Source organism: Vulpes vulpes, chromosome 6 (assembly GCF_048418805.1).
Source record: "Vulpes vulpes isolate BD-2025 chromosome 6, VulVul3, whole genome shotgun sequence".
Lineage (NCBI taxonomy): Eukaryota > Metazoa > Chordata > Mammalia > Carnivora > Canidae > Vulpes > Vulpes vulpes.
The window spans coordinates 40919091-41063269 of NC_132785.1; the positions used below are offsets into that span (position 1 = coordinate 40919091).

At 34.8% G+C, this 144179-nt stretch overlaps 1 long non-coding RNA gene and 1 pseudogene across 1 annotated transcript; both read right to left on the bottom strand.

Annotated features, from left to right (window-relative positions):
• Window positions 1–22041: 22041 nt before the first annotated feature.
• On the bottom strand, window positions 22042–102718 carry LOC112923773 (uncharacterized). The gene is made up of 5 exons (XR_003235758.2): window positions 102278–102718; window positions 35712–35932; window positions 28147–28332; window positions 26605–27186; window positions 22042–25647 (listed from the first exon to the last, which is right to left on the bottom strand). It is a non-coding gene; the product is annotated as an uncharacterized lncRNA (long non-coding RNA).
• Window positions 102719–136890: 34172 nt separating this feature from the next.
• Window positions 136891–141129, bottom strand: LOC112923756 (heterogeneous nuclear ribonucleoproteins C1/C2 pseudogene; annotated as a pseudogene).
• Between the last annotated feature and the right edge of the window lie 3050 nt (window positions 141130–144179).

Consider the following 144179-nt stretch of genomic DNA (forward strand, 5'->3'; position numbering starts at 1 on the left):
GTAAGGCTTTCTCTAAGTGTAACTTGCCTGACCACTCTATTTGAGATGACAAACTTTTCCCTTCTGTGATTTATTCTTTTCATGGAAATCAGCATTATATAATATACTATATATTTCACATATTTTGTGTATTACTTCTTTGGGTTGTGTTAGTGCCTGGCAACATTTATGTCTTTCCTGGAACTTTAGAGTGTTGACTTATTTAAAAATAGAGTCATTACAGATATAACTAGTTAAGTCAAGATCAAGTTGTGTTGGTGTTCAATGGATCTTTAATTCAATATCCTCATAAGAATAGGAGAAAAGACACAGGTAAAATGCCATGTGAAGGTAGAATCAGAGTTTGCAATCATACTGCAATAAGCTAATGAGGCATGCTGCGGATTGTCAGCAAACACTGGAGGCTGGGAGAAAGGCATGGAACAGTATTCTTTGAGACCCCAAGAACTGTGAAAGAATATATTTTTGTTTTTTGAGCTACTCAAATTGGGGTACTTTGTTCCAGCAGGCCTAAGAAACTAATAATAAGGTATAAAATCCTTGAGGGTGAAGATCTATATCTTTCCTCTCATTGCTGAAACACAACCTTCTAGTTAACAACTGTATTATTATTATTACATGGCCTTCACTCCTTGAAATGGTGTACTATAAGTTTATTGATATAGTCTTTTAAAATTTGCACAACACCTATGAGTTATTTTCAGATGAGGAAAATATATTTTTTGTTAAGTCACATAGTTTAATGTTGATCTATAATTCAAATTAGAGTTTATATATTTTTAATGTCTCTGTTTTTAAATAGCACTGCAATTTTAACATTTCCTTTCTCTTTCTTCATCTCCATTCTTCTCATCCCCTCCCTCTCTCCCTTCCTCCCTCTTTTCCTCCTTTCTTTCTTATCCCTCTCTTTACTCCTCACTCTCTATTTGTCTCAATCTTATCTTTTTAACAAATCTAAAAAAGAGGGAATTTACATTTAATTTATTAATGAACTATAATCTCTAGCACTGTAGATAAGCTGCAGGACCAATACTGAAATTTTCCTCAATGTTTTCATATTTAGTCAAAATGCATGTTAAGCCTCCTCTTTACTTTTGTCAAATGGCTTATACCAATAACTTTCTACATAATGAAATATCCAGAGTTTTAAATTAAATAATTCAGTTCATCACCATCTCAATTATGTTTTCAAGTACTATATTACCCATTCTTACAAATTTGTTATTTGAATAAATGTCAGTGTTTATGTAATAATTATGTGACTAGGCCATAGGTTTTATTTTGAATTCATATATATATTTCCTAGGAAAAAGTACACATTTTAAGAAGCCTAATATTTAATTTTTTCACTTAACACTGTGCCTTCTAAAGAAAATGTAAATGTATTGTAAGATGAATGGATATTTCTTCAGAAGTTTTAATCAATGATAAAATCATCATCTGGTTTAAGTAGATTACACTTCATTTTATTTAACAACATTCAGCATAATTTTCCAAATTTCTATTGTGCCATGGTCTACACATATTCAAATGTAAACAACCAAATTTATCTTCAAACACACTTAAAATTATGGTAGAAGCAAATGACCAAATATTTAAATAGGCCAAGAGTACGCATTTAGCAGACTTCTACTTTATCTGGCTAAGCTCGCTCCACCCATTATTAAAAGCAAGGCTTAGTCATTATGTATGTTTAATTTATTTTTTGGTATTATTTTAGTTGCAGTGAAGCTGCTCTGTGAAGATAAACTTTGGACATCCTGGCTTATAATGTGCTCTACCTGATTTTTGTATTACCTTTTATGCCTACAGAGATTTGCATTCATTATTATTGTAGAAGGCCTACAGATTACCTTTGAATATCTAACATTGACATGTGCTTTTGATATATTATGGGTATGAGATTTAATAGTCTTGGGAAGCTTAAATTGTATTAAACTTTTATTAACTAAGGATTTTCTCTATATAATTGAATAACTCAAAGCTCTGACAGCTAACATGACTTAACAAAGATTAAATCTTCACATTAAGTTAAAAATAACTTTCATATTTTGGGTTAAGAAAGTAAATAAGTGGAAATAAACTTTCAGTAAACATCATTCATGTTGTTGCTTAGAGTTATATTTACTTAAATCACTTGTGGCCTAAATGATTCTTCAGAAATATTAGTTTAAAGTATTTGTCTTCTTTGAAAATAGTTTTGGATTATAAACTCTGATGCACCATTGACAATAAAAATTCATTTTTATTTTATATCAAAGCATTTTTTAAATTTTTTTTGTTCATGAGCAAATGATACTTGTATATTTCAATGCAAATCATACTACCATATTTTCAAGATACTTAGTTTCTTGGTATTAGCTTTTACATAAAATAAATCAATCATATAACTTTATTATGCTCATCAACATTACTTCCCTCAATCATTTTATGTTACTTAAATTCTTAAATCATATGTGGGTGAGACCAGGAAATCCTTGGCAAAAGCTTAATGTGCTTCATTGCCTGATTAATTTCTGAAATTTGATATTAAGATGTAATTTGACTACAAGATAGGACTTCTTTATTAATTACTAATTGCCTTTTATGAATGAGGTGATATAATTTGATACATAGTTTGAATCAGGAATTCTGTATATCATGCATATTATACATATATAAAATAATGAAATAACATTAAAACTTCTTCTGTAGTGCTTTTAAATGGTTTTAATTTTCTTTACCTAAAATAAAATCTCCCATTTTTTTCCTCTTCCTCACTCTCCCCTTAATCTTCATACTTGTCTTTTTTTATTATCTTTTATTTTTAATCTTTTAGAATTTAACACTTAGCCAGTATTAGCATATGCACTGGCGTCAGACAGTCCTGAATTCCAGTCTTTTCTTCACTAATATTTATCTGTGTAAACTTGGAAAACTGACTTTTTCCTAACGAATTTAAAGTTTTATAAAATAGTAATTACAGGTTCCAACTCAAGGTTGCAGGGAGGAATGTTATAAATATATAGAGCGAGTATATATTATACCCATAATGTTAATGTGTTAATGCACATTTAATACATTATATATTAAAATTAATGTATCATAACATTAAGGATCCACTGTGTGCTAACTAGGTTCTCAATACAACTTATCTGATACTGATGATAGTGCCAATGAAATTAATCATTTTATATTATCTTCTATGAGCCAATAACATGATATATACTATCCAGCTCAATGTTAATGTTACCCTTTAGAGGTATTTGTAATATGTTATGATAACCACTTCATGGATGGAACTCAGAGAGATAAAGTGACTACCTCATGTTATACGGGTATTATATAACAAAGCTGATTTTAAAATCTATACTTTCATTAAAAATATCATGCTGTTTCCACATGGTAAAGGATTTTTAATTACATTAAAGTAAATAATAGCAGTTGGAGGATGAGGAAAAATTATATATATATATATATATATATATATATATAATCTTCATGTGATATATGCCAAGACATTATTGGCCATGACCATGTTTTGAGCTGAGTGTTCTAGAGAATACAAAGACAGTCAAGTGGTTTGCTTCTTTACTGAAGTGGATTAGCAGAGTAGGAGAGTAACTGGAAAGAGATTCAGTTCCAGTGATGGTGTTGGCACCAGAGACAGCCCCACAGAAATGAGATCCATACTTAGGGCATAGTGTTTAAAAACAGGATAGTGACAATTAAAGCAGGAAAGGGATTGGGGTTGGAAAAATTAGAAGGATCAAACCAAAGATAGTGTGTTCCCTGACAGATAAGTCACCTAGTGATGGGACTCCTAGGGCCATTTTACAATCAGATATCCAAAAAGACAACTATGCATTTGGAGTTTTAGAAAGTCCTTTAGATGTTGGCAGGGATTATACAACATGGTGGAGGACACTCTTGGTCTTTTTGAGGGAGAATAGCTTGAACTTGGGAAGTACTAGAAATAAATAACTGGAACACTTCACCCACATGAGGAAAAAAGCATGAACATGAGCAAATGAGAACTAAATACACTGACAGAATTAGAGCATATGATGGACATCATGCGATTTGAGTAGATAGGGAGCTAGCCAAAGTTCTTTGATTTACCCTTCCCTGAGACTGAAGTATTGTGACGAAATCTGAGCCTTCCTACAGAGCTACTTTTCTTTGTGCTCATACCATATTAACTTAAATAGAGGACACATTATTCATTCATTATTTTCTCATTCATTTATTCATTCATTTGTTTTTAAATATACATTGAACAATTTATTCCAATCAGGCACTGGTTTCCACACCATAAATGAACTAAATGCAATACTTGCTCTTAAGAAGCTTATTATTTAATGAGGTATTCAGGGTAGTGAATACATATTACAATACAGTATGATGTATTTAAGTACAATTTTTCAAGAAAACACAGAGGAAAAGTTACTTAATCCAGCCTTCAGGGGTAGCCTGTGTGGCTCAGCGGTTTAGTGCCACCTTCAGCCCAGGGCGTGATCCTGGAGACACGGGATCAAGACTTGCATCAGGCTCCCTGCATGGAGTCTGCTTCTCCCTCTGCCTGTGTCTCTGCCTCTCTCTCTCTCTCTCTCATAAATAAATAAAATCTAAAAAAAAAAAAAAAATCCAGCCTTCAGGATGGCAATATGATTTGGAGAAGAGAGGCCTAACTTGTCTTGAGTGCAAATTACCAGTTTTCTACTTGAAAGGACTAGAGAATGCAACCTTTGAAAACACCTAAAAATCAAAGAATGTACTTATTTCAGAAGTCTCAGATGTGCGGTAAGACTAGATAATGGTCTGCTAGTGATCATAATATGGAGATTGGTAAAATAGGAGACTGAAAAATGATCAAGAAACAAAAAATGCCATATTTAGCATACTAGCTAGTTTTCAATCTATCTGAACAGAAGGGGAAGTAGGTAAGATAGAGGTTTTAGAAAAGTTGCTGGGACTGACGTGTGAAAGATAAACTGAAGAGAAATAGGACTGAGTAGCAGAGCCAAGAATATATAGTGCCTGTCTAAAATGGCATTTAGAGAAGATGCCAGTAAATGAGAGAGAGATAGAAAGATAGATAGATGACTGCTAGATGCATGATTGATAAACAGATGCTGTCTGTACAGAGGCCTTGTTCCTTTGTGATGAGAAAAACAAGGCCCTCTTTCTTTCTATAACCAAGATGTAAATACTTGAGCCTCAGACAACCTGTGTGTCAAAAATAATTTCACCAGCACTTTTTGCTCAGAAATTTGTGAGAGTTTTCAAAGGCTTAGCCTCATATTTGTTCAGCAAAAGACCTTTCAGATTATAACCAGGCTTTCTCATCTTCCACCAAGTTGATGTTTTTGTTGTTAGCCAGAACCTAATCCCCGCAACCTCCTCTCTGTAACTATGACTCCTGTTTGTCTGAAACCAAAGAGGACACTGCCCTCTTCTGTACTTCTCAGTACAACCAGAAGTCTCTCCTAATTCTCCAAAACACAAACTGATAACTGCGTATAAATTTTAATGAGTATTTTCTTACAGTCCAACAATAATGAGGCATATTACAGTAAGGACCAGTAGTCCAAGGTCAGCATGCATAAGAATCACCTGGAGAGTTCATTAAAATAAACATGCCCAGGGGATCCCTAGGTGGCTCAGTGGTTTAGTGCCTGCCTTTGGCCCAGGGTGCGATTCTGGAGTCCGGGATTGAGTCTGGCGTCCGGCTCCTGGCATGCAGCCTGCTTGTCCCTCTGCCTGTGTCTCTGCCTCTCTCTCTCTCTCTCTCTCTCTCTCTCTCAATGTCTATCATAAATAATTTTCTTAAAAAAATCTTAAACTTCTTTAAAAAATGTTTATAATAAAACAAAAAACAAACAAACAAACAAACAAACATGCCAGGACCCCAGTCCCAGCAATTTTGATTCAGTGGAGATGGAGTGGACTCCAATATACTATATTTCTAATAAGCCTCCAGGTAATGATGATAATTCTAGTCCACAGACCTTCCTATGTCTAGCAAAGATCTATAGAACTGCCGAAACTAAGCCATAACCACATGTTTCTTAAAAGATCTTGTTTTCTCATTTTTATCTGCCTTTAAATTATACAGGAGTTACATATCCCACCTCTAAATGTAACTGACTCTATTTGTGAGAATCCCAGGCCAAAAAAGAGTAATCCCTGGGCTGAGTTTTCCTCTGATTTCATGCAAAGAATGTATCCTCAATTCCTCACATACTGCCCAATTATTATTATTTTATAAAAATAAAATATAATAGAATATTTAATTTCCTTTAGGAGAACTTTAAAAGATGTGGTCTACTCTCAGTACAATTTTTTTCCATTTATTCAAGTATTTGTTAATACTTGTATATGACTTACTGTGTACTTCTAAACACTATATAAAGATGGATTCATTTAACCTTTATAGATTCATTAGAATTTATACAATGCTATCAACCTTCTGTAGAAATACAGAAACTGAAATAGAATTTAAGTAAATTTCTCATCCTTATACAGCTAATGACCAAGAATGTGATCTCCATATAGACTCTGTCCTTCTAGCTACTATTTTATGTCCTCTTTCCATTTGGCTCTACAGTCACTCAAAATCTATATTATTTTGCCTTTTCATGGCTACCATATTTGTACTAGAAGGTAACTTTTAAGTTTGTGCAGAAGGCAGGATGGCAATGGAGCAGGGAACAGAGGACCAAAATGTAGAACAAGAGGTAAGGCCACAAGTGCAAGTTGCCTTTCTACTGTATTTCTAGCATTATGAATATTGAGCTTTTCTTTAAAGGGATCATTCTGACATTGGGGATAGAAAGGAAGGTTGATTTCAGCAGGGAATAAAGTAAAAACCACCTCTGGAAAAAAGTAAGGAATATCTTGGGGGCTGGGTTGCAATCATAAATAAAAGGAAATAGCACAGAATAAGCAGAAAGGAATTTTTAAATATTTTATTTATTTATTCATGAGAGACACACAGAGAGAGAGAGAGGCAGAGACATAGGCAGAGGGAGAAGCAGGCTCCATCCAGGAAGCCTGACCTGGAACTCTGGAACTCCATCCCGGGTCTCCAGGATCATGCCCTTGGCTGAAGGCGGTGCTAAACCACTGAGCCACCCCAGCTGCCCAGCAGAAAGGAATTTTGATAAAGATTACATGAATCTATACATTGCTTTAGGTAGTATGGACTTTTAACAATATTTTTCCAATCCATAGGATTTGATTCCATTTATTTGTGTCTTCTTCAATTTCTTCCCTTAATGTCTTCTAGTTTTCAATCATAGAGGTCTCTCACCTCCTTGGCTAAATTTATTCCTAGATATTTTGGGTTTTTTGATGCAATTTCAAAAGGGACTATTTCCTTAATTTCTCTTTCTGATAGTTCATTATTAGTTTATAAAAGCATGACAGATTTCTGTGTAGATTTTATATCTTGTAACTTTGCTGGACTTATTGATTAGTTCTAAAAGCTTTTTGATGGAAATCTTTAGGAGTTTCCATATATAATACCATATCATATGCAAATAGTGACAATTTTACTTCTTTCCAATTTGGATGCAATTTATTTCTTTTTCTTGACTAATTTCTTGGACTTCCAATACAATGTTAAATAAAAGTGGCCAGAGTGGACATCCTTGTCTTTTTCCTCACCTTAGAGGAAAAGGTTTGGGCTTTTCACCTTGGATGTGATGCTAGCTTGAGATTGTCATATATAATTTTATTAGGCTGGGGTATAATTTTTTTTTATTTTCTTTAGATTTGTACCTTCTAACAAGTGTCTTTAGGGACATATACTTCAGGTTTTTTCTTATTTTGTATATTTTACTATAACAGCCTTTCTCTTTATTAATGTTTATGTGAAACATATTTTTTCCAATTTTTACTTATAGTCTGTGTGCATCCTTTTGCCAGAAATATACCGACAGTTGGAAATATGTTTCCAATCTAAAAACACCTTTTCATAGAGAACTTATGGTATTTTTTTTTTAAGTACTGGCATACAAGCATCTATCACTATCTGAATGCATTAACTACTTGGCTTAGGTAAGTGGTGAGAGCTGAGATGGTGAAGATGAAGATGGCAAGAGATATCTTAAAAGTTCATCGGACTTTTTTTTTAATTTTGAGATTTCATAGCCATACTTTGAATACCAAGAGTTTAGATGATGAAAAATCCATTTATTTGGTTTCAACTTGTTTTTACTAAGTGAGTTCTTCTTGGTTTAACAGTTGGATATTTCTGTCTCCTTTGCACTTTTTTGGGGGGACTAAATATTTTTTATTGTTGTAGAGCTCATAATGGTATCAGTGATAATTTTTTTTGTTAATAACCTTTATCAGGTTGAGGGATTTTCCTTCTATCTTTAGGTTTCTGAGGGGCTGTTTTGTTTTATTTTATTTTTTTCTAATTATGAATGGGATTTGAACTTTATTAAATGTTTTTCTGTTCCCTTGAGAAATTGATATCATATATATTTTTTCTTTCCTATTTAATGAGTGATAAATTACATTGAATGATTTTCAAATGTTAAAAGCAAACTTTGGGGATCCCTGGGTGGCGCAGCGGTTTGGCGCCGGCCTTTGGCCCAGGGCGCGATCCTGGAGACCCCAGATCAAATCCCACATCAGGCTCCTGGTGCATGGAGCCTGCCTTCTCCCTCTGCCTGTGTCTCTGCCCCTCTCTCTCTCTCTGTGACTATCATAAATAAATAAAAATTTAAAAAAATATATATATTTAAAAAAAAAAAAACTTTGCATCTCAGAGATAAGCCCTACTTGGAAAGTAACATTGTATTTTCTATATACAGCTGGAATTAATGTGTTATATTGCCACTTTTGTGTGGTTTTATGTTAGGGTTACGTTGACTTAATAAAATAAGTCTAGCATTGCTCTTTTTCCCCTCTATTTTTCTAAAAAAGTTTCTATTTTCTTTCTTCATTGTTTTATAAAATTCACTAGTGAAGTAATATGAGTCTGAAGTTTCCCTTGAAAAGATTTTTTTTTTAAATTAATTTTTATTGGTGTTCAATTTACCAACATACAGAAAAACACCCAGTGCTCATCCCGTCAAGTGTCCACCTCAGTGTCACCCATTCCCCTCCAACACCCGCCCTCCTCCCCTTCCACCACCCCTAGTTCGTTTCCCCGAGTTAGGAGTCTTTATGTTCTGTCTTCCTTCCTGATATTTCCCAACATTTCTTTTCCCTTCCTTTACGATCACGAAAAGATGTTTTTAATAGTTAATTCAGTTTCTTCAATCAATATAGTGGTATTCAGATTTTCTAATTCATCATGGTATTAGCTTCATTGTCTTTTCTTCGGTCCTTGGTCAGTCTTGCTGAAAGTTTGTCAGTTTAATTGTATTTTTCAAAAACTAACTTTTCATTGCTTGTGTATGTGTATAAATATTTTAAATTCCTTTTATTTGTTTGCTTTCCAGTTTATTAATTTCTGCTCCTATAATTATTGCCTGATTTCTGCTGAGTTTGGTCTAATATGCCCATCTTTCTCTACTTTCTTAAGGAACTCTTAGTCATTATTTTAAAACTTTATTCTTTTGTAATATAAGCATTAAAGGCTATAATTTATTTTAAGCATTTAGCTGCATCCTACAAATTTTTATAGGTTTTACTTTTATTTTCTGTTTAAGATATTTTCTTTTTTTTTCCCATTCTGTTTCTTTATTTTTTTAATTAATTTTTATTAGTGTTCAATTTACCAACATACAGAAAAGCACCCAGTGCTCATCCCGTCAAGTGTCCGCCTCAGTGCCCGTCACCCATTCCCCTCCAACACCCGCCCTCCTCCCGTTCCACCACCCCTAGTTCGTTTCCCAGAGGTAGGAGTCTTTATGTTCTGTCTCCCTTCCTGATATTTCCCAACATTTCTTTTCCCTTCCTTTATATTCCCTTTTATTTTCTAATTTTGTTTGCAGTTTCCTCTTTATTTCATATTTAAAATTTTGTTGTTTAATTTCCAATTATTTGAAGACTTTATAGATATCATTTGATCTTAGATTTCTAATGTAATTCCAATTTGGTCAGGGTATATACTCTTTGTATTTTCAAACTTATGAGATGCATTGGGCTTCTTTGTTTTATGACCCCATCATATGGTCTATTTGGTACATTTGAAACTTAGCACAATGCACTTGAAAATTGTGTGCATTTTGCTCTTGTTGAGTGTGATGTTCTATAAATGTCAAACGGGCCCAGTTGGATGAAAGTTCTATTTATGTCTTCAATATCTTACTAATTTTCTGTCTACTTGTTCTACTGCCTGCTGGGAGGAGAGTAATGATATCTCCAACCAGAAATTGTGTCCCTCATTTCTATTTTGCTTCATATATTTTGAAGGTACATCCACAATCATGTCCATATATTTGTTTAATTACTGCAATTTTTTTTCTTACAGTTTGATAAATGCTCTGGTGCAATAGACTACTGACCTCTCAAAGATGCTCATGCCCTCACCCCTAAAACCTATGAATGTTTTAATTTACACAGCAAAAGGAATTTTGCAGATAGGACTAAGGTTAAGGATCTAGATATGAAGAAATTAGCTGGATGACCCAGGTGGGCCCAGTTTAATTGCCTGAGTCCTCACTATTGGGTAACTTCCCAGATGGTCAGAGAGCTGCAAAAATGGAAGAGGGGTAAGAGTAATGTGGCCTGAAAATGACTCAACTTGCTTTTGGGCCTTGAGGATGCAGCAGGAGAGCATAAGCCAAGGAACGTGATGGCTTCTAGAAACTAGGAGTGATCCTCAGATGTCAGCAAGAACATGGAAACTTTTATTATACAACCACAAGTAACTAAATTCTGGTAACAACCTGAATGAGCAAGAAATGTTTTCTTCTTTAGAACTCCAGAAAAAAATGCAGTCTTATTGATACCTTGACTTTTGTCCAGTGATCCCTGTACCAGCCTTCTGGGTCACAGATATGTAAGATAATAAATGTGTGTTGTTTTGTAGTTTGTAATTTGTTATGGGGGCAATAGAAAACAAATACATCTTGAATTTAAAATGTACATTTTTATCTTGTTACAGTCTACCTTAAAATGATATTATAGCACTTTTTATATAACAAGACCCTTCATTTGTGCTCTTTCCATGCTTTGTCCTATTTTTGTCATATATTCTACTTCAACGTGTTTTAAACCTATGACACATTTTAATATTTCATTTTTTTCAATCCATTTTTCTCATACCTCCTTTCCATATTCCCCATGTCTTATTCAAGTTCACCATTCTTTTATATTTCAGGAGTTATTTAATATGTTCTTAAGCCCTTGCAGTGAGTTTATCATTTTAAATATTTTTCCTTTTATTCTAGAACTCCTACTTGGTTCTTTTAAAATATAATTTCCACTTTTCTTTGATATCTTCCTTCTTTTTTTGCCTTTATATTAGTGAACACATTTAATAGAGGTAGAATAGTGAAAGTCCTGGTCATTTCATTCCATTGCCTTTGTTCTTAGTTCTTCCTTCCTTCCTTCTTAGTTCTTCCTATCAACTCATTTTCTTCTTTGTATATTGTCATAAGTTTTGCATCTTTGCATAGTCAATAATTTATTATTGAATGCTGTACATTATGAACATTATGCTGTTGAATGTTTGACTTTATTGTCTTCCTTAATAGAGTGGTTTGTTCCAGCAGATAGTTAAAGCCCTATGGTCCATATTTTGTAGTACACTTTAAAACTTTGTTCATGCATGATTTGAGCATCCTTTAAGCCTAGATTGGTACTGCCCCTAAGCATAGCCTTTCTTTAAATTTTACTGAATGCCCATATTTTTCAACAATGTTTCTCATAGATGGCTTTTTGGATGCATTGGCCCTATGCCAGCTCCTGTAGCTTTAGTTTTAGTTTTGTTTTGTTTTGTTTTGGGGTTTTTTTTTGTTTTGTGTTTTTTTAGTTCCCCATGCTCTGGTGTTTGTTCTCTCCCCAGTAGTTGTTTTTGTCTGGTCTCATGGAGTTTCTCATGGAGAAAGTTCAGTTTAATATTTAGCTAAAGACTCGAAGGAACCCACATGCAGATTTCTGGAGCTCCCTTTGTACCTAGTCCTGTCTTCTCTGATACCTAGTCTGCCACACATGTTCTTGTCACTTCAGTACCTCAAACATCAATCTTTGTTTCCTTTCCTCAATGAAACTGTGTCTTGATGCTTCCTCTCTCTGTACTGCTGCCAGAAAAGTGCTTCCATAAGAAAACTGTGGCAGTGATGGATCTTGCATTACCTGTTTCCATTTGCTCTTGGGGATCATAGTTTTCTGCTGCTTGTTCTTCAGATTTGGAAATAATTATTCCATTTGATTTTCCAGGTTTTACATTATGTATAGCCAGTTATCCTTCCATGATTAAAAATGAAAATCACCGCATGCACACTATAGAAAATTAAGTTTATTTTTATTATACAGCCAACATTTACTTAGATTTACCCACATTGTTAAATGTTTCACATTTTTTTTTGTCATTTCCTGCATGTCTGGCATTACATTTTGGATGCTTTTTTTCTTCTGATTGAAGAATAACTTTTAGTGTTTCCTTTACTATGGTTCTATCGGTGACAGAATCACTCAGTGTTCGTTATCCTCCAGATGTATTTAATTCATCTTCATTTTTTAGTGATGCTTTTCATATAAGAGGAATAATGAGGCTATGAATTAAATGACTGGTTATTTCTCAAGTTGCTAGATTAAACAGAAATTTAGTTATATTGATAAGATAGCCTTCCAGGGATGACATAAAAGTTTTAGGGCAATCTATGATTGAGTAGTGTCTAATTATGTCTTCATCAAAGATTTTGAAGCCTTATGTTTTTGTTTTCTCTCTGGTCTTGCATCATGCAAATAAGTGTGCTAATTTACTTTTAAATTTTATTTTCCAACATTTTTCTCATAAAATGTTCAAGTATATAGAATTTAAAATTTGAGTACAATAAATAATGATATATGCCCTAAATAGTTTCAGCAGATTTTAACAATTTTTGCTTTGTCTAAATTATATAGGTAATAAATCAACTATATACAATTATATATTTAAGCTTTTCTTAAATTTTATTGTCACTGCAGTATCCTGTGAAAGTAAGATATAGACATTATGATAGTTCATTGTCAAATACCTCCACAATGGTTATGCTAAGAGCAAAATCTTTTGTACAACCACATTAATATTTTTTAAGATTTTATTTATTTATTCATGTGAGACACACACACACACACACACACACACAGAGAGAGAGAGAGAGAGAGAGAGAGAGAGGCAGAGACACAGGCAGAGGGAGAAGCAGGCTCCATGCAGGAAGGCTGATGTAGGACTCGATCCCGGGACTGCAGGATCACATCTGGGCCAAAGGCAGGAGCTAAACTGCTGAGCCACCCAGGGATCCCCACATTACTATTTTCATTCATAAGAACAATCTGTCTATATATGTTCATCTTATTTCATATAATAAATATCTGATACTAGTCCACTTAGAAAATGTCCCAATTGTTATAGGAATAACTTTGATATTATGAATCATTTTAGGTTGATGCTTTTCAATTATTTTACTTCTTGTGCATTTTGTGCATCTGGAAGAGTTCTCCCATCTATCTTTTTTTAATGGTGATACTTTGAGCAATCCAGGTCAACTGTCTTCTGCATTTTGTATGTGTCTGATTATTTTATTTTTGAGACATGTGACTTCTACATGTAACTTCTATATTTTCTCTAATTAGATGTTAGGTATTAGAGGCTTGATTATTAGATCCAAGTTAAACATTTTGGAATAAGAATTATTTCACAAATGACATTCATACTTCATATTGCATGATCTGCCTACTGTTAAGTAGTATGTTAATTAATATTTCCACTAATCTTGGATGCTCTTCCTACCAATAATATATATTGCTTCTCTTGGATCTGTACAGATGTTGTGAGTATTTTGAATAGTAGTATACTGCATAACGATTTGGTGTAAGTTTCCCTTCCCAGGCCTTAAGTGACTAGAAGTTTCAAAGTTTTCTGTCAGTGACAGCTGACATATAAGAAATGTGTCCATCTTGAGACCACCAGACACTGAGAAGCTTAAAAACCATAAGGAGAAGCCTAGAATTAAAAGATGGTATATGAAGAGAGAAAGTAGGGTGGTGGAGGGGAGAGGATGAAAGAGAAAGAGAGAGAAAGAAAGTCAAAGGAGCACCAAGATACCACACATGTGATTGAAGAGGCAATCTTAGAAGAGAATCATTATCATGGATTGGATAGTATGCCCCCCAAATTCATGTCCATCTGGATTCCAGAATGTGACCTTACTTGGAAATAGAGTCTTTGAAGATGTAATTATCTAAGGATGGCAAGATTAAATCCTGGGTGAGGGTGGGACTTAAATCCAGTGATTGTCATCATAAGAAGAGAGAGGATACAGAGAAGAATGCCATGGTGAAGACAGAGGCATAGAGACAGAGGCAAATTGCAATGGTATGGCTATAAGCCATAGCATGTCAAGGATTTCCAAGAGTCACTCACAAATAGGAAGAGAAAATAAGGGATACTTCCCTAAAGTCTTCAAAAGAAGCAGAGCACAGATGAATACCTTGATTTTGAACATCTATCCTCCAGAACTATGAGAAAGATAAGTTTCTGATTTTTAAAGCCACCAAGTTGGTGGCAATTTATTATGGCAGCTCTAGGAAATTAGTATAATCTTCTAGCTCAACAAGGCACATGATACTGATGACATGTGGATCACAGATGAACCACTGAGCTGAGCCTTGTTAATTTCTGACCTCCAAATTGTGGGGAAAAATATAATAATTGTTTTAAGCCCTAAGTTTTGAGATAGTTTGTTTTGCAGTAATAGATTGGCTACAGCAGAATTTTGTACCTAGAAGTAAACTATTTCCATACCAATAACAAAATATATGGAACTAACTTTAGGATGAGACAGCAGGCAGAAGTAGGAAGGGCTTTGAGGAGATGGTTTGTGAGGGCTTGAAGGACAGTGAGCCAAGTATTACTGGAGATTGGAGAAAGAGGATGCTTGTAGTAGCAGAACATTTTATTTGAACAATAGAAAGGGTACCTAATTGGCTTGAGGAAATATTAAATGTGGGCAGGTTGTTGAAAGGACCTAGCATTCTTTTCAATGCCTGTGATAAAATAGGAGAAGTGAAGATGAACTTTGGAAAGACATATTTAGTTTCTAAGCAAAATTTATTGGCAATACAGAGTCTAAACCAAAGTGGCCAGAAAGCAAGATGTTCTCAAAGAAAGTAATGACATCAGGCAAATATCAAGTTCAGAGCATTAAGATCTCATTTAAAGGTAAATAAATCAATATTGGAATGCAAATGTGTGCTCAGACTACAGAAGATTTTAAGGGGGATCCCAGAGACCCATTTAGCTACATGAAACTTTCTCAGTATTATGAGACTGAAAACTTAATAGCCTAATTCCGTTAAAATAAACCTTCTAGGAATCTTAAAGGGGTCATATCATCATAGATTTTTTTAGGGGACCAAAGGTAGAGAAGGGCTTTGTTTGAATTGATTTGTATGTTTGACCTTTTTTCTAATAGAGTTTATTATAGTTTGATATATTGAGAGCTACTAATATTTTTAAACCCAGTACATAATAAGATGGACTGAAAACGCCAAAAGTTGTTTGAAATCAAAAGAGCCTTAGTACCCACAATCTATTGTTGAAGATAAGATGCAGACTAAAATATTACGTATCTACAAAAAAAAAAAAAAAGGAATTGTTTTTATTAAGGGAAGACTTCGAGAATGAGAGAAAGAACACAGAAAACGGAGCCCAAAACCGAGCCCAAAGCTCTGGCACATCATTTCCAGGAGCAGAACTGGGTTCACATGAAAGAGCTTACAGGGTATTCTGGGCTGGAGCTGAGAACTGCTATGAGTCAGTGACTACTGAGGGTTGTGCTTTAGTCTTTTTGAGTGGGATTATCATTACCCTTAATTTCAAGTTGATATTTCCCTTCAAAATTAATATCTTAGGAACTTCTCTGGGCTTTAAAACTTTTATGTTTGCAGTTCGTTTCTATTATTTAAAAAATATAGTTTCAAAAAAGGCTTCTCTCTTAATTTTAATTCTTGTATTTGTTTCTATTATAATAAGTATCAACATTTTCAAAACCTGTAATAGTAGTGTTTCTAGATTCTAGAAATAAAGCTCTTTGGTGAAATTCTGTATCTCTCTGCAGTTGCTTTGGTGTGTAGAAAATATCCTCGGTAAAAACAAAATACTGTATTCAAAAGTTATTTGAAAAGATATTTTCTATTTTATTTAGTTAGGTATATTTACTTCTGTGTACATTTTTAGGATTTGCTTTTGTTCTTGATTAATGGTGAATAAGTTATTTGCATGGCTTCAAATTAAAGTCTTAAAGTCAAAAATTTTGAAGTCTTACTCCCATTAGTATTTTCTCCACTCAGTTTCCATTCAACACCATTAGGGAATCATTGGATTAGTATCTGACTTGCTTTTTTATATTTTATTACCTAATATGAAAAAAATAATTATTTAAAATATTTAAAATATTATTTTTAATTATTTATTTTAAAATTAATCTTGTAGGGGCACCTGGATGGTTCAGTTAGTAGACCATGTGGCTCTTGATCTCCGGTTCATAAATTCAAGCCCCATGTTGGTATAGAGCTTACTTAAAAAGCAATCATTTTAAAAAATAAAATTAGGGCACCACTTCAGTGGTTGAATTTCTGCCTTTGGCTCAGGTTGTGATCCCAGGGTCCTGGGATCAAGTCCCATGTCAGACTCCCTGCAGGGAACCTGCTTCTTTCTCTGCCTGTGTCTCTGCCTCTCTCTGTGTGTATCTTATGAATAAATAAATAAAATATTTTTTAAAAATTAAAATTAAAATTGATATTGTAATATTAATATAACACATTAATATTATATTTTAATATAATTTTAATATAATATATTATAATATATATTATATATTATATTATATAATATAATTATATATTATATTATAATATAATAATTAATATATATTAAATAAATACATATAATATTTGTGTATACATAAATGTGTGTATGTGCATGTATAGATGCACATTTATGTTGCAAAATTAGAACATCCATATCTACATAACTGTATACTTAGATATACACCTTTTTCTTTTCTAAAGGGGATTAATAGGTGATAAATTAAGTAAATATTTTGCCATGGCTTGTCATGAACTAACACTATAAAATCCCATTTTTGTGATATATTTTGTGATGATTACAGTCACTACTACTTTCATATCTCAGCACAGAGCCCAACATGGGGCTAAAACTCATGACCTTGAGATTATGACCTGAGCAGAAATCAAGAGTTGGAGTCTCAACTGGTTGAACCCCCAGGTGCCCCTGAAGTTCTCCTTTTTTTTTTTTTTCTAAAGAGAGGTAGAGAGAGGGAGGGGGGTGGTGGGGGGGGGAGGGAGAGAATCTTAAGCAGGCTCCACACCCAGAACAGAGCCCTACTTGGGGTTTGATTTTAGAACCCTGAGATCATGATCTGGGCCAAAATCAAGAGTCAAACACCCGACTGAGCCACCTAGGTGCCCCAGAAGTTTTCACTTTTAAAGACATGCTTCCAGGAAAACATATTGTTTAAAAACCATGTCTTTAAGGATTCCATCAGAAAATAAAATACTTTTAATATTTAAGAACAATATTTTGATCAGTTGGTTGATGATAATTTCCTTAAATACATGCACACACATATATATATGCAATTATTTAATATATATATGGCAATTCTCAAACATTTGATATAATATATGTATTAGGGCCTTAAATTAGTTTTAAACATGGTAAGTTTCAATATGTGAGTCATTTTATCTATATTTACTATATTAAAATTGAAACTTAAATTTTTAAATATTTTGTTCGCGTAAGAGTAACAAAAATAAACACACTAGATGTCGATATAAAAATATATTTTTAAGAAAAGTAATTAAATTTTCCAAGACCAAAAAAAAAAGGAATTAAGGAGAAGAGTGACATTGCTATACATTTTTGCTGATCTTTTTAATGTCTGACAAATAGAAGATGGCTAGATAAAAGGGAGGAGTATTCTCAGGTAATTTTTAATATTTTTGGTACTGCACCAAATGGTGACAGGTGATAGTGTCTTAAAGTTTAGCTGTAATGTGGAAGCTGAGAATGCAAAAATGAACTTTTTCTACTCTTACACATTAACATCCACTGAACTAATTTGAGCTTTGAATGGAACTTTTCCCCATACATACTCGTATATGTTCATGCACTGGTCATTTGGAATATATTCATTCACTGACTTATAGAGATGCTCTGAAATTTGACACATATAATTATTTAATACAAAAATATTACCAATTTCATTTGAAGTTTCTTAAGTATTAAAAAACTGTCAAAGTGGGGATCTCTGGGTGGCTCAGTGGTTTAGTGCCTGCCTCTGGCCCAGGGCTTGATCCTGGAGTCCTAGGATGGAGGCCGCATCAGGCTCCCTGCATGGAGCCTGCTTCTCCCTCTGCCTGTGTCTCTGCCTCTCTCTGTGTGTGTGTGTGTGTGTGTGTGTGTGTGTGTGTGTGTGTTTCTCATGAATAAATAAATAAAATATTTTTTAAATAGTCAAAGATATAGTGGTAGATACAAGCATTATAGAATTTTATTATTCCTCTAAGATTGAATTTTACAATTGACAGCAAATACTGTCAGTTTTTTTGAAGTGGATAGCTGGATAGCTTACTTTGTTCATTTTTAAGACACTGCCCAACACACAAATCTGATATCTATATTTGTCACTCATTCTTTCAAATAAAACTGGTATTTTGTAAAAAAAAAAAAAAAAAAGAAAAAGAAAAAGAAAAAAATAATAGCAGCTACTTGAGCTTATAACCTAATCACAAAAATGTTTTTCCTGAAAACAATCATTGTAACTCTCTAAGTACTTACCTTTTGCCACACAAAATAATTTTATAGCATACTTCAGAATCACGATGTGAGAAAATAAATAATTTCACTGCTTCATCAGGGAAATATGGTGAAACTGACTCCTCATCCACCAGTGAGTTCATGGTAGTGCAGAATAGAAACTACTAATCCAGTTTGGAAAAATTCCCTTTATTAATGTCAAGATGCAAGCAGTTTTACCCACAATTTTATGAAGATTTTACAAGAGTCAACATAGTGAAAAAGGCAAATATTGTGTTACTGTTAGCATGAAAATGATCTTGACCTTTTAAAATCTGAGTGTCTCAGGGAGCTCAAACGTTGCTTAAACCATATTATGAGATCCCATGATTCACTGGTTATTTCTGTTTGTGTGTGTGTGTGTGCATGTGTGTATTTGGAATCCATTTTTCATACATAGTACACTTTCTAATTTCAAAAAGATTACCTTATTTGATTTATATGTAGCTTAAAGTCTCACAAAGGTTGTAATTTCTAATGTAATTACTGTCATCTATGCTGACAATGATTTGCATATCAGTTCACTTGTCCTTCCCAAAATATTTCTAATCTGTGAAAACTCAACTATCTATGACCAATTTGAAAGTGTTACTAATCAGTATTCCACTAGCACAAGTTGCTGTTTTTTAAAATAATTTAGAATTCACAGAAGCAAGTTGAATTTCAGATTTTCAAGGTTTCTGCCTGAAAAAAAAAAATTAAATTATTGACTGTCTTTACTGTATTAAGTTCTTAACTCTCTCTTCAGTCAAAGTTATTGGCTTATATTTCATTCTGTAATGTTATTACTGTATTTACTCACACGAAGTAAATCGGTGGAGAATATTTTTATACTATTTTAAACAAAATGCTTAGGAGAATCAAATCCTTGGGTATATATTTCTCTAACATTATTCTGTGAAGATGTGTCATTGATTTTTTTTTTGTTTTGCTTCTTATTAGTACTATGGTTTTAAAAAGGATGTGGTTCAATTGAATAAATACATGAGAAGAAACTTTAGGAGAGGTAGGTTTATTTTATTGCCCTATTCATCTTGATCACAGGTTGTTTCTGCATGGACTATTTATCTCCCTACCTTCCCTTAAGTAAACAAAAATTTTGAATGCTAATGGGAAGTATGGAGGAATTTTTATTACGATTTTCTTTCACATTACTTAATTTTTTGTTAATGAGTCACTCAGTTATTTTTAAAAACTCTTCATAAAAATATATATTCTAAAAAAATTATATTCTAGGACTTTAGAACCTAAAGATGGGTCTCCAGAAAATATTTAGAATAAACTTTCTGCTCTTTTACTTTACTAGTCATTGGTTCTAAAAAATATGATTTATAATTTTAAGATTTGATATAACCTAAAAGAAAATGCTCCATAAGACTTTGTTCATAAAGCTTTAAAAACCTTTATTTACATCCTAATGTACAGCAAAGGTATTCAGAATAAACTTAATTTTAAGATTAAATGTCCATTCATACTCAGTTTATATCTAATACTGATAATAATGATTTATTATGTTTATTTTAGATATTAACCCCTTATCTGATACATAAATTGAAAATATTTTCTCCCATTCTGTAGGTTGTCTCCTCATTCTTTACTTGCTTCTTTTCCTATGCAGAAGCATTTTAGTTTGATGTAGTCTCTTTTGTTTATTCTTGCTCCTGTTGCTGTGATATTGGCATTGTACCCAGAAAATCATTGCCAATACTGAATGTCGGGGAGCTTTCTCCTGTTTTCTTCCAAGAATTTTAATGTTTCAGTTCTTATATGTAAGTATGTAACACATTCCATGTTTACCTTTGTGAGTAGCATAAGATAGAGGTCTAATTTCATCCTTCTGTATGTGGTTATCCTGTTTTCCCAGTACCATTTATTGAAGAGACTCTACTTTTACCATTGAGTAGTCTTGGCTCCATTATAAAATATTAGTTGACAGACTCTGTAGAAGTTTAATTCTGGGCTCTCTATTCCATTCCTTTGAATGGAAAAAAAATGTAAAAATGTAAAAAAAAAAAAAAAAGCCATGGGAATTTCAATAAGAATTGCATTGAATCTGTAGATCACGTAGGGTCTTATAGGCATTCTCATAATAGTAATTCTTCTAAACTGTCAACATGGGTTATCTTTCCATTTATTTGTGTCTTAATTTCTTTTATCAACGTTTTGTTGTATTCAGTATAGATACTTCACCTACTTGGTTAAATTTATTCCTAAGTACTTTTTTTTCATGCAATTGTAAAGGGATTATCTCTTTTTGGATAGTTTGTTATTAGTGTATAGAAATACAACTGATTTTTGCATGGTGATTTTTATATCCTGAAACTTGACTTAATTCATTTATTATTTCTAATATTTTATTGGTGGAATTTTTAGGAACTTCTTAATATAAGATCATGCATCTACAAAGACAATTTTACTTATTCCTTTCTGATTTTGGTGCCTTTTATTCCTTTTTCTTGCCTAATCACTCTGGCTAGGACTTCCAGTATTAAGTTGTATAAAATTAGTGATGGTGAGCACTCTTTTCTCATTCCTGATTTTAGAGGAAATACTTTCAGTTTTTTAGCATCAAGTAGGATGTAAATCTGGGTTTACCATACATGGCCTATGTTATGTTGAAGTATGTTTCTTCAATAGCCAGTTTATTTATAGCTTTTTTCTAGAACATATGTTGAATCTATATCTGCATCTATTGAGAGAATTATATGATTCTTGTCCTTCATTTCAACATTTTGCAAACCTACATTAGTAACTTGATATATTCAAGTTCATTGTTGAAACATTTTAGATTAAGCAGTCTATAATAATACTAGTTGATAATTCTGGGCAACAGTGAAACATCTTATAATAGATTTCTTTTTATTAATGAAGTAATCCTGAAAAATCTTCAACAGGGATTCTGTATATCTTCTGTTAATGGATATTCACTTATAATAAGAAAAATTTTAGTATTTTATAAAGTTTCTAAGAAAAGAGTTGTCAGAAATTAACAAAGTATCCCTATAACAGCACGCTGAAGAATTTTATTGTGAACTGAATAAGAAAAAAGTCAATAAATGAAATTCAAATGTTATACAAACTTTAAAATGATATAATTTAATTATTAATTAATGTGATACAGAGTAACATATTACACATAGGACAAATATTTTAAGCACAGCAAAAGATACTGACTAAAATAAAGAATAAATGATTAGCACAGGATATAGATAATTTTATATGGAATCAAAAATTGTCAGTAAAATAAATTACAATTGCAAAGATTTTCATAGTTTGAAAGAAAAGCAATTACCATCCTCAGATGTATCAACCAGAGTTGGCAAAGTGCTTTAACATATTTCTCTCATTTATGCAATCATTATTTTTAGGTAGAATTCATCATGTTCAACATTAGTATTTGAAGCTCTGGTATGATTTAACATGTAAATATAAATTTAATAAATATAACTGTAATTTTATTATTCTGAATTATTCTAGTGGTATTAATATCAGGAATGCTCATTTTTCCACTTAGGCAACAAGTATATAAAAATATAATTATTAAAGTCTCCAGCTTTTAAATGATAAAAGAGGTTAAAACATCTTTGAAAAAGACAGATTCTACTGACACAATGTAAAATGAATTGAAAATGTGAACATGAGATGAAATATGAAATGTTAATTCTGTTTCACTGATACAGTTAAATATAAAACATACAGGAGATTTTTTTGAAGGAGAATTGCATAAATGTGAAAATGTATTCCATCTTGTTTCTCATGACAAAGCTCATGACTGCTATGTTGAGAAATTTATTTTTGAAAATAATTTTCATCAAAGGTGTGCCCACAGATAAGAGATCTTTACTAGACTTGAAGATAAGGACATAAATGGGGAAGGAAAAAAAGACATCCAAGAAAGGTATATGAAAATCGAAAAACTTTCTAAAAGCTAGGTTTCAGAATCTAGTGGAGGCAAGTTTTATGGGTCTCAGGGGACATTTCTTGAGCCAAAAATGTAGTGGCCTTTCCAAACTGAGAGAAAAGGGAGTTAATAAAACTTAAACTCTTCTTTCATAGATCTTGAGACATTCAATGTGTGTGTGTGTGTGTGTGTGTGTGTGTGTGTGTGTGGTTTAAGACTTCTTAGAGGATATGCACAAGAAATCAAGCAAAATGGGAGAAAAACAGAGACCAAGGGAGAACAAAGTTAGTGTTTAAATAAACTTACAGTGTTGCCTTTTTCTGCTGTTAGCATAGTACTATTTGCATAGTTTGAAGTAACGAATACTTTAGGAAGTTTATTCCTTAACAAGAACAACAAAAAAGACCAATGAAGAATGATCAATTGGGTCACTGCTGTAAATTTGAATTAAGGACAAGCTATAGATAGTGCTCATCACAGTTCTCCATATGAGCACTAAGGATATAGAAAGAGTGAATTCTGAGCAAATTAAAGGGACTCTGGGGAAATGATAAAGGAGAGATGGACATAGGTCATATTCTCTTAAAACTTTTTCATTAAAGCAAGGGACTTTTGTAAGAAAAATCTATATTTGAGAGACGCTAAAAAATACTTGTCCTTGAACTTAATATTTCAACAATGAAATAGGAAGAAGAAAAAGTTTTAACTTGGTAACTGAAAAAAAAATCCATAAAATTCTGCTTCAGAGATACAGCATTAAAAAACAATTTTAAATTTAAGAATCAGTAGAGACAATTCTCACATGATTTAAACAGCTCAGGCAGATGCATCAATAAACTCACATTTGTCTATAGAACAATTCTCTTTTAATTGAATTAAATAAATTGGAGATAATTTAACAAGTTTTTTGCAAAATTTTAATGATCTGAAGGCCAACAAAAAATTCATTTATCTGAATATTTCTAGTGATTTAAATATATTCCACCAATAAAAATTATTACTTTATTATTACATATACATTATTATTATTTACTATCTTCTAGGCTCTATAAATATAAATAACAGAAACACACTTCTCTTGAAGCCCTACAATCAGAAGCATCATAACACAGTGGATTGCAATGATCTTTGAAACCAAAGAACTTGAATTCAAATATGACTTCTAAAGTTAAATAGATATGAAAGTATTGCTTTACTTAAATTACTAAGACTTAGTTTGCCTTTTGGTAAATTGGGGACAGTAATATGTATCTCTTAAAGTGATATAAGATTACATAGAAAACTCTCTTGTGCCTAGTAACTATAATAATACTATCTCATCAAACTGCAACTGGCTTTTACTAGATTGTAAACATCTTGAAATAGGAACCATTTGGTCTTTTATTATTCCAGTGTCTAAAACGTTGTTAGAGTGTGGAAATTGTTTGAACTTAATTATGCTCTGTAAGCATTTGTTGAATTCAATTATTCACTGTATCTTGACTTTGCATATACTAAGAATACTGAAAACTAAGTAAACAATTCCAAAACAAACTCCAAATGCCATGAAATCTTGGCAATACAGCAAACACTAAAAACAACTTACATAAATGTACACTGGTTATTCTAGTCTCCTTCTCATGTTTAACTACAAAGCCACAAATTGGGCTTGGGGTAACAGTATTACCTAGGAATTCTATCAGCTTCTTAGTCCTTGACTTCCTAAAGGCCAAGCCCATTACCCCATTAATAGAGTATACAGTTACATAATTACTTGCCACTTAGAGGAGCATGGGTTGGAGATGATTGGCTATCACTGTTAGATATGTATTATTTGCCAGTCTGGAAGCAGATTGATTATGGATAACTAATAAATTATGTCTCTGGTCTTGATATGTAGTCTCTAGTTTCCAAGATTCTTAATAAAGTAGTTCTCATATCTTATCTGTATATTAGACTTGTCTGGGAAACTTTAGAAAGGAACTTCACTTCCTTTCCAATCAGTTAAATAATAAAAATCTCTAGAGTATTAGAACTCTAATATCAAAAGTTTCACAAATTTGTAACATAGCTCAACTCATACAATTATTTAAGATGCCTCTGGTGGATAGAAATGCGTCGTGGAATTTCTAGTAAAACTTTATAGGAGAGATATATGTAGATCCCAATGACTCTGGAACAATGCTATGTGATCTGCAGCAGAGAACCACGCTCCATCAAAAAACAAGTTTCATAGTGCCATAAGATACCAAGTGGCTCTGTCCAGTCATTAATGAGATAAAAGGCTACCTAACCATGAGTCATGAAGTCCGGTCAGGTCAATTTGGTGTCATCCTGAGCTATTCCAGAAGGTATGAATAAATTGTGTGAAGAAATGGCTTAGCCTCCCACATTACCTATGTTACCCTGGCACTGTTTTCTCAACCCAAGTCTATGGCCACACAGGTGATTTTCTATAACAACAAAGAGGAGGAAAGAAATTGAGCATGGCTTAGGGGCAGATTGGTATAATTCATTAGCATTGGCTGAAACTACACAGTTGCCACAATATAGCTTCACCATATTCTGAGGTGGACCTAAAAAGATGTGGTGAGGGGGAGTCTCCTCAGTGGTTAGAGCTGCAAGTAGTATAAGTGCCATTCAATTTGTGTAAGTGCAGTGTGGTCTGACCTGGGGATATATATTGACTCCTGTGCAGGAGAAAATGGGTTGGTTGTAGTTCAGGAGTCTAAAAGGAACAAGACTGGAAAATTCAATGTCAGGGGCATCTGGGGAAGTTTCATGTGGAGAGAACCTGTGAGAATGAGAAAAAAGCATATGAGTTTTTGTACTTCACATTAATACTTTCTAGAAAATATCTACTGCAGAGTGTAATCTTGTCAACACAGTGGACATATTAACACTCTCTAGCAAACCATCTGTCCTCCTTCCAAAGAAAGTGGTTGTGTTAACAGAAATGAGGCTCTGTGTAAACCCCAAATCATTAGTTTCTTCCCACCAAACCTAAAATTACTGCTCAAAGATCTCTACTTGTCAGCAGCAGAAACCAACAGGGAGACCTCAATATGTCACCATTCCTCATGTAAAGTTGCCAGGAACCTGTAACAGGTTTATAACACCCAGTTTCTCCCATGTTAGTGGGGGCAGTAATTTTCCTTAACAAAATAATATATGCTGTGGACATGGGTTTGGCTTCCTTGTGACTAGGCCTCCACTATACTACTTGTAGAATGCCTCTTGAATCAACTCAGTATCCCATACAAGTTGGCATCAAGCAAATGGGCCCATTTTAGAGCGCAGGAGGAGTGATGGCAATGAGTGTATGATTACTAAATTCTCACTAATAGACTCCAACACCCCAATACTGAGCAATGATCAATATATGGTTTGCATTTGGGAGTATTCAGAGTCTGGGAACCAACTCTCATCATTCCTAGTGCACTGCTTGTGTACTTTGTGCTTCTCATCTCTATAATCTTAGGTCCTCTGGTGAAAAGAACCTGGTTCCTCTTTGGTAAACCATCCTTCTAGGGGAAAGCATGAAAATTTCACTGAACTAGAAGAGACAGATACACAACCTGGCCATTTTGAATTCTTTCAGCCCGTGGACTAGCATGCAAAGAAAGGTATTATGGTCCATGCTGGAGAAATAACTTTAAGTACTGTCAGAGGTTAAGTTTACTGATAAATAGTGGGAGCAGGGAGAAATATTTCCAGAGTGAAAATAATGTTCTGACGTATGTTGTGGTACCTTTTATGTCTTGCCATAAGGATGAGGAGGCAATGGCAGCACATGCCTCAACAAGTGTCAAGCAGGTAGAGATCTGCATCATCCCAACTAAGAGACCGGCAAAGGTGAGGTGATGAGTAACATTTAGTCCCTAGCAATGATTGTAGATTAGCTTGCTCATCCTTTTCAATCTTTCAAGAGAATACAACTGGCCTTGATGTTGAAGGATGGTACTTGTATCAACCCTCTTAGGAAAGAAACGAGGGCTCTTTGTTCTCATACAACATTCATATATCCTAAAACGATGTGAGTGGATCCAAACCCAAGAAGCTGTGATTCACTCAGGAGCTGCATCATCTCGGGTCTTGAACGCTTTCTGCCCTGCATCGCCCAAACAGCTTGACCCAGGGCTCACACAGCTTCAGTGTCTTCACAGCTATGTTGCTGCTGCTGCCTCCACTCCAGTCACTAACCAAGGATCTCAGCATTCCGCCCTCTGATGTAGGAAGACCTCTCTGCCTTTTCACTTACTGGGCAAGTATCCTGGAAGAGCAGGCAGCCTGAGGCGAGGAAGAGTTAATTCTCCACAGATTGAGCTTTAACCTGCAGGAAACAAAGGTTTCTAGGGATCTGTGGGTTAAATTCTCCCCTCGGCTTTCATTCAGACAGGCAGTTCTAAGCTCACTTTGCCTCTGTGGAAAGGTAGTCTGAGGCCAAGCAATGGGTCATTTTTACAAAAAGTAAACAAAAGACAAATGCTCTTTCTTCCTCATGTGCTCTTTGCTTCCCTTTTGCTCTTTATACTCTGGCTGCCAAGGGATTGTGTGCCTCCTCGAAGTTTTCACGTGCAAGTTTCCCTCAGGTTGTGTTTCCTAAAAAACCTGACCTAAAACATCAATCATGCATTATCTGCAAAAATAGACATTTAAGGACAATTTGTACTTCAAATAATAATGTAGATCAGAAAAGTAGCTAAAATGTATCTTATCATTACTTATTATATTTAATTGGTGGTTTAAAGCAGCTAGTAAATCTGTATTTAATCCAAAAAACCTAGGAAGTAAGTCTTTTATGATTAGAATATTTTGTTTTCCCTCCTCTTTTAGAATCAATATTCATTTCAGGATATCACTGTCTGTCTGTATCTCTTTCTTTCTCTCTCTTTCAAAATAAGACTATATCTCTCTTTCATGTGTTGATCACTAGGATAAAAAAATAAGTGCTCCCAAATACTGAATGATTGTGATAAAATTACCTCTCGTCTGAAGCCTTATCATGCCCAGCCCCATCACTATTGAGACTATTGATACTGATTTCTTGATGTCAATGACCACAATAAAACCACTATCCTCATTGCTGAAATTCTAATTATCATGTGGTCATGCACATCTCCTTCTCTTAATCTATTTTCCACCCCTTAATTGACTTTGAAAACTTTTCACTCGTTTCTAGGACATAGAGTTGGTTATTAGTGAATTCCCTTATAACCTGAACATTTCCTTTACTTTCTTGTTTTAGCTGAAATGTAGCCTTTCCCAGGACACTGATTCCCCATCGTCTTACCACTGTTGGATGTTGTTATATACACCTTCATATAGTTGTGTTGCCGGTGAACCTGGGGGGCCCCAGGCTCTGAGGCCTCAATTCAGCCTGTTCCAAAGATGTTGCAGAAGGTTCTCTGTCTCCTTAAGAGAAAGAACTCAAGGACAGACACACAACACAGGGCACAAGCAACTCAAGCAGGGAAGTCTATTAAACAGAGCATACACGCATAAGATGTGAAAGCAGGTTAGCCAGGAGGGAGAGAAAAAGAGAGAGAAAGTAAGCAAAAGAGCTGTATGCCCTGGGGTTTGGGTTTCTATTTTTAACAGATAGTTGTTAACTAGGAGTGGGGTATTCATTACTTGGGGTGGGGGTTTTTTGGAGGCAGAGTTCCAGGTCTTTTCTTTCTTACTTGGATGGGGATTTCCTATCATGGCATCTGCCATTTTGCACCTATCTGGTTTGATCCTGCTTCTTGTGGAGTGTGGCCAGGATAGGACTCTGCATTTCCCAGTAGCTGGCCATGACTGCCTCTTTGCTGACCTCCAGGTATCCTGTTAGAACCCAACAAACCTCCTACTTTAACACATGGAGTGGGGTGGGTGTCTTCTTTAATCTTCACTGTTGTTTCCAGACTATTCTTTCTCTTATTTAAGAATTTCAGGTTTGAATTTTATGGCAATAAAATAATCTAAGTGAAGTCATCTCATCTCCAGAACCACTCCTTCGCTTTCCCTCAAGCCTGTAGCTTCTGACTTGCTCAATTGCTAAGCCTATCAACATTTGTGATTTCAGTTTTTACCTAGATTCCTGCAATAAACAGGCATCTCAGTTCATGAACACCTAGATAATAATAGTCTCACCCCCTCTTGTATTTCATCCATTTACTTCTTTGGTCATAACCCAAGACTCGTCATTATTTACACATGAAATTTCATGATTTTGATTTCCAAGATCCTTTCTAAGGCAGTATTATAGACTAGCCAGAAGTAAATAAAAATAAAGATATAAGGATTAAAGGGGGAAAAAAAGCAACAAAATTAGCAGTGATCTGAGATGATGTAATTTTGTTCACCGAAAATTCAAAATAAAATCTACAAACAAAAATCTACAAACAAATTGCTAGAATTAATAAGAAATTTAGTTGGTTGGATACATGTTCTTAAAAATAATTTATTCTCTTGGCACTGGCAAGAATAATTAGAAAATACAGTAAAAATAATAAATATTTACAATAACATAAATATACATATTTAGAAAGTAATTTTTGACAATTTATAAGAAGGAAATTTATGGAAAATTTTAGTTTTTTTGAAAGACATTAAATAAGGGTTCCTGGGGGGCTCAGTCCATTAAGCATCCAAATCTTGTTTTCAGCTCAGCTCATGATCTCAGAGTTATGAGAGGGGGCCCTACTCAGGCTTAACACAGGGTGTGGAGCCAGCATAAGATTCTCTCCCTCTCTCTCTCTCCCTCTCTCTCTCTCCCTCTGTGCACCACCTTCCATGCCACTTGTTCACATGTGCTCTCTTTCACTCTCTCTAAAAAAAAAAAAAAAAAGAAAGAAAATGAGAAAGAAAGAAAGAAGAAAGAAAGAAAGAAAGAAAGAGAAAGAAAGAAGAAAGAAAGAAAGAAAGAAAGAAAGAAAGAAAGAAAGAAAGAAGAAAGAAAGAAGAAAGAAAGAAAAAAGACATTAACGAAAATTTATACATGGAAAGATTTTGTCTCCACAAACTGGGAGGCAGTTTATAAAAATGTTTATTTCACCCATATTTGCCTAAGTAGCTTGCTTTAGGTTGTAGCTCTCATGAAAGTTATCCATGTCGTTTTTGCTTAAATTTGATCACAAATTTAGCCAGAAGGCCAGAATTTCATTCAGTAATTAAAAAAAAAAAAAAAAAAAAAAGGTTTGAGGAATACAACTAGTAGACTATCAGAAAACCTTGAGTTGGACACCAGGATTGTAATGATGAGAATTTTATCACTGGTAAAAAAAATACAACTCCTTGGGAAGAATAGTAGATCTAATACAGTACTATTAGTTACAACTGATTTTTTTAAATTACTTGCACAAACTTAAGTCTCAGGTTATCCAATAAGTATATGTTTTATTACATTTTGAGTAATTAATTTAGTAACTAGAGATAGTCATCCAATTCATAAACATGAAAAAACCTGAATTGCAATAACATGATTTCTTTAGGAAAAATAGTAACTGCATGCAAATTGTCCTTTCGATGTAAAGGGATTCAGACTGCATAGTTACAAAGCATAAATAATTAGTTTAATAATGGTGTTTTGTCTCCCTTTATACTTTTTTTTTATAATCAGCTCAAGTTGGTAAGGAATTATATGCATCTTTTGTCATGTTTTATTTACATTACTGTGGAATATACATGCAGGGAAAATAAAACATTAAGTGATACTGGTTTCAATTTAACATAGTTTAACTGCTTGTCCATGGATGATACATTATTTAAATAGATAGCATAAATGAATATTTCCATTCCTAAAAATGAGGACAAGCTTCATATATGATGTATATTTTTTAATATTGCAAATGACCAAGTCATTCTTTGGCCAATTTCTATTCTCCATCAGTACTATGATGTAGCATCCTAATAAATCATTACTGGGACATTGCTCTGAAGATATATTAATGCATCATCAGAACTACTGCGATAAAAGCTGCCCTTTTGATGGTACATTGGTCTGACTCATACACACACATTTAAAGCATACCTTCTAGAATATTAGACCGACTCTCTAAAGAACCTAAACCAGCAACGTGAATAGATGATAAGGAATACTGCATGTTCAACTGTTGTACAATTATTCATGCAAATAATAGCTGAGCAAAGAGATAACTATATAAGGGTCATTGAAGAAAAGTTCTCTGTAGTGTGTTTTCTAAATGAGTCATATTTAAAATTTTTCATTTTAAAGATTACTAAGAAAAAAGGAAAAGAAAAATATTCATTGAGAAAATTCCCTGATGCCCCAAAGTTTCTAGTGCCTAGAAAGTCTCCTATATGTAAGACAAAGATTGACTGACAGATTGATAGATTTTGTTTCTTCTACAATACCTAAACCAGTTAGTAAATCCTTTGTGACAGAGTCATGATCAAATCTGGTCAATCTAAATCTAAAGCTAATACTTGAAATTATTATTCCCTAAAACGTGTCAGCAGTATCATGGAAAGGAACTTTGTTACCATTATTTTTGTTTTGTTCTTCCCAATGGAATACTTTATTGGTGCAATCTCTGAAGGACATTATTAAAAAAAAAACTATCTCAACTTATCAGAACCCTTTGGCATCAACTACATGCTTGATGAACTTCTTAGAGTATAATAAATACCTTTGATTGTTAACTTCTTGAGTGGTAAGAAGTAGGGAAAGATTCTTAAGTGATCCTTTCTGCTTAGACATCCCATCTCTCTAGAGATACTTCCAGCAAGATTAAAGGATAATAAATTTAGGAAATTTGTCAGTTTGATGGGAGGTTGATGCCAGTCTACATCATAGTAGTTTCATTCCCTCCATTTTTCTGATAAGTGCTTACTTTCTGATTGACTGAATTATTGTCTAAATCAACCCTTCCTTTATCTAAAATGTTTTTGAAATATTTTCTATATGCCAGTAACTATGCTAGAAGCTGATAATAACAGAGTGGAATGGATTTGGTTCTCTGCTTAAGCATCTCACAGTCTATAGAAGAGAACAGATAAATAATTCCAACAAAGTCAGACATTATAGAATAAATACATAAGCATTAATTAACACAAAAATTTTTGGTTTCCCAAATTTAAACTCAGATTTTTTAGTAAATAAAATTATAATTTTTCCCTTATTTCAATGTCAGATATTTTATTTATTTATTTATGATAGTCACAGAGAGATAGAGAGAGAGGCAGAGACACAGGCAGAGGGAGAAGCAGGCTCCATGCACCGAGAGCCCGACGTGGGATTCGATCCCGGGTCGCCAGGATCGCGCCCTAGGCCAAAGGCAGGCGCCAAACCGCTGCGCCACCCAGGGATCCCTCAATGTCGGATATTAATTGTACTATTTTAAACTAGGTATTTTTTCCACTATAAGAAAAATGTTAACTTTTACATTTTTGATAATTTGGTTCTAAATTTCTACAAAGATATTGAGACAGTATTATGTTTTCCACTATTACCATAAGATATAGAATATTCAAAGTATCAAATCAGTAGGAGTATAGAAATTGTCTCCATAGGATAAAGAAAGGGACAAAGCCTAGATTCCTATTTCAGCTTATTTGCTCTTGTGTTTAAGATGTTCCCTATTCTGTGTCAAAATAACAAGGCCAAATGTTTATACTGTTTTTGTTGTATTATTTGCCCTTACCTTTAGAGTGATTTTCCTATTCCACTCATGTCCTTTGTAGTCCTTTTCACACACAGCCACCAGAAATATTAAAATGTTAAGTGAAATTGTGTGAGTCTTTGGTTCACAATCTTCTACTGGTTCTGATATCACTTAGGTTAAAACCAGTACTCCATGGTGGCCTCAAGGCCCCATGTGACCACCTACACCTCCAACTTCATCTATTCCCTTGCCTTCAACATGCCAGAAATACTCCCCACTTCTTCCTTCATCATTCAATGTGAATATTTTTCTCAGTGCTTATACCCTTTTCATTCCTTTGAGCAGGAAGATGATAGGAAAGAAACTTGGAGTTTTCCATAATCAATAGTAATCACAATTCAGATGACGCTACTGATTATATGTTATGAAACAAAAAACACTTTTCTAATTCAGCAATTAAAACCAAAAACAAATTTTGATAAATTATGCCAGGGAGAAAACAGAATTATTTTTCTATCTTTCAAGAAAATTCCATAAAATTTGTAATTGGAATAAAATGTATGCAAGAAGTTTACGGTCCAATATACAAGAAACATACAGTAAAAAAATGCATAGAAAAATTATTACAGAGATGCATCAGGCAGTTAATTATAAATATTATAAATGTAAATTATACTTACATGTGAATCCATTTATAAAATTTGAATTCATAAATATAACATTTTTTTTGTATTTTGACATATGTGTTATTTCCAGGTTATTTAAATTTTTATAACTGGCTGTGATTCAGGTGCCTCAGTGGCTCAGTCAGATAAACCCCAAGGGGACCCTGCTTCTCAGTCTCCCTCTGCTTGTTGCTCCCTCTGCTTGTGCTCTCTCTTTTTCTTTCTATCAAATTAATACATAAAATCTTTTAAAAATAAAAATAAAATAAATTTATAATTGGTTGTGATATTTTTATAAGATTTTATTCATTCATTCATGAGAGACAGAGAGAGAGAGAGAGGCAGAGGGAGAACCAGGACCCCGGGATCATGACCTGAGCCAAAGGCAGACGCTTAAGCACTGAGCCACCGTGGTGCCCCTTGGTTGTAATTTATTTTCTCTATCTAAATAGATGTTTACTTTCATGACTAATTGTCTTTTTTTCTTGAAAACAACTTCTGTAATGCATAAACTTCAAATTCCCCTCATTTTCTTTTTCTGTTACTTTTATATACTAAAGTAATAAATCCAATCTGTGGCATATTATTGGACTTGAAGCTGAAAAATACTTCCATAAACTGTGTAAAACTTACTCACAAGTAAAAGACAAGAAAGAGACCCCAGCTACTCTAGCCATATTTGTTTTTGAGAAAAAATGAATATGAATTAACACACCATATATTTCTTCCCTTAAGCCTTAGCATTCATATTATGCTATATTTGACATAAAAATGCATGTACAACTAAGACTTTAGAGACAACATATGTACTCCTTATCTTCTTTGTAATACTGACTTTACTAATAATTATCAACGATGTCTTTATATTTTGCCAATTACTTTTACAGGGTACAGAGTGCTAGCCAAAGAGATGATTTTTTTTTCTTTTTTCTTTTTTTTTTTTTTTTTAGTACAATGATGGTTATACTATTTTCCTGTAGGTTAAGAGACACTTGCATGGTCACATTAATCAAGCCCAAGTCCCTAGAATACTTCAGAAAAGTTTCCATGCTAAGCCTCCCAAAGAGAGCTAGCTAGAAGAAACAGATTCATTCAGTGACAATATATTAAATGTTTGCTTTTAATTAAATTTTGTGTCATTTAGCGTTTGTGGAATGAAAAATGCCATGGCAAGTATAAATCAATAAAAACAAATAATTTTTTGTTCTCTTACAGGGTGCTCACTGCTAAATTAAATAAATATGAACTAGAAATAAAAGCCTAAAAATACATTATACCATTTAGAGTAAAATCAATTCATCTGGCCAATCAGGAAAAAAAGGATTTTTTAATATTATTTATTACAATTGTCTAACAAAATTTTGGTTTTAGAATTTGACTCAGTATTTACAAGAAATAAAAATGTTGCCATGATATCATATTATATTGGTGTTTTAATATTCTCTCAACTCTCATTTGAAAAAAAATAGTTCAACCAAAACAAAAAGTGTCAAGTTTAAAACTCATGTTGAGAATTTTATACTAATGTCTGTTTTTTATTGGTTTACATTGGTTTTCTTTCTTCTTCTCATACTATAGTTATTGGCAATGTGGAACTTTACTCAAACCCTGTGATTAGGAAAGCAGCAATGGTTAAAGTACCCCCCTCTCACCACCTTTTTGTGTTCTGGAAAATGGCTCACTAAAAAGAATCATCGGTCCATAAGACTTGGGTAAAACTTTACCTATGACAAGACCAGACATGGTCTATCCAAATTCTCAGTTGTCACCTTATAAACTATTATCTGAACTGTTTTGTCCCCAGTTATCAGTCAGAACCCAAACCAAAGTTTAGTTAAAGATTTTTTCCTTCCCTGGGATGCTGAAATTTGGTCTACCATCAGACTGAGCCAGCACAGAGCATTTCCTTAAGTGCCACTCCTGGAGCAAGTACCTCAACATAAAACATTTTCTCATCTAATCTCCAGTTATACCACTCTTTCACTTTACCCATTCACCCATAGCTCTTTCTAGCCTTGTTTACTCTATATTAAAAAACCCTCTTGTCAACTCTTGTGAAAGTAACAGATCATATATTCAGTGTTCTTATTGCAATAATCTTTTCTTTTCAAAAAAACTTTTTTAAAGATTTATTTATTTTAGAGAGAAGGGGAAGCATTAGTGGGGGGCTGGCGTAGACAGAGAGAAAGAATTTCAAGCAGAGTCCCTGCTGAGCTCAGAGCCTGGGGTAGGGCTCCATTCTACAACACTAGGATCATGATCTGAGCCAAAATCATCAGTAGGTCCCTCAACCAACTGAACCACCCAGGTGCCCCTGCAATAGTTTTTTCAAATGAAGTCTTTCCTCATCCAAAGTTAATTTATCTTTATATAACATATTTACATTGGAAAGGTAATGTGAAGGTATATGTGAATATACCTTCATATACTGTGAAGGTAAATGGTGTCAACCTTAAAAGTAAAACAGCCAGTTATTTTTCCAACAAAATGACTTATTTAGGAATAGTTGGGAAATTGCAATTTGAGACATGCAAACTATGGCAAAGCCATAGACAAATCTGGAGATCAAAGGAGAGAAATAGTACCTTATTGAGAAAGAAGGAAGTTGCAAAGAGCCACTTTGAATGAAAATCCATTGGCAGAAAGGAAGAGTTCAGGGTGATGAGAGTTTCTTATAGGCTGAGTTGTGGTATTTCCTTATAGGCAGTGCTTGTTGCTAGGCAAGGAGAAATTCTTCCTTCCTTCCACTAGGGTAGTAGAGCAGACTTCTTCCTGCTGGGAATGTTAAGGTCTCTTCCTGTTGGGTCTGCAATTGAGGAGGAGTGGTAGTGCATAAAAACCTTTCCGTTGGCCTCCCAACTCCATTTTAAATGAGGTTTCTGTTATTCAGTTTTATGATGGAGAATGAAATTCCCCTGTACTATCTTTGCATTTATTATGTAAGTTTCTTGGAAATAAAAAGTTAAAGAAAGCAGTGTATACATACTAGACCTCTGGAAATTGTTTTTTGAAACTGGTAAGTTGATAATTGGTGAGGAAAAATGGTGGGAAACTCAGAGAGTTTGAAACATGACTTTTGATATTGACTTTGTATCTACATGAAGACATTGGTTAGGGGGGTGGTCATAAGCAGGCTCTTGCTTCCACAAAAACAGAGAATGAATAGGTAATATGATGACACTAAATTCATATCTTTCAATAGTTACTCTAAATATGAATGGGCTAAGTGATCCCATCAAAAGACACAGGGTTTCAGACTGGAAAAAAAGCAAGACCCATCTATAGGCTGTCTACAGGAGACTCGTTTTAGACCTAAGGATACCTCCAGCCTGAAAATGAAGGAGTGGAGAACCATTTACCATTCAAATGGTCCTCAAAAGAAAGCTAGGGTAGCGATCCTCATATTAGATAAATAAAAGTTTATGCCAAAGACTGTAGTAAGAGATGAAGAAGAATACTATATCATACTTAAAGAGTCTATCCAACAAGAAAACTTAACAATAATGAATATTTATGCACCTAATGTGGGAGCCACCAAGTATATCAATCAATAACCAAAGTAAAGGGATACTTAGTTAATAAGACACTAATAGGATGAGACTTTAGCACAGCACTTTCAGCAAATGACAAATATTCTAAGCAGAACATCACTTAAGAAACAAGAGCCTTGAATGATACACTGGACCAAATAGATTTCACAGATACATACAGAACTTTCCATCCAAATGCAACTGAATACACATTCCTCTCAAGTGCACATGGAACTTTCTCCAGAATAGACCACATACTGGGTCACAAATCAGGTCTCAACCAATACCAAAAGATTGGGATTGTCCCCTGTATATTTTTGGAGCACAATGCTTTGAAACTAGAACTCAATACCAAAAAGAAATTTGGAAGAAACTCAAACACGTGGAGGTTAAAGAACATCTTGCTAAAAGATGAATGGGTCAACCAGGAAATTAGAGAAGAATTAAAAAGATTCATGGAAACTAATGAAAATGAAGACACAATCATTCAAAATCTTTGGGATATGGCAAAAGCAGTCCTAAAAGGGAAATACATTGTAATACCAACCTCCCTCAAAAAATTGGAAAAAACTCAAATTCACAAGCTAACCTCGCACCTAAAGGATTTGGAGAAGGAACAGCAAGTAAAGCCTACACCAAGCAGATGAAAAGAGATAATAAAGATTCGAGCAGAACTTGATGAAATAGAGACCAGAAGAACTTTATAACAGATCAACAAAACCAGGAGCTGGTTCTTTGAAAGAATTAATAAGATAGATAAACCCCTAGCAAGCCTTATTAAAAACAAAACAGAAAATACTCAAATTAATAAAATCATGAATGAAAGAGGAAAGATCACAACCAATACCGAGGACGTAAAACAATTTTAAAAACGAATTATGAGCAGCTATATGCCAGCAAATTGGGCAACCAGGAAGAAATGGATGCATATCTGGAAAACTAATTACCAAAACTGGAATAGGAGGAAATAGAAACCCTGAACAGACCAAGAACCAGCGGAAAATTGAAGCAGTCATCAAAAACTTCCCAAGAAGCAAAAGTCCAGGGCCAGATGTATCCCAGGGGTATTCTATCAAATGTTTAAAGAAGAAATAATACCTATTCTACTAAAGCTGTTCTGAAAGATAGAAAGGGATAGAATACTTCCAAATTCGTTTTATGAGGCCAGCATCACCTTAATTCCAAAACCAGACAAAGACCTCACCAAAAAGGAGAATTATAGACCAATATACTTGATGTACATGGATGAAAAAATTCTCAACAAAATACTAGCCAATAGAATCCAACAGTACATTAAGATTATTCACCATGACCAAGTGGGATTTATCCCCAGCATGCAAAGGTGGTTCAACACTTGTAAAACAATCAACATGATAGATCACATCAAGAGAAAAAACTAGAACCAGATAATCCTCTCAATAGATATAGATGAATCAGTTCACAAAATATGGCATCCATTCCTGATTAAGACTTTTCAAAGTGTAGAGATAGAGGGAACATTCCACAATATCTTAAAAGCCATTTATGAAAAGCCCACAGTGAATATCATTCTCAATGGGTAAAAACGGAGAGCCTTTCCCCTAAGATCAGGAGCACAACAAGGATGTCCACTCTCACCACTGTTATTCAACTTAGTACTAGAAGTCCTAGCCTCAGCAATCAGACAACAAAAAGAAATAAAAGGCATTCAAATTGGCAAAGAAGAAGTCAAACTCTCCCTCTTCGCAGATGACATGATGCAGTACATAGAAAATCCAAAAGACTCCACCCCAAGATTGCTAGAACTCATATAGCAATTCGACAGTTTGGCAGGATACAAAATCAATGCCCAGAAATCAGTAACACTTCTATACACTAACAATGAGGCTGAAGAAAGAGAAACTAAGGAATCAATCCCATTTATTAGATACCTAGGAATAAACCTAACCAAAGACGTGATGGATCTATACTCTAAAAACTATAGAACACTTCTGAAAGAAATTGAGGAAGACCCAGAGATGGAAAAAACATTTCATGCTCATGGAATTGAATAAATATTGTGAAAATGTCTATGCTACCCAGGGCAATTTACAATTGAATGCAATCCCTATCAAAATACCATGGACTTTCTTCAGAGAGTTGGAACAAATCATCTTAAGATTTGTACGGAATCAGAAAAGACCTCGAATAGCCAGAGGAATATCGAAAAAGGAAGCCAATGCCAGGGGCATCACAATGCCGTATTTCAAGCTGTATTACAAAGCTTTGATCATCAAGACAGTATGGTACTAGCACAAAAACAGACACATGGATCAGTGGAACAGAATAGAGAACGCAGAAATGGGCCCTCAACTCTATGGTCAACTAATATTCGACAAAGCAGGAAAGATTATCCACTGGAAAAAAGACAGTCTCCTCAATAAATGGTGCTGGGGAAATTGGACAGCCACGTGCAGAATAATGAAACTAGACCATTTTCTTACACCATACACAAAGATAAAGTCAAAATGGATGAAAGATCTAAATGTGAGACAAGAATCCATCAAAATTATGGAGGGCAACACAGGCAACACCCTTTTTGAACTTGGCCACAGCAACTTCTTGCAAGATACATCTATGAAGGCAAGGGAAATAAAAGCAAAAATGAACTATTGGGACTTCATCAAGATAAAAAGTTTCTGCACAGCAAAAGAAACAGTCAACAAAACTACAAGACAACCTATGGAATGGAAGAAGATATTTGCAAATGACCTATCAGATAAAGGAGTAGTATCCAAGATCAATAAAGAATTTATTAAACTCAACAGCAAAGGAGCAAACAATCCAATCATTAAATGGGCAAAAGACATGAACAGAAATTTCATAGAAGACATAGACATGGCCAACAAGCACATGTGAAAATGCTCCACATCACTGGCCATCAGGGAAATACAAATCAAAACTACCATGAGATACCACCTCACACCAGTGAGAATGGGGAAAATTTACAAGACAGGAAACAACAAATGTTGGAGAGAATGTGGAGAAAGGGGAACCCTCTTGCACTGTTGGTGGGAATGTGAACTGGTAAAGCCACTCTGAAAAAGTGTGGCAGTTCTTCAAGAAGTTAAAAATAGAGCTACCCTATGACCCAGCAATTGCACAAATGAGTATTTACCCCAAAGATATAGATGTAGTGAAACACTGGGACACCTGCACCCCAATGTTTATAGCAGCAATGTTCACAATAGCCAAACTGTGGAAGGAGCTACAATGTCCTTCAACAGATGAATGGATAAAGAAGATGTAGCATATATACAATGGAATATTACTCAGCCATCAGAAGAGATGAATACTCACTATTTGCTTTGATGTGGATAGAACTAGAGGGTATTATGCTGAGTGAAATAAGTCAATTGGAGAAGGACAATCATCATATGGTTTCATTCATACATGGAACATAAGAAATAGTGAAGGGATTATAGGGGGAAAGGAGGGGAACTGAATGGGAAAAATTAGAGAGGGAGACAAACCATGAGAGACTCCTAACTCTGGAAAACAAACAAAGGGTTGTGGAAGGGGAGGTGGGTGGGCAGATGGGGTAACTGAGTACCGGGCACTCAGGAGGGGCACTTGATGGGATGAGCACTTGGTGGTATACTATATGTTGGCAAGTTGAATATAAATAAAAACAAATGTAAAAAAAAGGGGGAGGGGATCTTATTTTGAAAAAAAAAAAAGAATGAAAAAAAAAAAACAATCTTCACCAAAGACAAATATTTTGAGATGGAATATTCTGCTACCTTTCAGCAGTTTCTTACAAAATTAAACATACTTTTTACCATATGGTCCAGCAATCATGCTCTTTGGTATTTACCCCAAAGAGCTGAAAATTATGTCAACACAGAAACCTGCACACATGGAAGTTTATAGGAACTTTGGTTATAACTGGCAAAACTTGGAAGTAGCCAAGATGTCCTTCAGTAGATGAATGGATAAACAGTGGAACATTCTGTCAATGGAATATTATGCAGCACTAAAAAGAAATAAGCTAAAAAAAGCTGTGAACACACATGGAGGAACCTTAAATGCATATAAGGGATGAAAGAGGTTAATCTGAAAAGGTGACATAGTGTATGAGTCCAACTGGAGTAGCTCCACCCTTATCTGTGCTTTTGTTCCTCCAAGGTTTCATTCTAGAAGTAGAATCTTTCTGACATATAGTCAAAAAGTTAAGAGCAGCCAAATGCTGACTAATGATACCTATGCCACTCACTTCACCGCATCTCATCATGTAGGCATTTTAGTCTCTCACACATCATCATAAGATAATGAGTACAGTAAAATAAGATATTAGAGAGAGAGGGGGAGAGACCAAATTCACATAACTTTTCCTACAGTATATTGTCATAATTGTTTTCTTTTATTAACAAGTTTTCTTAATCTCTTGATAGGCTTAATTTATAAATCAAACTGTATCATCGATATGTATGTACAGGAAAAACACAGTATATACATAGGGTTCTGTACTATCTATGGTTTCAGGTATCCCCTGGGGGTATTGGAACATACCCTCAAGATAAGAGGAGACTACTGTATATGACATTCTGGAAAAGGCAAAACTATGGAGACAGTAAAAGATCAGTGGCTGCCAGGGGTTCATGGGGGGCACGGATGAATAGTCAGACCACAGAGGACTTTTAGAGCAGTGAAGGTATTGTGTATGATTCTATAATGATGGATATTTGTCATTTTACCTTTGTCTAAATCCATAGGATGTACAACACCAAGAGTGAACCCGTAGGTAAACTATGGACTTTAGGTAATAATGATGTGTCAATGTGGATTCATCAATTCTAACAAATGTACCATTCTAGTGTAGGACGTTGACTATAGGATAGGCTGTGCATGTGTGAAAGCAGGCTGTATATGGGAAATCTCTGTATTTTCCTCCCAATTTTGCTGTGACTTTAAAACTACTTTAAAGTTAGTCTTTAAATATGAAAAAAATATCAATTATATTTAAAGCAATAGAAATAGCAAAAAGTTCCAACCACCACTATGGTTATGGAATTTGCATTCAGCATATTTCAGAGCTATAGTTCATTTGAAATTCAGATATTTTTGGTTGTTGTTCAGAACACATGTGGTAGATGCTTGGTAAATCCTCTTTAATACAGACCAGCTAAAAAAAAGGAAAGGAATTGTTCAAATGTGAAAAGCCTTAAAATGTCACATACATGAAATTTATGAAATTTACATGAAATTATGAAAGGTGATTTATAGTTTATTATTGTTACATCCCTAGTCACTTTATTTTCTTAATAGAAAGATTATCATAGCAGAAGATCTATAGGCTTGTGACTGCCCAACAAGGAGGCAAGTTGACGATAAAAATAAGAAGTAGAAAGCAAACAGAATGCTTGAGGAGAGGTCCAAATAATACCCGAAGTAAGAGATTTCAGAAAATGTTATTTAATATAGGCAAGCCGTGGTTGAGAGCCTCTAGAGGTATGCTTTTATGTCACGCCTGAGGTACTTCCCGAAGGAATTCCCTAAGAAATGTAACAGTATTTTAAAGCCTAAAGTGTTAGTCATTTAACTCAAATGCCCCTAAACCCCTGTGGGAGAGGGAAAATTTTAGAGAGCCACATGCGCATGGTGAAAGGCAATTCAGGAATTAAAATTTTAAAAGTTATTCAAAACAATCTAGCTCAGATCATTGCTCAATATATGTTCCTAATTAAATAGTAACAATTGAATTCCAAAACATCTCTGTGGGATATCAAAATGTATAGGAAAAGGCAAGAGGTGGTCTGCCCAGTGAAAGATAGTAGAATATACCACCCCAAAATAACATCCCTGTATGCCTGTAAGAGTTCAGGATGTGCTAAAATGTACCACTTAGTCAATGTGGATTATTTTGAGCTCTAGGCAATTGAAAAACAGCAAATGTAGGAAGAGGCTTTCTCTGAGCTCCCTTTGTCCACCTAAAGACAGATCCTCCAAAAGGAGCTCAATTGTCATAAATCCCCTCTCCAGGAGTTTCATCAACCAAAGATTTGACTTTTATCACAGGAGAGGAGACTAGACATCTGCACCACACCCTAACAGACTGTCCCAATCTACCCTACCTCCCATTGGTTCTTCTAAGGTCATGCTCATCTTCCCTGAAAATCACTCCCACCTAAGAGCCCTACATCCCCCTCCCTCTCCCTGTTAAAATGGTATTTAAGCCTGAATTCTGAGCCACCTAAGGGAGCTACTCATTTTCCCCTGCATATCTCCCATGTATATGTGAGACCACATGCTAACAAACTTCTGTTTTTTTGTTTCTGGTTTTTGTTTTGTTTTCTCTTGTTAAGCTGTCTTTAATTACGGTGATCTCAGCTAAGAAAAGAAAAGTAGAGGGAAAATTATTTCTCTTTCCCTACACCATCAGTCATATTTAAAATTAAAGTTCTAACATTTTATTCACTATTTAAAACTAAGTGTATGAGGCAGGGGAGAATATGAGAGAGATAGAAACACATATACCAGAGGGTAATTTTTTTCACCATACCAACACAATATTAAGTACCATTGAAAAGAAGAATTCGAGTGAGACGTTTTCGTGTTTCTAAGAGTTGCAAGCTGAATAAAGTAATGTGAAACTATTAAATGAGATGACCTGACCTGCTAAAAGCAATTTAAATCTCACTAAAGGAAACATTCAGCACTTTTCACATGTCGATGGAAAGCGTTGTCTTCCAAAGGGTCAGTTATGTTAGAAAGACTAAAACATATGGGGGAATATCAGAAAATTGCCCTTTGGATACTTAATGGAGAACATTATAAATGACCTTGTGCCTAGCGAATTGAGTGAAAAGATTCAATCAGCTTGCACTGGTGAGCATAATACAATTTTTTAAAACTTTAATACCTAGTTATTTTCAGCCAGGAGGCAATTATTTTTTCCCTGGGAGAGTAGGCATTTTGTGGATCCTGTTTTAATTTATGACTCCAGAATATATCAGTTTTTTTAATTCCATATTTGAGCAAAACCTGTCTTGAATAAATACATTTATATATTTACCCCAAATATATTATAGCTTATACTAAGAAATATATATGATCCAAAATTGTTTTGCTTTCTGTCAAGTAATATATTTGTAGTCCATATTTCAAATTATCAGAAAGGAGTAGTATCCATTAAAAATTTATTCTAAGGGAAAGGGAAAATAATGAGTTGTAGTTGTAAAATACATAATAATATAGCTACTCAGGAAAAGAATCAGAAGGAAAAATGGGAGTAGCAGAAATAGAAACATTTCATGACAAATATCTATTTCATAATGTGTCTGCAAAGCTAATTGTGAAAGCATTCTTCATCTAAATGAAAACAGCAAATAGAAACATCTTAAATATCAAATATTAGGTTTCTCTATTTTACATATTTCATATTTTATGTACAGCAAGGGAAGAAATTTGAAATATATTTATCACCCTGAGACATGTCTATCTTTAGAATTCAAACAGGCATTCTAGGTTATGTTTCAAAAAGTGTTTACTGCTTAGAACTGATAATGTGATATCTTAAAACAAATGTAACCATAACCTCTGTGGTTTCTGTGCATATCCAGAAGATCTGGGACATAGTAGGCATTCAATATTAATTGGCTGAATGTATACAGTATAAGAATCAATGTTCAAATATATCAAGATTGTCCTATGATATTATTGATTCTGTTCTTACTCTGAGAGTTCATCTGAGACGATATATCATCATGTAAAAATAGAAAAAATGAATTAAGACCATTTCACTCCTGATAATTATTAACTGTGTGACATTGGACAAGTCACATAGCCAGAGTCTCAGTTTTTTCATTTCAAAAATATAGTTCGTATTTATTTTTAAAAATTCTACTCCTACAGACATATGTGTAAAGTACCTTATTAACCCTAAAACTCTAAAACCTGTGGAAAATATTCACTTTGAAGATCTTTGAAATTAAATCTTAAAGTAGAAAAAAATTTTAAATCTTCTTGTTTATTGCACAGAGTAATTATATGTGTGTGTGCTATATAAAATTTGTTTTTACCAACTGTATTGCTTGGCATAATTCTGGATATAGTCATTTATAAAAATATGCTTGCCTGGCATTTCTTTGAATGTTTGCCTGAGCCCAAAAAGGCTGTTTTAGAACTAATTGATTTTTTATATTTTCCCACATTTCTCATCATCATTACTCTGATGTCTTTGAGAAAAGTATCCACAGTTTGAAGAAATAATGCCATATGCATTCTGATATTACTACTCTGCCAACCTGTTATTTAGTACATTTTGTAAACAACCTAACATTTCATATCCTGAAGTAACCTGTTTAACTTCACATCCATAAATTTACCTATATGAGTTTTTACTTTCATGAGTACATAGAGAAATGCATATATTCTTTTTAAAAAGTTCTGCCTTTAAAATAAGGTGACTATATTCTTCTCACAACACTGATTTTCATAATAACTGCTATCCTGTCTGATTCTCAAAGGTTCTCACACATAATAAATTTATTTGTTTCACAATTTAAGCATGCTTGTATAGGAAGCATGGAAGAAAGATAAATGCCTATATTGTAAGAACAATTTTAGCCATATCCATATCTCAGTGAAATCTTACACTCATCAATCTGAACAAAAACATCTTTACCTTCTATTAATGGTGAAGCTCTTGGAGGTTTGGAAGGGGTTTCATTATTGCAGTACTGGCTAAAATTGTGCATTTGACTAATAATTATTCATATAATCCTATTTGTTAAGTATCTTCGGGAAGGAGGGGGTGGGTCAAGAAGGTGGAAGAGTAGGGTCCCCAGGTCACCTGTCCCCAACAAATTACCTAGATAACCTTCAAATCATCCTGAAAATCTACGAATTCGCCCTGAGATGTAAAGAGAGACCAGCTGGAATGCCACAGTGAGAAGAGTTAGCGCTTCTATCAAGGTAGGAAGACGGGGAAAAAGAAAGAAATAAACAAAAGGCCTCCAAGGGGGAGGGGCCCCGGAGAGGCCAGGCTGAGGCCGGGGGTAGTGTCCCCAGGACAGGAGAGCCCCGTCCGGAGAAGCAGGAGCTGCACCAACCTTCCCGGGCGCAAAGGGGCTCAGGGAGTTAGAGCAGGACCCAGGAGGGCGGGGATGCCCTCGGGCTCCCTGGGACACTAACAGCCACCTGCACCCCGGGGAGCACCCCACACCCCGGGCCGAGCTCCCTAAGGGCTGCAGTGTGCACGGCGGGACCCGGAGCAGCTCGGAGGGGCTCGGGCGGCGGCTCCGCGGAGGGGGCTGCGGGGCGGGAGGGCGAATCCAACAGCGCAGGCCCCGGAGCACAGGGCGCCTGGACACAGCCCAGGATCCGGCCTCCCCCCGGGACAGGCAGAGGCCGGGAGGGCCCAGGACAGCAAGGACGTTCCTGCCCCGAGCTGAGCAGATCAGCGGCCCTTCCCCGGAGCCTCCAGGCCCTGCAGACAGAGAGCCCCGGAGTTACTGCGGGAGCTGACTCCAGGGCTGCAGAGCTGGCCCCGCCACTGCGGTTTTTCCTACTGGGGCCTCACGGGGTGAACAACCCCCACTGAGCCCTGCACCAGGCAGGGGCAGAGCAGCTCCCCTAAGTGCTAACACCTGAAAATCAGCACAACAGGCCCCTCCCCCATCAGATCAGCTAGAACGACAGGGGAAAAACAAATTATTGACCAAGCAACACTGGAAAGGTCCAGGGGAAGTTGAGAGAATTACAGTATACAGAATCAGAGGATACTCGCCTTGTTTTTTTTCTTTTTTGTTGTTGTTTTGTTTGTTTTGTTTGTTTTGTGACTTCTGTTTGCCCCCCCCCCCCCGTTTTTCTTTTTTCTCTTCTCTTTTTTCCCATTTTTTTCTTCATTTTTTCTTTCTTCCTTTTTTTCCTTTTCTTTCCTTCTTTCTCTTCTCTCTTTTTCTCCTTTTCCCAATACAATTTGTTTTTGGCCACTCTGCACTGAGCAAAACGACTAGAAGGAAAACCTCACTTCAAAAGAAACAATCAGAAACAGTCCTCAATCCCACAAAATTACAAAATCTGGATTACAATTCAATGTCAGAAAGCCAATTCAGAAACACTATTATAAATCTACTGGTGGCTCTAGAGAAAAGCATAAAGGACTCAGACTTCATAACTGCAGAATTTAGACTAATCAGGCAGAAATTAAAAATCAATTGAATGAGATGCAATCCAAACTAGAAGTCCTAACGACGAGGGTTAATGAGGTGGAAGAACTAGTGAGTGACATAGAAGACAAGTTGTTGGCAAAGAGGGAAACTGAGGAAAAAAGAGACAAACAATTAAAAGACCATGAGGATAGATTAAGGGAAATAAATGACAGCCTGAGGAAGAAAAACCTACGTTTAATTGGGGTTCCCGAGGGCGCTGAAAGGGACAGAGGTCCAGAATATGTATTTGAACAGATCATAGCTGAAAACTGTCCTAATCTAGGAAGGGAAACAGGCATTCAGATCCAGGAAATAGAGAGATCCCCCCCTAAAATCAATAAAAACCGTTCAACACCTCCACATTTAACAGTTAAGCTTGCAAATCCAAAGATAAAGAGAAGACCCTTAAAGCAGCAAGAGACAAGAAATCCCTGACTTTTATGAGGAGGAGTATTAGGGTAACAGCAGACCTCTCCACAGAGACCTGGCAGGCCAGAAAGGCTGGCAGGATATATTCAGAGTCCTAAATGAGAAAAACATGCAGCCAAGAATACTTTATCCAGCAAGGCCCTCATTCAAAATGGAAGGAGAGATAAAGAGCTTCCAAGACAGGCAGGAACTGAAAGAATATGTGACCTCCAAACCAGCTCTGCAAGAAATTTTAAGGGGGACTCTTAAAACTCCCCTTTAAGAAGAAGTGCAAAGGAACAAACCACAAAAACAGGGACTGAATAGGTATCATGATAACACTAAACTCATGTCTTTCAATAGTAACTCTGAACGTGAACAGGCTTAATGACCCCATCAAAAGGTGCAGGGTGTCAGACTGGATAAAAAAGCCAGACCCATCTATTTGCTGTCTACAAGGGACTCATTTTCGACAGAAGGACACGTACAGCCTGAAAATAAAAGGTTGGAGAACCATTTACCATTCAAATGGTCCTCAAAAGAAAGCAGGGGTAGCTATCCTTATATCAGATAAACTAAAATTTACCCCGAAGACTGTAGTGAGAGATGAAGAGGGACACTATATCATACTTAAAGGATCTATCCAACAAGAGGACTTAACAATTCTCAATATATATGCCCCAATGTGGGAGCTGCCAAATGTATCAATCAATTAATAACCGAAATTAAACATACTTAGATAATAATACACCTATACTTGGTGACTTCAATCTAGAGCTTTCTATACTCGATAGGTCTTCTAAGCACAAAATCTCCAAGGAAATAAGAGCTTTAAATGATACACTGGACCAGATGGATTTCACAGATATCTACAGAACTTTATGTCCAAACGCAACTGAACACACATTCTTCTCAAATTCACAAAGAAGTTTCTCCAGAATAGATGACATACCGGGTCACAAATCAGGTCTGAACCGATACCAAAAGATTGGGATCGTCCCCTGCGTATTCTCAGGCCATAATGCCTTGAAATTAGAACTAAATCACAAGAAGTTCGGAAGGACTTCAAACACATGGAGGTTAAGGACCATCCTGCTAAAAGATGAAAGGGTCAAGCAGGAAATTAAAGAAGAATAAAAGAGATTCATGGAAACTAATGAGAATGTAGATACAACTGTTCAAAATCTTTGGGATACAGCAAAAGCAATTGTGAGGGGAAAATACATCACAATACAAGCATCCATCCAAAAACTGGAAAGAACTCAAATACAGAAGTTAACCTTACACCTAAAAGAGCTAGAGAGAAAACAGCAAATAGATCCTACACCCAGCAGAAGAAGAGAGTTACTAAAGATTTGAGCAGAACTCAACGAAATCGAGACCAGAAGAACTGTGGAACAGTCAACAAAACCAGGAGTTGGTTCTTTGAAAAAATTTATAAGATAGATAAAACATTAGCCAGCCTTATTAAAAAGAAGAGAGAGAAGACTCAAATTAATAAAATCATGAATGAGAAATGAGAGATCACTACCAACACAAAAAATACAAACTATTTTAAAAACATATTATGAACAGCTATATGCCAATAAATTAGGCAATCTAGAAGAAATGGATGCATTTCTGGAAAACCACAAACTACCAAAACTGGAACTGGAAGAAATAAAAAACCTGAACAGGCCAAAACCAGAGAGGAAACTGAAGCAGTCATCAAAAACCTCCAAAGACACAAAAGTCCAGGGCCAGATGGCTTCCCTGGGGAATTGTATCAAACGTTTAAAGAAGAAACCAAACCTATTCTATTAAAGCTGTTTGGAAAGATAGAAAGAGATGGAGTACCTCTAAACTTGTTCAGTGAGGGCAGTGTCACCTTAATTCCACAACCGGACAAAGACCCCACCAAAACGGAGAATTACAGACCAATATCCTTGATGAACATGGATGCAAAAATTCTCAACAAGATACTAGCCAATAGGATCCAACAATACATTAAGAAGATTATTCACCATGACCAAGTAGGATTTATCCCCGGGACACAAGACTGGTTCAACACTCATAAAACAATCAATGTGATTCATCATATCAGCAAGAGTTAAACCAAGAACCATAGGATCCTCTTATTAGATGCAGAGAAAGCATTTGACAAAATACAGCATCCATTCCTGATCAAAACTCTTCAGAGTGTAGGGATAGAGGGAACATTCCTCAACATCTTAAAAAGCCATCTACGAAAATCCCACAGCAAATATCATTCTCAACAGGGAAGCACTGGGAGCCTTTCCCCGAAGATCAGGAACAAGACAGGGATGTCCACTCTCACCACTGCTATTCAACATAGTACTGGAAGTCCTCGCCTCGGCAATCAGGCAATAGAAAGACATAAAAGGCATTCAAACTGGCAAAGAAGTAGTCAAACTCTCCCTCTTCGCCGATGACATGATACTCTACATAGAAAACCCAAAAGACTCCACCCCAAGATTGCTAGAACTCATACAGCAATTTGGCAGTGTGGCAGGATACAAAATCAATGCCCAGATGTCAGTGGTATTTCTATACACTAACAATGAGACTGAAGAAAGAGAAATTAAGGAGTCAATCCCATTTACAATTGCACCCAAAAGCATAAGATACCTAGGAATAAACCTAACCAAAGAGGTGAAAGATATATACCCTAAAATCTCCAGAACACTTCTGAAAGAAATTGAGGAAGACACAAAGAGATGGAAAAATATTCCATGCTCATGGATTGGCAGAATTAATATTGTGAAAATGTCAATGTTATCCAGGGCAATTTACATGTTTAATGCAATCCCTACAAAATACCATGGACTTTCTTCAGAGAGTTAGAACAAATTATTTTAAGATTTGTGTGGAAACAGAAAAGACCCTGAATAGCCATGGGAATATTAAAAAAGAAAACCATATCGGGGGCATCACAATGCCAGATTCCAGGTTGTACTACAAAGCTGTGGTCATCAAGACAGTGTGGTACTGGCACAGAAACAGACACAGAGATCAATGTTACAGAATAGAGAATCTAGAAGTGGACCCTCAACTTTATGGTCACCTAATATTTGACAAAGGAGAAAGATTATCCACTGGAAGAAAGACAGTCTCTTCAATAAATGGTGCTGAGAAAATTGGACATCCACATGCAGAAGAATGAAACTAGACCACTCTCTTGCACCATACACAAAGATAAACTCAAAATGGATGAAAGATCTAAATGTGAGACAAGATTCCATCAAAATCCTAGAGGAGAACACAGGCAACACCCTTTTTGAACTCAGCCACAGGAACTTCTTGCAAGATACATCCACGAAGGCAAAAGAAACAAAAGCAAAAATGAACTATTGGGACTTCATCAAGATAAGAAGCTTTTGCACAGCAAAGGATACAGTCAACAAAACTAAAAGACAACCTAAAGAATGTGGGAAGATATTTGCAAATGACATATCAGATAAAGGGCTAGTTTCCAAGATCTATAAAGAACTTATTAAACTCAACAGCAAAGAAACAAACAATCCAATCATGAAATGGGCAAAAGATATGAACAGAAATCTCACAGAGGAAGACATAGACATGGCCAACAAGCAGATGAGAAAATGCTCTGCATCACTTGCCATCAGGGAAATACAAGTCAAAACCACCATGAGATACCACCTCACACCAGTGAGAATGGGGAAAATTAACAAGGCAGGAAACCACAAATGTTGGAGAGGATGCGGAGAAAAGGAACCCTCTTGCACTATTGGTGGGAATGTGAACTGGTGCAGCCACTCTGGAAAACTGTGTGGAGGTTCCTCAATGAGTTAAAAATAGATCTGCCCTATGCCCAGCGATTGCACTGCTGGGGATTTACCCCAAAGATACAGATGCAATGAAATGCCGGGACACCTGCACCCCGATGTTTCTAGCAGCAATGTCCACAATAGCCAAACTGTGGAAGGAGCCTCGGTGTCCATCGAAAGATGAATGGATAAAGAAGCTGTGATTTATGTATACAATGGAATATTACTCAGCCATTAGAAACTACAAATACCCACCATTTGCTTCGACGTGGATGGAACTGGAGAGTATTATGCTGAGTGAAATAAGTCAATTGGAAAAGGACAAACATATGGTCTCATTCATTTGGGGAATATAAATAATAGTGAAAGGGATTCGAAGGGAAGAGAGAAGAAATGGGTGGGAAATATCAGAAAGGGAGACAGAACATGAAAACTCCTAACTCTGGGAAACGAACTAGGGGTGGTGGAAGGGGAGGAGGGCGGGGGGTGGGAGTGAATGGGTGATGGGTACTGAGGGGGGCACTTGATGGGATAAGCACTGGGTGTTATTCTGTATTTTGGGAAATTGAACACCAATCGAGCAATAAATGCAAGAAACCTGATCAATGCCTCAAATGGTAACCCATAGTTTCCTGCAAAAGACAAACATTGAGTAAATAATTAAACAACTAGCTGTAATTATAATAAATTCTATATAAGATGCTTAGAAAATGTGTATCAGGAAGACAAAGCCTAGTCTTAGTAGCGGTGAAGTTTTTCCTAGAAAAGTGGCATGTAAATTAAGATTTGGATTGATTATTATTTTGTGATATAGATTATCACAGACATTTCTTTTAAAGTGATATGTCGTTTTCTTCCCCAGTTTTAATTGGAATTATTTTATCCAAATGTACTTAAAATAAAAAATTGAAAAATTCTATTATTTTTGCAAATCTTGAAGGCTATTACAATGCTTTGTAAAAATATTAAAGTCTCCATCCTCAGGAGCAAACCAAAGAAATAAAACAAAACAAAACAACAACAACAACAACAACAAAACCTCCACCAGACTTCGTGTTTCATTACAGTGGTAGACTTTGGAAATACATTATTCCTGGTTGTGAATCTAGACCACTAACCAACACAATAATTCCATGTTAATAATCAGCAGAAAAGCCCTTATATATTTACTAATTGATCCATTTAAGTGCACCATTAATTTTATATAACATTTACGATTTTTTCTCTTTATCCTCAAAATTATTTCTAGTTCCTAAAAACTGCACATTGTACCTGTTTATGCACAGTTTATCAATTTTCCTTGCAGAAAACATATTTTCTGCCATTTTAAGTGGATCATTTAGTTGTGCTGTCTTTGGATTTGCTTTTGAATGCTTTATGATGTATTTGAAAGTTCATATAGTTTAGGACTATAAGTAGCATTTATGTACTTAAAATGAAAATTAAAAATAAATAAATAAATAAAATATTAATTCTCTATTTTATTTATCCAACTAATTGGTTATTCTGTATGTTCGTAAATTGAACACCAATAAAAAATAAATTTATTTAAAAAATAATAATAATAAAATAAAAATAAAATAAAACGTCAAATATAATAATAATAATATAACAATTATTTCATTACATGGATTTATTATATTCATAAACATTTGAACTCATTAAGTATGAATAAAATTGAGTTGAGGGCAGCCCTGGTGGCCCAGCGGTTTAGCACCGCCTTTGGACTGGAGTGTGATCCTGTAGCCCCAGGATCGAGTCCCGCAACGGGCTCCCTGCATGGAGCCTGCTTCTCCCTCTGCCTGTGTCTCTGCCTCTCTCTCTCTGTGTCTGTCATGAATAAATAAATAAAATCTTAAAAAAATAAAATAAAATTGAGTTAACATTTGGATAATTTGCAAATCAAATTGTTTTTAAAGAATATCAGTGTAAAAAGTACTGATGAGAAGCATAACTTTAGAAAATAATTATTTGTTATTATTTTAGAATAATCCAACTAAAGTATAAAAATATCATTTTAAAATTATGAAAATCTTATATAATGCATTGCTTTAGCTAATGAACACAAATGATTGAAATGGTTTTTCAATAAGTATAGCAGATAGGTGAAAAGACAATAATAGCTTGGAGCACATTTGCTCTGGATGGAGAAAAAAAAATTGATTCATGTTCTGGGCACTTATTCTAATTACTCATTTTCTCCTCATCCTATATGATGTTGATTAAATTATACCTAGTAACAAATAGTCTCTTTAAGCATTCATTCATTTAATGGGATGAAATGGCCTTAATAAGGGACATAGGTCATTTGTCATCTTCTCCAAACTCCCATCTGTGTGAGGGGCTGTCTCATAGGATCTGCATTCTTGGGAGTTCTTGTGTGGATGAGACAGTGCAGGCTGGGAAAGGGTACTCATGGACTAATCTTAGGTGGCTGATAGGGCACTATTAGAGAACAATTGATGAACATGGCCAGGTTCTGTTGCAACCCTGAAACAGATGAAGTCTCTGATCAAAGAGTCCATCTGTTTGGGGGCTCTGCTTTCAGATCAAGGGACTGGGAGCACTGCTTTAAGAGTGAAAACTATCTGCATGGATTTGAGATGATTTTCAGTGAGTGAACAGGGGTAGACTTAGAGCTTAATGAAAAATATCCTTAAGATAATACATAGGATGAAAGAAAAACAAAGAACTATCAGATATAACAAGGGAGATTCTAAAAATCAATGGCAAATTTATGACCCATTTTGTTCTCTGAATCAAGTCCAAGAGATTTTTAATTCAAATTAATTTTCAGGGACGCCTGGGTGGCTCAGTGGTTGAGCGTCTGCCTTTGGCTCAGGGCATGATCCCGGGATCCGGGATCGAGTCCCACATCGGGCTGCCTGCATGTAGCCTGCTTCTCCCTCTGCCTGTGTCTCTGCCTCTCTTTCTGTCTCTCAAGAATAAATAAACAAAATCTTAAAAGAAGAAAAAAATTGATTTTCATTGAGTGTATACTACACACAATTATAGTAGGCATACTTCTTTAAAACAAATAAACAAAAAAGCGTGAACACTTAAGGAGTTTATGATATGCTAGAGAAAGCAGACTTGTTATGCTTTGAATAAATATTGTTATGCCAGAATAAATAAGAGCTATAAATATTTGTGCAGACACCATAAGCACCATGTTTATAGGAAGTATGTCTGTTTGGTCATCAGTGTATTTCCAAGACCTAGCACATTATTTGAACACTGGATTTGCAATAATATTCATTGAGTTAAAATGAAGATATTTAGGCCACATTATACCAGACTTTAAATACCATGCAGAGGAGTAATAGTAGGGCTTGGGATGAATACAAGAGGTAGTGTTTGTTCATCTTTTGAATATACAGTCAACTTAGTGGTGACTTCTAAACTTAGTGGTGACTTCTATCTTGGCTGATACTGCCAAGCCCCAGTTAATGTTGGCAGTGTAAGACATTGCATCCCATAGTGACACATATCTTCTTCCTATGATGTGGTGTCACTACAGTAATCCTTGGAGTTATTCATAGACTAGAACTGACCTTTTTTGTTTGTGGTTTCACAGTACCACTGCCTTACCATGTTTGGCTAGACAGTTTAATGTATCTCATAAGAATTGAATATATCTGTCGTTTGGAGAAAAGCAAAATGATAGATTCAGAGCCATGCAGAGCAATATAAACTGAAATCAGATATTCCTTTCCATCCTCTTTGATCTTAGGCCTCTCTTTTTATTTTATTTTATGTTTTATTTTATTTTATCTTATTTTATTTTTTCACTTACTCATTTGTTTATTTATTTATTTTACTTTCCTAGGACAAAAATTCTTTATCTTGTTGCCATGTGTAGGCTATTGATGGTCCATGAAGACTTTGAAAGATACAGAGATGAATACAAATATTTTATGGGGAAGAGTATGTAAGGATTTTATAAGTTTCTCAGGATTTCTGTGATTAAAAATTTAAAAGTAGAAGAAAGGAGGAAGTAAAGAAAGGAAGGAAGGTTGGTGTGGTCAAAAAAAGAAAACAGAATATTAGAAGGCCAATACAGTATAAACATTTAAAAATTTGAGGTGAACAGTTATAGCAAACATCTCGAAGTTTTACATAAATCTAAAGTAAGAAGACAATTTGTGAAATTCAAAGAAATTTCAGCCAAAAGAGATCTGGTATATTCACATTTTTCTGTGGTTTAATTCACTTTACTTAAATTCACAGTAACTTTCACTGTTGAGGATGTGTGCCAAAAAACAGTCTACTTTTTTTGGCTGTATCCATATGAACAGACTGCTTCTTTGATATAACAGAACAAATCAAAAGAAAAAAAAAAGTACTACTTGATCAATGTACACTTGGGAAAAGTTCACAGTGCAAAAATATAACTTTAAACTAGGTATTCAAACTTGTACAAATGAAACCTCAATAGCATTCACTCCATTGAAGATAAAAATCAATAAAATATGTTTAATCTGGAAGAACTGTGCCTCTTTGATTGTGTTACTTCAAAAGGTGTTAAAATTATGCAGAAGCAATAGTTTCATACATTTTTAAACTATTTTCAGAAGTTATCATGCTCTGGGATTATCTGTTTTTCTTCAGATTTTTTGAATCATTATCCAAAATGTTTAGTAGTCTCCATCTTTCATCCTTCTGCCATGACAGTTACTTTATCACATAGTTAGACACCTGCTCCAGGCATGACTTTCCTCATGAGTAAGCTGCCACCTAAGAATTATTTGAAAGGTAGATCATCTTCGTTTAAAAACAAAAACGTCTTTATTCCTTGTGACAAATGCTTGCATTCCATTAAATCATTTACTCAAATTAAACATTGCTAAAAATGAATACTGATGCGCACATTTATAAGTCATTTATCCACTAGCATCAAAGAGTATTTTTTTCCTGAAAATATATCTTTTATAAGAACTGAAAAGCCCTGCATATGCGGACAATGGAGTTGGAAGTTATTTCAAGGTCAAGTGTGTCTTTGAAAGCTATAGTGTATCAATCATCCACCAAAAAGAAAGAAGAAAGAAGAAAGAAAGAAAGAAAGAAAGAAAGAGAGAGAGAGAGAGAGAGAGAGAAAGAAAGAAAGAAAGAAAGAAAGAAAGAAAGAAAGAAAGAATAAAGAAAGAAAGGAAAAGGAAAAAAAAGGAAAAGAAAAGGAAAAGGAAGAAAAAATCCACAGGAAATTAACTGCATTGTACACAAAATAACTAAAAATAAAAATGGAATAAGAGGGACGCCTGGGTGGCTCAGCGGTTAGGTGTCTACCTTCGGCCCAGGTCGTGATCCCGGGGTTCGGGATCCAGTCCCACATTGGGCTCCTGCAGGGAGCCTGCTTCTCCCTCTGCCTGTGTCTCTGCCTTTCTCTCTCTCTCTCGCTCTCTCTCTCTCTCATAAATTAAATCTTTTAAAAAATGGAATAAAAAGAAATGTTATGATAATCTTTTGCCATTTTATTATATTTTTTCTAGATCCCCCCAGACTCTAAGAATTCATTTCTTCAGAGCAATAAGCAAAGCCAACACTATGGAAATAGGCAGAAAGTCAAACATACAACAGACTTTGGATGCACCCAATTTGTTAGCATTAATCCTGTTTTCTATAATATGTTAATTTTTTATAACATGTTAATTTAATTTATACACACTAAATATTTTTCAGAACCTACAGAGTTTACAATTCACATTAGCTTCACATTCTTCAGGATGGTACCACAACATCAGTGTCATATGCAGTTCTTTTTCTTCAGTGTTACCTTTATTGGGTATCATATCAGGCAGGAAGGTTTTCATCACAAGTCACAGAAGAACCAAGTAACAGGGGACACCTGGATGGCTCAGTGGTTGAGCGTCTGCCTTTGGCTCAAGGTGTGACCCTGGAGTCCTGGGATCGAGTCCCGCATTGGGCTCCTTGCAGGGAGCCTGCTTCTCTCTCTGCCTATGTCTCTGCCCCTCTTTCTCTTGAGTCTCTCATGAATAAATAAAATCTTTAAAAAAAAAAAAAAAGAACCGAGTAACAGAAACATATGCTTTTCTCATATAGGAAAAGAAAAAAAAATATTTTTCCTCCACTCTTTTGAATTGTTAGTTGAGACTCCTATAATAAAGACAGAATAACAAAAGAAAAACCAAATAGAATTGTGTTAAAATGTATACATGCATGATACCCAGGAAAAAACTAAGTTAACTCTCTGAGGTGACTTAAAGTAGGTTAAAATCACAGAGGGAAAGGAGGGTGTCGGATGTAGGTCTCTTGGAGGAGAGTAAATGATTTTTTAAGAAAGATGAATGGGCCCCTAGAAAAAACAGATGGAAGGTATGATAGTTTGTGACAAAGTCTGTCTAGGTGAGGTGTCCATTTGTAGTCTCCAAGAAGCAGACCAGATAAAAGTCAATCTTCCCTGGTTGATGAAACTCTTAGGAAGGGGATTTATGACAACTGAGTTCCTTTTGGAGGATCTGTTTTTAGGCAGATAAGGCGAGTTCAGAGAAAGCCACTTGCTGCATTTTTTTAAGTGCCTACAGCTCAAAATAATCAATACACCAAAGCAATGCATTCTGGAGAAGCATATTTTGCTACCCTTCACTCACATGAAATTTTCAGACAGGTGTTTCTAAGTTTGGATGCAGCAGCCTTATGAAGTAGTTAAGGTACCAGATACCTTCTATGTATTTATTCTGAAATCCTTAGAGACTTGGCATTTTGTCCTATTATTTCGTGATCACATGAATATTGTAATTATGTCCTGTTAACACAAGCTTAATTCATGTTCAAAGAGGAAAAAAGTGAACAGCAAAAATTAGTTATCCTCATGGTATGTCTGCTGTCAGAAAGCAATAGCTTCCCTACAAGCCACTCTCCATAACCCGCAGATTTCTCCTTATGCTGGATTTGCCAAAACTTGGTCATGTGGCCACCCCTGGATACAAGGGGAACTGAATACATGAATAGCTGGCAGGGGAGAGTGGGCTTACCATAATGCTTAAAACTAATCAGGATATAACCCTGTAGTGAGGGACTTAATGGCCCTAAATAAAATTGGGATTTAGTTGGCAAAGAAGGAGAGTGGCTAGTAGTGTTTACCACAAATTAATATAATTCTTTAAAGGAAACTGAATGTTTTCTATGTTAAATATTTGTAATATATTACTCTGTTCTCTTTAAACCAACACAAAATGTGAGTAAACATATTGTCTCAGTCAAATTTTAATGGTAAATAAAACTACCATATCATTTCATCCTGTTCCTTCATGGAGTCTCGTTTCTCTGAGATGAGCTGGATATACGCTTTACAACCAAGAAAAAAGAAATATATTTATTTGCACCTACAATCTGGCTGCCAGTAGGAGAGTAACTTTTACATATGTTTCACATTTAATTCTCAAAATAAAAAGTGAGATATCTATGAGCATATACATTTTGCTTTGCAGCAAATTGAGATTCAGAAATGTTAAGTAATGCATCCTTATGTAATATTTTATGAGCAAAAACATCAACAGAAACTTAGAAAAGCTTCAATGCATGAGTTCTTCTCACATCATTTGGAATACTTCCCCATATCACCTAACCAGATTTAACATTAATATAGATCATTTTTATATCACACTTTTAATAAAGTCTGCCAAATGAACTAACGTATGACAGGATACTGGTGTGTAAACATACAAAATATGCTCATCTGTTCATTCATGCGGTAAATGACTTTTGAGCATGTAGTAGACTGTTAAACGTGCAAGATATTAAAAGCAATAAAAATATATTTGATAAAAATATCTTTTCCAAGAGGCCTTCAGGTTAGAGAGGTAGATAGACAAAGGGCACTGCTGTTTTTTCATAAAAGTTATGAAAGGGATGTTCACATTATAGCATCAAAATAATCAGAGCACCTCCCAAGCCTACCAGGGATATCTTGATTATTATTTATCTGAGCAGAGTCAGCTCTGGGGGCGGGGGGTTGGGGCTGGGGATGGTGAGGGTAGAGATGGGGGGTGGTGTTAGAGGTATATCCCTGGCAAAGGTAAGAGTATTTGAAAACCGTAAGAGGCTGGAGATCACATGGTTTAGATGCCAAGGAATATTAGGATTTAAGTACAAATGAAGTTATAAACAGTATAAATAGGGACATGATAGTCCTAGAAGTATGGATAGACACAAAGGATCTAAGATGCTATGTAGAGACTTTGGATTTTTTTTTCAACATTATGTAAAATCATAAGAGTAAGCTCTATTACATTTATGTCTTAGCTGGATTACTCTTGGTGTATAGTAGAAGGTGGGTTTATGGTTAATAAGAAAAGGGCAGCCCAGGTGGCTCAGTGGTTTAGTGCCGCCTTCAGTTCAGGGCCTGATCATGGAGACCCAGGATCGAGTCCCACATCGGGCTTCCTGCAGGGAGCCTGCTTCTCCCTCTGCCTGTGTCTCTGCCTCTCTCTCTCTCAATCTGTGTCTCTCATTAATAAATAAGTAAAATCTTAAAAAAAAAAAAAGAATATAGGCGGGGTGGCACCTGGGTGGCTGGTTGAAAGTCCAATGGCCACCAGTTGGTTGACCATTGGACTCTTGGTTTTGGATCAGATCCTGATCTCTGGGTCCAATACCTGGATTTGAAACTATCTACATAGCTCTATTATGTTTATATTTATTATGATTTTAAAATATGTGTTATATGTGTGTTGATAACTTCATACTCTAGCACTGTTGTTGGCTCTTGCATTACCCCTAGCTTACTGATGCTGCTCAGGATCCCTAGACTGTAATACAAGCAATCAGATCTCTGTAAGTTCTGAAAATTTCTCAGCCTTTAACTCTTAGGATGTTGTATTTCCCTCCTTATTTCACTCTGAAATTTCCTGTCCAGCAAATATTTAACAGAATCATGATGAGACTTTCTAACCCTGCAGAAGATTCTCATAAGTATACTGTGAGAAGCACTAAATTCCCCCAAATTATTTTTTAATTGTCAAGCTGGTGACTCTTGAGAATGGTGGATATTTTGAGAATTTCTCTTCTTCCCCTTTAGGACATTTTAAGTTCCATATAATTTGGAGACACTTCTAAAGGAGTTAGCTTTTTAACTTTTATCAGGAATTTCAGGGCTGTGTAACATATAAGCAATGTGTCCTGTCATTATTGTAGCTTCCACATGAGAGATATAGATTAAGAAAATCTGCCCAAATTTCAAGACTACTCGTCTGGAGGAAATAGTTTACATATCTCAGAGTTGCACTATCATTGCAGTCGTCCATTTTATTCTATTGGGTCTGACACCGGTGCCAGTTGTGATCTAGTGCTGAATGTATGGGTTCCTTTATATCCACATACTCATATTTATAAAAGTAATTCACAAATTTCAAGTTTACATAACATTTTCAAGTTATGGTTTCAAGTTTGTAAACCATATATCTTGGTTCCATGATATATGCAGATTTCTCTACTTGAAATGAATAAAATAAATCCACACAAGTATTAAAATATAGTCTAAATGGTAGACTTCAAAAAGAGTTTCCAAGTACAGTCATTTGATATCCACCAGCACTGCTACTCAACACCACTGTCATGTGCTTTACTAAGCCTTGAAGTCTAAGGGTTGGAACATTCACCTGGCATGAGTTTATTTTTGTGAGCACCAAGCCCCCTTTATCTCTTCCTGAGCTTTCTATAATTTTTTGCAACCACAGAAAGTTTACATTATTTTCTTTTTAGCTCTAATATGTTTGAATATAATCTTTTGGTTATCTGGGTCAATTATATTTTTCCCAGCTCTCTGGGTTAAGACCTAGAAAAAAGCAACCCCACTCCCTCCCTTCCTCAACCTCATACCCACATGTATTTTACTTGAAATCCTGTAGATTCCTGTAGCCATGGGCATAGTTCCAACCACTGAATTAAGTCCTCTGTAATAGTCACTATTCTCTAGTGGTACATGACAGAAAGTCAATGCAAACTAGCTCAAGTTCAAAATGAAATTTATTGGCCCACATATCCAGGAAGGGCAAGGGTGATACTGAGGTCAAATGGAGCTAGAAAACTGAATGTCTTCAGGATTCTCTCTACATTAGTCTTTTACAATTTTCTTCCTAGGTTATCTTAGCTATATTCTGGAGCAGTCAGGGCTATATCTGCAGGAAGGATCTTTTGCTGGCAGTTCTGGATTCACACTAACAATTTCACGGCCTGTCAGGTAAAACTTTTCCTGTTAGTTTACTTAGTAAAATCTTGTAGAATGAATCAGGTATCCTCGTTTGGGTCATGTGTATCCATTGACTTTGAGAAATGGGTTGGCATTTTTTAATAGAATAAGAATGGAAGACATGTGAGCCAGACACATGAACACACACAAGTGCACATACATGTGTGCTTACAACAGTGCAAGAAATGCAGATCTCTGGCTCCATATTTCCAGAAGTTACCAGAGCTCTTATGTAGTCACCTTATGTTCTCTGGCTTGGTTTTCATCCTTTATTTTCCTTTTGCATCCAAGTATCATAAAGGCTGTCTGTGGTGTGCTAACTTGTCTTTAATAAAGTGTGTTTTTCAGGAGTACTGCTCTTCATATTAATGCTTCCTGGAACAATCCCTCCTTTTTTATCCTATCTTCTACTACAGAGTCTTTTACCTTAATATCAAAGAGAATTCACTTTTTCCTACTCTCTTATTCCTGACATTCCTACATGAAAAAGTGCCACAGATACCTGTGCAGGTTGGAAATGCCACATTTCTAGGTCATGTTATTTGAGGAACTGTTTTTTTTGTAAGATTTTATTTATTCTGGAGAGACACAGAGAAATAGAGAGGCAGAGGGAGAAGCAGGCTCCATGCAGGGAGCCTGATGCGGGACTCGATCTTATGACCGCGGGATCATGCCCTGAGCCAAAGGCAGACACTTTAATCACTGAGCCACTCAGGCATCCTGAGAAATTTGATATATGAGCTCAAATATCAATTATTTGCCCATTGTTACTGAAAACTGTTTCTACAAGAATAGAGTTAACTCCAAATGTTGGATATTTAAACTTTCCCTTCAACATTCTTAGTTTTTAATACTCATGGTACTCAAACTAAGTTAAACACTTATTGCCCAATAGCACATCTCTGATTCTTATAACAAATACAGTTTTAAGGCCCTCACAGCCAAGTCCTTGGGTTGTACCTGTTAACAGATTCAAACTTTGTAGAAATTTATATTACAAGTATGAATGCTTAAAAATACTTTCCAGTATTCCCTTATTTTCTTAAGGGAGCAAAGTACAACTAATATCATCAGGAAATTCTGCTAGGATTGTGTTCAGTTTTTCTGTATGTCTGAACATTCAACAAAACCCAGGGGATTTAAATCTATGCAGTGCCTTTGTTTTGGTTTGGTTTAGTAACAACCTCAATATTTTTCAGAGGCACTGTACAGCTAATAAAGAACTCAAAGAATGTGTCTGTTCTGGAATAATTGTTTTCCCTGTTACTATCAATTTCCTTCTTAACAATTCAGTTTCTGGTATTTAGTACATAGTGAAGATGTGCACCATAAAATTATTCAGAAAAGCTCTAAACTAGGGTCTCAGACATACCTATATAAAGTTTTCTAGTCTAAAGATTATACAGATCCTTAATATCTATTTTAAGGAATTAGCTTCTCGGAGAATGTTAAATATAGACAAAGGTCAACAAGTATATGAAAGGTACTCAACATCACTCCTCATCAGGGAAATGCAAATCCAAACCACAATGAGATATCACCTCACACCTGTTAGGATGACTATTATCACAAAGATGATAGAAAACCAATGCTGGTGGGGTGAAGAGAGAAGAGAATTCTTGCACACAGTTAATAGGAATGTGAGTGGAGAATAATGTGGAAGTTCCTCAAGAAATTAGAATAGAATTGCTATATGATCCTGCAATCTCACTTCTGGATATACATCTTCAGGAAAAGAAATCATGTCTTTTTTTTTTTTAAGATTTTATTTATTTATTTATTTATTTATTTATTTGAGAGAAGAAGAGAGAGAGAGACCAGGAGCACAAATGATGGGAAGTGCAGAGGGCCAAGGAGAAGGAGAGAGAGAATATCACATGGACTCTGTGCTGAGCAGAGCCTGACTCAGGTCTCTATCCCAGGATCCTGAGGTCATGACCTGAGCTGAAATAGTCAGACACTTAACCTACTGAGCCACCCAGATGCCTTTGAAATCCTGTCTTGAATAGATATCTCTACTCCCATGTTCCTTGTAATTGTTCACAATAGCCAAGGAATGGAAACAACTACGTATCTGTCTATGGATATATCAGTAAAGAAATATATATATATATAATGAAATAAAATTATATTATATTTATATATTCATATATTCATATATATTATATTTATATATATTAATTATATATATAATTAAATGTTATTAGCCTTAAAAAGAATACCTTACCATTTGTGATAATGTGGATTAACCTGGTGGACATTATGCTAGGTGAAATAAGCCAGATAGGGAAAGACAAATATTGCATATTATTCATGTGTAAAATCTTTTTAAAAAGGAAAGGAAAATTTGTGAAGAGATGGATGTGTTAACTTTCTGGAGATAACTCTTTCATAATGTATGGGTATATCAAACCATCACGTTGCAAACTTTAAATATCTTATAATTTTATTGGTCAAATACACTTTAAGAAAGCTGAAAACCGTTAAGGAAACTAAAAAGCAAAAAAAAAAAAAAAAAAAGATGCATGGCAGGTAAATGTAGAGAATTGTATGTCTGAAATATCTTCATTCTGCTTTAATATTCAATCAATAATGTAGTTTATGAGTATTCTGGGAGTAAGTTAGGAGAGGTTAAGTATGTCCGTTTTAGGAAGGGGCTTCATTTGTTCATGTAGTAACAAGAAATGATGGAGACCTCTGGAACTCCTAATTTACAGCTTTAGAGTACTGTGGGAAGACTTCTAGAACCTTTTGGTCTGGAACACCAACGTGATCTCTGTTGTTCGTAATTTGCCATTTCTATGTTTCAGTTCCTCTTTTTAATAATTTAGAAAAACTTTATTCTCCTCCTATAGTGGTTGTAATTATGAAATAAGATCATATGTGGCAAAAGCATGGGATAATGGGAAGTTGGGGGGTATTTTAGTAAGAACTTGGGCTGAGGAATCTGGATCTGAAACTTGGCTGAGTCATGTGTCTGGTTGTATGAAGTTTGACAAGTTATATAACCTTCCTAAGCCTCAATTATTCACCTGTAAAATGAGGATAACAATAACTTCCTCATAGAATCATTGCAAGGTTTGCATATGAAAATGAATTATTAAGTATTTAGCAAAGTGCTGGGCACAAAGTAAAGTGCAATAGGTATTACCTGCTTTTATCATTATAAAAACAGGCTAGTCAGAGATCTCTGAAATGGACAAAATCCCTCAAAAGTGTGAATTTTTTTTAAGTTCTCACCATTCTGTTTGCTAATATTTTAAGAGTCCATAGCCCTAACTTAACAAGGTAATTCAAGATTTCTTTTTAATGGTGGCATTAACTGAAACACTACTATGAACATTTTTGTCAGTACTTGATGTGGAATGATATTAAATGAATAGACCATTTTAAATGTTGAACCAAATATACCACCAGATAGCTATAGTAGACATATATTGCATGCAAACTGTAGAATTTCATGACAAGCATCATGGAGCAACTATGAAACTGGTTTTTAACTACTCATCATTACATAGTTCTTTTTTGAGGAAACTGAAGACTGACAACCTTGTTTCCATCTGGAAACATCTAACATCTGTGGTTGTAAACATCAAAACACAGCTGTTGTAGCTCTGAGTAACCACTCCGATTTATTTATTTTTGACTTAAAAAAATCTTCAGTTTTCATAAAACATCACAGTTGTTAAGCTATGTTCTTACAGCAGGAGGAAAAACAATTAAGGGAAATCACTATTTTAAGCATTTCAGAACAATACTTGAAAAATAAAATGTATTTCATTTAAAAGAGATACAATCTTACATAAGTCAAAAAATCTATTTTGTGGGTATACCTTTCTTGGGGGAGCCACAGAATTTAAAGCTATCAGGATGTTAGAGATCCTGAGTGAATTTTATAGTTAAAATACTATAAAAAATTTTCATCAGGGTAAATTGGGCCACTCAGAGTCACTCAGGCAGGTGGTGACAAGATAAGGAACAGAAGAATCTTATTCTAGTGCTTTTGTGTAACATACATGGATGTTTCATATTAATTCTAATATGAAAACTTTTTACTAAAACAGCACATCTTAGTGTAATGAGTTTCAATTGTATATGATTTCATATAAATTAATATAAAACATTAAAATTAATTTTCACATATTATATATGTAGATAGTATAGATACACCCAAAGTTGAATTCGTTTTACAATTCTTAATCATAGTTCTAATTCCATTTCAGCCAGATGAGCTCCCATGAACTGCCCCCTCCCCATCTGCAGCCGGGAGACTTGAAAAATGTCCTTCCAGGATGCTCACTGGGTTTAATCCCCCACTCTCCCATCAAACTCCCTGAAGGTGGAGATTTCTGATTTCTTAAGTTACGTGTTGTTTCTGCATTTAAGCCCAGACTCTTTGGGGGGAGTCCTTATTTGGTCTTTCTATCTGCTTTGCTTCAGTCTAGCATAGGGTATTCTCAGGCTCCAGCTCTGTGGTCCTCAGGCAGGTACCGCCACATCCAGGGCTGAGCCTAAATCCCCGTTTCTGGGCTCTCGGTTGCCTAGGACCATTAGTCTGAAAAAGGAGAAATGGGTTGAGTTTTCCTAACTGGAAGAACTTGGGATCTTTTGGATGAGAAGTATTTGGGACACAGTTGAAACAGCAACATCAATCCAGAAAAGCCAGGTTCTGCTCACCAACATTATTGATTTAGATGTGTTCTGGGATTATTGGCAAATTCTACAGTGTGGTTTAAGGCTCAGTCCTCACCTTTCAGTCTCACGAGAAACCAAGTGTAAAGGCTGAAAGATTTGTCCTGTGGTGCAAGAGTGCCTCCAAGCGGCAGAAAATTAAGGTGCGTCGGGTAGTACTGAGGAATAAATGTCACGCTAAGGTCACCCAAGTGCCACTAGCACCTTGGTAGTAGTTATTCCTGACACAACTAATACCAGAAAAAGTCACAGGCAATCTAATAATATTTGCCCTTTTGCTATGCTTATCTAAGAATTTTAATAGTAAGCTTTTTTTAGCATAGGAAATTAGAATATGTCTCAACCTTAATCTGTAAGATTTTGACAATAGCAGTTCCTACTCATTAACTTAATAACTTAGTTATTGTGATAACTAAGTGAATTAAATTGTATATACAAGTGTCTAATATACATAGTATGAAATTTATAATATACAGCATATTAAATGTGGTATAAAATATGTTATATAGACTAAATTATATGATATATAGTACATATTCCAGGTGTGAAGATATAGCATATAATATATACAATGTAAAATAATAATGTATGGTACATGTAATGCGGAATATAATATTTAACATATAATTGATATTATCATGAACTATAAAAATGTGATTCTCTCATTTCTCGCTGGAGGTTGTTCTACAAAAAGTTTTACCTTTTCCTTGAGATATGTCCCAGACAGCTGTCCATCAGTAGAGATAGATTCAGTGACCCAAAAAATTACGGAGTTTTTGGCATCTTAACATGGAAACTACGTGGCATTATTGCAACTTCCCTGTACAGTTAAAGGCCCCATATGGAAGCCCAATATTATATACAATGGCAAAGGTCCAGAGCTCTTCCTCTCTATATCAACATTCTGGTAAACTAAAAGGGATTTTCTCAAATCTGTTGGAGACATGTGGCACTTTCTGTTTTCCAACTGTGGCCATGGATAAATGAAAATATCTGAGGCTGCTTGTCTTTACCTATTACCTGGTGGCAGCAATAAAGCAGAAGACAGATGGACTGAGCCATTATGCTATCTTTGTTGACTCAAGGTTGGCACTAACACATGGGTTGTGAATGTCCAACTCACCCTTCCCGGTGATACAACTTGCTCCTGTCTCACACAGAATTCTGCTTCTCAGTTCTAAGAATAGTATCTGTGACAGAGTAAAGTAACTATTCTGTGACTTTTGGAAAATTGAATTGCTGTTTTGGATTGAGGCTATAGTAGCTCTGTGGGCTTCTGTGGACTTCATAGACTGTTCTTTCTTCCCATAACCCCACTTTCTCTAGACTACTACTTTCTTGATGTGGTAGATATTGAGGATAGACAAGTTATTCTGTGAATTTGGGGAGAGGAGAATCACATCATGAGGATATGATTATCTGATTCTGTAGACTAATGTTCCTTAACGCCCTAGAATGTAGCCTCTCTAGAGCCTAATTTGGCTCACTGTTCTGAAATCTCAACAGATTCAAGAAGTTCTACTCCTTACATTTTTAAGAGCTTTGTACTAAAGCCATTTGATATCATTGGCTTGTGTGAGTAGTTTAATTTCAGTAGAAACACTGAGGCCGAAGGGAAGACATGGAATATTGTCTTAGGACATTCACCGGTTGCTACTAAAACTCTGTTTAATAAAAGAGGATGAAGGCAGCCTGGGTGGCTCAGCGAGTTTAGCACTGCCTTCAGCCCAGGGTATGGTCCTGGAGACCTGGGATTGAGTCCCATGTTGGGCTCCCTGCATGGAGCCTGCTTCTCCCTCTGCCTGTGTCTCTGCCTTTCTCTCTCTCTCTCTGTGTCTCTCACTAATGAATGAATGAATAAATAAATAAATAAATAAATAAATAAATAAATAAAATCTTTAAAAAAATTTAAAAAATAAAAGAGGGTGAAACATTTCTATGAGAGTGATAAAAAATAAAATTATAAAGCATTTTAATTATGTATTTTACTTTAAAAATACATTTGTTTCATCAGAATAAGTTACTCTCATAATTCAATTTCAACTATTGAAAATTTACTACTCATATGTCCTTCTACTAAAGCTGACTCAGTAATTTTAAAAAACAGAAAATGAAAGAGAAGGTTTCTCTTGTCAAAAAAAATATTTGCTTCACAAAGAATTCACCTTGGAATTCACTATAATAAAGGATCTAGCTTTTAATTTAATTCTCTTTGTAGTAATTTAATATATATGTACTATGGTTTCCCATTTTGTACACTGAAGAGCAGTGGTGTGTGAAATTGAAACAGATGTTGGATATTAAATAACAATCCATGATATACTTTGCAAAGAAGGGAAAAAATAATAATTGTTGAATGCTTACATGGTGCCACATAAATAGCAGGGCTATCTAAAGTTCACAACAACCCTATAAATACATGTTATTATCTCAAATTTTCAGTGAAAGAAACTAAAATCCAAGGAATGTAACTTTGTCCGAGGTCAGTAAGGAAATTTGAGATGAAGATTCCCTATCATCTGTCAGTTGTCAAACTGTCCACTCCACCTTTCTATTTTATATCAAAAGGGGATGCTCTTTCTAAGAGAGAACCACAAAGGGTAGTAATGAGAATAATTTTTAAGCATGTAGTCAGAAGAATGCTGCCAGTAGGTGCTTTTGTTAGTGGCATGTTGGGGAAAATTTGGTTGAAATGAAGATAGGTTCCCAGATATCAAGCTATTTAATTGCATGCCTCTTCCATAGGGACATTGAGAAAATTCGGACCTTGGAATTCAACTTTTGGATTTATTAACTAGTCAAATGAATAGCTCTTAGCTTCATAGCTAAGAGATTAAATACGCAAGCCAGTCTGTTACCATTTAAATCCCAATTCCACCAGGTACCACCTGCATAGTCTGAGAAAATTCACTTAAAAATATCTGGAGATTATGAAAGATATGCTATTATTCAGAAGAATGTAAAAATTGTTTGCACATGGTAAGAACAATATACACCTACAATTAATACTTAAAATATTTTACTACTTTAAGGAAGCACCATCTGGTGTCCTTAAGTGGAAGGGGTTTAATATAATCATGCTACTACAAAATAGTGAAGTTGATTTTAGCCATGGCTTCAAGGAAGAAAAGACTAATCCACAAAATATCTACCATGAAAGAGAGAAGACACTAAAGTAGGTAACACAGCACATCAGAAACCATAGATTCAAGAAGAGTAAATGGCTAAGAGGGAAGCTCCAGGAATAAGCAAGTAATAAATCAGTTTTAGTGTACATATTAAAAACACTAAGATTTATTTATAGAGAAGAGCTGATTTGGAGAAAAGTAGTCTTGTAAAGAATACCAAAAATAAACTTTTGAGCATTCACAGGTGAAAAAGTCTGAGAGTTTAAAAATCTAGGAAGAAAGCAAGATAAGTCAGCCTACCTTTCTCTGGAGAGTGAGCAGTTATAGCATAGTCACATTGTGGTTGTCTTGACCTGGTAGCCAGTGTAACTAGGCATAGAAACTGTTCAGGATCAGGAGACAGAGAAGCCTGACCACCTGGCATACTGCGAGCATGTGCAGGGCCCATGATGGACTGCCTCTCCAAATAAAACATGTTCAGGACTTACTTTTATAACTTTCTCAAAGTAGAGAATTAAAGACCCCCTCAAATAGTTGTCACAGCGATGCATCAACATTGATAGAACCCACAGTTATGAATCTTGTTCACAGCAAGGATAACGGGGAAGAAAACTACGAACTCCCCAAATGTGATTTAATGGAGGTTTATTTTTTCTTTGCTGAGCTACATATTACACAGAGAAAAATCCTGAGCTTTAGCATAATTCAATATTCAAGCTGATCATGCACAATTCAAACAGTGGCCCTAATCATATTTTAATGATTTATTCTTGTCCTTATTTTACTACATATGTTCTATGATTGAAGCAGAGGCTGGATCTGTACTCAGATTCTAGGAAGAAGTTAAAGCTTTTATAAACATGCAGACTATGAATTTTCAGTACTGGAAGGAACTTGAACACCTCCCATTGTCTTCTTCCTTTTCATTCCTTGTGACTTCTAAAAATACACATTACAAACTTTAGGCGCACATCCTTATACTAAATTGTGTACTACTTAATCAAATTGAAAATCACATCTGTGGGCTCAGCATCTAGTATCTGTCCACAGTACAAACAGCAAGACAGTTATTTATGTGAAGATAATATATTTAGTAACAATCACTCACTCTGGTCATAGAAATCTATTTATTTTGTTTAAAGATTATAAATGCAAAAAAAAAATAAAGATTATAAATGCAAATGTATATATTTCAGTGAGCACATATACCACTATAGGACAATTTTAGAGCTTAAAGAACATAATTCATAAATTAAATATTTAATTCTGAGAAAACATATATGAGTTTATTGGCTCCAAAGAAGGTTGGAAATACAATTTTTATTAAATTAGGTAAATAATGACGTCATAAATTATGTTGCCATAATTCGTATAGCTTCCATAAATTGCAAATATCATGGTAATTTCCATTGAAAACCATTGGAACAATAAAATAACATAATAGCTCAAAACATTTTCAGTATAAGTCCTAGTTCAACTTTTGTTAATAGAAATGTATCAAACTAAGTCATAACAACAGATATTACTTAGACTTTACTATTGTTCACACAGGTAGATAGATACCTGAGAAATCTAGAGGCTCAAAATTCATGCTTTCTATATTTTTAAATACATTTTTAAAATACATATTATACATAGAAAAATACATATTTACTATATACTTACCATCAATAACATGGATTATAGTAATATAGTTTATTAATAATAATGATAGTAGTGAAGGTACTATTAAAAGTAATAGTATAATTTATTTAAAGATTTAATTTATTTATTCATGATAGACAAAGAGAGAGAGGCAGAGACATAGGCAGAGGGGGAAGCAGGCTCCCTGCAGGGAGCCCAATGTGAGATTCTATCCCAGGACCCTGGGATCACAACCTGAGCCAAAGGTAGATGCTCAACCATTAATATATATTAATAATATCAGTAATTAATATCAATTATTAGAATAATAAAAATATGCAATACTATATATTTTGTAATTTATATAAATTTTAAATTTACATTAATATCAATAAGAATTGTAATCTTTAAGTTCTGTTTTCTTTTTCTTCCCCTACTTCTTAGACTCTTTCTTCCCCATCAAAAACCAGTCATTGACTTAGGAGTATACTTAGGGCAAAGGCTCGTGCAATAGAGGTATTTTCACAGATCTTGAGAGGGGAGTACTCAACAGTCATTACAGAGCAAATCATTGCCTTAAAAGAAATCACCTGAAAAGTTAAGGATGTTGCTGCATGTCCCTAACATTTTTTGCTTGATTGGCTCATGTTCTTACAGGATAGGAACTTTGAGTTCTTAGCAACTTTTCCATAATATTTAATAAATGCTTCCCTGTTATAATTGTCATAATGTAAAATAAATGTTGTTTCATATAATTCTGCTTTGTAAATAGATTTGTATTATATAACAGGGGTGTATTAATATGGAATATTTTACTAACATTTAATTATGGTATATTTATATGACATTAATATTATCAATGTCATTTATATAATTGAAATATTATATGTTTATATGAAGGCTAATTGTTTTATTTATATTATATTCAAAATATATTTAAATTGCATTATAGTATATTATTAAATTATAATAGTTTATTATATTAGTAATAAAACTTATTTTAAAAAACTAGTAGCTTTGATGATTTTATATGCCTAACAATTTTAGTGTTAAAGAACATTCATATTAAACTTTAAAAAACAATTACATTGTTAGGCTTGCACATCATGTAATATTCTTAGTATACGGCTTTGCAAATTTGAAAGTTAAGAAAAACTACAGAATAGCACATCATGTTGTTTAGTGAGATTTGTTTTTGATGAAATTGCATTAGGAGAACTGATTCTTTTACTAAAAATGTAATGATTTCTAATGTAATACAGTCTTTCTGAAAATCAAATTATTGCTGTGTAAAATGGAGAAAATTGTGGTCTTTTGAGATTAAAAGTATTGACATAATATATTGGAATGATTTCTTTCATTTCATGGAAATTAAAATACAGCACTTTTAAAATAAAAATGACTACTTAGGTAAATTTCATAACAATATTAGACTTAACAAACCATGTACCCAGGACCTAAACACATACCAGGACTCATTGTAATCACCTTAATATGGTTATGGATTATTTAAAAATATGCATGATTACACTCTTTACTGACAAATAAAACAATGAAAAGATTGAAAATACAAACATATTATTTCAAAATGGCATTAAAACCAAATATACTAATAAAACAACAGAAATAGTTGTCACTGGACATAATTTGCACCAGTTCTTAAACTGATAATTATTTCTGTGTTTAATCCACAAATAATATACCTTTGAAGATCTACTTTTTATGAAGTATTTGAATAATTTTATCTCTGCAAAGACATCAAACAATAATAGTTTTTTCTTCATATAGTGATGTTCCAGATATTCCATTATGATTGTTCTCATTTTTCTCTCATGTGGTAATTGATAAAATTTCATAAAGAAAATATTGTTACATCCCAAGTAAAAATAATGCATTTTTGTTAGCTAGCTAGTAAAGGAAGCTATTTTTTTTAATATTCATGGACTCTGTTTACTACATATATATTCCAAGTTTTCAAAGAATTTTAATCCTGTAAAGTATATTAAATACTGGATATGCATGGTATTGAATTTTATATGTTAATGATTTAAAAGGTACTTATCTCAGAGCCATCATTTCAAAATTAACTTCTTACTCTGGACATTTTCTGAAAGTCTCCCTTTCTTAGAGGTCTTTTGCACATAAGCAGTTTCAACTGTCACCTCTATGTAACATATTTCCACATCAGTATATCCTGTCTTGATCTTTCTTACAAGCCTAGTCCTGCATTTCTACTGCCAAGATTTTTTACACCCAAAATTTAACATAAATTTCTAAAATGGCAATCATTATTATTATCTTTAAAATATGTCCTCATCCATGGAAGTTGATCAAAGATATCATTTTAAGTTCAACTTTGAAAACCAAGAAGTGTACAGCAAAGTGAAGGAGAGTCAAAAAGATATTCAAAAAGTGAGAAACACAGAACTACAAAGATAAATGGGATAAAATAGGTATTAAAATTAAATTGCATATTTAAAAACAGGTTTGGGATTTTGTGTAAATAGACTTTGATGATTTCCCAGTCTTTGAGAAAATTTCCAGTGGGAAATTCAATGTCCTTCCCAAGATACCTCAGGACATTTAGAGCTTAGAATAATTTAGCCATTTCTGACTCTGAATTTTCTCCATTCTCTACTTAAATCATACCTCCTGAGTATTCCCACAGTTTCTCCGTCTCCTTGCTCTTGATTCAGACACAGGATAAGGGTCCTTTCTATTATTCCTTCTCCTCATTGTTCACTCAGGCATATTATGTAACAAGAAATGGTGATGTTGGAAGAATAAGAAACTCTTAAAATGTAATAGTTTTAAGGAAAACTGATTTTTGGAGTCAATGAACAGCCCTGCCACTAATAATTTGTCTCTGGCATATTTTTCATCAAGCTTTTTATCTTGCCATGCTCTCTCACTGTACCTCCCTCTCTCCTTTGTCCTCTCTCTTTTTTCCTCCTACTTGCCCCCTCTGTTCTTAGTGATCTCCACATCTCCACAGCATATAAACTTTAACCATTTCTATATGACTTCGGGGCTATCCTCTATCTCACTGTGTTCTTAACAACTTTATTGGAATCTTATCTTCGTTTTTTTTTTTAATATTTTATTTATTTACTCATGAGAGACACAGAGAGAGAGGCAGGCTCCCTGCAGGGATCTCCATATGGGACTTGATCCCAGGACCACGGAATTACCACCTGAGCCAAAGGCAGATGCTCAACCAATGAGCCACTCAGGTGCCTGAGTCTTACCTTCCTTGATAGTCAGTTGGAAGCTCTACAACTGAGAAATTGTCCCTAGCCAGACTTTTCTTCAGCATCCAGTGCTTGATCATGCTGTCTCTCATGCTTTCCCAACAATCTATGAAAATAGAGTTTGAAATTGCATACAGTTTATCTAAAGTAAACTGCAGTGCAAACTATTTAAATAATGTTTGTATGTGTGTGCATGTGTGTGTACAGCAAAAATAATTACACTCACATTTAATGCTCTAGTCTTAATGTGTTGATCCATAAATTCTAATCAGGATCATCTAGTGCCATCAGAAATCTTCCAAAGAAATTGTTTGTTAGTTCTTAATTGAAAGTTAGGGAGGATATGAGTAGACAGTTCAGAGAAGAGCTGGAAAGAAAAAAACCCAAAATACAAACAAACAAACTTAGCAGCTCAAAATTACTACCCAACAGGCAAATTTTAAAAATCAAGTACATATTCAGTATAGTTTCATATTCTTGAGTGGCAATTATTAGAAGTATTAATTTAACATGATTTTCTAGCATCTATGTAAGGAAAAGGGATTTGTGTATATATTTGTAGAACTTGGATGGATTGTAGCTTTTCAGAAGGACATTTGTTCATATTTCTTAAATATTTAATAAAATCAACATATTAATAAAACCACATTGTGTTATCAACAGTATATAATATCACATTATTATGTTATATGTACATATAATTATTGAGTGATATATGTAAATCTCCTGTGATCTGGAAATATCATACATGAGAAGTATCCCACAGAGAGAGTTTTGGTATTTGGGGATCCATGCAGAAAGATATTTGTTGAAGCACTATTTAAAATATCTAAAAACTGGGAAGTCTCTCACTCCCACTATCTAGTTTCAGAATCCAATAATAGAAATTCTAGAGATTATCTTCTCTCACTTTCTCATTTTAAAGCTCAAGAAATGAAGATGCGATATTAAAATCACACAGCTGGTAATTTGCTCAGTCATCTGGAATAGAAATACACTGACACACTGTTTCATTTTTACTGACAAGGAATTTATGTACTGACATAAACTTCTCTTTTCAGAATTAATCTCTGAAGGTCGATAAGACCTATACACTATAAAGATTCTTATCAGCATGCTCTATAAGGAGAGAAGACATGGGGTGGGCAGTGTTTCCTCAGTGTAAGAAAAAGTAATTATTTTTCATACTGCATTATTAGGATGTACAGATCATGCTTTCAGAAGCTAGCAAAGAATAAACATCTTATTGAGTAGCTGAAATTGATTTATTTATTAAATTAATCACCCATATTTGGAATTTGAATTTTTTCCAACTAAAGTAATTCCCAAGAATACATCATATCCATTGCTTATTTTGTCAATATATATCCATATAAATATAATTGAAGATGAGAAATCCAGGGATTTATAAGTTTCTTTTGTTTAGCTTTTGTTAGTTTCATTTTTGTTTTCTAATTGTCTAGGATATATATACAAACTTATTTTTCCCTGTTTATTATTAAGTAAAAATGTATTAGCAATTTGATAAATGAACTTTGATAAATCATTGTTTTATTTTGCTATGTGCTGAGGTTGAAAACTTTAAAATAATGTATTTTTTGGTAGCTTCTCGCAATTTTATTTTTAGTAAACATTTTATGCCCTCTATAATATTTCATTTTTATTTTAAAATCTAGAATTAATGTTATTTTTTCCTTTTTATTAAAACATTCATATACTTTCTTTTCTTGGCATTGTTATTTGTCTAGTGTTTATTAACAACCATATTTTCTCTATTTTTAGGTAATTATTTTCTGTCTTCATAATTCAGATTTCTATTTCTTATACTCATTTTGCCAATGATTTTCTCCTGGCTTCAGAACATTATTTTTTAAATTTTTTTATTTTTTTTTCAGAACATTATTTAATTCATATTCATGGTTTGGTAATATGCAGCATTTTACACTATAGTTTACTCATGAATTTAGCATTGGCCACATTCTATATATTTCAATATAATATTATGTTTAGTTTTCTTTATTACTATTTATTTAATATTGTGTTTATTTTGAATGTCTACATACTTTAATTTTCAATTTTCTACTTAAAATAAGAGTTAAATAACATAAAATAATCTTTTCTCCATATAACATTATGCCTCATTCTATATTTTTGGTGTAATTTGCCTAATAAACACATATCCATTCTTCTGCAATACATATATTATTTTTGTAACTTGTTTTCTGTTTGAGAGAAAAGATGATCAATTATCAGTCAGTATTCAGTGCTGGAAAAAAACACACATTCTAGAAATTTTAAGTAGGAACGATACCAATAGCCATGATTAACTGTTCACAAAATTATGGGAGCATTTGGAGGATCAAGGATTCATGCTGACCCTTAAAGACTGTGTGAACATTTTCATTGTGATTATTGATATATGACTCAGATTCATAAACACTCAAATCAGAAAGCATAGCATTAAATCATAGTCAAGGATGTTTTCTGGATAAATTAACTTTCCACGATGCTGGAAAGTTTATGTCAGAGGTATTTCTCCAGTGCACAATGACTCTCCTTTCTCCCCATGAGAGATACGAAAGGAATGGTGTCTGAGTTGTTACTCTTTTTAGTCTGATATTAGGAGTATTTTCCATCTGTGTAATTGTGTTGATTTAATGTCAAAACTGAGTATGTGAATCTTAATAAAATGAAGGATGTGGCATTTCTGCATTTGGTAATACCCTACTATGCAGAGGAAGAGACTCCAATAGTTCTCCAGGAACCTGTGAGCTGAAGAAAGTTCTACTTATTACACTGCAGTGGCTCCTACTCTTTCATCAGTCCTGCATCTCACAGTTTCTGTGTATTTGAATAAGTAATTTACTTAGAAATTTTGAAAGTCTGAGTGTGTATGTGCATGTGTGTGTGATCTCTTTATATGTATTAAGAACAAACTAAGAAAAGAATAAAATCAGGGTTAATTTTTTTTTCCTTTTCCTTAAACTCTGTAAAAAAAATGCCATACTGACTCCAGTAAAGAAGCATATCCCCCAAAAAGAGGGGGTGGGGATAATCGCTTCTATAATTGAAACATGCAGCAGTTAAAACCAAGAAATATAACAGTGTCTAATATATATGAGGGACAGAGAAAGAAAGAGCAAAGAATTTTTAAAGAAGAAACACCTTAATGAAATTATTCCTAATTTAATTTTGTAAATTGAGTTTGAGTTTACAGTTGTCTGATTTCCTTCTCTTGCATTCTCTCTCACACATATCACACACATACATACTTCCCCCTGTTATAATTTCATTAAATCTCTCATCTTTCTATTCATTGTGGTTACCTGTGTGCCTCATTCTGGGTCTGGGATCTGGAAGTCATAGATATTTCTGTCTAGTTTGTGTATTTCAACTCTATCTCAAAGTGAACTTCTCTCCAGAACTTATGAATACAAATGCAATACACTCCACACACACTCCCCCAAATATAAACTATTAGTACCTAGGGCAGCCCGGGTGGCTCAGTGCTTTAGCACCACCTTCAGCCCAGGGTGTGATCCTGGAGCCCCAGGATCGAGTCCCATGACAGGTTCCCTGCATGGAGCCTGCTTTTTTCCCTCTGCCTGTGTCTCTGCCTCTCTCTGTGTCTCTCATGAATATATAAATAAAATTTAAAAAATAAAATAAAAAATAAACTACTAGTACCTGTAGAAACCCATGCCATTGACTCTTGCTTGATTTCATGATAATGTGATAAATATTTATGAGCTAGGTATGCACACATAATAGAATGAAAAACAGCAGATCAATGGGTGAAGGATGGAGCTTGTGGACTGCATGTCCAAGGTTGTTTTAATGAATGAAATATTGCAAAATTATATAATCATAAATATTTGGAAAATAATAAAGAAAAACCTGTAGAAGATAGAAAACAATGTTTAAGCTTTGTTAAAAATATTTTGGGGATGGGATCCCTGGGTGGCGCAGCGGTTTGGCGCCTGCCTTTGGCCCAGGGCATGATCCTGGAGACCCGGTATCGGCTCCCGGTGCATGGAGCTTGCTTCTCCCTCTGCCTGTGTCTCTGCCTCTCTCTCTCTCTCTCTCTCTCTCTCTCTCTCTCTCTCTCTCTCTGTGACTACCATAAATAAATAAAAATTAAAAGAAAAAAAAGTATTTTGGGAAAGGCACTGGCAGAGAACTTGGGCAGGATCAGGAGGGGGAGTGGAGCTTCCTGGTTGCGGGGTCACTAACAGAGGAAGGGCACCCGGGGGAGAGTGCAACACACCGTGGGCCGAGTGAGGTAAAGGGCTGGAGCATGCACCCAGCGGGGCCTTGGGAGAAGCTCAGGTGGTGGCTCTGGGCGGAGGGGCTGCACAACCCGGGGAGCATGATTCCAGCAGTGCAGGCCCTGGATCCAGGGCGCCAAGCGGACACAGCCCAGGATCCTGTGCTCCCCTCGGGACAGGTGGAGGCTGGGAGGGCACAGGACAGCGAGGACTCTCCTGCCACCAGGCACCCCCGAGCTGTGCAGATCAGCGCCCCCCCCCAACCCGTCCCCAGGAGCATCCAGGCCAGTGTGGACTGGGAGCTGCAGTAGTTATTGCGAGAGCTGACTCCAGGGCTGGAGAGGTGGCCGCTGCCAGTGTGGTGGTTCCTCCTGGTGTCACCTTGTGCCTGGGATGGAGCAGGGCCACCAGGGAAGAGGGGCCTCATGGGGTAAACAGCTCCCACTGAGCCGTGCACCCAGTGGAGGGTGGGGCAGCTCCTCCAGGTGCACACACCTGAGAGTCAGCACAGCAGGCCCCTCCTCCAGAAGACCAGCTGGAAGGAGAGGGGAAGAGCAAGATCTTGACTGAGTAGCACTAGAATGCTCCAGGGGAAGTCAAGGGATTTACAGTACATAGAACCAAAGGATACCCCTCCTTGTTTTGTTTTGTTTTGTTATCTTTTTTTCTTCCTTTTTCCAGTACAACTTGTTTTTAGTCACTCTGCACTGAGCAAAATGACTAGAAAGAAGAACTCACCACAAAAGAAAGAATCAAAAACAATACTTTCTCCCACAGAGTTACAGAATTTGGATTACAATTTGATGTCAGAAAACCAATTAAGAAGCACAATTATAAAGCTACTAGTGGCTCTGGAAAAAAGCATAAAGGATTCAAGAGACTTCATGACTGCAGAATTTAGATCTAATCAGGCAGAAATTAAAAATCAATTAAATGAGATGCAATCCAAACTGGAGGTCCTAACGACGAGGGTTAATGAGGTAGAAGAAAGAGTGAGCGACATAAAAGACAAGTTGATAACAAGGAAGGAAGCTGAGGAAAAAAGAGAAAAACAATTAAAAGACCATGAGGAAAGGTTAAGGGAAATAAATGACAGCCTCAGAAGGAAAAATCTACGTTTAATTGGGGTGCCAGAGGGTGCCATAAGGGACAGAGGACCAGAAAGTGTATTTGAACAAATCATAGCTGAGAACTTCCCTAACTTGGGGAGGGAAACAGGCATTCAGGTCCAAGAGATAGAGAAATCCCCCCCCTAAAATCAATAAAAACTATTCAACACATCGACATTTAATAGTGAAACTTGCAAATTCCAAAGTAAAGAGAAAATCAAAGCAGCAAGAGACAAGAGATCCGTAACTTATATGGGGAGAAATATTAGATTAACAGCTGATCTCTCCACAGAGCCCTGGCAGGCCAGAAAGGGCTGGCAGGATATATTCAGAAAGGGCTGGGAGGATAAATGAGAAGAACATGCACCAAGAATACTTTATCCAGCAAGACTCTCATTCAGAATAGAAGGGGAGATAAAGAGCTTCCAAGATAGGCAGAAACTGAAAGAATATGTGACCACCAAACCAGATCAGCAAGAAATATTAAGGGGGACTCTGAAGAAAGGGGGACTCTGTAAAAGAAAGAGGAAGCCCAAAGAAATAATCCACAAAAACAGGGACTGAATAGGTATTATGATGACACTAAATTCATATCTTTCAATAGTAACTCTGAACGTGAATGGGCTTAATGATCCCATCAAAAGACACAGGGTTTCAGACTGGATAAAAAAGCAAGACCCATCTATTTAATGTCTAGGAATCATTTTAGACCTAAGGACACCTACAGCCTAAAAATAAAAGGTTGGAGAACCATTTACCATTCAAATGGTCCTCAAAAGAAAGTAGGGGTAGCAATCCTTATATCAGATAAATTAAAGTTTATCCCAAAGACTGTAGTAAGATATGAAGAGGGACACTATATCATATTTAAAGAATCTATCCAACAAGAGGACCTAACAATCATGCATGTTTATGCCCCTAATATGGGAGCTGCCAAGTATATCAATCAATTAATAACCAAAGTAAAGATATACTTAGATAATAATACACTAATAGTAAGAGACTTCAACACGGCACTTTCTGCAAATGACAGATATTCTAAGTACAACATCTCCAAAGAAACAAGAGCTTTAAATGATACACTGGACCAGATGGATTTCACAAATATTTACAAAACTTTATATCCAAATGCAACTGAATACACATTCTTCTCAGGTGCACATGGAACTTTCTCCAGAATAGACCACATACTGGGTCACAAATCAGGTCTTAACCAATACCAAAAGATCGGATTGTCCCCTGCATATTTTCTGACCACAGTGCTTTGAAACTAGAACTCAATCCCAAAAAGAAATTTGAAAGAAATTCAAACACATGAAACTTAAACAGCATCCTGCTAAAAGATGAATGGGTCAACCAGGAAATTAGAAAAGAATTAAAAAGATTCATGGAAAATAGTGAGAATGAAGATGCAACCGTTCAAAATCTTTGGGATACAGCAAAAGCAGTCCTAAGAGGGAAATACATCACAATACAAGCATCCCTCAAAAAATTGGAAAAAACTAAAATACACAAGCTAACCTTGAATGTAAAGGAACTGGAGATAGAACAGAAAATAAAACCTATACCCAGCAGAAGAAAAGAGTTAATAAAGATTCGAGCAGAGCTCAATGAAATAGAGACCAGAAGAACTGTGGAACAGATCAACAAAACCAGGAGTTGGTTCTTTGAAAGAAGTAATAAGATAGATAAACCATTAGCCAGCCTTATCAAAAACAAAAGAGAAAAGATTCTAATTAATAAAATCATGAATGAAAAAGGAGAGATCACAGCCAATACCAAGGAAATACAATTGATTTTAAAAAATATTATGAGCAGCTATACACCAATAAATTAGGTGATCTGGAAGGAATGGATGCATTTCTGGAAAACACAAACTACCAAAACTGGAACAGGAAGAAATAGAAAACCTGAACAGGCTGATAACCAGGGAGGAAATTGAAGCAGTCATCAAAAACCTCCCTAAAACACAAAAGCGTTCTATGAGGCCAGAATCACCTTAATTAAAAAAAACAGACAAAGACCCCACCAAAAAGGAGAATTTAAAAAAAAAAAAAGGAGAATTTTAGATAAATATCCCTGATGTACACAGATGCAAAAATTCTCAACAAGATACTAGCCAATAGGATCCAATAGTACATTAAGAAGATTATTCACCATGACCAAGTGGGATTTATCCCCTGGATGCAAGGCTGGTTCAACACTTGTAAAACAATCAATATGTTTTTGTTGGTTGATATAGATCACATCAGCAAGAGAAAAAACAAGAACCATATGATCCTCTCATTAGATGCAGAGAAAACATTTGACAAAATACAGCATCCATTCCTGATCAAAACTCTTCAGAGTGTAGGGTTACAGGGAACATTCCTCAGCATCTTAAAAGCCATCTATGAAGATCCCGCAGCAAATATCATTCTCAATGGGGAAGCACTGGGAGCCTTTTCCCGAAGATCAGGAACAAGACAGGGATGTCCACTCTCACCACTGCTATTCAACATAGTACTGGAAGTCCTAGCCTCAGCAATCAGACAACAAAAAGAAAAAAGAGGCATTCAAACTGGCAAAGAAGAAGTCAAACTCTCCCTCTTCGCTGATGACATAATATTGTACATAGAAAACCCAAAAGACTCCACCCCAAGATTGCTAGAACTCATACAGCAATTCGGCAGTGTGGCAGGATACAAAATCAATGCCCAGTAATCAGTGACATTTCTATACACGAACAATGAGGCTGAAGAAAGAGAAATTAAGGAGTCAATCCCGCATACAATTGCACCCAAAAGCATAAGATACCTAGGAATAAACCTAACCAAAGAGGTAAAGGCTGTATACTCTAAAAAACTCCAGAACACTTTTGAAATAAATTGAGGAAGACACAAAGAGATGGAAAAAATATTGCATGTTCATGGATTGGAAGAATTAATGTTATGAAAATGTCAATGCTACCTAGGGCAATTTACACGTTTAATGCAATCCCTATCAAAATACCATGGACTTTCTTTAGAGTTGGAACAAATCATCTTAAGATTTGTGTGGAATCAGAAAAGACCCCGAATAGTCAAGGGAATATTGAAAAAGAAAACCATAGCTGGGGGCATCACAATGCCAGATTTCAGGTTGTACTACAAAGCTGTGGTCATCAAGACAGTGTGGTACTGGCACAAAAACATACACATAGATCAATGGAACAGAATAGAGAACCCAGAAGTGGACCCTCAACTCTATGGTCAACTAATATTCGACAAAGCAGGAAAGATTATCCACTGGAAAATAGACAGTCTCCTCAATAAATGGTGCTGGGGAAATTGGTCAGCCACATGTAGAAGAATGAAACTAGACCATTCTCTTATACCATACACAAAGATAAACTCAAAATGGATGAAAGATCTAAATGTGAGACAAGAATCCATCAAAATTATGGAGGAGAACACAGGCAACAACCTTCCTGAACTTAGCCACAGTAACTTCTTGCAAGATACATCTATAAAGGCAAGGGAAACAAAAGCAAAAATGAATTATTGGAACTTCATCAAGATAAAAAGCTTCTGCACAGCAAAAGAAACATCAACAGAACTAAAAGACAACCTATGGAATGGGAGAAAATATTTGCAAATGACCTATCAGATAAAGGGCTAGTATCCAAGATCTATAAAGAACGTATTAAACTCAACAGCAAAGGAACAATCCAATCATGAAATGGGCAGAAGTCATGAAGAGAAATCTCACAGAGAAAGGCATAGACATGGCCAACAAGCATATGTGAAAATGCTCCACATCACTCGCCATCAGGGAAATACAAATCAAAACTACCATGAGATACCACCTCACACAAGTGAGAGTGGGGAAAATTTACAAGACAGGAAACAACAAATGTTGGAGAGGATGTGGAGAAAGGGGAACCCTCTTGCACTGTTGGTGGGAATGTGAACTGGTACAGTCACTCTGGAAAACTGTGTGGAGGTTCCTCAAAGAGTTAAAAATAGAACTGCCCTATGGCCCAGCAATTGTACTGCTGGGGATTTACCCCAAAGATACAGAGGCAGTGAAATACCAGGACACCTGCACCCCAATGTTTAGAGCAGCAATGTCCACAATAGCCAAACTGTGGAAGGAGCCTCAGTGTCCATCGAAAGATGAATGGATAAAGAAATGTGGTCTAGGTATACAATGCAATATTACTCAGCCATTAGAAACAACAAATACCCACCATTTGTTTCGACGTGGATGGAACTGGAGGGTATTATGCTGAGTGAAGTAAGTCAATTGGAGAAGGACAAACATTATATGGTCTCATTCATTCGGGGAATATAAATATAGTGAAAGGAAATAAAGGGCAAAGGAGAGAAAATGAGTGGGAAATATCAGTGAGGGTGACAGAACATGAGACACTTAACTCTGGGAAACGAACAAGGGCTAGTGGAAGGGGAGGTGGGCGGGGGGTTGGGGTGACTGAGTGATGGGCATTGAGGGAGGCACTTGACAAGATGAGCACTGGGTGTTACGCTCTTGTTGGCAAATTAAACTCCAGTAAAAAAATAATAATAAATATTTTTGACAAAGCAATACGAAGAGTTGAAATTAGGTTGAAATATGTCAAATATTTTATTGACATTACATAAAATATTACAGTAATATGATTGCAAATAATGGTTTCTGTATATACAGGAGTGAACAGTGATACCTTAAATATGTCTAAATTTAGACTATGTAGTCAAAATGATAAGCTGTATTACAAAGAATGACTATTTACAGTTATCTTTGTTAATTATACTCAGAGTAAACATTACAACAAAACCAAAAGGAATATATCATAATCAAAATGTATAAAGGTAGTGTGTTCTGATTAAAAAGAAATAAGACAAATATCCTTAATTTAAAGAACTTGTAATCTATAATATCAGTAGTATAGAAGGAACAGGAGACAGATGAATAAGCTTAGAATTACTACAACAGGCAGAGAAAAATATGTAAGTATGTTAAGGGGATAAAGAGAAGAGAATTTAACCCATATTCAGTGTTAAGTAAACTCTTGGACAAGTGGGTATCTATAGATGCTGGAGTATAAATTTGATTTCCATAAATTCACTTTCCAGGAGTTTATTCATTTAAGACCAGCAAGGTCATTGAGTTGAACAGGGTATTAACCTGTTAGGTTACAGGCAATGCTTGCCAATGATACATTTCCACAGAACTGTGCAAAGTGAGGGCACAATTCTGAATGGTATAAGTTTTTGTTAATGCAGTACTATGCAATGTGAGAATTGCCTGTATTTAATAGTAGATTATAATTCCATATTTTTATTATATACAAGTATTTTATAGTTAGAAATTTCCCTATGGTTTGTTAGAATCAATATATGTTATGTATATGAGTGTGTATTTACTTTTATGGACTCAAGGACCACATTGTCCAAAAATAACTCTGTGGAAATTACTTTCTTAAGAAAATTATCATTATGCTCTCTAGCTTGCTATTATTCTGAAGAACATTATGCAGAAAATTGTGCTATCCATTTCATGGATATTATGAATAATTGGAATCTAACCAACAATAACAATGATTTCCATAGAAATTTTGTGTAATAGACTGGTAAGAACTAAATTGACCCACTTTCAGCTTATATCATGTGTGGCCAATGCCTTCCAGTGTTCTGTATTAGCAAATTTTAATAAGGCCAAATGTGATGCTCTGCTGCAATATTCAACTAACTGATAGGGCATTTTAAACACAACATAGCTTAATACTGTTTAGCCGAGCAGCCAGTATTCCACAAGTGCTGTGCCAGAGAACTTTCTGGTCCAGGATGCTGCCACCAGATGGTATTCATCCTACCATATGTTTCAATGCCTAGATAAGCATAATGGTACGATGTCTGCTACTTAGTTCAATAGTGAAATTGTGTGAATTAATACGTGTTGAGGGTAAATGATAGAAGTAAAGTAATGAAGATAGAAAGAGGGCAATAAAATCAGCTGACAGATAATTCCAGTCTTTTTTTTTACTCTGTGCTGCTCTATTTAGGGGAAACAAGATTGAAAATATAAATTAGTATTAGTGGCTAACATTTTGTGCTTTGTTAACTTCTACAACTTTATATATGTCTTTTAAATACTCAGCAACCTCATTTTTAAATGTATAAAATTAAGCCAATGTAGATAATGACTACCCTAAAATATCACCTACTGTTTTACATCTTACAAAGTTTCTGAGTTTCACTTACAAGTAGTGAAGCACATTTTTTCATCACTAATACACCGACTATTACAAGGAAGTCATAATATTCTAGTCACAGATAATTATCGAATCAATTTTTTATAATAGAGTGAAATAACTTTAAAATATTTCACTATATAAAGTAGTTGTAAGTTAGAAAAACACATACCTACCTTAATGTCTCATCATAATCTCACTTGTGCCTGCTGTTGGGTTAGTCTCAAACAGCAGACGTTATTTATACAAAATAATGTTTATTTTTCCATTGAGGAAAATGGGTTTGCATTTTTTTATGCAACATTCCTTCAAAAGGTCTCTTTTCAGCCAATGACATGTCTTTGCCTGTAAGCTAACCTGAATCATAAATATATCCACTGAAAAGTGACCTCAGCAAAATGGTAGAGTAAGAGATCCCATCCTTCATTTTCTCACAGAAAGCAGCAATCACACAGCTATCCACAAATGAAAATAGCTTTGTGAAAATGCAGGAGACCAGTTAAAAAGCTGTATAGCAAGATAGTGTAGCAAAAAATGGAGAATCACCACACAAAAAGGGTAGGAAGAACAGTTTCACTTGGCCACACCATCTCACCCCCAGGCCAGCACAGCCCATTGACAAGAGGAACCCCCAAACCCATGAGTGGCCCCTCATAGGGAGGAGGAGAGCGACCAGCTTCCTCATACTTTCAGGACACTGCCTACAGGACCCTCTTTGGTTTCTCAACACTCACCCTGTTGGGGAGATCCTCATGGCCAAGATGACCAGAGAAGGCCAAGATCAAAGAAGGCAGGGGCTCCCTGCCATATCCCAGGCGCCACCAGGGTCCACAGGGGCCTGTTCTATAGATGACACCAACAACCTTCACTGCTGAGGACCTCACCAGCCATGACAGTTGCCACAGACCATGGAGGAGGAGGCATGCTGTGCAATCCAGGAGGAGGAGCTGCTGCTGTGCCTTCCTCTGTCACAGATGTCTTCCCTCCCTTCATGCCTCTTCCTGCCAACTGCACAGGCAAAATTCCAGACGCATAGTTGCTCTCGATGTGTCTGTGCTGCAGACACCAGATCCACAGTCACTTCACAAGCGCCCACCCTTCAGAAACTGGCATACTGCCTCAACAGGCATACTTGTGCCGCAGACACTGACATTACCTCCACTTTGAGCAGGCTTATACCCTGAAACATGGAGTCATGGTCACTTTCTGTATGTCCATGCTTTGGACACCACCTGCACAGCCCTTCACTAGTGCCAGGATCTTGAACAGCACCACAGCAGGCATGCCTATGTCCTGGACACCAGTGCCACCGTGTCGACAGGGATGCCCGTCCCCAGGTGCTCCAGCCAGAGGCATTCAGTGTAAGCCTTCACTCTGCACCCCAGCTCTGTGGCTGCTTTGACATAATGCTTAACACATTGGCTCCACTGGTAAAATAGGCTCACCTGCTCCCTGAATATTGTACCACTGCTGCAATGAGCATGCCCACATGCTGGACCTGGGGCCAAGAGGAATGCCTTTGGTCATTACTTTCCCCCATGGTGGAAACACAGAACAAAAGACCCTAACAGCCTTCACTACCCCCATAGCCCTTGTCACCATTGTGGATACCCACAGCTTTGGCCATTGAGGACCTGCACCATTTTTGTCAATGGTGACCTCAGCTAATGGATCTACATAGAGACTATCCTGCTGTCCCTCCCCAGAGCTGGAACCACTGCATCTAACCCAACCACCACCCTTCTACCCACACATAGGTGAGGGTCTTTCTGTAATCACTCTAAGTCTGAAGAGGTAACACCTTCCTCAAATGCATAGACATCAATGTAAGCTACAGAAACATGAAATATCAGGGAAATGTGACTTCATCAAAGAAACAAAATTTTCCAAAGAAATGGAGATCTTCAAGTTGCTTAGCAAATTATTTTTAAAAAATCATCTTGAAGCACTTGGGTGGCTCAGTCAGTTAAATGTCCAACTTGTGATTTTGACTCAGGTCGTGGAGCCCTGTGTTGGGCTCCACACTCAGCATGGAGTTGCTGGAGATTCTTACCCTCTTCCCCCCATGACTTGCACAGATGAGCACATGCTTGATTTCTCTCTCTCAAATAAATACATCTTTTAAAAAATACTTTAAATTTTTTTAAATAAAAATCATCTTAAAGAAGCTCAATGGACAAGAAAAAGTATCTTAAAGAAGTTCAATGAGCAAGAAGAGCAAAGCTGGAAGTATCACACTCTTTGATTTCAAAATATATTACACAGCTATGTAATCAAGAGAGTATAGTGTTGGTATAAAAATAGACGTATAGACCAATGGAACAGTATCTAAAGCCCAGAAATAAATCCATGTATTTATGGCTAAGTGATGTTTGACAAGAGTTCCAAGGACACATAATAGGAAAAGGATAGTTTCTTCAATAAATGATGCTGGGAAAACTGGATATCCACATACCAAAGGATGAAATTAGACTCTTATCTCATGCCACATGCTTATCTCATGCCTCCATACATGGATGGAGCTATGCTAGATAAATCACCAGAGAAAGATGAATATCGTATGATTTAACTCATATGTGGAATTTAAGAAAAAAAAAAAAAACAGATGAGCAAAAGGTAAAAAAAGAGGGAGAAAAAGAGAGAAGCAAACCAAGAAACAGACTCTTAACTATAGAGAACAAACTGATGGTTACCAGAAGGGAGGGGGCAGGAATGGGTTAAATAGGTGATTGGGATTAAGGGGGGGCACTTGTTGTGAGGAGCCCCTGGTATTATATGGATGTGTTACATCACTGTAGTATACATTTGAAACTAATATCACACTGTCTGTAAACTAAAGTTTGAATGAAAACTCAAAGAAAATGTAAAAATCAATAACAGGTAAATGAAAAGATGCTCAGTTATAAGGGATACAATGATGGATCACTTCACATAAATTAGGATGGCTGTTATCAAAAAGATAAGGGATAACAAGTGATGCTGAGAACAAAGAGGTAAAGGAACCACTTGTGCATTGTTGGTAGAAATGATGTTGGTACCATCATTATAGAAAACCATAAGGAGTATCCCCAAAATATTTAAAACAGAATTATCATATGATAGGAATTCCACTTCTGGGTATATTTCCAAAGAAAAGGAAATTAGTATTAGGCATTTGCACTCCCATGTTCATTTCAGCATTTGCAATAGTTAAGATATGGAAACAACCTAAATGCCTGTCAGTGGATAAATAGATAAAGAAAATGTGATACAACACAACACACACACACACGCACGCACACACACACACACAAACTGGAATACTCTTCAACCTTAAGAAAGAAGGAAAACCTGCCAATGGTAACAACAAGGATGTACCTGGAGGATATCATCCCAAGTGAAATAAGCGAGACACAGAAAGATAAATACTGCATGATCTCACTTGCATGTGGAATCTAAAAATGTCAAGGTCATAGAAATAGAAAGTAGAATAGTGTTTACCATGGGTTGAAGAAAGAGGAATATAAGCAGATGTTGGTCAATACACAGTATCAATTAAACAAGATAAAAAATTGTGGAGATCTGATGTATCACAGTGTGACTATAGCAAATCATCAAGTTGTACACTTTAAATATATATAATTTTTAATTGTCAACTATACCTCAATAAAGTTGGAAAAATAAAATAAAAATAAATAAATGTTTTTTTCACCAATTGTAAGGTGCAGATACGTTATAATTCTGACCAGTTACCACTGTAAATTTTGCCAATATATAGTTTATGAGATCCTGAGACTATTCTCTAATAAAGACTGCTATCCATAGGTAGATAATATGCTTATCTTTTCATGGTTTTGCAAAACTATATTTTCAGAAATCTTCAATCCATACCACATTCTTTCATTTTTATTCATCTTTCATAAAAGAAATGACAAATCTATGGACAGCATGTAAATCAGAAACACTATCTGTACACTGTTGAAATGCCCTTTTTTATATTAAATTCTGTTCATGGTACTCTCTTGCTCAATCACCATGATTTTCTCCCCTGTTGTTTACTAAATTAATTAAAACTGAGACATTTTGGTATTTAAGACTGGATACAATATGTCCTCAATCTGCCCTTCCCATGTTCTCTATTATATTCCTCTAAATTGTAGTATACATTTCAGTTCAACTATGGTACTTATCAGCTACACTCAGGACTTTCCTAAATTTGAATGTCTTTGGGTTGCTCTGTCTTTCAGTTGGAAGACTTGCCATCATTCACAGTCAATAGAAATCCCTTTAAAAATATCTGAAATGTTACTTCCTCTAGAAAATCTTTCTGTTATCCTACCCAGGCAAAGTCTCCTCTCAAGGAGACTTTTGATTGTCCCTGTTCTGCTATGGTATGTAATGGCTTTAATTTGAACTGTATTTCATTCTATAACTTTTGTTCTCTATGCTCCAATACACTATTCTTTTTTTTTTTTAATTTTTATTTATTTATGATAGTCACACACACACACAGAGAGAGAGAGAGAGAGAGAGAGAGAGAGGCAGAGACAGAGGCTGAGGGAGAAGCAGGCTCCATGCACCAGGAGCCCGACGTGGGACTCAATCCCAGGTCTGCAGGATCGCGCCCCGGGCCAAAGGCAGGCGCTAAACCGCTGCGCCACCCAGGGATCCCCCAATACACTATTCTAATATCAGGGGCCTAATTAATGACAGCTAAATAAATCCATCTGAACCTTCAACTACAACTTTCTACTATACATCAATTCCATGTGGTCAGCCTGGTTGACTCTACCTGTCTGGCTGCATGTCAGTGAGCGAGTGCTTTCATCATTTTCTCTCACTCTTCTAAGACTGTAGATTAAACACTGGAGTTCTCCTTCGTTAGCTGGATGTCTTCCCCATTTTCCTAGTTCTTACACCTGATATCTCCCATAGAGTCATAGATTTCCTTTTTGATTTACAACTCAAAGGATTCTAATATATCATTGCTTAGAATCTCATGGCTTGATACAATCTCATGAATCAAACTCATTGCATATATATGTCAACCTGCATCAGATGAACGTATTTTATTATCTCTTGGAAGATTTGTTCAATTGAACTGCTGAACTTTCTCTGAAAAGGGATTATCTTCTCATTCTGATCAATTTTCCATCTCTATCCCTTAATACTTCATTTAACTCCTCCTGCAGAACTCACCTATCTGAGTATCCGTTGTGCCTAGAGTTTCACCAAACATGACAACAGATTTCAACTGAAAGGACATTTATTTATCCTTTGTTTCAGTGGGAACATCTACTTAAAAGGTATTTTATAAGGCCATATCGCCCTGGCGCAAGCTCACATTAAGCTGATATTCCATTGGGATGTCACACACACTATTTCTATCTTGAAAATTGATTGTTAGAATCGGTATCTGTATCACTATAGGAAGCCTCTAGCTTTTCTTGACTTTGGAGGGTGAACAAACTGTGATGCTAAAAAACAGTCATGTAGACAGTATTACAACCTCCCTGCAACTGCTACTGAAATGATATTTACCAAACCCCTTCCCTAACCTACTTAGCTAGCTCCTCCTAGATAGTCAGAATTTGGTCAATTATCATCTCCTCTAGGAGTCCTCCATGAAATTATCATCTCAAGAATCTGTCTACAGTTTTCATCATGATAATCTATAATAATAATAATTATATTATTATTATTATTATTATTATTACCACTACCACTTTGGTAATCTATATTATTTTATTCATAGGCTTAATCACATTCTGAAATTAATTGTCCAGATATTTATTTACATGTAGGTATTCTAAGATTATTACTTAACTAAATGGAGAAGCTGACCATTATACTATCATTGTAAATAGCATTTCTATATTAATTCTGATTAGGAAGAAATATTGGAGAAATCCTGGGAAAGAGTAGGTGTTGAAATTTGGCCCCAACATGGATAAAACGTTGCATGTGGATAATATTTAAATATTTTAAAATACTATTTGTACTGGAATTGGCTTTATATGTAGAGGCTGTTATCTAATGCTGTTTCCACATTTTATTTAATTTCTTGATAGCTTTTCAATAATTTTTATAAATGCTTTTATAAATCTTTCTTATAAATTTTCAGTGAATTTGCAAATATGGAATGTGTTTTGGGCTCCTTAATCCTATAGTGATTCAATATCACTACAAATTTACTTTTTTACATTAAACCTGCCCAGTTACTTTTGCAATTATTATCTTCTCTGTATAATTTAAACATTTTAGCACATTTTCAAATATCTAATTTTAAAAGAATAAAGAATAAATAGATTTAAGATAAAAATTAAGTTTATGAACTCCTTGCCATATTGAAAAGCAATAAATCTCTCACCTTTTTATGTCTGCTTCCATTTTTATTGGTTTGCTTTTTATCTCCAGCTTTGAGGATTGCTGGAAATCTTTGCCACATTTTTGTCCTACTTTGTGATTACCTTAAACTGAAGCTTTAAGAAAACAATCTGTGTTCTTTTCTTCCTATTCCTTTCACCCTAGTTTAGCTTCTCCACTCTCTAAGATGAGAGGTCAATGTCATTTCCAAACCTAAGTTTATCCATTCTATTTCACATAGCAGGGCTTCTTTCATTTTTTCTGTGGCCAATACTTTTTTCAATATCCAGCTAAAGAAACAGGAAGATAATGCTCATGCTTTTATCACATTTTTATTTATTTTGAACTCATCACTCAGTTCCGTGTAGATTTTTATCACAGCCTTTGACTTCTTATCAATGTTTTTCCTCACTGTGGTCAGATTTTTTAAAATTAATTTTGGTCAGTATCAATTTTGAAAAAGATCTTTCAAATTGAAGTTTTTTTTTAGGAAAACATATAGGGCTGCCTATGCTGGATGAGATGTGTAAATTATTTTTTGCAACATACACACACATGTATACACGCTCACTCACTCACTATTTTAATTATCTTTCTCTATATTCCATTGATACAACCAAGAGGGAATGTAAGAAATTAGAACAGTGGAGAACATAAATCTTATTGTCCCAAAAGGAGTATTTCAAACACATTAATTTCTGTTTCTGTAGCCTTAGATTTTAAGTACAAAAACTGTTTTAAAGGCCAAACGAATTGACAAGAGAAAGAAGGAATACTGGAGGGAACACAACACAAAGAATGACTTCTCTCGTGTGAAATTCAACCTAAAAAAGATTAGACATTAGCTAAAGTAATCTTTTGTTTATTAATGCCCTGGTCATTCTTCTTATCTTCCCAAAGTTTTCTTTTCACCTTTTTTTTTAAAGTTTTTTAAAATTATTCTTCCTGTTTTCTCTTAAAACTAATGTAGTTTGGAACTCATTTTCAGGACTAATAATAGCCAATAGAAATGCATAGGTTTTGAGAGAAGTGAAATCAAGAAATTAAATATTTTGCGTTTATTTTGAATTTAAAGAGGTAAGCAAATCAGTAAAGACACAGGTGTCTTCGGAGGTAAATGAGAATGACCAAGATTTCTATACTAGGCAGTTGGAAGAATTTAGTTGCCGTTAACTTGAATGAGAGAAGAATGTAGATGAAGCTAGTCTGAGGGTGGGGATCAGCAGAGTAAAGATTTGGACATGTTGAATTTGAGATATGAGACCAATATTAAAGTGTCAAGCAGAGAGATATATGTGTTTGAAATTCAGAAGATGAGTCAGAATTGGAGATATCAATTTGCATGTTGTTACAGAATCTTGACAAAATCACAAAAGGAAGGTCTCTGGAATGAAAACAGATGAAGACTAAGGCCTGTGCATTTGGGAATTCCCACAAAAATAAAATAATTGGAGGAACCAGCAAAGACACTAGTACTGGAAAAGAGAGGCATGTGAGGCCAAAGAAAAACTGAAATAGTATCAAACAAAGAGGAGAGTCACTCATTCTTGGAATAGTGCTGATATGTTGTCATTGATTGGAATGAGCAGTGGGAAAGTAGCTTGGAATAGAGGTTCAAATCAGACTTTTGGAGTTTCTGAGAGATGTTAAAGAGTGTTTATAGATGATTCTTGATGACTTTTTTTTTTTTAAGTAACGGCAAAGAAATGGGCCAGTAGCTTCTGAGGCAAATGGAACTTAAATAGTTTGCATATGTGTTTGTTTCAAAAGGAAGAAATGATATTGTGTTGGCATCGACAAGGATATTTCAGAAGATGAGAAACAGGATATATTCCAGAAGGTAAAGGGTGAACAAACACAAATGGAGTGGTGTCCTTGACTGGGTGAGAAAGGATAGAGTCTAGGTGCATTGCATGGATATAAATTGTGCATTTTGGTTATAGGAAGAAGAAAGGCATGTGGGTACAGTTGCTGGTAGGAAAGTACCATGTTCTTTATGAAAGAAGCAGAGTAGGAACTTCAGCAATAGAGCACTAGTAAGCATCCTTTTCTTACATGGGTTACCTTGTAACCTGTGTGATATCAGAGTCAAAAGATGGGATTTGTAAAATCCTTGTGACTTTCTGACTTTCTGATCACCTTCCCCACATTATAGTTGAAATAGTTAGGACTATAGTAAGATAGTTAGGATTCTTGTTACTGGTAATTTTCTGCCTTTTACAATACTAATTAATTAATTCACTAAACAACACGAAACCTTCCATCCAAGATTATATACTTCTGATTATCCTTGTTAACATAGCTAATGTTAATGTGGGACTTAAAACATACTAGGCATAGTTGTAAGCACTGTATACATATTATTATTTAACATATGACTTTTCAAAAACCGATGTGCATTTACTAGCATTCATTTTGGATTAGGGAATGTAGTGCTTGGATTAAAATTTTTTCTTATCCACTTGTTTTCTGTTCTTATATACTGGGATTTTGAGAATTAAAAATGAAAATCCTAGCAGTTCCTATGTCAATATTTCTCTTCTACCTCTCTATATCAAGCAAAATGTCTACTTCCTTTCTTCACATTTTTAAAATTATACAGAGATTAGGAGGGAAATGAAAAGATTTTGATTTGATTTAGTTAGGAAAAGATAATGAGTTACCATTCAAATAAATTATTAAATCTCAGAAATATCTAAGCCATCACTTTGATTTTAACTGGATGCTGTCAGTCTAAATCTTATCTTGCCATATGGCTTCTTGTGGATTAAAAAAAAAACTTTATATGTTATTATTTTTTAATATACCTGTCTTCTTGACTCTTTTATTTCATTCTATTTTATTTTTAAAGATAGTGGTATGTCAAAATTTAATAAAAAACTGGATTTATACACCAATTTTATAAGAATGTGATTGGATTTAAACAATAATTAGATGAAATATCTTGGTAAATAAGTGTGAACAAGAGAATAACAGTAGAATAGAAATCTTTATATAGCATTCTATTGAGTCTTCTGGGTTTTAGAAATAACACAGTTCACAGAAAGAAATTCATTGATATTTAATATTAAATTCAATATTTATGCAATTTCAAAAACAATTTTTCTTTATACTATAGTGATATCAACATACAAAAAGTTAATGATATATGTATATATATACAATGTTTTAATGTAAATGTGGTTATTTAAAATTCTACCCAGTAAATATTTAATTTTACTATAATATTCATAATGTTATTAATGATAAATTTTTGCATTTACTCTTATTTTTTTAACCTGGAGGAAAAAGATTGATTATAAGCAGATTGCTTTTAATTTTTTTATATTTGTTATATTCCATAAGACAAATAATAAGACTACATAGATGAATGACTAGAAACAAATATTATTTCTGTATAATTCTCATTTGTAGCAGTTTAATTTGGTTAGCAAGATCCTGATAAAGACAACAGAAATTAATAAATACATAAAATACCTGGAATCTTATTTAATCCCCATTAAATAAAATTCTGGGGGTCCCTGGGTGGCTCAGTCCATTAGATGTCCAACTCTTGGTTTCAGCATGGATCATGATCCCAGGGTCATGAGATAGATTCTCACAATCAGCTCCATGCTCAGCATGGATTCTGCCTGAGGTTCTCTCCCTCCCTTCTTGCCCCTCCTCTCCATTCGCACTCATGCTCTCTCTCTCTAAAATAAATAAGTAAATAAAATGTTTTAAAAAAACTCTCTGATTAGCTACATGGATTGTGTTCCAATCTGGAGTTTGGGGACCAGAGCTTGATTAACAGTATATATAAAATTAGTTCACAGTAAAAGGGCAGGAATTGAGTAAAATCTAAGGATTAATTTCTAATTTGGTTGTAGTTAACAAGTGGTTGTATGAAGATACTGATTTTCTACATCCTAACAGAAAACAAAGGAATAAGGGAATTGTAGAAGAAAAACCTGATTATAGAACAAAAAAAGAAAACATTAGCAAAATATAGCAATGAGGAAATTAAAGACAGCTTTTACATCTAGTTGAGTGTGTGTGTGTGTGTGTGTGTGTGTGTGTGTGTGTGTGTTGGGGTGTGTGTGTGTTAGGGGAAGGGGAATTTCTGCTTTGAAATGTGTCTTAAAAATCAATGCTAGCCAGTAGATATTGGAGATAGGTATTTCAGTGATGTAAGTGTGTGTATCTTCATGTCTGGGTCTTGGGAAAGGGGTGACAGCCATGAAAGGTATTCTATAAGGAGCTGAGAAGACAATGCAATGCTAGTTGTTTTTGAGATGAGTACTGGAATGATGCTCAATGGTTCATGCAAGGGAAGTGGAGGGAACAATACAGAGGCAAATACAGTTTCTGGATATGAATCATGTGAAGTTCTTATTATGGCAACAGATATTTGTATACAAGGAAAATGCTAAATTTTACTTTACAGTACAACATAACTTGAACTTCAGGCCTTAGATATGACACATGTATCAGAGGTTTGAGTTCTGGAAAGAAACGTATATCATTAGTCTCCACAAACAATTATGGTTATTAAATTAAAATGCCTTTACATAAACATAAACACAGTTCTGGGAGTGATAACATTCTGTGATTATTTAGATCTGTGTTATTATTTCGCTGTAGTCCTAAAGAGACTGCAAGGTGGAGTGGGGGAGAGTGTGGAGTCCCTAACCAGGCTGCTGCAGTTCTACCACAGCTATGAAACTGACCGCTGTTCTTTGGCTTCTATGACTTCATCGGTAAAATGAGTACAAAAACAATATAAATTTCATGGATGTAGTGTTAGAATTAAATACACAAATACTTGTAAAGGGCATTAAAAGTGCCTGACATTAGAGAATCCAATAAATGTCCAATCTCATATTTAGTGAATGAAAATGTGATTTTGATGTGAAAGATAGAAAAGGACTTTTGCAAAGTATTTATACATTAATTTAAGCTAAAGATTGGGGGAAATTGCTATTTATGACAATCTTCCAAGCATTAGAATAAGACTTAAGATTATTCATTTAAATATTATTTCCATTTCTGTGTAAAATGTCATGATTCTTACTACATAATGTATGGGAAATTTAGCTTGCACAAAAACACTGGGAATTATTTTATCCCCAAATAACAAGTTATTTTTTATCTTTTACTTTCACATGTTAAATTACTATGATGTTGCTGCATACCACCTATTATCCTTGGGATTTCATTTGTAATTCTGGAGCAATATTAATAATTAAAAGATTAACTAATAAAGTCATTTTGACCCAAATAACAAGGTTTGAACATAAGGAACAGATAATCCCATTTCATTTAAATAAGACAGTTGTAACACAAATATGGCCTTTTAAAGAAATCTTAAAAAAAAATTTTATTTTTAAATAAATTCTATGCCCAACGTGGGGCTTGAACTTACAACTCTAATACCTAGAGTCTCATGCTCTACTGATTGGGCCAACCAGATTCCCCTATATAATAATTTTATATAGAATTTATGACTCCAGTTTTTATTATTATAACATTATGGTGAGCTTTGATAACAAATGTTTAAAACTGCTTAAGAATTATTTCATGAGGGATCCCTGGGTGGCTCAGCAGTTTAGTGCCTGCCTTTGGCCCAGGGCGTGATCCTGGAGTTCCAGGATCGAGTCCCACATCAAGCTCCCTGCATGGGGCCTGCTTCTCCCTCTGCCTATGTCTCTGCCTCTCTCTGTGTGTCTCTCATGAATAAATAAATAAAATATTAAAAAAATATATTTCATGAAAGGCAAAAGTGCGATATAAGAGTAAAATAAAGGATATAATATATTTTTTAGCAATACTAAGTTACTTCTCTCACACCACATTGCCATAGCAAAATGAAGAAATTGGGCCAGAAGAAGAAATAAACCAAATGTTTGTTTTATACAGAGGCAATTAATATTTATTATATTATTATGTTGTTATCTTTGGTATTTAAGAAAATATAAGGTAAAAGTAATTAATATTCAAACTCAGAAGAGGATGTATATATTTAAAATATATTGAGAAAATAAGGGTGAAAAATGCGATCCATATAAAAAATAAATAAAGACCATGGCTGAAGGGACTGATTTCTAGATTGTTGATAGAAATGTAAACTGCTATGTCTTTGCTAACATAAATTGTTTAAGAGAGCTTTCTACTTTTCATTAAAAATCCTAGTTTTAGGAATTTATTTAAAAGTAATGTATAGAGAAGCATGATTTCTTAAAGGCATAATTTGCTCCCTTTTCTCTGTAATAGAGACCATATAAAACACAAAGACTGAATATATTGCAGAATTACTCATATAGCAAACGAATATCCAGCTATTACAAATTAAGTAGTGAGGTGTCTGGATGGCTCTTTTGGTTTGGGCTCAGGTCATGATCTCAGGGATCTGGGATCATTGGAGGCCACATAGGGTTTTGCACTAAGCTCAGAGCCTACTTGTCTCTCTCCTTCTCCCTCTTCTACTCCCCACTTGCCTGTGTGGACACTCTCTCTCTCAAATAAAATCTTAAAAAAAAGAATAAAAAGCAAATTAAGTAATAAAGAATTCAACTTTTTTATGTGATATAGTAAGTATAAAAGATTATCACAGAATAGCCTATTCTTTCACATTAATGAAGAAGTATCTTGGGACACCTGGGTGGCTCAGTGGTTGAGTGTCTGCTTTTGGCTTGGCTCAGGGTGTGATTTCAGGATCCTGGGATGAGTCTTCCATCAGCTCCCCATGGGGACTCTAAAAGATGCTCAAGTTAAATGGGAAAAATTGTTATACGTTTGCAAAGAAATGTTTTTTACGTAAGAAAATTTTAAATTTACCAAAAATACCCCACAAACAATATCCCCTAAATGCTGGGAGAGATGGGCAAGAACAAGAATACATAGTTAATACAAACATTAGAAACTATAAGGTGTTGTATTTACACTAAACCTATCTTCAGTATTACAAATAAAAAATTGAAGACAATAAAATGTCAATTAGTTGAATTCTTCCAAAATAGTTTTGCACATTTTGGGATTTACATAAATAGAATATTAACTATAATTTGAATTTATTAAAGTATATATGTGTATCAGAGAATGAAAGAAATATAGAAAATATAATCACTTATTTTTCTTTTTATATTTTGATGTTTTCTAAGGTAGCTACAATAATCACATACTTTATATTCTGTGAAAAGAATATAGAGAGTTTTAAAACTAGTAATTTATTCATTTTGAAAAGTAAATAATTACTCAAGAAAATCTCACAACATTCTGGGTCTACCTTCTATCCTAGAAATACCTGATATATATATTTTCCTTCTGACAAACTAATTGTGAAATATCACAATACATACTAACAGTTTTCACTTGTATCTTGTAAAATTGTGGTGTATCTTCCTTTTCCTGTTCTTCTCAATTTTTTTGATTGTTGATACATTAAAACATCACATTTTCACTGATGATCTTAGTATATATTAAAACTACATTGTATCTAATTTCTTTTTGGGATATTACTCCTGCCATAAGGTATTTGTCAGTTATGGCTGCTATAATAAAATGTGGTATAATGGGTAACTTAAACAGAAATTTATTTCTCACAGTTCTGGAATGTTGGCCAATTTGCCTCCCCAGTAAGAGACACCTTCCTGGCTTATAGACAGTTGCCTACTTGCTGTATCTTCATGTAGCAGGGAGAGAATGTACTCTGTCCCTTCTTTCTTCATCCTATAAGGACACTGCTTTAATCATGGGGGCCCCAGCCCCATCCGAAACTAATTACATCCTACAGGCCCTACTTTCAAACACCTCCACATTGTGGGTCAGAGCTTCAACATATGAATGTGGGGGGAACACACACACTCAGAGCTTGACACATACATAATAATTTTCCATAAGTCTTTATGTAATCTGAGGCTTTTGAATACTACTAGTTACTCTGCTAGCTTTCAGTTATTAGATATTCATTTATACAAATTTATTTCTGAATTTGCTAAATATTTGACCAACAACTACAGGGTATCTTAATCTATTCTAATTGTGCTTTTTGAAATTCTTATCTCAATGGATGAGAAAAAAGTATGGGAAACTATTCTAAGAAAAATAATTATCTTTGTAATTTCATTTATTGTCTCATAAATAATACAGTAAACTATTCAGCTGGATGATGTGTCATCGTGGTAGAAAATCCTACAGTGTGAGATGTTACACTTACACTGGAAATACAGAAAGTAGCGGGGCACGTGGCCGGTTCAATCAGGAGACTATGTGACTCTTGATCTCGGGATTGTGAGTTCAAGCATCACATTGGGTGTAGAGATTACTTAAAAAAATAAAATCTTAAAAAAAATAGAAAGTAGGAAACACTGTGCACATCTTATTTACTGAATTTTATCTTTTGAGGAAAGGAATGTAAGTGGAAGGGTAAAAAATGCAGGAATTATATTACATTCATGCTGGAGGGCACAGTTTGAACCTTCCTTAAATAAGACTTGAATTAAAAATGGATTTAAAAAATTACTTAGGGGGCAGCCCCGGTGGCGCAGAGGTTTGGCGCTGCCTGCAACGTGGGGTGTGATCCTGGAAGCCAGGGATCGAGTCCCGCGTCGGGCTCCCTGCATGGAGCCTGCTTCTCCCTCTCCCTCTGCCTGTGTCTCTGCCTCTCTGTGTGTCTATGAATAAATAAATAAAATCTTTAAAAAAAATTACTTAGGGATGCCTGGGTGGCTCAGGGGTTGAGTGTTTGCCTTTGACTCAGGGCGTGATCCCAGGGTCCCAGGATCGAGTCCCACATCAGGCTCCCTGCATGGAGCCTGCTTCTCCTTCTGCCTGTGTCTCTCCATGTCTCTCATGAATAAATAAATAAAATCTTTAAAAAAATTAAATTAAAGATTATTTAAATTAACTTCTGGATTACAAGGCATTTAAAGGCAGAGGTTTACAATACAATGCTATTCACCTATAAAATAGAAGGAAATCCTGCTATTTGCTACAACATGGATGGAACTTCAAGGCATGCTTAGTGAAATAAGTCAGAAAAAGACTAATACTTGACAATCTCAATAATATCTAGAACCTAAAAACAAGCAAAAAACTCCAAAGTACTAGAAAAGGAAAAAGAGAAAAAGAAAAGAGCAGAGATAGTTAGTCTGGATTCCAATGACATGAGGTCATGGGCAAGAAATGTATGCTTCCTTGATTTATTTGTTAACTACCTCCAGAAAGGAGTTCCAGCAGAATTATCAAAGCCATTCTACCATCTAAGAACTAAGGATGCACTTTAATTAAAGTGAAAAAAAGAGGAAGAAGAGTGAACGTTAACAAGTAACTGATAATTATCATAAGACCCATTTGCTGGTAAACAACTTTTAAAAAAGGAATTAGAATTATTAATCATCTTTAAAACCCCACCTATTAAAAAAGTAATAAATAAATAAATAAATAAATAAATAAAACCTCACTTATTTAAATAAATATGTATAACAGATAAATAAATGCAAGTCCAGAAAATGTCCAAGACAATCCTCACCACTGAAATCTAACTGAACAATATGACTAGAACAATAAGTTTCTGACGCCTGTCCCTTTCTTATTACAGTAACAGCGATAACAATGCCAATTGTATTAGGCAACACCAAATGTTTACTATGAGCCAGGTACCTTCTGTGTGCCCTTTTTAGGTATTAATTAATTGAGTCATTCCATAATGAATAATTTTTTTTTGGTTTTCACAACATCTTTTATTTGTTCCATATTTTATTCTGCTCTTATACAAATATTTTTTCCTTTGTAATTACTTTCTTTTTTCATCCCACCTTTGTCAAGGGATAAAACAAATCAACCACAATTCATAAAGAGCAAATATTTTCAATAACTGAATAATTAGGTAATGCTGAAATTTCTATTGTTTTCCTCCAGAAATTTACTTGGAGCTTAAACTGATTCAATATTTTAAATATCTTGCTTTTCTAGACCACTTCAAAATACCAGAATATTGGGTTACTCTCTCCTGGCTTTGGAATTATGTGCTTCTCTGAATTTCTAGTTCTTTTGCAGAACTGAAATACCAAATAATGTTTTTTTTTTAATTACGGTAATTTTTTAAAATGTTTTAAAATTTGTCATTCTAATAATTACGAATTAAAATATTGTATAACACCTAAACTGGGTCTTTCTCAGTGAGCTAGGCTTTTTTTTAAAGGAAAAAAAAATAAGCTAGAGCCTTCAAAGTTTTTCCACAAGAAAAATACCAATCACATCATTGTCTTTTTAGGGAACAAACTTCTCTTCATTTTAATAACTACCACTATCCTCTCCCACACACACTACTTTTTGGTTAATAATCATGGTTCTATTTGATATCATTAGAAAATACATGGATCATTTTCAATAAATCATGGCAGATATAATACAAAAGATATTTTAAAAGTTACCTACCATGTGTTTTAAGGCAGTCTGCTGCAAAATTCAATATCCATTGAAGATCAGCACATGATAATAAATGAGAAGACTCAGAAGCACACATGCACGTATCACACTGAGGGAGCACTGTCCTAGTTTCTGCAGATCCTTGCTTGCTCTTTAGAACATTCTGCAGAGGCAGGATGGAACCCACTCAAAATCTGGTTTGCATGTAAAAAATGATGATGCCAGCCAGACACACACAAAAAGGAATGGAAAAATGTATTACTAGCAAAATAAGAGTTTGGGGAGAGAGCAGAGAAAACCTCCTGAGTGGATCTGAAAAGGTCTGTGAGAGCAGGAAAAGGAGATTGGCTTGGGGCTTTTCTTGATGTGAGAGTGCCAGGCTGGAGACAACGTTTCCAGTTGTGGGCAAGGTCTCCCATTTGTTTCTGGGGTTTGAACCTCACAGCAATTGAGGGAGGAGGTTGAATTTGCTCTCCTCCTGTCCAAAGTGGGCCGGGAAGGGAAGAGGGAAAGTGAAGCTTGCAAATGTACAGCACCCAATATTAAACACTGAAGTCAGGCTAGATTACATTTGTCATGTAGGTATTTTTCTCCAAGTACTGTCACATTTGTTATTAACACAGAAAATCTATCAATCTTTATAGATTTGCTTTAATAAAATAGGAAAACTGTGTAGATGAATCAAATCTGTCAGCATCCTTATTTCAAACTACTCCTCGCCAGTTTGTGATTTGTGTACTAATGGCATATCGAGAGTTATTTATGTCAGTAGATATTTTAATAAATGGGATATCCTTGAAGAAAGGAATTTAGTCTATAAAATGAAGATTATGAAGATAAAGTAGAGGGTTTAAATGATGGAGAATGACAGGTCAAATTAAATAGGTGATGAGAAAATAAATTTCATCCACAAAAAGAGGAAGAAGAATAGTGATGTTTAAAATGTAAATTTTGGTAAAATAGATCCGAAATTCAAATATAAATCCTGATAAACTTTATAAAAACTGTCCAGTTTCATGGAGGAGTTGAACATCTTAAAGAGATGTTTTTCTGGGGACTGATGAGAATATATTTCATTCATGTATGTACCATTCATACCTGTTGGTAAGACATAAAACAGGAGGAAAAGAAAGGATAGGCCTTCACTATACACACACACACATATATTTTCTCTTACGAATGTATATATTCTTTCTATATTATCTTTACTTTCTTTACCTATTTTTAATCACGTTGATTCATTCTTTGCAACTCATATTGTGTGCCAAGTAAATCTTTATTTTTGTTTTTAGCAGAATACTATAATTTCCTGAAGTTCATTATTTAATTTTCTGTGCTTTTTCCTTAAAATTCTGCGCTGACTGCCTTTGATCCAGGGCGCGATCCTGGAGACCCAGGATCGAATCCCATGTCGGGCTCCCGGTGCATGGGGCCTGCTTCTCCCTCTGCCTATGTCTCTGCCTCTCTCTCTCTCTCTCACTGTGTGCCTATCATAAAAAAAAAAAAAAATTCTGCGCTGAATTCCTATAATCTACTTGTTTGTGATTGATTATCTGAATTGCATTTCCTTACAAGTATCAACTACTTATACTTGTCAGTAAAGTACTAAACGTATTCCCCGTATTATTTGTTTTATTAAACTGTCTGTCAGCTACACTATGCAAAAATATTTGAAACAGATTGTGCGCTGTTCTGCTGTGTTTTCAACAGATGTCTAGTTAATTGGAATTTCTCATAGTTGGGCCAATTGTATTAGCTTCCCAGAAATATAGAAAGACCACAACTATATACCTTTTCCATTGGAAATGAGCCATGTTGTTTTTTTCTTTTAAGTTCCACATTTACTGTCCCTCAATTGTATGCATTTATTTAATTATTTATATATATATGTCTCCTTTTACTAAAAATAAAACACTTCATTGGTTGGTGCCTTTAACATTCATGTAGATGAAAAGTGGTCCAGCTCTGAAGGAAAGCCATGGAAAGACCAAAGAGGCAACACTCAAATAAATTATATGATGACACAGCAAAAAGGGACCTAAATTAAAATTTGTTGGTTTCTTATAGGCACTGATTTGTGGCATGGGAAAATCAAATAATTAAGCTTATTTCCTATGCTAAACTTGGGTATAGATATAGAAACCATGTGTATAATATTTGTAAATGATACATTTATAAATTTCTGACATATTTTTACAGAAATCAGAATTCAGTATTATCTGATGACCTACTATAATAATATAATTTAATGAAATTTATTAAATTTATATTTAATATTAATGAAAATGCAATTTATAATTTTAGCAGATAATATCATATGCATATATTCCCAGTTAGGACCTTTCCTTTGAACTCCAGATTTGTGTTTTTAATTGCGTCCTTATCTCCACGTAGATATCACTCTTTTGTTCAAAATCTTCCAGTAGTTTTCCTTTTCACTCCAGTTAAAAGCCTAATGTATCACAGTAGCACACAAATCTGTGCCATTAGGTAGGTGTCTGTTACCTTTTGAACTCTTTTCTTACTGTTCTCCATAGCATATACCATGGTCTTTCACACATATTGAAAGTATACTTGTGTTTGTGTTTTGATTGCAAAATGATCCCAGTTTGTCATCCAACCTTGTATCCATGCTTTTTGCAATGTGACTCTGCAGCTTCTCTCTTTAATAAAACCTACTTCTCTATGCCTTGCATCTGGACTAGTATTTGATTTCCTTTTGCTTAATAAAATGTGTATGGGGGCAGCCCCGGTGGCGCAGCGGTTTAGTGTCGCCTGCAGCCTGGGGTGTGATCCTGGAGACTTGAGATCGAGTCCCGCGTCAGGCTCCCTGCATGGATCCTGCTTCTCTCTCTGCCTGTGTCTCTGCCTCTCTCTCTTTCTCTCTATGAATAAATAAATAAATAATCTTAAAAATAAATAAAAATAATAATAAAATGTGTATGGAGTTATGGTTTGCAACTTTTGAGGTTATGCCCTACATGCCTTGCCCATTTCTTTGATCTCTCTTGGGTACCTGCCTCCCTTATGAGAAGAAATTAATCTAGGCTGATGGAAAATAGAGATCATTTGGAGAAGAACCTATCTGTCCCAGCCAAGGACATTCTAGACCAGCCTACAGCTAGCCAAGCCCCAAATGTGTGAAAACAAAAACAAAAACCCCAGATTTACCAGAATTGCTTATTTGATCCACTGCCAAATGCAGACACATGCCTGAGTCCAGCCAAAATTGGAAAAGCTACCCAGATGATGGGTAGACTCATGAGAATATAAATGTTCATTGTTACAAGGTTCATGAAAAGTTTTTGTTTGGTTTATTTGTTTCAATTGCTGTTATCACTACTATTTTCAGCATATAAAATAATGCCGGATTCATTTTAAGTGCTCAATAAATTATTACATATGTTTTGGATCCTTTTAAAATCTAATTAATATTTTTTCAGTAGAATATGTGGCTACTAAATGGCTTTTAGTATCCATGCTGAAGGTTGTGAGGTTTTTTCTGACTAAATTTTGAATACACATACTTCACTTACTGTCAGGGAAAAGCTAGCTTTTTTGTATAAATTACAGAAGCTTTAATATATATCAGAATGGTAAAAAAATAAAATTTCATAAAGTAAATAATTTTGTTGAAAATATACAATACCGAATCCCCATCGTTTGATGAAATGAGTGTAGACTGATGCAGATATTCTGGAGAAAAGAATTAATAAGTAAAATTAAATATATTCATTATATATGCCAGCATTCCTTCCAGGTAAATATCCAAAATAAAGTCTTACATAAGTCTCTAAAGGAAAATGGACTAGAATACTCACTGTTGTTCTATTTGTTGATTGGGTAGTTGTAGAAGCAATGGAGATACTCATCAGAAGTGAAATAAATTAGCCTTTGGTAGATACACACTCTTGGATGATCTGGCATTTAATAGCAACATATAAGGTGAGCAGTTGTAAACATGAGTAGAGCTTAAAATCATGGTGCTTAATGAACAAAATTAGAGAGTAAAGTCCATATCACATTATTATTTTATTTTGTATATTAAAATCTAAAACGATATAAAAAATGATGCATCTTACAAGAACACACAAGTTGATACATTCAAATACATTAATATGCTTTCCTATGCTGCAAGTAGGGAATGGAAGTAGTGAATGGAAATAAAATGGAATGAATAAATCGAAAAATAAAATAAATGAGAGGTTGTGCACATATTGTGCCACATATAGATTGATTGTGCCACATATAGATTGATTAATTCTCTGTATCTGTGGTTTAAAAAGATATAAAATAATAATAATAATAGTAATTATTATTATTAAACTAAATGGGAAGAGAAACGGTCAATTTCACACATTACAGATATCTTTTTTGAGAAGAAATAACAAAAAAAAAAACAAAAAAAAATAAAAAATAAAAAAAATAAAAAAAAGAGAAGAAATAACACAAAGAATAATTGATATCTATTTCTACAATACTTGTTGAGATTTGAGGTAGAAAAATTTAAGATTCCTTCATATTTTGTAGGAGCAATTTATTCTATTATTCTTTGGCTTTGTAACTTTAAGTTGCTATACATTATTAACCTTTGTAATTTATCTCAAGTGTGTAAATGATTATGAACAGTTAACTGGTTGAAGATTTAAGGGGAAATCTATATTACTACTTGAGGGAAACATGGGTCTCAAGCACCTTCAAGTATTTCAGAACTTCTTACTTGACTATCAATATTTGTTTTTGTTTTTTTTGTTTTTTTGTTTTTTTTTTATGATAGTCACAGAGAGAGAGAGAGAGAGAGAGAGGCAGAGACACAGGCAGAGGGAGAAGCAGGCCCCATGCACCGGGAGCCCGATGTGGGATTCGATCCCGGGTCTCCAGGATCGTGCCCTGGGACAAAGGCAGGCGCCAAACCGCTGCGCCACCCAGGGATCCCGATTATCAATATTTGATATTTAATTTCAAGCAATTGCTCTTAGTCCACTAAACTTAATATAGAATGGATTTTCTTGGATTGATTTGTTTTCCTCTGATTATACTTATTGAATTTAATCTAATTGAATCTAATGGTATTCTCTGTTTTAAAATACTGTAATTTAAATGTTAAAAATAAATAAATTTTCAATTAATTCCATTGTGCTTCCTGTCTTCATCGCTATTGATTTTTTTCTTTCCATTCCTATCACAATATTTTCAATATCCAGAACATTTTATCTGAACATTTTGTCGGTCTACTCACTTGCTGTCAACATAAGTGATTCCCTGTTGTGCTTTGAAATAATTTCTGATTTCACCTTGAAGTCATTGGATGCTCTATTAATTCTTTCTATTTTTTTTTTCCTTAATGGATCCCCCTACTCTCAACCCCTCTAGGTGTTGGAGGGTTCAAGATTCAGTACTGGGTCTTTAAACAATATATTTTTGACACCTCCATTTAGATAGGCATAGGCATTTCAAGCATAAGTTCAAATGGATGTTTGTTTACTACCTCTACCACCCATATCTGTTAGCAGACTTCTCTCAGATAAAGTTATTAGTATTTACCAAGTTTTACAATTCAGTGATCTTGACTTTTATTTATCTTGTCCTGAACTTGCACATAAACAAATCTTGACATTTCTAGAAAATTCCAAATCATATCTCAAATGCATTTGCTTATCTTCAACTTTACTACTACTAACATACCTCAAGTCCCTATCATCTCTAGCCTCAATGATAATACACTTCTAATTTCTTGTGCAGCCTCTTCTGTTTCAGAACCCCCAATTCATCACATTTAATATATGAATTCTCTCTTAAAACTCTTAATGGCTTTCCCATTGCACCTCACCAATAGTATTAAGGAGCTGCATGATCTAGGCCCTTTCTTCAATTTAATCTATCCCATTCTTCCAGTTTTATTGTTCTCTAGCTACATTGCTATATTCTCTTTTCATCAAGTACTACTAATTTTCATCCTATCTATTCAGTCTATCCAGACTATCTCATATAAATAGGATCATCTAATATGTGCTTTTTGTGTTAGTTTTTTTCACTTAGAATATTTTCAAAGTTTATCAATGTTGTCATATCAGCACTTCATTCCTTTTTACGCACAAATTATATTTGTTTTGAGCCAAAATTCCATTTCAAATAAAAGTGAAATAGCATCCAATGTTTCCTTATCATATTGTAAGTCATGGGAAACAATTTAAGTATCTATCTAACAGGAGATGGAAAGGAATCACTTCCTTAATGGTATAATAAGGACCTCAGAAAATCTGATCTTCTATAAAAGCAATGTGAATCCCTGAAAATTTGTCTAAGTTTTGTTTGTTTATTTCCCCCCCACACCCCGGTAATTAATGAAAGGCTTAGAAAAATCTGATAATTTATTCAAGAAATATATTTAAGTCTCAGTATAAATGACAAGTTTCTGGCATTTTAACTTGCACTGTTACCGTTACCTCTTCCCAGCTTTGTGGGAGCTTTGAAAACTAATGGTTAGCTTTACAGTGAGCTAGATATGAAAGCCAGCAGCCTAATGCCCCCTAAAGAATTCAGAATGGATGTAGATATCCCTCAAAACACTCTCCTCAAGTAGTTATAATTCTCTGAATAGTGAAACAGAACATATTTTAGAGCTATAAAGCTATTTTGTATGATACTGTAATGGTGAGTACATGACAGTATGCATCTGTCAAAACCCATAGAAAGATACAGCAAAATGAGTGAAACTTAGTGTATAGAATTTTTTAAAAAAATGAATTATGAAGGTAAGTGATCCCACAATAGAATACAAATGGACAAACGCCTCAAAACTATATTTTAACTATTAAACAATTTCATGGAAGAAGTGAGGGGAAATGTTACTGACCTAATAAGCAATTTTGGAAAAGAGTAGAAACTGTAAGACTAAAGCCAAAATCATCTTAGATAAGCAGTATAAAAAAAAAAAAAGATAAGCAGTGTACTCTAGTTAGCCAAGTTGTTTCTCAGTGAGGCAAGTAACCAGATCTGAAGCAACTACACTTGTTTACTGGGATTGAACAAATAAATAAGTGGATGGTGCATGGTGAAAGCTAGCTTTCTCACTGTTGGAGAGAAAAGTTACAGATAGGCAGGGTTGGGGAGGCTATAATGAGCCATGTGGTGGTGGACTAGAGTTGCACACATGAGTATGAACTCATGTTTAACTCAATATACATATAGATGAATAATTATGAAAGGTATACCTTCTCCCACACACATATATTTCTAACTGCTGAGCTAACAGAGCCTAAAAGCAATGACACTTTAAGAACAAGTACACCTAACACTCAGATACATAGATCTTATTTTCAAATACTATTGTCCAGTAAAAGGAACCAGGGATCCCTGGAGAAATTACATATTCTAAGATTGGGCCAGGGAATTCACAAGCTGAGTCTGGAGGATCCCGTATGCCTGAAAGTAAGGATGTGATTAAAAAAAAAAAAATACAAACTGGTATGTATATCAAAGGGACACAGGGTCAAATGTAAAGAGATTCCAAAGGCCAAAGCTAGAAGAATTTAAGTGACATGATAAATAAAGTAATACTGATACTTTATAAGCAATACTTATAAACTAAATTAAAATTAGTATCTACAAGTCCATACAGATATAAACGACTAAGAAGTTAATAAATGAGAATGGATAAACAAAACTCCCATTCAGAATTCCAAATAAGGGATGCCTGGGTGGCTCAGCGGTTGAGCATCTGCCTTTGGCTCAGGACGTGATCCCGGAGACCAAGGATTGAGTTTCACATTGGGCTTCCTTTATGGAGCCTGCTTCTCCCTCTGCCTATGTCTCTGCCTCTCTCTCTCTGTGTCTCTCATAAAAATATAAATAAAATCTTTATAAAAAGTTCCAAATAATTTATATATATACTTTCCTCTCAAGAAAGTAAAGAGCAACTCCCCACTTATTTGTGTGAAGCACATAATGACTTCCTCCCAAAGAGCACTGGATGGATGGAAAGAGTGAATAATGAGTAACTTTACAGTAGACATCCTGATAAATATTACCTCGCTAGGTGGGCAAGGTCAACATCAAAATCACAAGTCATGTCCATAATTTGTATTCTGGATAGTATTTGATGAGAATGGCTCTTTTACTCTGTCTTCCTCATAAAAACCTCAAACCACTGTCTAACTATTAGAAAGACTTCAGATAAACCTGAATTGAGGGAAATTCTATAAAATGCCTGATTAATACTCATCAAAACTGTCAAAGTTCTTTAAAATTAGAAAAGTTGGGGGGCACCTGGGGGCTCAATCAATTAAGTGTCTGCCTTCAGCTCAGGTCATGATCCCAGGGACCTGGGATTGAGCCCCATATTGGACTACTTGCTCAGTGGGCAACCTGCTTCTCCCTCTCCCTCTGTCCCTCCCTCTATTTGTGCTCTCTCTCTTTCTCTCAAGTAAATTAATAAATAAAATCTTAAAAAAAAAAAAAGCTGAGAAACTGTCAAAACTAAAACTAAGGTGATTCGTATGACATAGTATGATGACTAAAGGTAATACAGTATTCTGGATGGAGTTCTAGAAAATAAAAAATATATATATTGGTTAAAAATTAAGGATATAGGAATAAGGTGTGAACTCTAGCTGATCATAATGCATCAACATTATTTCATTAATATTGAATATATCATAGTAAGATAAGATCTTAACAAGAGAAGAAACTGGGTGTAGGATATATAGTAATTCTGTACTAACTTTGTCAAATAATTTATATCTAAACTATTCTTTAAAAAAAGTGTATTTGAAAATATCACAAGATGGAGAAAAGGTAGAGACAAATAAAATTAAAGAAAATATAAAAATGATTAGATAATATCTCCAGGGATATATATAATATATATCCATATATAATATGATATGTAATAATTATATAACTATATGATATAATAATTATAATAATATAATCATTTATAGAATATATACACAGATAAATGAATATATAGAGTATTTACAATAATATTGTATACTATATACTTGTATATAGATATAGAGTAATAAACTCGAGCTCATGCTTTGGGGGAAAAATGCTCATTTAGCACCTGACAAAATTAAGGAAATAAATACACAACATGCAACCTGATAACATGTTTGAATTTCCAGCATCCAAGGAAATATAAAGACTATCTCGGTGATGCTGGTAATATCTTAAGTGTCAAAGAGAAAAATATTACTATTAAATATTCACCGAATTGATATATTATTCATGTACAAAATAACATGAAAACACTTTCATGCACAAATTTGGAGGTATTTCGGTGAGAGTCTTCTCTGATTTCTACATCATCAATCATAATTGTAGCCATCTTCTCATCATTATGGTTAATATTTGAATGCTTAACATATAGAAGTCATTTCCTAAGCTTTGCAATGTATTATTTTGTTTAAACTTCTGAGCATTCAATTCTTATTATCTCTTCTTCACAGAAGAGTAAAATGAGGCTCAAATAGTTTAGTAATAACACAAAATCATGAGACCTTTAATTATTTAAATCTACTCGTATTTGAGATACTGTAAACAACTAAGAAATTTATAAAATTCAAATATTCAAAAATTGAAAAATAAAGTGCATCTGCACTGCTGGCAGAAACATTATATCATTTTTTAGTGGGATTATTTGTGTACATTAACATTTACTGGGTCATATGATATATGTGCTAGGGTTTTTTGCATGGGCTACACTTAGTCTTAGTCAGAATGCTGGAAGATTAGAAACTATGTTGCCCAAACTCTTGCACCTAGGGATTTCAATCATACATTTAATATACTTTTTTGAGACTTGGAAGCAAAAATTAGTTATAGGTCGCTCTACTGAAGTGCTTGACTGGTGCTGGAAGTAAGCAAGGACATGGAAATATGAGCCATCCCTGGATATCCTTCCATTCTAGTGGGTCTCCTGAATGTGTAAGTAGCTCTGGCAGTAGCAATGACTTTCTGCTTCAGCCCCATGTAAGTAAGCTGAGATGCAGTATGGTTCACTCACTTCTGTAATGTTCTTGCAGGAGATTCAGAATAGAGCCTGCTTTTACATTTTCCCATCTGTTTTTATAAACACCTTAAATTAAATCCCTTCTGATCTAAAATGTCTAGACTGTTTTCTTTCCTTTACCCATCTGATACACCACATGTGTTATTTATACTTCTACTGATGCAAATTTAAAAATAAAAAAAATAATAATATACCTTAACGTACACAGTAAAACCCCCTTAAAATATTTACAGATCACCACCTATTTTTGGCTGCTGTTGACGATACCACTCTAGAGATGTAGCCTTACATTCGATCTGCAGAGCAGAGAAAAATAATTATGCCTCTGAGATTCAGAAAAATTTGGGATCTTTTATTCAGCTTGCAATACCTGCTGACACAGGACGACAGCCTGAGCTTCACCTTTAATGAAATTCAGAGAAACAAAGCATTCAAAAGAGTTGTGTCATTTCTTGTAACAATTTATATTTTCTCAAAATCATTCCTGCTTAGTACCCTCCAAACTCTCTCAGAAATTGTGACACGAATGCTCTCTGACTATAAAATTCATTAAGTTTTAGTTGTTTGTGGACTTCTGGAATGGCCAGTTTGGTATTCCAAGTGCTGGTATATATTCCTCATACCACCTACAGCTCACCCATGAAAGTATGTGAGAGTTGAGTGAAAGAATTTTCTTCTATCCCCTCTCAAAGCATTGTGATTGCAGGTGTTACAGTAAGCCCTGTGTAGAAAGGCAGTGTATATTTTCTCAGGATCCAAAGGCGAGATGCAGACCAGGGCCATCTTGTCTCAGACATTCTGCCCTCAAACAAGTAAAAAATGCCTTCGATCACAGCTCAGATACAAAACAAGAGAGATCAGGTATATTTTCTTTCAGGCCACTTCATATTTTACAGAAATTCTGTTTCAAGTTTTAAAATATATCTCTCATAATGCTAATACCCCTTCCCTTTCATATCTCATTGCCATATTGATAAAGAGAAAGAATGATATGTCTTGTTTTATTTGGTACTGAAAGGGAAGGTGAAAAAATCAATACATTTTTGAGTGTGTTCATTTATTGCATTCCTTTTGCAAAATTTTACCGAAGTGCTTCTTATGATCATCATTTTATGTGTGCAAAATATAGCTCTAGTTATTTTTATGATTTAGTACTTATTTTATGGTGTGCAATTTTCAATAGTAATTTCAAATGATTTTTTTCACAGAATTAGTAACATAAGAAAGTATTTTTGTCTTATGAAATTGGAAATAACCCCTTGGAAATGACTAGGAAACACTATGAGAATTTGAAATTAGGTAGAAATAAATGCATATGCACAGACAGACAGACCTATATATATCATGTCCTAATGGGAATTGCTTAACTATCACCTGCCTTATAACTGGAGAATGACCATAACTGTGTCACGACTAATCATCACTACAGTTATATAACTAGAAGCATGTTTTTTGATTCTTGTAAAATTATAATTTTATTTGTAGTATTTTACTACATCCCTCTCCCACCCCATTTAAGAAAAGTGAAATCATGTATAAGAGCATTAACAGTTTGGCACTTTGTATATCAGTATAACCACAAACTGAGGTGTCCTCCCTGACAATAAACTCAAGGCCCGGCAACATTGTTCAATCTTCCACAATACCAGTGGCTAATCCAGAATTTCTCTGATGGAAGAGAATATGATTGAAAGGGGAAGAAGGGGGATCCCTGGGTGGCACAGTGGTTTGGTGCCTGCCTTTGGCCCAGGGCGCGATCCTGGAGACCCGGGATCGAATCCCACGTCGGGCTCCCGGTGCATGGAGCCTGCTTCTCCCTCTGCCGCCTGTGTCTCTGCCTCTCTCTCTCTCTCTCTCTCTGTGACTATCATAAATAAATAAAAAAAAAATTAAAAAAAAAAAGAAAGGGGAAGAAGGCCGAGGGAAGTGGTTGGTATTATTTCAATTTGGACTATGCATATTGGAGTATCATGGTAGGGAGAGAAAATCACCTATTTTATATAAATCCATGTTTGCACAATAATCAGAACACTTTTATTTATATTACTTATTTGGAAGGTGTAGATTCAGATTAATATAGATGGGGGTAGAGGGGTGCAGCTAATCTATTTTTTGGCTATCCTTATCATGAAATGAAAAATAGAGTAGACACGAAGAAAAGGTAGACAATTGAATTCTCCTGCACAATGGGATAAGTAATCTACATCAAGGAGTTTCCCCTTCCTCTTCCAATGTGAACCCTTTTTATTATTGCAGAAATGAAGCATCTGGTATCAGAATGAATCTCTCCAAACAGAATGTGTCAAAATTCAACCCCAAAAATATGTAGATTAAATCACCCTTCAAGAGGGTATCTGCAAAATAAACCCTCTCCACAAGCTAGTCCTGATATGAGGTGATTACTTCACATTCTAAAACAGTTATGTTTTCAAGCTGACTTTTAGAAACTTCCCCATTTGTAACATTTTCTATACTCAGTGAATTGATTTTTTTTTTTGTGCGGGTCTTTTCACAACACCCGGATTGTATCAAAGCCTAGGACTGCCTCATTCATTTTTATATTGCAGCATGTGGCAAATTTTAGAGCCTCTGGATATACTTTTCAATGGATGAAAGACTAAAGTATAGAAAGAAATAGGAAGAAGAAAAATAATGGTAGGTGCTACCAATGATGCAAAAAAGGCAACTTATTTTAGCAGCTATTTAAATCTTAAAGTAATAGGTGTTTCTTTTCACACTTATTACATTAAATACTTATAAAATTAAGAAATTTCAGGAGAGTATAAAAAAACTAATGAACACTTCTACCCTTTTCATATATAAATATGGAATTGCAGGATAATGTTACAGTCTGTATTGCTATTTGAATGCAGTCATCTTTATAAAAATCAAGCACGTTACAATATTTCTTTGGATCATCTCTACAGTGGACTTGGGAGGAAACGAATGTCAAAAATATTAGAGAACTGAGACACCTTTAAGGGTTTGGTTAGGGGTAATTAAGTTTTAAAAACAAAATATGTCTCCTCATTGTGAATAATTCTTTTGTGGCTAGCCTGCTTGCTCAGCCATCCCTTTGTTCCTGCCAGCCCCCCGGCAAACAATCTGTGTCTTCTTTGCTCCTCAGCCCAACACACACTGTTCCCACCTGGCCTCCTGTTCTGCTCAAGCCTGCAGCACACTAGAATCTGTGTCCTCGGCTTGTCTATTTTTTATTAGTTCATAAAGATAACAAAGAGACTATTTTAGTTTAAGCCAGTTTACTATTAATTCTAGAAAGGAGATAGGGGAAAGGAGCAAAAATAAACCAACTTAAAATATAAGAGATATAAAGGGTCCTAATATCTAGCAAAACTCTCATTGAAATAGCCTCTGGTCCCTGCCTCACTTTTATAGTGTCCTGAAGGTTTCCAGTATTTCTTGATGCCACTCTCTAATAATAGGTTCAAATTTCTTTCTTCCTTTCAGTACCGTACAAGAATTCTAAAGCTCATCTTTGCCCCACAAGATTACTTTGCCTTTGTTATTCAAACACGAATGTAGGTACTGTCGGAATGGAAGTGACTTTGCAGATGGAATTATGGCTGCTAGTTAGCTGCCAATAAAATAGGGAGATTATTTCCAATAATCCTGGGGGACTTCCTATAATCAAAAGGGTCTTTAACAAGCAGACAGGATGTCCCAGGAGTCAGCTAGAGATGCAGCTACAGAAGTCATGAGAGCTGTCACAGGAAGGAAGGAAGCTGCAGTTGGTGAAGGGGTGTGCAGGAAGCCAGAGAAGAAAAGCTGACAGCCAGCCTTTTGAAGCAGAAATAAGTGGGGATGGAAACCCCATCCTAGAACAGCCCAGCAATCCGGTCAACAACTTGAATGAGCCTGGGGACAGATCCTCTCCAGCGTCTTGTGACAGGAGCACAGCCAGCTGATACCTGGATTCTGGTTTGTGAAACCATAGCAGAGAAACCAGCTATGCCAACCTGGAAGTCTGACGACAGAATTATAAGATGATGCATTTGGGTTATTAGAAGCCACTAAGTCTGTTGTCATTTTTTAATGGGAGCAATGGAAATAAAATACAAGTACCAAAGTCCTACACTTAATTCCCTGTAAACTCTGTGAGCCCTTCAACCATGCATTCTTAAGTATTGCACACAAACACATACACACGCACACACAGAGTGAACTAGAAACACTTAGCTTAGAATTAGTAGGTTCAAATGTAATTGTTCATTTATTCAACAAGATAGGAGGTTGTTGGCAGATGGTACAGACTTGTTTCAAGACAACGGATGCACATTTTTAATACTTATTTTTTATCTTATTTTTAATTAGAAAGTGACACTTTAAACTGAAAATACTAGAAACCCTTATTGATTCAAGGGAGAAAAGAAACAAAGGAACCAGAAAAGCAATGGCAAAGTTGTTGAAAAACAATGATTTATTCAGTACGACCTGAATGTATGTGTGTGTGTGTGTGTGTGTGTGTAATGGTAAAAGAAGAGCCTGAATGTGTGTGTGTGTGTGTGTGTAATGGTAAAAGAAGAGCCTGAATGTGTGTGTGTGTGTGTGTGTGTAAATGGTAAAAGAAGAGCTTAAGAGAAAGACAAGATTCTAAAAGCCCTTCAATCCTTCATCCAATCAATTAAGCACATACTATGTCAGTCACTGGAAATTCCAGAGAAAGCAGGAGTGGTCCTGGTGTCTGCCTTGTGGAGCATTCAGTCCAGTGGAGAACCTCAAATTCAATCAAACTGTCACTCCAGGCTGTGCTGTCTAGGCAAGGCCTTCCCAACCAATTCCAGGCATTTTACATTTCCTTAATAAACAATAAGAAGCTATTGCACAATTTAGCATCATATCTTAAGGCTTTCTGTTGGGAAGTGAAGCAAAATGATCAGATTATGTTTTGGAAAAATCACTCTGACGACTGTAGGGTTAAATGACTAGGGCAAGGTAAGTCTGATGGCTGGAAGACTGCCAAATTTCTCATTGTAAATGAGCAAGAGATGAGATAACAACTAAAAATAAAACTCATGAGAATTAAAATAAGGAGTGAGTTTAGTAAATATTCCAGAAAAATGTAATAACTGATTTAGAAAATTATTGGATGTGGGGAAAAGAAAGTAGAGGATGATTACTAGGCATGTTTTTGAGCAAGTGGCTTTCATCAACTACGATCTATAGGATCCTTAAGAGTATTAAAGAATATTAAAATTAAACATTACATTTTTTTCTAATTGAAATTCCTATGGGGCATGAAAACACCAAACTTAAATAGTCAGATGTGGTAAGCCAAATTATGAATCCCCCCCCCAAAAAAATCTGTGTTCTAACCCCCAGTGGAAGTTGATTTATACTGCAAAAAATGATTTTGGAGATGGGGTTATGTTAAAGGTCCTGAGATGAGGAGGTAACCCTGGAATATCCTGAGTAGTCCTGATATAATCACAAGGGTCCTTATAAGAAGAAGGCAGGTGATCAGAGTGAATAGTAAGACATGTGACAACCAAAGCAAAAGACTGGTGAAATGTGAAAGAGCCATGAGTCAAAGAATGCAGATAGCACTAAAAGTTGTTCCAGAAGGAAGTAGCTCTCTCAACACCCTGTCGTTAGCCCATTGAGACTGATTTTGGACTTCTGACCTCTAAAAATATAAGGTCATAAATTTCAAACCACTAAGTTTGTAGTAACTTCTTACAATAGCAATGAGAAATTAATACAGCAGATGTATATGTATGTGGGAACATGAGGATAGAACTAAGAGATAACAGTAATTCGCATCTCAATCCCCCTGGACTCCACCAGAAATCACTATCACAGGTGTGGCAATGTACTTTAAGGTAGGTTTTTTGTTCTACTAAATGCTTCTGACTTACAAGGAGTAAGTCTTCTCTCAGGTCCCTTCTCTCCCATGACACTCTTCTCCCTGAGCAAAACAAACAAACAAGCAAAACAGAAGTTACTTGAAATCAGCCGTGGTTTTTTTCTTCTTCCTAAATTCGTTAAAGAAATTATGATAAAATGATGTGCAGAAATGGGGATACTGTACAGGATAAAAAATATAGAGTCCCAAGGACAGCAGAAAAGAGATGATGGGTTCCAACAGCTATGGAAAGTGTCCAAGAATGTTGGAAGCCTTCACATGGCTCCCTGAAGCATCTTGAGGAAGGAACAACTAACTGCCCATAAGGAAAAGTTATGTGGTATATCTCTGGAGAGGCTAGTGCCAGAATTTTGAGTCTTGGCAGTATCCTAACCATTATATATAGCATGAATAGGAGATTTCAAGGATCTGTATGGGCTGAAGCAATTAGGTGGTGCTTATAATGGACTAGGGACTCATGACTCCTCTTTTTTTTTTTTTCTGGAAAACATATAAACTTTCCAGACTTTATGCAAGTAGAGAGAGAGTATGTGAATGATAGAAATGGCAGAGATTACATTTTCCTGCAAGCTATTTGTGATAGAAACTAGAAGCTGAGTTTACTGTTAGTTTTAAAATATTGAAAATTTAATAATTCTTGCATGCCTTTTCTTGTGAAATAAGGTTGCCTGCATACAGAAGAGAAAATAATTTAGAAATTATTAAAATTAATAAGAGTTCATCAGGTTGATGGACATAGAATGACTGTATAAATCCATTGACTTTCTATATACTAGCAATACAATATCTTATTTAAACAACTGCTTAAAAATTGTTTCACAAATACTGAAAATTGACAAAGACAAAAAAGCACTTGGAATATGAGATATTGAGTTTTACAATTAATAACTTATTTTTAGAGAGATAAAAGATACACTAAAAAGCATTAAACCAATGCAAATATAATATTGATGTATAAGAAAACTCAGTATTTTACAAAAAAGATAACCATTCTCTCCAAATTGATTTTCTAACTTAAAGAAATTTCAATAAAAATTCCAAAATTGGTCTTCATGGAACTTGCAGTATATGAGGAAATACAAAAAGCCAATAAGGATCAAAATGTGTTTCTGAAAATTATCTACATGAGGTAATTTTCTGTGCAGATATTATGACTATCTATAAAGCTACAAAATAATATAGACTAGTATAGGGATACATAATTAGTACAATAAAATAGAGTAGACAGCAAACAATTCCTATAATATATAGACACTTTGTTTACGGCAGTGGTGGTTGGTTTATCAGTGGAAGATGACAAATCAAGGTAAATTATGAACTTGGGATGATCGTAATATGTCAATATAAGCTCATCCTTGGTAGAAAATGTTCCTCTCTGGTGATCATAATGGGGGAGGAGGCTATGTACATATGCCTGGGATCATGGAGTATATGTGAAATTTCTGTCTTGTTCTCTGAATTTTGTTGTAAACTTACAACTGCCTTAAAAAAATAAAGTCTTGAGCACCTGGCTGGCTAAGTGGCTAAGCAGATGTCTTCGGCTCAAGTCATGATCCCAGAGTCCTGGGATCAAGTCCAGCATCTGGCTTCTGCTCCAAAGAGAGTCACTTCTCCCTCTGTCTCTCTTTCTCTCTCTTTCTCTCTCTCATGAATAAACAAATAAAATATTTTTTTAAAAAGTAAAGTCTTATAAAGTCTTAAGAAAATCTTATGTCAAGAAAGGTTGAACAGTTCAACTAAAAATTGGATGATAATAATTATGACATGCATAAATTAAAAAATAAAAAATAATCTGGAATACATTAGCAATTGTAACAAAACAAGAAGAGAAACAGACACGTCAGTAAAAATACACAGAAGGTAACGTGCCACACACAAAAGAGGAAACACAAATGATAATAAATGCATAGAAATATATTCTAATTTATCACTAAGAAGAGCAACTTAAATACAGCAAAAATTAAATTCAGGAAACCTCTAGTATTAGGTCAGGCAAATAGAAACTGGTTCCTTATATATTGCTAGCAATGTATTGCTATATTTATTGAAAATAATTTGCCATTCTTAATGATATTTCTTTGACTTTAATGTGCATAGTTTTCCTCTTTAATGAGTCTTATTAATTGATTCAGTGTTACTCAGAACCTTTTTTTTATTTCTTAATGTTACACAAAATAATATGCATCTTATAATCAATGGCATCTTAAGATTTTAAAAAACATGGCAATATGTTTGAAGATATATAAATTTTACATTACAGAATTACTGCTTCCAGTTTCACAGCCTAGTTAAATTTTTGCACATGCCATTTTTGCTTAGCTACATTACTCATATCCAAAAATGTAAGCAGAATATGATAAATGCCATCATGACATGGAAGTGCCAAAAAAAAAAAAAAAAGAAAACAAACCTGCCTTTCAAGAATGATAGACAACTTATGTTAAAGAAGTGATGGATGTTATCCCTCCATTGTAGTAAAGCTTTTTTTTTCTTTTATGTTTTTATGACATTAATCAATAAATCTGTTATATTTAGTCTAGTAGAGACAATTATTAAATGGGTGCCCAGATGACATGAAAAGACATTTCTCCAGAGAAGACATACAAATGACAACAGACACATGAAAAGGTGCTCAACATCACTCAGCAGCAAGGAAATACAAATCACAACCACAATGAGATATCACATCACACATCAGAATGGCTAAAATGAACAAGACAGGAAACAACAGATGTTGGTGAGGATGCAGAAAAAAGGGAACCCTCTTACACTGTTGGTGGGAAGTGCAAGTTTATGCAGCCACTCTGGAAACCAGAATAGAGGCTCCTCAAAAAGTTGAAAATAGAGCTACACTATGGCCCAGCAATTGCACTACTAAGTATTTACCCCAAAGATACAAATGTAGTGATCCAAAGGGGCACCTGCACCCCAATGACTATAGCAGCAATGTCCATAATAGCCAAACTATGGAAAGAGCCCAGATGTCCATCAACAGATGAATGAGATGAATGGATAAAGAAGAGGTGGAATATATATGCCATGGAATATTACTCAGCCACGAAAGAAAGAAAGAAAGAAAGAAAGAAAGAAAGAAAGAAAGAAAGAAAGAAATAGGAAATCTTGCTATTTGCAATGACATGGATGGAACTGAGGATATTATGCTAAACAAAATAAGTCAATCAGAGAAAGGTAATCCTGATCTCCCTCATATGTGGAATTTAAGAACCAAAACAGAGGATCATAGGGGAAGAAAGGAAAAAATAAAACAAGACAAAATCAGAGAGAGAGAGACACTATAAGGGACTCTTAACTATAGGAAACAAACTAAGGGTCGCTGGATGGGAGTAATGTGGGGGGAAGAGATAACTAAGTGATGGACATTAAGGAGGGCACTTGATGTAATGAGCACTGGATGTTATATAAGACTGATGAATCACTGACCTCCACCTCTGAAACCAATAATACATTATATGTTAATTAATTGAATTTAAAGAAAAATTTTTAAAAGGACAAAAAAAAAAAATGGTGCCCAAACTGGTAAAGTGCTGTACCTATAGATGGTCTCTTACTAAATGACTATTAATTGGGCAGCCATACGATAAATATTTTATAGGGGATAAAACACGCAGATGGTTAAATATGTAAAAAGCAATGTCTTTATTTCTGTCAGATTAGATAATAAACTATATTACTAAATATAAAGAAAAGTAGAGAGAATTCAAATAGATTCTTTTTCCTCTATAGAATTTTATGTCCTTTTTTTGATTCAAAAAGAATGAAAAAATGGCAATTTTCCTAACTGTGTTCTACAATCTCCGAACATAGCCAAGATACATTGTCAGATGCAGTATGGAGTGCGGGGGGGGGTGCTCCCCTTCTTTAACTCCAATACTTCTTTTTATTTCATATTTTTCTCACTGGAAAAATCTGAGTTATAATTTGAGTGGCCACAATCCCAATATTTATATAAGATTTTATAAAGTAGTAAGATAAAAAATAAACTTTTTCTTTATTCTGTTTCTATGAAATGCATTTTTATAAGGATTCTTTCTCCTGCAAAAGGGAGAGGAATGCAGTAAAACCTGGCTGGAGCAAACAGAAAATTCTCTGCCTCAATTAGTGTTCAGAAATTTGGCGGGCTGCCAAGGCAGCACGTTCTAGGAGCTCCAATAGTGCATCAGGAACCAGCCAAATCCTGCCTCAGATCTACCCTCCTTTTTGTTCTGGTTTGCATCTTACATGGACTTTTTCATCATGGCTCCAAGATGACTGCGTTCAATTCTAGATCTAACTAACAACCCTTTAGCTTCTCATTCAAAGAAGAAAAGCAACTTCAGAAGTCTCAGAATACTACAGTCCAAAAAAAAAAAAAAAATCAGCTTAGGCCTGACTTTCAATCATGATGCAGACTGATGTTCCTATGAATCTCTACCTCAAAGCTTAATGTGATTATCCTAACAGCCCAAGACAAGTCAGGGTCTGTTCAAAGGAAAGGAGGTTGTATACTCCCCCCAAAGTTAAATGTGGTGTCTGGAACACTTGCACGTTTTGTGGGGCCAAATGCAAAATAAATTGGAGGGTTGTGTGTTAAAAAAAATGTTAAGGATTTCAAGACAGCAATAACAGAGCATAAAACCAAGCATGGTGCCCTTCTAAGCATGGAACCCTGTGCTCCTGCCCAGACCATGTGCCCATGAAGCCACCCTCCATTGTGTATCGTTTTTCCAGGAGAAGGGTAAATAGATTCTTGGTGGAAGAAAACAGCAAATGTCTAACACAGAAACAGAATTCAAAATTTGACTCAATTTTTACCATTTTAATCCCAAGTAATATTTTTGACCTTTGAAAAAGTCTTACACTTGAAAAAACAAACTTTAATAATAGTAGAAAGTGTGAAAGACATTCTTTTCTTTCATAAACTTTATCCTTTTACGCCTCTATATCTTAACTTCCCTATTTTCTTTTGGATGTATTCCCATTTCTCCTTCATTTTCATGCATATATACCATTACCTCCTACTCTCAAAAAAGCAGAAAAAGACTATCATTTTACCTTAATACATATTTTCGTTTGTTTCCCCTCTGCCTTCATTTCATCCTTTCCAATCTTTAATTATACTTATTTCCTCTGTTTTCCCAAAGCATTTCACATGTTCCTCATTCTTGTCACCTATAAAATTCTTTCCCAGTGACAGATTTCAGTTTTATTTATCTCTGAATCCAATCATAATGTACATAATATAATATGGAGTTCACTGCCTTGCACCTAGAGGGGCCCAATCTATATTTGAAGAGTGAGTGAATATCACTGTTTTCTTTCCCATTGTTATTCTTATTTAAATTCCTGGCTTTGACCAAATCCCCCCATTTAATTAGATAATATATATCAAAAAAATAGATAATACATATCAGAGTAGCAGCAATATAATCCCAGGTACTAGTTAGTTCTCAAAACAAAATATAATGTGATTTTTTTTATAATGTGATTTGAATTTATAGGAGTGCATCATTTATTTAAATGTACATAGATATACTGGGTCTAACATTTTATCTTAAATAAAACTTGTTTCAATAAACATAATTATTTCTGTAATTTTCTAAACTCAGAATTTTTTATCTACAAATGGTATTGTTACTTAAGTTGTGTGTGTGTGTGTGACTTGCCTTGTGTTATCTTAATTATTTTCCAAACCCCATTATATTTTAATTTAGGAAAGCATTATATAAACATGAAAAATACTGGCTTGCTGGATGACTTTATAATTATGTTTCATATACCAGGTTGTCATGACGAATTAATCACTTTTATGCCTTAAAATGAACACCAAATTAATGACGCCCCATAATCTTAAACAAAATGATATTAGCACAACATTATTTTCTGGTTAAAGACCTTACTAGAGTACAAATATGTTTGCATACCTTATCTGTAATTGCAAGTGTCACTGTAGTAGGAAAGCTATTAACATTATGCAGTGAACATTTAAAAAATACTCATAGTCAAAGAGATAATATTAGGGAGATAATTTAATTATTAGTTTGCTTTTTAATCTGACTCATCAGCTTTCTGCTTCAGTGCTTATCATAATTTGCATTCTTGTGGTGAACTCAACTAAAATGACCAAAAACTCAATATATTTTCCGAGCAATAATTCTTACAACATTAAAAAAAGCCGGCCAACATTAGATTTTATGTTGATTGGATGTAGCCTTGCCTCTAAAATATGTTACTTTATAATCGGGATCACTTTATGTATACACACAAGTAAAAAAAAACTCCTACTGCTGTTTTTGTTTTCTTTCACTAAGAACTCAATCCATAATATTTTTAGGAAGTTGGATTGTAATAACTACTTTGTACTAAAAAAAAAAAATTTCCCATATGTTAATTTACTAAGTTCTACTTATGTTTGTTATATGTTTACCTATATGTTTACCTACTTATAGTAAGAAGAATTAATGAGATTATATGCATAGATCTGCAAATACATAAATATAGACGAGTCAAAGAGCATACTTTCACGACATTTCCTGTGATGAGACTCTATAATCATGAGACCACTGAATGTATCCATATGTTTTAAGTTTAACCACAAGCAGGTTAATTTTAGGTTTTCCTTAAAGGTTTAAATGTCAAGACTATAGGTTAGTCAATAATGTGACAATGAACTTGACGAAAAGTGGAAACTAATTTAGCTATTCCCAAAGATGCACTTACTTAAGATTGTGTTGGAAAATGTTGTTTGACTGTATTACAAAGTGATCTCTATGTTCATACTTTAGAACAAGAAAGATTGTTAGCAATTTGCGGAAACTGACAAAATATCTATTGAAGAAAAGAGGATTTGGCAACCCAAATTATCCAGACTTGTCATGAGCATTGATTAAATTCAAGTCTGTAACCACACAATAATAATCAAATAGAGAATTAAAGAATTATTTAGTCAATTTTACCAATCTGGATAATCCAGGACAAAATCCTTCTTGATTTTCAATAGCTTGAGAGGATTTTAGATATCTGTATTTTTCATATAATTGCCTTAATGCTTTCTTTAACTTTCTCTTAATGTTCAAAGCTGAACTTACCTTGCATCAAAATTTGTTCTTCAAATGTATGTAACAAAGTGCTCCGACATGGAATAAGTGGTAAAATTAATACTTTTAAAATAAGTTACTGAAAGTATACCATAGAAAAGAAAAGGGATTTACACATATGTTCCTGTTAGAATGATAGGGAAGCAAGCCTCCTTTTCTGCTGGTGATAGAAAAATATTTTCCTATGAATCTTACTTTATTTAGAACTTTAATTGATCAGTGGAAGATTAGTAACTACATTGAGTTGTGCAAATTCAGCAACTATAATGTTGATGTGTGTGCTTCTGTTGTTAATTGGGAAAGTTTCTACCTCAATAACAATAATAGCAAAACACTGTGTATGTGTGTATGTATGCATTACATTTTAAAAAGCCATTTTGTTTCTTTAGGGAACAGCAGATTCTAAGAAATCCAGTTAAATATAGTATACTTGCTACGGTAATTGCATTACATAAAAAAGGATAAATTAAGATGTTATAAATGTGATATGCCATCTGTTTCTGTTTTTGTTATATTTGTCACATGCAGCTGTTCTTATTCAGCTATAAGGAAGCACTTTGTCTTAATTTACACATCAAAATATTGCAAAAATATCAATTTTGTATACTTAAAAAGTTCCTTTTCCTGAAATGTATACTAAGATCAAGGAGTAACAAATTTTCAAATTAATACTCTATCTTCAAAATGAAATTTAAAAAAATATACATACATATGTATATACTTGGCTAGAAAAGAGAGATCCAATCATTCATATAAGTACAATTTGTTCCAAATTATTTAAAATTATACAGGCATCATTTGTAGTGATTCATTTATTCTAGACAACAATGAAAATTGATCTTAGAAAGTTGGACTAAAAAAGCTTTTTTTCTCATATTTGATTGTGCTGGTATTATGTAGAATATAAATGTATTTTATAATAATGATATTTATGCATATATATATGATACCGTTTCAAAGTATACATTGTCATCATCGTAATGCTTTATTCTGACTTAAAATTACCCGAAATAACCTTCGTATTCTGAAAACAAACAGAACCAAATGAACCTACCTATAAGTGAATAAAATAATGGCACAGAACAAGAAAGGGACACTAATCCAAATAGGCTTTGAACATAGTATTATGCTAACTATGTACTTTCAGGGTAAAGATAAATACAATCACAAATCTTAAAATCTAATTTGTAGTCTTGCTGTTTCTAGTGATATTGGTTCAGGGGTACTGTAATTTTATGAGTATTGTATCAATAGCAAATGAATAAACATTTGATATTATTAAGAGACAGCGTTCTCACATTGTGAAAAGAGAGACAGACGAAGAAGGAAAAATCTGTACTAGTGAATTAACATTTAGAGATATCAAAAGAAATTCACACATATATATACACATATACAAACATATATTTTTAGCTCTTTCTATATCAATGAGTACAAAAACTCCAAGCCTTCGTTTATAAATATCTCATTAAACAGAACCAGTGTTGCTTGGAGTAATGGTTGATTCTAGCACTGGGTTAGGGTGACTTTCAAATGAGCCTGGAACTTCTTGTGGTCAAAACATAAGGACATGAACTAATAAACCTGAGATCACAAAAAAAGACACAGAATACAAGTACAGGTGAATTTCATTGGCCAATCTGTAACAATTGAGAGTATTAAAATGAATAATAACAAAGTATATTATAATATATTGAATACAATTAGACTGATTTCACAATGATACTACATACGTACGTACATAACAAAATGTTAACCAATATGAAAGAATTACAAAGAAAAGTCAAAATTCATAACAATCATTTTAATTATTGAGGCAAATACTGTCAGTAAATGTAAAACTATGAGTGAAATTTGATGGAGTACAGTATAATTTCATAGTCAACATTATTTCCTCATCAAATAAGGTATAAATGAAATGTGGAGAAACTCAGATATAACCTTAATCAAGAGATCAAAGTTTGTATCATAATAGTAGAATTAACACATTGCCTCAATGTTAATTCGACCCAAGCCGAAATCAAGAGCCGATGCTTAACCGACTGAGCCACCCAGGTGCCGCTGAAGAAACATTTAAAATCCTAATTAAGATTCTACAAAAATTCTGGCTTTTATGTCTTCAAACAAAAAATAATAAACAATTAAATAAATAATGTTAAGAGAGACAAAAGCTATTGAACTATTCTGGATTTAAAAAAAAAACCAAAAGACCATATTAACTAAATGCAATGAATGATACTGGGAAAATTCAACAAGTGGCATTATCAGGACTATTGAAAACCACCTCAAAACTATGCAAGGAAATAATAAGTATAAGGAAATGAATCATAAGATCTGTATTCTGTGAAACTAGGAGACTTCAAAAATTACATAGAAAAACTAAAAGGAATGGGGAGTGATTTATAGCTCAGGGAACTTAGAACCTACAAATCCATAAAAAAAAAGAACAAAGAAGCCTGGCAATTCAATTTGACGATGTCATCATTTTCTAGGAATTGGATGCACCAGCTACCGTAGCAGGTGCTGAGAAGTAGAATGTGGAAATAACCATTGTTTATTTATTTTTTAATTTAAAGATATCTATTATCTATCTATCTATCTATCTATCTATCTATCTATCTATCTATCTATCATCATTTATCTAAGTACTAACCGAAATGGGGCTCAAGCCCAGGGCCCTGAGATCATGACTTGAGCCAAAGGCAGACACTTAACCCAAGCACCCTCTGAAGTCTTTCAATGACCACTGGATATGTAGAATTAATTGCCCAACAGTATCCCTGGAATGTTGTTTCTAGAAAAATTAAACAAGAATGTTGTGAGACTTGGAAACTCAAGGTGTTGCTAGAGGAGGTAAAGAGGGTGCCAGGCTACATTTCAGGGATTAAAGAATGTCCTCATACAGGATACTGAGGTTTCTCAGTTCATCTTCCTTCGTTTCACATCTAAAAATCTCTCTCTCAAGTTGGTGATTAGAGGACTCCACAATATCTGAGAATTCCCGAAGTTAGTCTGATTGACCACCTTATCATCCCTAGAGGAAAGTCAATCTCTTTTTTTATTTCCTATTTCCTAATCATTTAGGCTATAAGTTATAAAATTTATTAATCTCAAAACAGCTCTTTGCTCCATTTTATATCATTTTTGTTTTTTATTTCATTCATTATTCATTTCTGCATTTATCATTATGATTTTATTCTGCTCACTTTATGTTTCATTTGTGTTTATTTATGCATCATCTTTTTTATTTTTTATTTTTATTTTTTTATAATAAATTTATTTTTATTGGTGTTCAATTTGCCAACATACAGCATAACACCCAGTGCTCATCCCCTCAAGTGTCCCCCTCAGTGCCTGTCACCCATTCACCCCCACCCCCCGCTCTCCTCCCCTTCCACCACCCCTAGTTCTTTTCTCAGAGTTAGGAGTCTTCATGCTCTGTCTCCCTTTCTGATATCTCCCACACATTTCTTCTCCCTTCCCTTATATTCCCTTTCATTATTATTTATATTCCCCAAATGAATGAGACCATATAATGTTTGTCCTTCTCCGATTGACTTACTTCACTCAGCATAATACCCTCCAGTTCCATCCACGTTGAAGCAAATGGTGGGTATTTGTCGTTTCTAATGGCTGAGTAATATTCCATTATTTATGCATCATCTTAAAGTGGAAGCTGAAGTTATGATGTGAGAACATTCTCTTAGTGAATGAGAAATATTAAAGAATGCATCAGAAATTGTACCTAGACTGTGAGTAATTTTAAAAGATCATTTTCTTATATATATATATTGTTTAGGATATAATTGTTTAAACAAATACAATATATCATGCATTTAAAATATATGTATATACTTGGGGTGCCTCGGTGGCTCAGTTGGTTAAGAGTCCGACTCTTGGTTTCTGCTCAAGTCATGATCTCATGGGTCATGAGATTGGGCCCTTTCTTGGCTTCTGTGCTTATTAGGGAGTCTTCTTAAGAATTTTCTCCCTCTGCCGTTTCACTCGCTCACTCATTCACTCTCTCTTTCTCTCTTTATAAATAAATAAATATTTAAAATGTATGGATACATGAAATACATGACAACAGCAACAAATTCGGAGAGGAAAAATGGAAGTATGTTATTGGAAGGTTTTTATACATGTGAATTTGTATAACATCATTTGAAGGTAAACTGATAAAGCAGTATTCTCTAACTCATTCTAAAGTAATCAGTAAAATACAAGAGAAAAGAATGATGAGACAAATGCAAAGCTAGTGGCAGAATGAAAGACTGAAACCTAACTCAATAATCACGTTAAATGTAAATGTTTTAACCACTGCCATTAAAAAAAAGTCTTGACCTGACTATATGCTACTTATAGGAATTGCATTTTAAATAACAATAATTTTTTTAAAATAATGAAAAAAATATATCTTGTTATCCCAAGTTAAAAGAAAGCTAGAATACCCACACTAACTTCAGTTAAGTAGATCTAAGTACAAAGAACATCGTTAGGGATTAAGGGTGATTCCAAATAAATAAAATCTTTAAAAAAAAAAAAAAAAAAAAAAAAGGGCAACCCCGGTGGCTCAGTGGTTTAGCGCGGCCTACAGCCCAGGGTGTGATCCTGGAGAACCTGGATCGAGTCCCACATCGGGCTCCCTGCATGAAGCCTGCTTCTCCCTCTGCCTGTGTCTCTGCCTCTCTCTCTCCTCTCTGTGTATTCTCATGAATAAATAAATAAAATCTTTAAAAAGAAAAAAAAAAGGTGATTCCAAGTGATAAAGGAATCAGTTCATCAAAAGGGCAATCCATTATAATTTTTTATTTACTTACTTAATAGTAGATCTACAAATACATGAAGCAAAAATTGATCAAGCTTCAAAGAGACAAATCTACTTTATTGTCAAGAGATCCAGTACTCCTTAATTAGTTAATAGAGCAGACAGAAAAGATACAGATTTTAAAAACTTGGAAATACATATTTCCAAGTCAATTGGCTTGACTGATTTGGCACTTATAGAATGCTTCACCCAATACCAGACAAATGTGCATTTTTTTAATTAAGTGTAAATGGAACATTTATTAAGATAAAATATATTCAGGGACAAAAAGTCAATAAATTTCAAAGATTTTGAGCTGATCAAAATATGTTTTCTAAACACAATAGAATCAAATGAGAAATTAACGACAGTCAGAACTCTGGAGAAATCTTTCAATATTTGGAAACTAAATAACACAGATGTATATAACCTTGTTAAAGAGAAAATTAAAAAGTGAATTAAAAAGTATTATGAACTAGGGCAACCCGGGTGTCTCAGCGTTTTAGCGCCGCCTTCAGCCCAGGGCGTGATCCTGGAGACCTGGGATGGAGTCCCACACTGGGCTCCCGGCATGGAGCCTGCTTCTCCCTCTGCCTGTGTCTCTGCCTCTCACTGCGTGTCTCTCATGAATAAATAAATAAAATCTTAAAAAAACTAATTTCTCTGCAAATAACACATCTTTCCTCTATTTGGTTTAAGATTCTTATTTCTGATTTAGAAAAAAGTTGCTTATCACAGTGTGCTGTCGTATTGTTTACTTCATGGTTCTTGTGTTTTGGATTTGTTAAGTTTCTCAGATACAGATTTTATAGTTTTCATCAAATTTTGAAAAATTTCAGACGTCACTATATTAAATATTTTTTCTGCATATCTCCTTCCTCATTTCCCTCTGTGATCACTCCAGTTTTATGTATTAAACCAATTAGAATTTTTTCTCATGGCTTTCTGATGCTCTCTCTATATATTTTATAAATTCCATTTTACCTGTGTATTTACTATTTTAAGTTCATTAACCTTTCTTTCTGCAATGTTTAATCTGCCATTGGTCCAATCCAATATATATTTTATAATCTTAAACATTGTAGTTTTCATCTCTAGAAGTTTGATTTCATGTTTTTTTTGTCTCCCACGTGCCTACCTAACTTTTTGAACGTATAGAATAGAGGCATAACAATGTTTTACTGTCTTTTTATGCTAGTTTTAGTTCTATATTTGTATGAGGTTTTTTTGTAGATTTCTATTAATTGAGTCTCAACTTCATCATATGTTTTGCTGCCTGCTTCTTTGTATGGTTGGTTATTTTTGATGGTTACCAGACTGTAAGGTTTGCTTTTTTGGGTGCTGGATAATTTGGTATTCCTGTAAATCATCTTCAGCTTTGTTCTCTGAAACTGTTAAGTTATTTAGAAAAATTGTGATCCATTTGAATTTTGCGTGTAGGTTTTGTTAGGCAGGTCTAGAACAGTATTCAGGTGAAACAATAGTTATTCACTTCTGAGATCAATTTATCCTTAGTCCCATTCATCGCCTTGGAAATTAGAAGTTTTCCCCATCTGGTGGTGCTTATTGATATTCATCCTGGCTCTGTATGAGTTCTAGATGGTTCCTTTCCCTTTCCAAGTAGTTTTCTCATACAGATGCATTGATCAGTACTCTGATAAATGCTCACTAGAGACTCTTGGCAGATCTTTGGGATTCTGTGCTTTCTCTCCTATAATCTGTCCTACAAATTTTACCAATGTTGGTCTTCCCAGACCCCATGCTTTGTGTCCTTAATTCAGAAAATCCTCTGAGCTCTGCCTCCCTCTGCCATGGTATGGGGGCTCTAAAAGGAGGGAACTGTGGCAATTGTAGAACTCATCTTGTCTGTATTCCATCCCTTGAGGATCATTCTTGCCCAATCCCAGTATCTTGAAGACCATTCTTTTTTCATATATTTTGTCTGTCTATTTTGTCAGATTCAAGAGAGGAAAGTAAATCCTGCCTGCTACTCCAAATGGAAGAAAAGCAGAAGTCTGTCCCATTTTGTTTGACATGTTATATTTCTTAATTACTAATATTCTTTTCAGAGTCCAGAGTGCTCACCATTACACTATGGAACCCCCACTATTTTCATTTTAATAGTTAAATTTCCTCAAAATTTCTGTTTGGCTTTTCCAAAGTTTTTATTATTAAATGCCTGGTATCCTTTACTCTTAAGAAAATAATTGTTTCACAAAATCATGAAGCACAGAGAATGGTGCTTAGATTAGACTAGAATTATTAGAAAGGGCTGTAAGTAAGTCCAGTTCCTGATTTAACATCTGCATATTAAGAGAAGAGAAAGGAACAGTGGCCCTTACAGAAAAGTTTAGTTGGCCACAAGTAAGTATTCATCTCATTATTGTACTACTGCAATCTACTGTTACAAGGACTGCTTATTGTGATTCACCTAAGTTTAATATCCCTTACCATTATTGCAAATGTGGTATAAATGACCATATTAATTATGCTTAATGTTTATTGACTATCTACCTTATTAAAATGTAAGGTTCCTAAAGATAGAAATATTTGTATATTTTGTTCACTCGTGTATTTCAAGAGCCCAGTCAGAAATTGGCCCAAAGTAGACACTGATTATTATTCTTAAATGAATTGAGGGAGCTTACTAAAGGGTTCAATTTTTGTTCCAAGCTAGAGGTTGTCCATGACCCTGAGAGCTTCTCTTTCATAGTCCAAAGGCAGGGAGGTCATTTTTTACTGATCTAAGCCATCATTATGGCAATATCTAGCTTTCAATCAGCTTGTATGAGACACAGTATTTCTGTGATTTTGTTTTTTTACCAATATGTAAAATAAGGTAGTTCATTTACATTATTTTGAAGGTTGACTTAAGACTTTGGTTACCTCTATAGTTGTTGAATTGACCATTGACTTCTTCGACTCTTTTATCACACCCTTCTTTCTTTTCCTTTCTCTTTCTTCTTAATTTTTGGCTCCTTCTTCTCTCTTCTCTCTCTCTTCCATTTTTCATTTTCCTTTATATGTTCTCTCCTTACGGTTTCTCTCTCCTTTGGTCTCTCCCTCATCTCTCTTTTTCTTTCTTCTTCCCTCTCTCCCCCTTTTCCTTCTATTTCCCTTCCCTTCTTTTTGCTCTCCTTTTCCTATTTTTCTCTAAAAATACAATGTTCATTAATTTAATAGGTTCTTACAAAATAATGCTTTAAACCATGTGCTAAGCATTATACTACATGTAATGGAGATATGTTAAAGCAGTGTGGTTCACCAGTACCTGCCCTCAAAAGACTTAGAAACTGCCAGAGAACTGTCTGCATTATACCCAGAGAAACAGATGGGAAGCCAAGAGTGTTAACCGATCCATATTGATACATTAAATTTTAAAATTGAAAATTAAAAATAAATTTGAAATATGTTCTTTGATTTTCTATTAATGACAATTTCATTTGACATTTGGCTTATTTGTCTTTAAGAAGTAAGTCTTAAGAACTAGTTTTAACAAGTTAAGAAATCTTAAAAATTGGGTGCCTGGGTGGCCCAGTGGGCTAAGTGGCAGACCCTTAATTTCAGTTCAGGTCATGATCTCAGAGTCCTGAGAGCAGGCTTTGCTTCAGGCTCTGTGCTCAGCAGGGAGTTGACTTGATATCTATTCTCTCTCTCTCTCTCTCTCTCTCTCTCTCTCTCCCTCTGCCCTGCCCCCCATGCACATGCTGTACTCTCTCTAAAATAAATAAATACATCGTTTTAAAAAAATATTTTAAAAAATTATGTAACGTGAAATGTGAAATATGTTCTCTCTCTCTGTGTGTGTGTGTGTGTGTGTGTGTGTGAAAGAGAGAGAGAAAGATCAAGACAGAAAGAAAGGCAGAAAATAATTAGCTACTTATCAATAAACAGTAATGGTATTCATGCAGGCACCTGAAACTTTCCCTCAAGCAAAAAAAAAAAAAAAATCAAAAGGTTTTCCCTTACCAATCTAACTTATATAAATACAGATACATATATATTTGAAATATATATATATAAAGCCCACTCCCCACAACACACACAAACACAAAACATAAATCCTCTGAACTTGTACAGTAGCAGCCTGACATTAAAAAATCCTTGCAGTTCACAAAGTTTTAGTTGTATATTTCTGTAATGCTATTTCTGCCTTATACCAGTGATTGTGGAAATATCAGGGGACTCCTGTTCAACAGTAAATAAGCAGTACCTACAATGATAACAGTTCCATTTATCTACCTCCTAAATAGCTCTTAAATTTAACTTCATATTGGCTTCCACTGCCCCAGCTCAATCTTTTATTTCTCACCTAGAACACTATATCTTCCTAACAGGGAACTTCAATTCCACCTTATCATCTCTATAGTACTGCCACAAAGATTTTGTGTTGTTTGTTTTAAAACTTTTATCTGCTTATAAAAGTATAGTAGCTTTTTAAAGTAATTTATGTGAAGTTCAAAGCCAGACTTTAAACTATCTACAAAAATGAAAGCTCTTTACCTGTTACAAACCTATTCTCACCTGTAAAATGGAGATTAATGGTAACTACCTTGTGTAGTTTTTGTGAGGAATATATATATGGCATTCATGTAAAGTGCTTCTCACATTGCATAGAATCTAGGAAATCCTCAATGAATGTTAATTTTGTTATGTGGTTTCTGCTTATAGTAAATAATTTGGAAACTTAGGAAAATAATAATAAAAAAGGAGTAAATAACATTTACCAACCTATTAATGCTTTATAGAATTTTTTATTTTGTTTTCTGGTCAGTGCCTGTAAATGATGCACCTATCAGAGACTACTTGGGCCTGCAGATTGAATTAACAGTCTCTTACTTGCAATAATGCTTTTCTTAAGAATAAATTTTCAGACCAATTTTGATCAAGTTATCAATTTTTAACCAAACCTCACAGTACTAATAGATTAAGGTGAAGTTTAATATCTCATACACTTCTCCCTTGGTTACCCCAAACATTTCTCCCCTCCTGCATTCTTTTCTGGCTATTATTTCACATTTTCTATCCCAGAAGAAATGGAGGAGAGTGGACATATTTGAATTATTGAATTTCTTCATTCAGAAACATAGTGTATACCTTATTTTATTCAAGACTTTTTTCTTAGTTCCCAGTACATATTTTAGATCTCGTTATGTGGGTCTTGCATGATTTTCTTTAGACCTATTCCTAATTTTCATATAATGTTGCTATTATGAAACAAGTTATTTCATTATTAAATATTCTAAATTTGAATTTTCATCTTGTAACTATTGACTATAAGTTCTCTAGGTAGTTCTGTTTAATATTTTGATAAACAGTCATATCTTCAAATATCACCAATTTTGCTGTTTTCATTTTTTTAATCTTTTCTAATGCTGAGAAAATGTTTGTGGGTATTAAATATTTAGAGTAAGTGAATTCCAGAAATTATATTGAATTTTATTCTTGAATGTTAGTCATAAATAATTTTTGTAGTGAAACTAATTAGGTTCAAACTAATCTTTGTTTATAACTTTGAAGTTGTTAATCTATTGTCTTCTAAAGAAAAAATAATGATATGAAATTATTCATATTCATACAGAAATAATATGATTATGTCTTATTTGAAATATTTTATTTTCATTATTTTTTATATTATCTATTTATTTATTCATAAGAGATATATAGAGAGAGGCAGGGACATAGGCAGAGGGAGAAGCAGGCTACCTGCACGGTACCCGATGCAGGACTCAATCCCAGGACCGTGGGATCACAACCTGAGCTAAAGGCAGATGCTCAACCACTGAGCCACCCAGATGCTCCTTCTTTGAAATCTTTTAATAAAATCTCCACATATTTTGTGTTTTGTTTAGATATAGTGATAAGAGTATAAGGGTTCTTTTACTATTTCTTGAAAATTATAATAAAGCCTTTGCAAAATGGATTTTTTATTGAAAATTAATTAGAAAATAGTCCCCTGACTTTGACCAGAAAATTTGTTGGATTTTTCATCTAGAATATTCTTCTATTTGTCTTGAATAAACTTCCATACAAGGTAAGGTTAGAGCTCCTGAAAAACAAAAGCAAACCCCAAAGAGTTGAAGTGAAATTTTTGGATAACTTTTTTGTTATCTGCTTATAAATCTTTGTATCTGTGGTAGAATCCTGCTTGAGACTTTTTTATAACATATTCCCTGAAGGGAATATTGTACTGTGTGTGTGTGTGTGCATGTGTGTTTGGGGTTGGTAGTGTTGGTGAACATTATATATTAGAGTCTCACAGGTCATGGAAGAAAACACTATGAATAAAATCCTTAATTAATTGGGAAGCTCTATTAATAATTTTTATAGAGAGGCACTTTTTTTTAAACCACACATCCTTTTTATTGTTAAGTCATAAAGAAGTATCAAAATTAAAAGCAAAAATTACAGGGTAAGACTTAACTACTAGGAGCATCAAATGAAGTGAAAATGGGACTAGGCGCAGGGCAATATGAATTAATGAACATGGTAAGGATAAGGATGGTGAGAACAGTGAGCATGTGCTAAAGAAGATACTAGGGGAGAGGATCTAGTGAAAATTTTGGTCTTAGACAAGAGCCTAGGTAAAGAAATAATGGGACAAGATTTCTTTCTTTTTTTTAATCTACGATTCACAAAAAGAGAGAGAGAGAGAGAGAGGCAGAGACACAGGCAGAGGGAGAACCAGGCTCCATGCACCGGGAGCCCGACGTGGGATTCGATCCTGGGTTTCCAGGATCACGCCCTGGGCCAAAAGCAGGCGCCAAACCGCTGCGCCACCCAGGGATCTCTGGGACAAGATTTCTATACCCCACTAGGTGCTTAAGAGTCTTCCTTGCCATTAGTACTGTCTGTCATCCTCTCCTTCCTCAGCCTCCTTTTCATCATCCTTGATCAACTCCAGCGGGTCATCCCTGGATCTTCATTATCATCATCATCTTGTAGGTCCCCCTCCTCAGCAGAGTCATCTGCACCCCTCTCAGACTCCATCTTCACATTAGTCTCATCTTTCTTCAGGGAGCTGCTGCTCTGCTCCTCTTCTGACTTATCATTCTACATCTCTACTCCTTGTTTGCTCTGTTCTTTCTCAAATTTGTCCAGGCTTTCCAGTAGAGAATCCACTTTTTGTTTTATCTGGGTCAACTCCTTCTTAGTGGTCTGAAGGTCATCTCCTTTCAAATTTCCGGACTTGGAAGAAGATCCTCGCTGTCCACTCTTAGAATTGAAGCCACTTTTGCCCCTTCGTGAGAGGTTTCCTGATACACGCTGGCATTTTTTTTTAATTTTTTTTTAAATTTATTTATGATAGTCACAGAGAGAGAGAGAGGCAGAGACACAGGCAGAGGGAGAAGCAGGCTCCATGCACGGGGAGCCCGACGTGGGATTCGATCCCGGGTCTCCAGGATCGCGCCCTGGGCCAAAGGCAAGCGCCAAACCACTGCGCCACCCAGGGATCCCTCACGCTGGCATTTTGAGGGAACCACAGTGCAAGCAATTGGAGGAGAAGGAGGAACACGTGCTGCATAACTGTACATCCTGTCATAATAATCTCATTGAAAGTCATAGTCCAAATCAAAAGAGGAACTGAGTAGAGGGGACGGAGAAGAGTGTTCTGATACTGACCCTCACATCCTTCGCTTACTTTATCAGAAGGTCATGCTATGCACGGAGAACAATCTAATGATTTTGGGTGACCAAAATGATCTTTGTTTGTTCACAATAGCATCTAAAACTAATTATCCAAAATTTGACTTCTGTTTTCAGAGACCCTACTCGTCTTTCAGATTTTTCTGTATGAGTAAATGGAAACTGTATCCCTCCAGTTGCAACCACATCAGAACTATGGCTTAAAGCTACCAGGACTCATCTGAATTACTTCCGTATCTTTCTTTCTCTTTGCTTTTCCTCTTTCTCTTCTCTTTCTCTTCTATAGTCTGTTTTCCATACAGCAGCTGAAATGACTAAAATTCAAAACAAAGTATAGTGCATCTCTATAAAACTTTAATAGAACTTTCCAATTAATTAAGGATTTTATTCATAGTGTTTTCTTCCATGACTTGTGAGACTAGTCTATAATGTTCACCAACACCAACCCCAAACACACACACACATACACACACACACACACACACACACACATTACTTTTCTTACCTTCATCTTCTACTATTTCTCCTCTGAACCTAGAGGTTCTAGGTTCTAGCCTGTCTGGCATCTGTGATATGCCTCAAACATACCCATTATACTCTTGCCACAGGCCTTTTGCATCCTATTCCCACTCACTAGACTTATATTCTCCAGATATCTTTATTTCAGGTCCTCTTTTCCTTCATGTTTCTGTTCAAATGTCTATGTTAGAGATCTCCTACATAAAATAATAATCAAATACCCCATTTACTTTCCCTTTACTATCCTTATAACATCTATTACAGAAAGAAAAATAAATAGGTAATGAATGGATACATTAGGTATATACAAACTCCTGAAATAATTATAAAATTTGACTTTCATAAAATAAAAATCTGTTTCTTAACATCAATCAAACTTCAGAGTTAGAAGGAGTGTTAGGTTGAGAGCTAACTGCTCTTTGCTCTATATAGTCCAAGAACTTGGCCTCTGTTTATCTTGTGAAGGAGTCTATGGATAAAGTTCAGTCTATGGATAAAATCAATGAACCTGAATGGGAAAAAATTATTACATTATTTTTTATTTTCAACAACCTCTAACTAAAGTTTAGCATTTTATTCTATTACTAACACAATGAACAAAGTATAGTAATATTAGTAATGTATTATGTAGTAATAATGTAATGTAGTATGTAGTATAGTATGTAGTATAATAATGTATGTAGTAATGTAGTATAGTAATATTAGTAATGCCTATGACTCTGTCACCAATACACATCACAATAATTTCCGATTACATTGTGGTCCAATTACAAGATAGCTATAAATGTTTTTATGTACTTTCCTACTGAAAAACCTTGGTACTTATTAAACCTGCCACTGGATCAAACATGATTACAGAACTGTTGTCTACCTGGTCCCCTGCTTTAAAGCAAAACAGTGTTTGGGAATGTTGTTCTGTTCCTTTCTTTCAATTTGAATCTTTCCCTATTTTCTAAGTAGGATTTCTCCAGCATGCTAAGATTTGTTCCATATATTAAGCTAAGTGTTCCATATAAATTATTTCATTTAATTGCCACTGTTGATTCAAACATTTACCTAATTCAATTCAATATTCAATATTCCCTTCATCATTCTAAATATGAATGTTAAGAGTATGTGAATTTCTTGGGCATGGGTTAGAGACTGACACATCAATGCCCATAGCTCATAATGTCATCTTAACTAGAACTAATAAAATGATTTTTCTATCTCACAAATTTTATCAGTCTACTCACAGATCCATGCAAAAATGATTGTACATTCCCTTCATCACAAAGTACAATGCCTCAGCTTGGTACACAGAAATCTTCTTTCACTCATTTCTGCTTATACAATGTAAATTTTCTGTTTCCTGTATCATCTTGCAGCCATGATAATAATAATAGTTACCCTTTATTGAGGCTAATACACTTCGTTCCATATATTAAGCTAAGTGTTCTATATAAATTATTTCATTTAATTCCCAGAACAACATATTTGGGGTGCCGACTATTATTGTGTGCAAAACATAAGTAAGGAAAACGAAGGTTATGAGGTTAAGTAAATTAATCAAAGTCACACAAGCAAGAGGTGTGAAATTTAGGATTTAAAACTACAGTGGTTGACTTCAGAGCCAAAGATCTTTACCCTGTACATTACAGTAACATTTGTGAGTCCCTCTGCATTCCCAGCATGCTCTTCTATGCATCCTAATTCCATACTTACATTTATATTTATTGAGTTAGAAACCTGCATGCATAATAAGAAAAGATGCCTCTTTGTTTCTTTATAGCAGTATCTATTGGTTTTATATGCTGTGATTTTAATATCCTAAATACCTAAAAGTAAAAATAATTCTATAATTTAATAGGAAAATAATTTTATCAAGATTATAGTCTTTCAGGCTTGAATTAAAAGAAGAGACAGAGCTCTGATTCTTAAAGAAAATAAAGTGAAGCTATACTAAGGTTTAGGTACATTTCCAGCTGCATTTTTAGGAGCTTGCATTTTAAATTAGAACAAAGGTAAAAATCAAGCTATAACAACAAAATTGTTTTGCCCCCAAAGATCACCTCTCCCTCAAGGTTTCCCTAAAGCTATTTCTTATTTTAAGTAGACTTCTAGCTTTGCTACTGCTGCTTCTCTGGGGAACAAAGATGCTACATCCTGATAAATTTAACATTTCTTATACTGAGAATGTCTCCCAAGAGATACTACCACTTGCAACATTGGATACAGAATCTTGGTAAACATGTTGTGAAAGCAACTCTTACAGGAAACCAAATGTGTCAGCATAAGCCTCTTCCCTCTCCCCTGAAGCCAATATTTGACTTCCAGAATATCATCCTTTTAAGAGTTTCAGAGGATTTACTTGTCTATATAGATCAGTTTGCAAATTTTAAATGAGACATTAATGATAAAACTTTTGATAGCTTTTATTTACTTTATGCAATACTTATTAGAATTGAATCCTAGTAGAACAACCTGTGAAGTGTTTAAAACTGCAGCTACCCCTTATGCCCTACTTCTGAATCAGAGACTCCGCAGGTGGGTAGTTCTTTAGAGACTATCTGTAATAAACAATAAAACTCTTTCTTAAAATTTCAGGTTCAGAATTATACTAATTCACTTCTATAACAATCTGAAGGGAAAAGGCCAAAGCAGACTATGGGATATAACTTAGAACAGGATGCAGAGCAGGATAACTTAGCCATGTCTCCGCAGCATGGAATTACTGTGGTGAATCAACACAGTTCATGGAATTACTGCAATGAATCAACACAGCTCAAGACCACGATCAGAGGTGGTCAGAAACACTTGTGACTGCAAACTCAACATTTACTCATCAATCAGGAGCTCCCTGAGAGCCATCATGCTCATAAGCAGCAAAAATAAAATCAGAGTATCCATAGACATGTTTACAATGAGACATAAATCTGTCAGGTTGGTATTCTCTCATATAAGTAACAGAAGTCATGGGTGTAAAGATCAGTAATAACTCATAACAACCATTTATTAATTTAAATGGTAGACAATGCTACCCCAAAGGCTGGATGCTCCAACTATGTAGAGAGTACTCTCTTGTGCTGCCACACGGGAAGTCAAATTATCATCAGAGCTATTTCGGTATGATATGAAAACTGGAGTTTTGAGAATAGTGTGCTGTGCTGTGCCCTGACATCTGGCCACAGTGGCCTCACACATCCCCTCTCTACATTAACACATCTACCACTGAAGTTTAAAAGTCTTTGTTCTTAGGCCAAGGCACTCTTCACCCCTTTGAATGTCTGCAAGGAAACTCCTGATATTTCCCTGTGTAGCTTCATTATCCTTTTCTTTGGAAGAGCAGCCTCTTTTCTGAGTGAGATTTTTAGAAAAAGATAATAATACCTTCACATCAAGTTATAGTCAAGTCTTCTGAGCCTGTACAAGTCTTAAGGTTTACAGTGGTTTGACATAGTACCACTTTAATCCAAAGTGTGTACGGTTTAAAGTTCAACTTTCCTTTAAAAATAATAATATAATTATCATTTAGTTCTTGAAATTATGGGTGGTGCCATTTAATCTCCCCTCCATTTGTTTCCTAAAATTTTATCACAGTGTCATTCACATATTTTAATTGGAAATGCGTATTTCAAGAAAACGTTTGATAAAGAACTGTAACCTCTTGGTTTATTTCTAATACTAGTCCCTTTAGAATGTTACTTGTATTTAAATTTCTAAGAAGAAAAGGAAGCAAGACAATAATTTTAAAAAAAACTTAATTCAATGTAATCATAGCAGTAACAATACTCTTATGTATTATACTCTGCTTAAAGATCACATATTTCAAAAAAAATCACATATTTCTTGATAATATAAACACAGGAATAAACTCTTCTAAACAACCATTTCATAAGTCCCATTTCTAATCTGATTAATTAATTATATGCTCTGGGATTCACACAATAGTCTGTGCTATGAATGATCCTGCTGGTTCAGAGACCTCTTATTTAAGAGCATCTAAAAATATACATAACTAATACTTGATTATATTTTAATATTAGGTTGATCAACCAATATACAAATATATGTGATATCATTTAAAGATACTTCCAAGATCTTTTGACATTAAATTTCGAATGTAAAAATAATGGTTGAGTTAAAAAAGCTCAATCTACATCATAATGAAAATTGCATGTGGTTCACACTGATGTATAAGCTAAATTTTGCTATTTAAAAAATATCTCCACTTCTGTTGGCTTAAGACGACAACCATTATTCATCTTAGTGTTCTGTTATTTCCAGACTTTCTTATCTCGTCTAGGGTGGCCTCACTTGCATGTTTGGTGGTTGCACGCTGCTGTCTTGGGAGCTTGACTGTTTTCCATCTCACTTTTCATCTGTAGCATATTAGCCAATGCACAGACGGTGACCTCAGGTTCCAAACTCGGTGGAAGAAGGATAACCTCAATACACAAGGTAGATCAAATCTCTGCTTATATTACATATTTGAATGTTCCATCATCCAAATCAGAATCAAAAGTCTTGACAATTGACTTTACCTCGTGAATGGAGGAGCTACAAAATTTCAATGCAAAGGAGGATGCAAAAAAAGAATGCCCATTTCATAGTTCATCACAAATGATATATTTTATTTGTTACAGAAAGTTCTAAGAACACTTTTGTCTAAGGCAGAGGTTCATAAGGCCTGGACATGACATAAGCAACCAGTAATTCTTAGTTGATGTTCATCCATTCTCATACAAGTATATAACTTGCCCATGGGATTTTAGTTTGTTAACTTTTAAAGTATCCTATGTCCTGCTAGAAATATTCTCTCAGGACCTGCAACAAGAATGAAAAGCTACCTATCTACTCCCTGGGCAGATATTTTATATATTTCACTTGCTGACATGTTCACAATTGCAGAATGATACTAGACATTTTAATCTGTAATTACTCCTCATTATCCAGTTACTCTTTAGATACTTTTGAATTTAGCCTTGAGCCAAATTGAAATGTAGGTTCATTCCTGTAAGACACCTGGCCTGTGTGCGAGCTATTTTCCTGCTCGGCTTCCATTCCTTCCCTTTCAGCCATCAGAATTGTTAAATAAACCACAGTTACTGACTCTTTTAAAAAGTCTTCCCTTGCATGGCTGCACATTCATACCACTCAGAGACACTTAGGGATGTAAAAAGAATGGTGATTATAAGTGGGGAGGAAATTAGGGTAAGTGATTTGTAGCTGGAGAATAAAGAACTTCAGCCAGTCAAACTTCAAGAACTCCTGAGCAAGTCTGTCATTGAAATGCTTTTAAAATGATGTTTGCTGTTAACATCTTGCTTTTCTTATTCCATATTCACTTTAGCAACTATTTTTTAAGAGAATTTTATCCTTTATTTACTTTTTCTTTAGGCCTTAGTCCAATAAACTGGAGCAGGATTTATGTCAAATTATTTCATATCTTGTCCTAATTTATGTTAGAGAATGACAACAATGTTAGAAAAAGCAAGTTCTGTGGTACCTGGTACGTCTCATTAATCAAAGTAGAAGCTCTGCAACTCCCTGACATTTGACTTTTTCAGTTCTCTGTGAAGTGCTCTGTGATATGCAAAGTGGGGTAAGGTGAAGAATGTTAATTAAAAGAACCTGCAAAGCAAAATATAGGTTATTCATCTCAATTGAGAGAGAAGGTCAAAAGGAATTTTTAAACCATTGGATTCAATAGGTGCTTAACAATTGTTTATTATATGAAGATATCCTAGTGAATACTTGATATTGTCAGCCCAACACACCTTTCCCAAGATCTTTCTCTTCCCCAGCCCATGGTGAATGTGAGGGATGACCTTATATTTCATCATTCAAAATGACATTTTTGAGAATATAAGGGATGCTGTTCATGATCCCATGATGAAATAGGCATAGGCATCCATTATTTCAGGCAAAACTGAATGTATGATTTGCCTGGAAATATGAGGTCC